Source organism: Gavia stellata, chromosome 31 (genome assembly GCF_030936135.1).
Source record: "Gavia stellata isolate bGavSte3 chromosome 31, bGavSte3.hap2, whole genome shotgun sequence".
Taxonomy (NCBI): Eukaryota; Metazoa; Chordata; class Aves; order Gaviiformes; family Gaviidae; genus Gavia; species Gavia stellata.
The window spans coordinates 5,042,136-5,186,314 of NC_082624.1; the positions used below are offsets into that span (position 1 = coordinate 5,042,136).

The 144,179-nt window shown below is 38.7% G+C and overlaps 1 protein-coding gene across 1 annotated transcript; it reads left to right on the forward strand.

The window, feature by feature from the left end:
• The first annotated feature begins 5,746 nt into the window (after positions 1-5,746).
• On the forward strand, positions 5,747-90,907 carry UNC5D (unc-5 netrin receptor D). Its single transcript, XM_009808545.2, has 16 exons — positions 5,747-6,023; positions 12,717-12,860; positions 17,208-17,311; positions 42,248-42,428; positions 43,278-43,445; positions 44,750-44,914; positions 52,445-52,477; positions 58,541-58,726; positions 60,745-61,122; positions 63,644-63,728; positions 75,421-75,589; positions 77,277-77,504; positions 80,890-81,039; positions 86,168-86,332; positions 88,196-88,374; positions 90,662-90,907. The coding sequence occupies exons 1-16, from the start codon at positions 5,747-5,749 to the stop codon at positions 90,864-90,866; spliced, it is 2,817 nt and encodes a 938-aa protein (XP_009806847.2). The 3' UTR covers positions 90,867-90,907.
• Positions 90,908-144,179: the final 53,272 nt, after the last annotated feature.

Here is a 144,179-nt window from a genome sequence, read left to right on the forward strand (position 1 = left end):
AAGGGAAGAAAGTGAGTGTCTAGAACTGCTGTCATCACTAATCGTCCTTCAACTAGTGAATAGACCTGTCCCAAAAGACTGGTTGGGATGTTTACATCTGGGAAAAGGTATTTTTTTTTTCTGAATTGCCTACAGGGGAGTAAGGCTTGGAGTGCAGAAAATATCTAAAAGCTGAATAAAGAAACCAAATGCTAATGCCAGGATTTATAAATTCAGGGGACTTGGCAAAAGGAAGCAGAAGGGGAAGAACTTTTGAGCAAGACAAGGAAGTTAGAGGGAATGCTTTTATATCAGAATGGCTCTTGTCTGCCTGCGGGCACAGCTAATAAAAGAAGGAAAAAGGCTTCAGGGCAGTTACATAAATTAGAAAAAAAAACCCTAAACCAAAGAAAATAATCCCACAGGCAGAAAGGGAAAGCAGGGATCCTCTGATCTTAGGAACGCTTCATTAGAGTGGGAGGAAACTGAGGTAGGAAAATAATCATGTTTGTTACTTTGTCTAGAGCTTTGTTTTTCTTTCTTGTACCACAAAAATTCAGAAGGGGCTGTGTTTAGAAACTTGAAGAAATCTTTGTACCTGTGCTTCCAGCCGTTAGACAACTCTGTTTTCTTTTTTGCAGGGGTGATGGGGAGGAGTTGGAGAGAGAAAGGGAATAGAGAATACTTCCATTTGTAGTGGGTTTTATAGTCTGAAAGTGGTGGTGATAATAATGGAATCTTCCATGACGAGTGGCATTAGAGAATGTAGTTGTCTTACGAGGATGATTGTTACAAAAGGATTATTCACATTTATTCCCAGCAAGTAACCTGGCTTGTTTGGGATACTTGTAACATTTTTTTTTTTCTTTTCTTAAAAATATAGAAAGTAATGCTACTTACTTATTTTAAATAATTCTTAATTTGAAAAAAAAAAGTTTAGAATTCATGATTTTTCATTGTTTTAAAATCTCAGTTTAACATGTAAATTATATCCTAATCAGTTTTGAAATACTGAAGCATTCGTGTCTGCTCCTATCAAGATTTTCTAACGTGATCTGACAACTAACGGTAGTATATTTATTTCATGGAAGAATTTAGTGTTTGTTCCTAACTTATCTTTTTTTTCCCCTCCTTTCTTTTTTGTTTCTATTGTTGTCATAAGAAGATTTAAAGTCCCTATTGGACTAGTGTGCAGAACATAAAACACAAAGCATTTCCTGAAAGGTAATTTTCCAGGAATGTAAAATACAAGGAATGTGTTTGATAGTTTGGTCTTCTGTCATTCACTGTTGCATTAAAACAGCCTTTTTTCTATAACTATGAATGGCTCGAATCTTGAAAACTGACAGTTATAAATAAAAAACCTTAATAATTTCAAATCAAAACCCTTACAGAGTTCCAGTAGGCTTTCAGATTAATTTGAATACAAGTTAGGGTACAAAAAAGATGATGCACAAAAGAAAGATGCAGTAAGTTAAAAAATCCAAGTATTAAGTGCACTTTAGGAGAGGCTTTGCTGTGGTCAGCAGCTACTGTAGTTATCTCAGCGAAAATATGACTCATCCTGAAATGCATGTATATTTATGTAACATCAGTAATAGCTTTCTAAATAATATTTTTTAGGACTTGACCCTGGGATTTGTTCTACCTGGTTAAGAACAGGCAGATCTGGTTCTTAGAATGTCACAACATCAGTCTGGGCATTATGTTCCTACAGTTTATCTAATTAGCACTAATGCGATTAAGGTCTGTGACAGCTCCTGTTATTTACATATTTAAGAGTGTGTGTGTATACATATACTCATAGAGACATAAATATGGTGTCTTTATTTTATATTCTGGAATGCTTGGATTTTGTAGTGTACTTCCAAGAAGCGTACTTCCGAAACAATGAATTGCATTCAGCTCAAGTGATCAGTGAGGGAGGTGAGTTGCGTGATTTAGATTTGGCTGGCTCAATACATCTTCCTGTTTCAGCTAAGTACTTCTAGATTGTTTTTAGAGAGAGTTGAAATGCCTCATAATAATTTGTCTAATCTTGCTTTGCTATTGATTGCAGTAGCTAAATTGCTTAGGACTTGAACATGAAATAACGTTTTGGACCAAATACTCCTTCCTTCAGTCTCTTTGTTCGCATAATTTTACCCTCCCCTGAAGCTTGTACAAGTCTGTTACATGACCTCTGATTCATATAGAGCAAGATGAGCAGTGAGCTAGACAATGCAATTTGGAATCAAGAGACCAGTTGTTGCTGTGGTCTTGAGGAAATGGCCCATCAACTTGAAAAGGTGGTAGTACAGAGCGATACCAGTATGGCAGAAGTGCCCTCTAACAGTTGCAAAAACATGGGGAGAAGGATGTAGCAAATTCAGATTTTATTGATGCTGCAGTATGGTTGAAAGAACTTCAGTGTACTGGAAGGAGTTCAAGGTTACTGCAACATACCAACTAGTGGAATCAGAGTAGTATCTCCTAGAACAAGAAAGTTTTTCAGCTCTGTCATGCCTGCATGCAGGTATGGAGTCTGTTGATCTGGTAGGTAATACCAGAAGAGGAGGTGCATCTTACTAATATTTGTTACTGAAGACATTTAAGGTAATCACAGAAGACCACTGATTCAGATGACTGTCAGCGAATGCGTGCATATCTCATAGTGGACGGCACGTACAACTGCTAAATTTTTTTTCTACTCATTGGTGTACTGTGGTCTTCAAACAGGAATGTTTCAGAGATCAAGCTTAATGTTGGTTGTTTTTAAATGCATTTGTTTGCTGTATAGATGTTTGGAAGGTAGTGTGTGAAACAAATATATTTCTGCTAAAGCAAAGGCTTCTAGTTTGTTCTGTGGTTTTTAAGATTTGTAAAGCACTCTGAGAGCCCTCGCTGAGAGAAGTTCTGTACGAGTCTATACTTTCTTTAGCATCACAAACTACTTATACGGATTGGTAAGAACATATAGCTTTGAGATAAAAGCTGGAAGGACTCCAAGGCTAGGAAGGAGTCCTTGCTGGTAGAAGATGCAGGGTGGATAAAAAAAAAAAAAAAGAGTAGAGAAAAGGGTGGCTGTTGAAAGTGAAGGAAAAAAGTGCCTCATTTGTTAACCTAACTTCACTCTTGGCTCAGTAGACTGTTAAAAATGGACATGAGTATGCATTTTCAATTCACTGATAAATTTCCTGTTGTAGCTGTGGTTAAGTAAACAGTAGCCCTTGTTCAGAGTGAGATCGTACCTGTTCCAGCCCCAGGGAGCCGTAGACACTGCAACTTGTCTAATCATCAAACGTTTTCTTTAGTGTGCATGGCAGGAAATGCCATCTTAATTAGGGTTAGAGTGCGACATTTAAATGCAGAAAGGGTATTTATTTTAATGTGTCTGAAATACTGCTGTGTGACTCTTCTGTTTAAGCATGATAAAGGGGCCAGTAAAGTAAGTCTTGTGTATCATAAATCACACTAAATATTTATGATGCAAAACTTCTAGATATTGCAACACATTAAATGGGTGTCATTGCAGTCCCTGTCTGATTAGGTAGCCATATGGAGAAAAGGAATATCTCCATAAAAAAAAGGCAAGGAATGCAAATCCTTTGTGAATTTTCTTAGAGGCACAGAGTGGCCTTCCAGCCTAACCTCACACAGGATAGGGTAATGAGTTGCTTTGCTTACCTCTGGTACTCAGTGAAGTAAATTCTTGCCAGATGCTGATTTCATCTGCATTATAAAATGTCATACAACAGTGAATTCAAGCAATTACATTTCTACAGCATGCAGAAATATAGTAGTATTTATCTGTGAGTCTGTTGGTGATAGGATATAGAAAATCATTCCTCCTTTTGTGTACCGTGATCTTTGTTAGTTTGATTTTCAAGGGCACTTAATGTAGTGCCAGTTACGTTTAAGTGATAAGAGGCACCTTGACTTACCTTTTTATGTTAAATGTTTTCTTTAGGAATGAGCCACTTCCACGGTTGAAAACCACTCTGCTGGTGATAGCATAAAATATTTTGTGCTTCACTCAATTTATCTGTTGGTGAGGTGAGCTGGACAAAAGCATGGCAATCCTGTAAGAGGTGTAGAATCTGTTGCTTTCAGGTGCTCATCAGTAACACTTTACAAGAATGTAAAGCCATATCATTAAATCTGGATGCCGCTTGTGAGAACTGTGCCTTTAATTTCAGTGGGGCTGGGATTTCATCCTTTGTGTCTTGCCCAAGTTCTCTCACTGAGTGATCCTTATAAAATTGTCCGCTAATCTTCCTCAACACAAGCGTGTTGCTGCCTTGTGAAGCACTCAAAGCATGGATGGGAGCATGGGATTTCCAAGCCTCTCCAAAATCTTATTGACATTTTTGTTATTCCCTATAAAGCATGGATTTAATAAAGCCTGCAGGGATGCAGTGTTACTGAAAATTGACAAGATGGAAATTGGCATAAATGTTCAGCAGTAAAACCCTAAAAATTATGATAATATTTTATAAAATACACTGTAAATGTAGTTTAAAACTTTGAACTCATTTGAAAATCATAATGATCTCACAGCACATACACAGTCTATATTTGCACACACAGATACACTGAGTGCTAAGTGAGAGATACCTATTTTTAATAGAAATAAAGACAAAGTATGTTCTCATTATGCTGTAATGTACTAGACCTGTGAAGGTTTTTAGACTTACTTCAGATCATAACTTACCTTTCATCTAACTTAATTTCATTGCTTTTGGTTAAATCACATATATATTGCCCTTAGCTATTCCTCTTTCTCTGATACTGTGTTACCTTCATCTGCATATGGACTGTGTCCTGTCTGTTATCATTTGGCTATGCTGTATGTATTCAGTACTTTCTAATCGCCCTTCATGAATTGATCCCTTCTGACTTATTTTTGTTGGTGTTCTCTGAATTTTCTCACAAAACTGACAAGCTACTGAAATAAATCCCAGTATTGCTAAAAATCAGTGGGAATTTCCAGGTTTTGACAGCAGCAACTAGGATTTTACTCAGTTAGAAGAGCTGTAGTAAAGGAAAAGCTTGTCTTCCAGTGCTTCTATGTTCATGTCTAAGCACAGGAATTCCGAAAATAAGGCACTTGGGTTTATACATTGCTGAATGAATGCCCTTGGATCCTACTGTCTGCGATATACGCTGAGCAAGCTCACTAACTTGCCGTTTCTGGCCCTACAGAAACCACTTTTCCACTTTTATATCACCTTAAAGGGGCTGTAGTAAATGGGAACAGTGTAAAAGCATATTGAAAATTTCCTCCAAGTGGGTTTGAAATCACAATTTGCTTATTCCACTGTTGGAGTGCTACAGTAATGCTGTTCATATCAATATATTTCTCCGTGGTTAACACTCTGATCCCTGTTAAATCTGCAGCAACTGTCTAAAGGAAATTAAATTCAGTGAAAGAAAGGACGATTTCATAGTTAAGGCACTGGACTGTCACTCAAGAGAATAAGGTTTAGTTTCTACTTCTTCCATGGACTTTCTGTATGACCTTAGGTGACTCATTTAATCTTTCTGTGCCTCAGTTCCCCATCTATGAAATTGGCAATAGTGATGATGCAGTTTCTGATGAGTCTGATGCTTCTTTTCTGTCAATTGTCTTGACAGTTCTTACACTTAAATTATTTGGTATTTTCTTCTTGTATGTATATGTCATATTCCTTGCAAAGCACAATCTTGACAGCTATTGAGTTCTACAGGTGTTTCTCTAATACAATTCGTTTTTAATAAAATCCAAAATGGTATTTAATTAAATGAGATGATACAAAAGGTGCAACAACATGAAAAATGTGTATTTTCCTTTCCTTCCCTTTCAGGAAATGATAACAGTGAAGCCCTTCCAGAGTCTATCCCATCTGCTCCTGGAACACTGCCTCATTTTATGGAGGAACCAGATGATGCCTACATTATAAAAAGCAACCCCATTGTCTTACGTTGTAAAGCTATGCCAGCTATGCAGATTTTCTTCAAGTGCAATGGTGAATGGGTCCATCAAAATGAGCATGTGTCTGAGGAAAGCATGGATGAGACTACAGGTAAGGGCTAATGTGTCCTTTGGGAGATACATCTGAATGCAGTGTCTGTCAACAACATACGAAATATAGCAAAGAACAGCAGATCACATTCAGAGACACACAAACAGAAGACAATGTCCACTCTGCCCTGAGCACAGCCTGTAAGCCGTGGTAGGAGGACACAGTGTTATCAGCCTAAGCTTATTGCTGGGCTACTGCGACAAGTTGACTTGGTGTGCCAGTAAAGCCAGCTCATCTCTGCTTGTGATGCACCACATAGACACAGCTTTGCAGAGTTGGGAGAAGAGGTTTCCCAAAATGCAAAAGGAAAAGCAGCATATGGAAGGGGGGAAGAAAAGGACAGAGCTGCAAGGCAGACAAGGGAAATACAGATCCTGGCAGAAGAGGCATAGTATGAATGGGGAAAACAAAGGGAATTGAAATGACTAGATGTAGGAGGCGTTACACAGAGGCAGTATCAAACTGGATATGCACCGCCAACTTTTCCAAGTGGGGACATAGGGCCTGATCAAACGCTAACTATAGACAGTGAGCTTGCTGAAGGAAAATAACAGGTTTGGAGGGAACGCTAGTTCTCTGTATTTCAGTGGCATAATTTGTAGTGGGAACTAGAAACAGGGAAACATATGCTTTTCTGAAATCCCTGTCAGGATGAACCCTGAAAAACCGACAGTGTGGTGGTTGATACTTGCCTTCACCCCCAGGCAGTGATAGGTATTTGGTAGGTAATAAAGTTAAGTAGGAGAAATCCATTGTGTAAAAGTGTGTATCTAAAAGAAGAGAATGAGAAGGGAGAAAGTTGAAAATGGTCAACAGATTTTATCATGCTCCCAGCACACGCTGTATCTTTTCTCGTTTAGAAGCATCTTGATAAGTATTGCAAACCAATTTAACGCTGCACCGTCTTGTAATTTCACAATTCTGTTTTCTTATTGCTTTTCTTGTCTTTTTAAATTCCAAGATTGCTAGGCAACTCCATGTCTTGGAAATAGCAGTGTATGCATAACATTCTCTCTATCAATACAAGAAATTCCTTTTTAGAGGAAAAAATGCCATTTAAAAAGAAGTTACATCTCCTAAAATGGTGTTTGGCATTCTTTTTAAGTGACACATTCTGAAGAAATTTCATACTAAAGGCTTTTTGTAAATGCTAATCTGGATGAATTTTAATTTTTACAGTTACCTTTTTAAAAATAATTTAATAGGCATAACCTTTACTTCTAAAAGTATTGCTGAATCAATATAGAAGAAATGTCGTCCCTAAATGTTTTTCTTCCATATGGTTAACGAAAATCTGTCTTGTGAATACTGCAATTATGTTTTCTAAGCCTTGGATTAATAACAAAATAAAAAAAGATAAAGTAACATTAGGTGGGTTTGTCTAAGTAACACCAGTAACATTGAGGCTTGGGGCATTGGGGGCATAGGCTTAGCAAATGGGACCTGGAATATAAGTGTTGCAGGTCTGAATTTAGCCCAGGGACGGAGCTAACCCTAAAAACATTGTTCTCTAAACATTCGCGTGGTCCAGACAGTGCAGTGTGTCTGTGTGTTCCAAAAACTACCACAATGGTCCTCAGGGCACAAAAATGCAAGTAAAGGCTATATACAGTGTAATGTTGAAGGATAGGCATGGATATTATCTCACCATGATGTGTCCATATCCATAAATTATTTTGGAACTCTTCCTTAGCTTTCAGTAAACAGCAGACTATTGGGTTTTTTTAGAATTAATGTGCATACTGGCAGTGCCCTCATTTCTGGAGTCAAATCTGGGGCATAAACATGTCTGTTACCAAGCATGCACAGTGTTCTGTGTGCAGCGTGGGCTCCATCTGTGAAAAGCTGCACTAGAATTTTTGCCAAGAATGGTGCCTGTGGTTAAAGGGTGTGATTCTGGTGTGCTCACTAAAGGGAGGCTACACCACATGAAAATGGGTCTGTCCTTTTCCATCCTTCCACTATTTGTTACGTGATTAAAATTCAGAGAGGATGTATAGAAAAGTAGTGAAAAAAAGCAACAAGAAACCCAAACGAGGAAATTTAAAGCTGAATACAAGAAACGTATCTTAGCATCTCTCTAAGTTCCTGCCAGCAAGCTCTTAGCCAGGCATATGCAAGAAGTATTTGGCAATGGCACTTGAAGGTACACTGTTCTGGTAGATTTTACCTACAGCACTGTGTTGTGTACATATAAAAGGACAGGAAGGACAGCTGTTGGTAGACAGTGGGTGTATTTTGTCATTGAGATGGACATGGAATCCAGTTTCACATGATTTTGGTTTTATAGGACAGAAATAGTAATCTTGGAGTAAGACAGGAGTCCCTGTTAATTTGAAGAGGAGGAGCAGCAGGAGAGGAAGGATTTTTGTAGCTTTGCATTTATGGGCTGTGACACATGCTGGCTGCCTGAGAACGTAAGGGGTCCTGGTGGGCTAGAAGGGTCTGCACTGAAGTCTCCTGTTGTGGATTTGCTGCTGTTTGTGCAGAAAATCAGTGCAGGCAAGCCAACATGTGCTGCAACTACGATGGATACGGGTTCCCATCTCTGCGCTGCCACAGTCAATTGGTTGGTTGGAGACAAAGTTATTTCATCTTCTCCTGCCTTGTTTCCTGAGTTCCAGAAAAGAGATAGTAATCCATAGTCTGCCCTTTCTGTTTATTCCATAAATGTGGCAGAACAGGAACTTTGCTCTCTCTACATGCTCTGCCTCATAAAGTGAGAGCCTGAGCTAGTAGATGCTACTGTGATAAAAATGTATTAATTATGATTTGATTAATTTCCTTCTGTTTTGTTTTTCTTGCCTGAACATTGCAGCATGCACCTCAAAATAAGTTTACAAATATTTCAACTTTTGATTTCACCAGAGGATCAGACCTGCTAAGACTAACTAGAGTTTTCTTGTCTGATAAATAAAAGGATTACAGCAATAACTGCTGTCAGTGTTTTTCTCATTTAAACAAATAAAGCTGACAAATGCTCAAGTTCTGTGCAGCTCTGTTATGTTTGGTACATGGAGAGCAATTATTCATCTGCTGCCAGCATTAGTCTATCTGCAGCTAAACCGTCCAACAGTGCAGAAAGCTTATTAGCATATCAGTACCACAGTCGTAATTTTATATTCTGTAGGGCTGTACTGTATAACAAAAGATGATGGTTATAATTTGCACAATAATTTAAAGGGTTGGACTTGCAGTGCTTATTAGAGTTATACAAGTCACAGGTAAAATGTTGCTCTTGTTTATTACGTGCCTGTTTTATTTGCATGGATTTTTCATTCTGTGTCATTTCCTATGAACAATTTTTCTGGCATTTCTTGAGATGCAGCGGGTAGGGGAGTATATTTGTTGGTGAAATGTAGTGATAATAAATGAAGAATATATGCCTCTGTTCCCAATAGGTTTGCTTTCTGTAGTTGTTTCTAAAACAAATGAAAATAGGTGTGCTTTCTCCATAAAGAAAACATAACTTTCCCCAAAGATTAGGTGTTCTCCAGAGGTCCCTTCCAACCTCAACAATTCTGTGATTCTGCTATTTTGGATGCATTTATTTTGTCTATTGGCAAATTGGGAGACCTTTAAAAGGACCTGAATTCCTACCTGTCCCATTCTCAAAATGCCGAACCACCAGCTTATCAAAATCATGTGCTGTTTGTTTGTCTGATTCAAACCACATTAAATGTTGTTTCAGAAAATAGAAGCTGATATGTAGATTAATTAATGTGCCAATGAAAGAAGAACTGGGCTGGAGAATATTCTACCTTAATAAATCTGAAGCTGTAAATGCTGTATTCACTGACTGCTCAGAATTTTACAGTACCAGTGAGCCTAGAAATGGCTTCTGCTTCTCATCATGTGATGATTTTTTTGTTTGGTATCAGTAAAGGTTCTGTCGTTATTAGCATGGATGAACCACTAAGCTGTACAATATGCAGTTCTTGTGCCTTCATTTCTATTTGCTGCTTCCAAAAAATTCCTAGAGTAGCTCAGAAATTGAGAGGGATCAGAAGACACTGTACCAGAACCAGGAGGGTGAACAGCAGCACTGTCAGCAAGGCTGTAGTTAATGGCGGGTGACAGGGAGTATTCTCTTCCCCAGGATGATGCTACTAGAGGTCACGGTGGCAATAAGCTGATCATGGGATGGCAGGATAGCTATAGATATTCAGGTACAGCAAGAGGCTGTACCTTCACAGCCACGTACGGAGCCACACTGTTTACAGGCAGCATAGACATGCAGGCAGATACGATGTATGTGGCTGCAGAGAAGTGCACGTCAGCTAATTGAATGCTGGATGAGTGATTCCTGACTGGAGACAGGCCATCTTAGAAAGGTCAGTGTTTGTCAAGGACTTAATCATTTTACACCCTTGTTGAAGAAGTCTTCAAGTAGATGGGTTGCAACCTTGTAGGACATGGCTGCAAATTAACTTGGATTTGGAGGCTCTGGAGCTTTGATGCTTTGTAGCTTTGATTGAGATCATTCAGGGACTGCACACAGCTTGGTTTGCCAAAGGTAAGTAACCAGAAAGCGTATGTCTGTCAGTGTCGTATAGCATGGTGGGACGCCAAATCTTCAGCCAGTCAAGACCTGCTGTGTCAGGTCACCAGGTCTCAGATGCTCTCTAATGGAACTTACTGTAGCTGTTCTTTAACCTATAAAGATCACTCTACAAAATGGTTGTATGACTGAGAATCCAAGGATTCATCGTGGACATAGCAGCTTGGATGTTTAAGTGGAGATGGTGCATTTTCATCGTGCATTCTATAGTCAGTATGTCAGCGAAGAGAGGGGTTTCTGACAGAACTGCTGAGTTTCATGTGCTGTGTTTATTTCATAGTAGCTTGTTTTCACCATGGCAGAAAATAAAGGGATGTTTTGTAAACGGTTTTGTTGAAAACTACATCAACATATTTTAAAAAAACCAAAATGCAAATAAAAACAACCAGGAAACCTCTGTTTGTTTATTACACAGTGAATAAATACTTGAGTGACTAAAATGATTATTGAGACAACTTAGGAAGCTAGCACAGGTTTGTCCATGTCTTTAGGTATCATTGTGAAATATGGCGAGCCAGACAGGCTAAATGAAGTAAAAATCCCCTTTGCCTGTTGCTGGAAAAGTAGCAAAAATTTGATTTTGCTTTATAGTATTTAAAGTTTGTCTGACCTTTCCCACCCCTCTTTGGTGACCATCCCCAGTGGGCCTCATCTCTCCTGTTTACCAAAGGAACATATTGACTTCCTAGTGCCTTTCAGAAGTGAAATACCCAGCTGTTAATGCTGCCTGAGATTAAGTGGAAGCCAATTTTTATGGAGTTCACGTTTAGAAATTTCTTGCTGCTTTATAAACTTCACAGGCATGAAATATTTTAAGATTGAGTTTTCATTCATTTCCAGTGAAGGGGAAATAAGTATCTTGGGACTGCACAGAAGGAGAAAGAAGAAAGTAGTAGGCATGAATGTTTTCTATTTTCAAATTAATGTTTTTCTGACTAGCTCTTTTAAATGATTCCTAATGCCTTTTAACCCAGGTTTGGATTATATTTCCTCTCCCCAAGGTTGTCATGCAAAGGTAGTTAGCAAACATCCCAAGTGTATAAAATAAGGTGTCAGGTTTACAAGGCTTGTTGATGTCTTGTATTGACCTTCAAGCTTTGTCTGAAGCAAATGCTTCTGGTCTGAAGGGCAATACTGCTAAATTTCACCTGTGCCCAGGAGGTTATGAAAATGGTAGGCTAAGAAAAAGCACAGGGCTTTTGCTGTCTTTACTCCTGGCTAGCCTTGATTATTCCCTTAGATCCTTTTCTCAGCTCTTTAGGTGTAACTGATTCCTACCTCAGGAAAAGAGGTATGCATTCATTTTGGTAAACAACAAGCAAATTTGCAGTAGAAAACAACAACATTGCACTGCAGATGAATTTATCAAGGTTATACTTTGGAAAAGCGGATAAAATAAGCATGGTATCTGTCTGATGTTATAAACGCTTCTGTTTGTGAAAGTTAAGAAAGGCAAGACTTCAGTTCTGTAGCTGGTTCACTTGCTTCCCAGAAGGGTAGGGTGGCAGAGAGGACCATCTCCCATTTGTGAGCTGTGAAATTTATTCCCCTCTTTTTCTGCTCCTTCCAGGCTGTAATGGCTTAAGCTTAGCTTTCTCTGCACTACAGTGTAAGACACAGCTTTTCGCTCCCATATGAGGAAATGGCTGCCGGATGGAACTGCGGTAGCAGTAGCTGCAACAGGCTGGAATTCAGTGGGGCATTTGATTAGTTCCTGTCATACGTGCATCGTTCTGGCTGTTTGACTTGATTGGGGGCCTACCAGGGTGCTTCAGAAAGGTTTTCAAGGGCACTGAGGTGTTAGATTGGAAGGCAATTTTATAATATATAATATTGTAAAATTCCAGATAAACATTCTGGGTGAAAAAGGCACAAGAGACAAGGTTTCTGAGGAAGGTGTTATATTCTTGCAAAGACCACAGTGGGTGGGTAATTCTTGTAACTCAATGCGTTATGACCTGCTCAGCTTTTAGAACTTAATTAGTGGCAATATATTATTGTCAAAGTAATTAAAGCTTTGCCTTGATTAAAAAAGGAATTGTTTAATTAAAAGAAAAGGTTTGGCTAACCTTAGCTTTATGCCCAAGTAAGAGAGCCTGTATCAGCTAATTTTCTGTATCTTTCCCCTTCAGGATTGAAGGTTCGAGAGGTGTTCATCAATGTGACGAGACAGCAGGTGGAAGATTTTCATGGGCCAGAAGATTACTGGTGCCAGTGCGTTGCATGGAGCCATCTAGGGACCTCAAAGAGTAGGAAGGCATCTGTCCGCATAGCTTGTGAGTAGAGTAAATGTTCTGCTATTCTGGGTTTTGTAAGGTATGAAAATATACTGTATTTTAGGGTTAAATATAATGAATGCTGGTAAGGTACTGCTGTCTTTGCAAGTCCTCCCTATGAGATACTGTAGGAATATCAGAGAAAGCATGCCATGTTTTTTTTCAGAGCTCTCTTTTATTTTAATGTGGGTTGATTGATTTGCATTTACACTCAGCAAGTCTGTTTCAGAGATTCTGGACTGCATATGCACAGTATCACAACAATGCAATGTAATAAAAAAGGTTAATGCAAATTGAAAATCCCCTGAAAAGTGCCCTTCTGCTCCATGTTGATCACAGGGGTCTAAAAAATACGAAAAACCATTTTAACAATGCCTGTCTTATATACTTTGTATTAAAAAAAAAGCAAGAATACATTAGAAGCTTTTGTAGCATGGTATTTTAAATCTGGTTTTCAATATTGAAGCATATCATTGGTCGTCAGGTATAAGCTGTGGGGAAAATGAGATAAAAGTAGGAAAAATTGAATAATTCCAGTCAGTAGAGGAAAAAATATCTTCCCTCCTTTCCCTGAGGAAATGAGATACAAACATCCGAAACAGAACTAAGACTGCTACAGAAATTCTGTCATTTCTCTATGGGACTAAGCATACATTGTTTAGATAAAAATAATTTTAAATTCTGTTTATATAGACATTTATAAGACCCACTACTGAAGGTAATAAAATCATTCATAAGCAAGGTAGGTGGTCTTCCACTTTTTTAACTGCATAGTTGATGTGAAATCCAGATCAGATGGTTGAATCTTTCTTTCAGACAAGTTAAAGTGGCTTAGGAAAAATTTCCTTCTTGTAACAAGGTGAAACTATTATTCTTGCACTTCATCCTTGGACTGGAAAGTCGGACAACAGCTTCTCCGAGTCAGCCCATATATCGCATGGGTTGTAATGAAGAAGTTACAAGCTCAGCATGTGCTTCCCACGTTGGAGGACGTTACACACAGGATCAGCCCTTCTTGTGTGGGAAGATGGCTAATAGCAATCCTCTTCATCAACTTCTGGCTGGTAGGATTGTTCCATCTCACTGCCATCCCGGTTGTGACCGAAGGTTACTAGAGGGAGATGGGAATGGATTTGAGGCTGGTGTGTGTTCCCAGGTGCTAACATCTGCTTTGTCATACGCCTTCTGCAAGGCGTTATGCTTTGACTTTGCAGCCAGCTGCATGACCTATAGACTCACATGGTGTGACATCCAGTATTAAGAAATTGGACCCTACATAGTTACACTGTGCTGTTACGCTACTTGTAAATGATTCTATATGCCTGCTGCTTGCCATAATGGGATTAGAAAGGAATTCCACTGTGCGGAGTTGTGAATTACTCAGTTAAAACGTATCTCTTTCTAAGCAGTACCAAACAGGGACGGAGTCGGTACCACTGGTAATTTTGAAGAAGGCCGTGTGGTTCTGGTAGCTGCTATCACTATTTCCTTAAGGGGCATCATTATTTCCTACTTTAAACAAAGGGAATAACTCTGGTCTTGTAGGCTGACAAATGTTAAGTTTTAAGTAACAACACTGTAGATTAATTAGGAGTTATGGGGGAAGGGGAGTTACTGGGTTTAATCTCTTTTAGCATAGAAGACTGATTCCAGAATTTTTAATACAGTGGGGAGCAGACGACAACCATTGACCCCAGAGAGGAAGTGTTCAGTTTATCTCTGTTCTTCATAGCTGAAATAGTATGCTGTAGTGTTATAACTCACAATCAAGAGATCATTACTTGAAAGATGCAAAAAATGGAAAAATGCAATAAATGCCATCATAGCAAGAGGGGCATAAAAAAGTCAGAACCCAAATACAATTGTTACTATGAGACTTTGGAGATACTCAAAGCCTCATCCAGTTTTTACCTTGCAATTAGATCTGCTACATAGTTCTAACAGAATCAGAGCCTGAAACCATCCTTTTGCAGCAGTGCTGCTAGCAGAGAATTCAGGATACTACTTTCGCCCAATCTCTTGCGAACCCTTTTCCTTTAAATCACCAGTTCAAGGTCTTTGAAGACCTAGTCCCAGGAAATTACAGCAACAAGCTGCAAGGAGTTGGGAGAAATGCTTCTTGGAAGGAGATGGGGGGCAGGAGAAGCAGGTTGGGGAGGCTCGAGCAAGAAACTCTGAATGGTAACTTTATCAGGTAGTGTTCTAGCAATTGTTGATAAATCTTTTAACAGGATAACTTAAAATAAACATTTGAGATAAGTAATAGGACAGTGTAACAACTCCTTGATTTTATAAATGACAGATTTTTTTGTTGGCTGATTTAGTTTGAATGTGTAAATATGTGGAAATTCAATTTTTCATTTTACTGCATTAACTGTCATAACATTGAATGAGCTAATAATTCCCCTGTATTGCTAAGCTGCAAAGGACTATTACTCTGAATTGAATTTTTATTGACTTTTCTCCACACTGTGATTTCCCAACCCCGTAATATGGCAATATGAGTAAAAATCAGAATGAGCAGAAGCAGGTGGAGCCGTGTGTTGGGACTTTTAAACCCATCACTGTGGTACCAGTTCTTCTGCAAACCACATCCCCAGCTGCCATCCATAACTGCAGATACCATATGAACTAGCAGGCACTCCAGAGAGTGCTCTTCATTTCTGCTTTATGTAACATACTGAGTGTGGCTGAACGTTTTGCCTGAGAACTGTGTTCCTGTACTGGCCATTTGCTGTGCTACTTTTACTTGAAGCCATGTTTTTTTATGAAAAGAACAGCAATTCTTGAGTGCAGAGGTGATGGGACTTGTTAGCAGTCCAGACAGAAGAAATTAGTAGCTGACAACAGATGTCTGTAAACCGCCACCCATGAGTTTCCAGGGCTCACCCTTTCACGGACCTGTGTCATCCTGTCTGTGGTGAACCACCTAGCTAGTTGATTTGGGGCATGGATTTCTGTCTTGGGGAATACCCTGTAGAGGACTAGAGATGAGAATGTGTAGGTCCCATTCATGATAGCATCCAGAACCCATGACTTTTTCACAGCACCTGTCATTGTGATGCGTAGTGTGGTTGTGTGGACTTTTTTTTTTCCTTTCTTTCCTTTTTTCTTTTTTTTGCACTTAAAGCCTAGAGACTCTGAATTGTGAGTCAAGTCCAAAGCATTACAGCACTTTATATTTCTCTGAAAAAGCAGGTAAGTATTTCTTTATGATACTGTGGAATGCAGAGAAAATGAGAAGATGGATCTTGCTCCATTTTTCATTCTAATAAAGGCATTTGTAGGCACAACTGCAGCCTAACTGTTAATGAATGACTTTTTAAGTAGGGTACTGGAAAAGATATTGGTTGTCTGTGTGGAAAAAACCCCAACATTAACAAAGAATCATAAAAAAGGGAATACATGCACTGCATGCATCTTTCTCTAGTGACCGGTTTGCTAAAATAAGTCTTAATGTATTTTATAAAATACATTAATGTGTAACAGATTCAGAGCCTCTGCTGTTTAAGCGGGTGTATTTCTTGAAGTGTAAGCAATGGGGAAAATTAAATCAGTAAATCCACGCTGTGGAATTTGAGACACTGTTTGAAGAAAAGGAGTATGTCTCATGGAAACATCCTAACTCTCAAAGCACATGTAGTAAGTAACATTCCTCCTGTTTTGTTTTCCTTTCACAGCAGGTAAAACTTTACATATTCATGGGCATATCTGGGTTAGGTCAATGTCACTGGAGACAGGTTTGCTTTGTGTCTGTTCTGGTTTACCCAAACACTGGTACGTAGAAGTGCTGCAGTAACGTCAGCGTGACTCTGAGACAATATGCCCTGCTTCTTACCCCGAATTATTAGCTTGGCCGCGGTATCTGAAATGAAGCAATCTTGTAATCAGCCAGTTCGGAATGTGTGGAATTGCTCTCAGTCCTTAGTATGTAGGCGATCTAAACAAAACATCTAGCTTGGAACATTTTATAAAATACCCTGGCACTCATCTGAAGTAGCATGTACTTGGAAAATTATTCACCCAGTCTTGGATTCATTCCGTTGGTTCTAACAGCACCCTAACAATACCATGTTGGTGGTGTTGCATTTAATTCTCCCATTTTGGAAAGGCAATGGCTTGAAAGATTGAATGCACAACTGGAACCATAGAGTTTGTGGGTTCTAATACTGATTGTCCCTGTAGTGACACACAGATCGTTTCTTAAAGGTGGAGAAATGGAAGCACAACTAAAGGTGATAGGCTCTCTCTGCCTGTCATCTGGGGAAGAATTAAGAGCCTACATAGTATTGTTTGGGGAGGAATGGCTTTTGGAGGTGTAATGAATTATTGCATTAAACTCTGCAGATTTACGGAAAAACTTTGAGCAAGACCCGCAAGGGAAGGAGGTTCCTATCGAAGGGATGATCGTTCTCCACTGCCGGCCACCTGAGGGAGTCCCTGCAGCTGAGGTGAGGCTTTGTGCAGTGTCACTGCTGTTGGCTGGTGCCTCTGGGGCTGGCGAGAAATGCGGAGAGAGGCAAAAAGGGCTTAGCTACCGTGTGGTTTTGAAGGGCCAGTGTTGGTTACACTGTTCTTCTCTCACAGACTGCTTTAAATATGCATTTTTTGATTATATAAGTTTTTTAAAAAGTATGGCTTTTTATCAGAATTCAGGAATGTTTGCTGAAAAAATCCTAGTTTTCATACAATTTTCAAGTTTTATGCTTACAAATGGAAAACAGGTTACTTATTTTCTAAGAAATTACTTTTCTCATTGAAAAATAAAGGGGAAAAAAACTAAAAATACTCTGATAAATTGTTGCTGGAGAGAGAAAATCTAATGCAAATAACAATTTGGGTTTTTTTTGCTTAGCTTTAAACATGCTTTTTGTCAAGAGAGTTGAATCTTAACAGGTAACTAATGGGGATGCCTTAAAATGGTAATAGCCAGATTATTCTTGGGGGAAGATGTTCTAAGTGGGTTGTGTTTAAAAACCCGCTACAGAGGCATTTAAAAAAAAAGAAAATCTGATGGTGGAAGCTAGCATGGCGTCACACTGTTCTTACCTACCAAAAAGCAGACGGGTGGTGGTAGTCTTCAGCCAGCACTGCCACGGCAAGACTGAGATCAGTAGTTTAAATCTAACTCTTGTGTGCCTGGGTGAGCTACAGCCACGACATTGAGGCTGCAGTGTAGGCTCAGCCACAGGGCTAGAGCTGCGGCGCAGCCCTGGTAATACTGTGCTGTAATTGTAATTGCACACTCTGCAGCGTGCTCTTTAGCATCTTTTCATGGCTAAGACAAATAGTATCACTCAAGTGATTTTTGCCCCTTATCTCCACTATGCTTTGGTATGTTCTAATTGAAGGAACAAAAGAAGCAAGAAAAAATAAACTCCAAAGAAACATGCATCCTTTTAGTTAAGGAGAAGCATGTTGAGCAGATGCCATTAAAAATAGAGGAGAAATGCAACAAACTGAGGTGCAAAAGACACTGAAAATCAGGTAGAAGTGTTAAAAGACCAGAAGGAAAATGAGTTAGAAATAAGAATGGTGAATAGATGAATTTGTATCTAGGCATCTAATGTGCATTACTCTGTCATTCAAGTTTCTGCTACTACATTCTCCTCAGCTGTGCGTTATTCTTACTCATGTTTAGCGTTACTAGAAGAAGGGATACTGCATTACAGAGAATTGCCAAAATTATTGAAATGTGTCTTCTGGTAAACATATCTATTTTGCAGACAAAACAAGCTTCCAAAGGTGTAATTGCCTAAACATCCTAGGTCTGTGGGGGATGCATTGCCCATACCCTCTGCAGAAGGCGTGGTAATCACTGCCTGCAGAGATTCCCCAAAGCCCCAGTCGGCAACCTCAGTGACCTTTTTCTCTCAATGTGCACTGCTAAACCAGGTTTTCTGAATGCATATCCCTCCAGATTGCCCGTGTAGCCTGTCTCGGATAGATTTGCTATCTCTGTGGTAAAAATTTCCACTTTGCTTATTCTTTTCCCCCTGGTTCCCCTTGTTCCACAAAACCAGACAGACTTTATAGTAAAACAAGTGAATGTTTATTAATAAAAAGCCCAAAATCAACTGCAGAGATATAAGAAAAAGGCAACAAGCAGTTACAAAGTGAAATGAAGAGTGATGTGGCCACTGCTTGACTGCAAAATATCCTTCCTGGCTGTGGAAATATATCTGGCCTGCAGTCCTGGTGGTGTGTGTCAGCTTGGGAGCCCAGTTCCCAGGGAGGAACTCTGCCTTGCCCAGTGCCTTCAAATTCTGGTTGTCTTCCTCTTCCTTCCCCCATTCTCCCTTCCAGACGTGCTGCTCTAGGTCTCTTTCTGTCCCGTGTGTAAGCGCTATCAAAGGCTTCCCAATTCTAGTCAAAGCTGTTTCTGGGATTCAGCTCTCTTTTGTCCACCACCATTTTTTTCCTCTGTTCAGTTGCCTAATATACACTCTCAAAACTTTGTAGCTTTCCAGTACTCCTTGTGTCTTGCATTACATTGTATGTTCACTGAAGGAACGTTCTTTAATGCGGAAAGGATCCAAGTACCTTCCTTAGGAGATTATAGTACATTTTTCTATGCTGACTATTTTCATAGACTGAAGAGTATGCTACCATGTATGTCAGTTTGGTTTTGTTACTAATTCTAAAAATACAGCGTTTAAAGATGAGCAAAAAGTTTTCAAGTGAAAAAACTATAAAATCTATGTGTTTTCTTTGAAACAAAAAGAAACAAATTATGATAGGTATACTTCTACCCAACAAGTATGGTTTGCTGAACTGACTGCGTACATTTGACTGTTTTCCAACTTCTGTATAGTTAAATAGCCAAAAAGGCTATCTTTGTTGGAATTCAGCCATTTGGGAAAAAATGGTGATTCTCAGTCAACACTGTTTGAATTTTACTGAGAATTTTAAAATTATTTGAGCTAAACTGCTCTACACACTCAACAATTAAACAGGATATCTGTCTTTTATGAAAGTTAGGAATTATATCCAATGAAAACCTGACATTTTAATTGCTTTCTACAGATAAAAATTGTAGAGTTCTCAATAAACCCTGATTTACTGATGTTGATTGTAAAATTGTTATTGCTGCTAATAAAGCCTGTAAATCTTAACAGGTCATATTTGCTTTGGACAATAAAATTTCACATAAAGGCTCAGGATGCAAAGCTAATTCTATGCTCAGCAGGTAAACAGTCTACTGGAAATAATTCAGTGTCTTTAGAAACTGGGTACCAGATTCAAATAAGTAATGGCTCTGGTTTGTGGCAGTAAGCTTGAGGTTATAAACTCTCCTGATACTGTCAAGTTAAAGATGACCTGCCCTGTTAAACATGTGGATGAGAAATAACTGAGATAGCCAGTAAGTCTTGCTCAGTAATTGTTATGTGGGTACTGAGAAGTGTAGGAAGTTTCAAAATCCCGTGCTGGCAACAAATCTGTGGTTCTGATCCAAGAATTTATTTCATTAGAGTTTGGATGAAGCCCTAGATGAAAACATAAGGCTTGAAATAACTATGAGCAAAGAAGCTTGTCTTCTGTTTCATTAGATGCAAAATAGATGCTAATTGTGGCATTGTTGGTTTTTTCTTTGGTTGGATTTTTTTAATCCATACTCTGCATGGACCTGGAAATGCAAACTGAAAACAAAATGGATAGTAGACTCCAGCCCCCTTCATGTTACCATGCCAATATCTGTCTGAATCCCTTGAGAAGATTTTGATTATTCCATCAAGTGCAGAAGTTCAGGAACATTATTTTCCCAAAGAGCACAGGCTTCCCGTGCTTGCCATAGTCACAAGTTAATCTAGCGATTTATTTCTGACAAAGGCTATGAATGACTGATACAGTCAAACCTCTAATCATGCAATGCAGCTCAATAAGAGGCAGACACTTTACAACTGGCATGAAATTTAAGTTCAGCTCAATTATTTATGTGAGCCTGCCCCATTATCAAGAATATAAATCTTCATCTCTGGAATTGTTTTTCTGCAGCTTAGAGGTGCTGAACATTTCTTAAGTCTAAGGATAGAAGCATTAGAAGTAAATGTTCTTGATCTACACCATAGCTTAATCTGAAAAATCCTGTCATTAGTCCTATAAGAAGTGGAAAGCAGGGATATTTTTTAGTGATGGCTGACATCATAGGTTCCTCAGAAGTACCAGGAGGGAGAGCCTTTCTTTCCCACTATTCCCTTCCATCCTTCTAGTCAGTCCTCAAATATTTTCACCCAAGTGATTTTAGCCACTGCTAATGTTTCCTTGTTAAAAACCGAGTGAGTGGATCTCAGCAGTTCTCGGAAGGCAGAGGTACTTGTTACTAAATATATAAGCATTTCCCAGGCATATTTATGCCATTACGTGCCATTGGTGGCAACCCCTTACTGTGCTTTTGAGCAGGAAAAAGTGTTTAACTGAGTAGCAGCATTAGGGGTCCACATCTGAGAATTCCTGAGCTGTCATCACAGTCAGCATCTTTGCCAATGGTGCCTCTCAGTATTAATCCTTTTTCTTAAATTTATTTTTGGGGTGGGACAGCAGGGATGACACAGAGATCATACAGTGATCAAGACCAAACCTCACAGAGAGGTTCTTTAGGGAGAATTCCTCTAGATCAAGTTTAGTTTTGTTGGGACAAATTTCTGTTTCTACCATCTGTTCCAGAATGAGTAAGGCTTCCATATCTCGTCACCAGTAGCAATGAAAATACCCAGATTAAGTTTGTTTATATGCATTAATTTCCACACACAGTATGTATAAAAGGAGTTAGGAGGATATGGATTAAAGGTTTGGATCCATCGTTTAAATGTATCTAACTGTATATGGCTTAAAACTTGGCTTCTATAAGTTAATTTACAAATAATGGAAGCTCACGTGACATTGTCAATGCTCTGCGTACTCATACAGTTCAGTTTCAGTAAATAGCCTTTAAGCTGAATAACACATTAGTGAAAGCAAACAATCAAGGAGGATTACAAATAAAGAACGCCAGTATTCTAATTCAGCTTTAATGTTACACAGGCATGAATCAGGAACACCAAATCCTGCTGAGACAAGCTCTGCTTTTAATGCTGCTTTGAAATGCACTGTACTGTCTTGATTCACCTAGCAGCAAATTTCAGTTGCTTGTGTCAGCTAGGTCTTAAGTAAAAAACTTATAAAGGAGCATCTCTGTAAATCTGCATTCTCTTTCCAAGAATTTGATTACACCCTTCATGGAGCCAAAGTCCATCTCTTGCGCATGAAATACTATTGAATGTGCCTGATTTTACTAATAATAAAACCTCATGTGGCAACAGCAGTCAAGAAAACTGGGTAGCTGAGGTACTACCTATTGTTTTACCCTTTCAAGTAGTGTAGACAGCCATAGCAAATTATGAAACCATTTTGAATTCTGCATGTGCAGAATAGGCACCTACCTCTAAATGTGGTAATACCACATACCATCTCTTGGAGCACCATGGCTCTGCTCTGAGAGTGTGCTGCCTCTCAGTTTACATGCAGGTCCAGGTCAGCTGTCTTCAGCCCCTGTAGCCCAGCCTGTATTTCTATCTCTGCAGCCTTTGTTAGCAGGTTTCCCATCTCCAGAGTTTGTCTCTATGAAGAAGGGAACATGAGAAAATTCTGCACATCTCTGCTTTCGGAGGTTGCTTAGGGTTTGGGGCATTCTGGGTGCATTGCCACAGCAGTGTAAGAGAGTAACAAAACCCAAATCCTGACACTAGGTAGACTGGAAAAAGGTTTTAAATTCTCTTCTCATGCATTCATATGGCAAGCAAAACAGAGCTGGTGAGCAGCTGCGCTTGCAGGCATCAGCACCCAACCCAAATAAATTCAGTTTTTTGAGTTAAACATCCAAATAAAAAAGAAAATCTAGCATTTAAGTAGAGCATCTGATAATCCCCTGCTGTGGCAAACGTTGATTTAAATATAACAGTCTCTGCTGGCACAGGCTTCATGGGACCAGAGCCATTTCTGTCACTATTGATGTGGAGTTGGCCTAGGGAAGAGACAGTTCTGGCTTTCAATCCCCACAACAGATTCTCCCCATAGATGGGTTTATTAATTGTGTGCAACAGAGGCCTCATTTAGCTTGGAGTATATGCAGCGAGGGAGTTGTTGTGTAGTGTAGGAATCAGCTAAACTCTGATGAATCCTTGTCTGCTGGTCATTTTTGTTAGGCTGCCGGGTGCGTACCTTGGGCTCGGATCTCTGGACCTGAGTTGTACTGCTGAGACTGTTTCACCCCACGGATATCAGAGGAAGTACTTCTGATTTTCATTAGCATGATGAAAATGAGAGGTAAAGGGAGGGCTGAGTTCTCCTCTCAGAAAATGTGGAGTTGAATATTGAGTTTGCCAGAGCAACATCTTTAGCCTTGCTACTGATGATTATCTGCATCTCTTCACAAGACTAACCTTGTTCATTATATACAGCTTGTTGTTTTGGGAACATTTTGAAGAAATTTGTGAAGGGAAGAAGGGGTTCACTCTATTACGACGACATGTTTAAAAGCAGTGTATTTGACGGTGACATAACACATGATGCATTTCTTCGAGCTGCATTATCTGCTAGTCTGACTTAACCGGTAGCCTCCCTTCACACACAAACTTCTGTTACTAGAAAGAAACCTTTACTGCAGCTTAAACAAACGTGAGGTCTGGTGCAAAGCACCTTGGCTTGGCTGAAGTACCACGTGCCTGTTCAGGCATGGTGGCACCTTGGGCTAGTGCATGGCTACGTGCCAGGCTCTGAGAGCTCAGGCAGCCCATCAATTCAGCTCTGAAAACCTATCAGACATATCCGCAGGTTCTTGTCCTAGTGGGCAGCCAGCCCCACGTATAACTAGCCTCAGCTGCTGTGAGAAGTTCATCATGTTATTGAGGTAAAGTGCTTCTCATACTTGGGTTGTATTATTTTTTTTCCAGTGCACAGTGCTATGTTTTCTGTGTATGTTTTGCGCTTGTTTATTGTTGTTGTGTAAGTTTATTTTATTACCTTGCATTATTCCTAGGAAGACACAGCAGTTATTCATGGTGCACTCCTTTGTCTCACACTAAGCATTACACTGGTTTTAGATGACTTTTAGAGAATATTCTTAACCTATAGCCTTGCATAAAATACACTCTGCATTCAGCTTTAGCCAAGGCTCTTAATGTCCTGCATGTGACTTATAAATGGCTACAGTTCAGCCTTGAAAATGTGAAATGAGGACCAGCTGGAGCAAATGAGGCATAGCTTAGCCCATTTTAAAAAAGAGAGAATGTGTTGCATAATGCCTAATGGAGTTCAGTAGTCTCTCTGTTTACTTCTCCACCCCTGCTTCTGAAGTTCTCGGGCATTTTCTCTTCATTCATCCCAATCCTGGAAAAAGGTTTATCAAGAGGCAATTGTGCAGTCCGTCTTGGGATCATGCAGGTAGTAATACGCTGAAGTCAGAGCTTCCATGTGTGGTTCAGTCAACAAGTGGTATAGGTTGACTTTGCTTTCTGTTCATGTAATTCTGATTTTTTTAAGCAGTGCTCCATTTTATAGAGTATTACATATAAGACCTTTTCTTTTTTCTTCTCCGATACATCTTCTCAAGTGAATTTCCTGACATATTCTTTCCTTATCTTCTCAGCTGACCTTTACTTTTATTCTTTCTTTAAATAGTTTTTCTCTAGTCTCTGTTCTCTTCAGTTTCTTGAACCTCTCCTTTTTTGGGGGTGGGCAGGGGGAAGACATCAACAATAGATGCTCCTTTTTGCTGCGTTTGACAAGCTTGCTGCTCTTTGTGTATACATTAGCATTTTCAGTCTCTCCTTCATTCTGTTTAATACTTTCTCCTCCTTCCTCCTCCTGCGTTTAAATAATTTTTCTCTAGAGCATATACTCTTTGAGGTCCTTTTTCTTGTGTTCACCTTCAGCATAAAGCTGGCTTCCCCTGGGGCCCCCATGGGTGTAAAACAGCATTTGCGTGGTTCAGATTGCGGGGCTAGGAGACTAAAGTGGGATTTTGCACTTGGTGCCATGTATAGTCTGATGCTAAGAGTTTTAGATGCTGCCACGTTATCTAAGATTCTGTAACCCTTTGCATATAGGTTCACAAAGATGTTTAAAGGAGTTAAACACATCTGGGTCCCTAAGCCAGCCAGGCGAGCTCATTTTTACAAATCTCAGCTTTAAATCGATACACAAAGTACAAAGCAATGGAGATGCAAGCTGCTAGTTTCTAAATAGGTATTAAGCCCTCATCCTTGAGAAATACATGTTGTACTGCTATTTTCTATGTATTACAGTCCTGCCATTAACATGATATAGTGCTGTTCATACCTATTACCTTGACTATATAAAGCAACTTTGGTAAGATTTCATATCCATAATGCTGGCAGGTTCGTAACCCTAATCACACCTTAGTGTTTTCCTGTGCTCTTGCCAAAGGATATTTTTCTTTCTATTAATTCTAAGAACATACTGAGCACTGGAGTCGCTGCCTCTCAGTGACACAATCGTTTGCTTTCGAAGTGAAACAATGAAGAATGCAGACAACTTGATTCTGTCATTTTATGCAGCTCTGTACCAGCTTAGGTGTAGCATCTGGAATCGATATGACTAATAGATCCTGGTGGTTTGCGACAGAGTCAGCAAACAGAATAAATTATAACATCCTCTCTAGTTCACTGATGGTAATTCCTTCTAACTGTCTGGTTCTTGACAGTCATGATGTTGCACTCTGTGACTGTTGTCAAACCAGTCTTGAACTGTAACCTGGAAAATACACGGTCGATATCCATTTAGTTAAGTTTAGGATAATCTCTGTTCTTTATGTTCTACCTTATTAGTGCTTCAGAGAGTAAAATATTAATTATTTTTGGTACAGGAGGTAAAAATGTGCTTGCTTTTGTAGCTAGTAATCTTTTTAGACAACTGGTTTTAAGTTCCTTTCGCTATTTTGGACAGGTGGTGTGGTATGTTGGAGGCATATCACTACTGAATCTTCCAGCAGTGACAAAAGGGCTTTAAATTTCTCAAGCTGTCATAGGTTGTTCCTGTTCAATTCAGTGGACTTGATAATCAGGTTTTTAAATGTTTCTTTAACTGGATAGCGAGCTTCCGTATTCTGTACTGACATTAACCATCAGGAGGAGTTTCTATCACCTTCTTGAGACCTAGATTTAATGTGAACTTAGTATGTCTTAAATTTGAAGAAGGGTGTGAAACTGATAGTCCTGTAAAATGGCACGCCTTCTAAAACTGCCAATGAAATGCACACAGCTGGCCTGTGGTGAATTTAATAAATTCTGTCATCATTGGTAGTTACTGTAGATTTATACTGTTTCTTAGAAATGTCAGTCCCTTTGCATTGAAGTGCCATATAAACCCTGATAGTAGAGATAAGTATTTATAAACCTCAGTCTTTCAAATAAATAAAAGCAAAACAAAAATATCTTTAGTTTACTAGACTCTGCTCATCTTTACGAGAACAATGCTGCAGTTCTTATGCTGCTAAATGCGAGACCTGCGGTTTTGTGCTGAATACGGTATTAGCTCAGAGGAGCCAATTCCCAACTAGAAATGGCTGATGGGTAACAGTATTGAAGTCCATTGTGATGCATGAGGTGCAAATCTGAGCAGAAGTTGACCTTAAAATTTATTCTAAATCCCTTTTATTATAAATAAATACTCTCTGAGACTAAGCCTCTGAATAGCCCATATCTGAGCATTAGTAGCAACTTGCAGCTCTTTCTACATCTACTGTCTGATTTTGGGCTTTTTTTTGTAATAAAAGGGCAGTTGTTGTGCTAAACTATTACTGATGAGTGTAAACTTGTGTTGAGTGCTCTGCAGAGGCTTCTGGAATACTCTGGAATATCTTTATCATTTAATATATGCATATATTTAAGTTTTAAATGTGCTGTATCCAGTGCTACTTTTTCAAATGTTTAACACAGATTTTGACATTTTAATGGACTGCTGTAGATGTTCCAGTGAATATCTGCATGAGTTCTGATGGTTTATTTACTACTATAGCTTTTAATGGAAATGTAAAATCATTTCTCATCTAGGCAGTACATATTCCATTGCAAACACATCAACAAAATGTGAAACCCACATAAAATTCAAAAGCTGCAAGTATTCCAAAAGTAGTGAGAGGCATTGCTGTTTATTCTACATAGGCTTGTGTATTTATGGGACTTTTCCACATACAGTAAAATGTAATATGGCAGGATAATGGTATTGTAGTAAAACACTATGGCAAAAAAGGCTGGTGAATTATAGTCTTCAATGAATCTTGTTTCTAGTTATAGAAAACGGAGTATGATTACTAAATGCAAACAGCGTGCATTTTATACAGTTAGTTATAGATCTTGGGTCTCGTGTCTGGAATATCAATATTTGCTTTACTTTTAAGGTACATTAGTTACAAATACAATAAAAGTGTTTCATTTTTCACCGAAGACATTTCACTTTCAAGACTGAGCTCGGGTATATGCAATATGTCTGAATGATTATTTATCTACATGTAAGCTCTTCCTATAGACTGGTTTTACTTTTAAGCAACCACTGCAGCCAACATTCACATTTTTAAAATCATAAAGTTATGGGAAGCTGTAAGAAATTTAGTAGTTAACTTAGACATGACAAAATTAGATGACATTGCATTTGGAACAGTGAAATAAATTCCTTTTGCTTTGTGAAGGGATTATGCAAATTCTTAACTCTTACTGTTAGTTATGAAAAGTAGGTTTCAACATTTCCGAACCCCTGACTGTTTCTCTGTAGTTGGGTGGTAGCACATAAGCTGTTAACACTCTAAGGTCTCTAAAGCGTCCCTGCCTCTGCGGGAGGGCATGTCGTCTTACACTTCAGATCTTCAGCTTACTACTGAAGCATTACTCCCAACTGGTAATGAGTATTGTTTCTGGAAAAGAAATTGGTCATATTACAAATCCAAGTTTAATGGTAATTGCTAATGTCTCTAAACAGATACATTCACCTTGAAATAGTCCATGCTATATTATGATGGTTAGCAGGTCAGGCTTCTAAGATACAAAGGTATTCAAATGATTAATAGGTTCTTCTGAGGTGCTACCCTTACGTTAGGGCATATGTAACCTTGAGGTCATTTGGGTGACAGCCAGCTGACAAATACAAGATCTTAAAATTCTGGTTGAATTGGTATGTATACTCTATGGTATTGCTGTTTATGAATTATACCTTAAAATACTGACATTTCAGGGGAAAAAAAATCCCCTTTTCTAGAAAGCAGCGTTTTAATGACAGTTTGTACACATCCCACAGCATCTTCTGGAGATGTTAAGAATTGCACAAATATCTAACTTATGAGTGTTTTCCATGGAGAATTGTCGATAAGATCCGTTTTGGCATAAAGTAGTAAAGAATTATGAAGTACAGATTCTGCTTTGGAAGTCACTACACACATACGAAGGCAAGAAACGTTTCCAGAGTCAAGCCACATTGTGGCTTGTGAATCTTCGAACAGATCATGATTTTTCATGGACTTAATTGTCTGTCTTTGGGGAGTGAAGGTTCTGTTAACTAGCAGCACCACTTGCAGACTAAGGACCAATTATTCATTTAGCTGGGAGAAATAGGTATTTCTTCCAGGTATGTACATCATTACTGCTTCTTTTCTGTTACAACTCCAAGAATCCGAAAAAAATTCAGTTTTTTTTATTAGACATTATCCAACATTGTATGTATGGATTAAAGCAGCAGTTACTAGGCTAATGAAACTGAATGGGGTGTGTGTGGACAAAGCAGTTTTGAACCCACTCAGAACATAAAACTCTATTGAAGAGTCCGTACAGATTTTAGAAGTATCAATTTACCTTCCCTTTAATCTCCATTTATCAGTTCTCAACATACCCTACCAAATGAAACAGAACAACCTCTACATGTTGATTCTTTTCTACTGAAACCATGCGATAGCTTACTCCTAATTGCTCACTTAATTATTCTGGTAATTTCTTCTCCAATTTTATTTGCTCTGAATTTAAAAATTCTGCCATTTCTCTCTGTTGCAAACGAACACACACAGGCACACAAATGTGGCCTGTTCAGATTTTTTGCTGCTTTTAAGATCAACTTCATCATTTTCATTTTTCATACTTTCACATCTAGCAAAGATTGAGGAATGTGCAGTTATTGTGGATAACACAGGACATGCTGGCCTGGACTGATTGTGTTCAGGACATGACAATCTTACCTAGTAATACATAGGGCCTCTCTTTTCTATAAAACGTCTGCTCAATTAAAGCCTTTTTGTTTAAGCCTGTGACTGCTTCATAGAAGCATGGACAAAACAAAAACAGAACAAAGATTTAGTTCATTTTAAATGCTGTTTCATCTTTGGTCAAATCTAGTATTCGTTCCTTGCCCTTCATCACCTGTCATCTTTGAGAGAAATGTCTGCTTCGGTGTTACCTTTCTGCCTTTTTTCCTGAAGTACTTAAACTTCAATGCCCTGAACTTTTTTTTTAGTCAACCTAGATCATGGATTAGGTATTACAACAGGAGTTGTAATACACGGACTACAGAGCCTGGAGTAATACTCTGTAGAGGTTCAAACAAAGAACAGGTTTCAAAGGCAAAAAAGGCTTGTGATTATCAGTGCTTGTTAAAACCACTTTAATGCTATTGCTCAATATGCTAAAATAAAAAGCCTTAGATTTCACAGTTATTCTTTGTAAGCGGGGAATAAAAAGGACATGGTTTTGCATAGAACTGGTAGTCTTTTAAATATGTTCCAGACGTTTTAGTGGGTTTTGTTAGCTGTCTACATTTCAGGGCAACACAACCAGTTACATAAATGGGGATACCTGGTTGTGCAACTTAGGGTAACGGTGAGTTTATTTCTTTTCTTTTTGCTTTGTTACAATCACTTTTTAAAAAAAAAATATTGCTAAGCTATTTAACATTGAACTGGATTTACATTGGCAACTCTGAAATGTTAAGGAAAGCCCATATTGTCAATGCAATGCTTTTTTTCCCAATGTTTGTCCTCGTTTCTGCTGCAGACAGCTGACTAGCAAACAAACATCCCTTTTTATACCATACCTGAATGAGTGAACAAGCTCAGCCAGGTGTGCTGCGTGGCTGTTGAGCCTCGCCATATAATGTGCTTTAAGACTTACGTTATTTTAAGGCTTATGTTATTTTAAACCATAGTGTTAACAAAGTGACATGGGCAGATAAAATGCCTTTCGAGTATTTGAGTTAAGAGGAATTTCTAAGTGGCTTCTTGTAGGGATGCCCTGAGCATTTTTCATGTATTCAGTGTTGCTGCCCGTTCTTTGAGCTCATCGTAAAAGACCGGCCCATCGCCACAGCCTCATACATAAAATACCTTGCGTTATATGTGAGCAATCTCAGGGAGTCATAGATTGTGTAAGATCTGTGTAAAACTAACCCATTTCTTTGGACTGCGTGTGTTAGATCAACACGTGTTCTCATTCTGCAATACAGCTGTCACCTAAATTTAGTTTTCACACGTGTGCATAAGATGTAGTCCATTTGACTGGGCCGGTCATTCATCACCGGTGTGTCTACTGGCCAGAAGAAATACCCAATATACCCATGTTGTGGAAAACCTGCTTCTGATATGTGTTTATCGTTTAGTGAAAAAATTACGAAGTTCCAGGTAAGCAGGTTTGATGATTTATTTTGGAAATCAAGCTCAGGGGTATTTAGCATTGTTTGAACTCGCATACTTTACCATGAGTATGCGGAACTCTACCAAGTTGCAGTGCGGGGCCATTCCTTTAGCTAGAAGCCACTACAGCTTTTTCATTCCCATTTAGGCCAGCCACTAGAGAGAGGAGGAACACTTACGCTGCATTTGTTGCCTTCTGCCATCCTAATACAGTTTGAGATCATACTCCTTTCTTAATTATTCTGCCACTGCGCTGTTCGAATGTGTTAGACCTGTCACTTCATTTTTTACCTGTACCCTTTTCTTACCTGTACCAACTATTTGAAACAATGACATTTGTCAGCTCTCTTCTTGTCTTCTTAATGGTATCTCCAGGTGCCTCTTTTACTGATTTTGTACATTTTGCAGCTATTGGAAGCAATCCTAGTTCCTGCACATATACCCTTTATTTGAAAAAATCCTTGGATGTTCTCTCCAAAATGAGTCTATGTGCTGGATTTCATGCAAGGAAGTGAACTCTGTACTGTGTTTTCCTCCAGTAGAAAAAAATGCTTGTTTTCCTTCTGGGATTTGACTTGTTCTAAGAAAATCGGTACACTCGGGAGCTACTGAGGTCATGAAACAGAAAAGCTGGAGCAAAACACTTCTGAATTAGATGGCTAAAATGTGGGGGAAAAAAAAGTGAAATAACTTTGTAGTTCCCCTGAATAGATAATTCCTTTTTATAAAGACATGTGCTTTGGGGCTTTTCTTTTTTTGATGTACTGTTTTGCAGTGGCATATATTTTTCTGGTACTATTTTCAGAAATGTTCTTAATTTTGAATGCTTGAACATGAAAGGATAAGTTTTAAGACTTTATCATTATGTTTGTAATTATAAATAATAAAGGTAATTGTGTGAAAGAGTCCTACAAGGATTTGGAAACTTTACTGTGGTGTACATTTTGACCAAACAAGATAGCTAGAGGCTTTATCAATACTGGCCTGTTGTTCTGGTCAGCAGGAGGAGTGACTGTTGTGGTTATTTACTAGTGCTGTGTTAGTGCCTTAGAGGTCTTGTTTGTTTTTTCTGTCCCTGATTCCTGAAGGTTAGATCTTCAGCATGTTTGGCAATCTTCTCTGGATACTTACAACTTTATAATACAACAAACCTGCTGTATTCCTCAGTCTGTGAAGAGCATATAGCACTTCTGCACAATACTTTAATGCGCAGCTGCTTTTATTCCCTTTGCAGTGGGATGCAAACTTCTGAATTTGAATGCTGAAAGCAAACGTTTGTGAGCAGAAGGATCAAATCTATTTGGTAGAAGGCTGTATTATCCTCTGATTGTTGATGTATTTACATACATTTACAAAGACCTGACAATGTCACGTGGGCAACTAGAATTTGGAAACATGGCATCTTTTGCTCAGGGAGTGGGCTATGGTGAAAGGAAAAGATGCAAGGCTCGTTGGGAAAGGGAATCATGGCAGAGCATTTCTCAAACCTTCCCAATTTTGTGCATTCAGAAACAGGCAGGAAGGATATATGATGTCTTCAAAGCAACAGAGAAAACTTCTCTTAGAATTGGTTTTGGTTTTTTCCTAGCCAAGGTAATTCAAGATGTCAGGAACGTATGGCACAGTTTGTGCTGGAGCAAAAGAGGGAAGGTGCATGAAGAACTGCAGGGAGGATTGAGTGGGAGAAGGAACAATCTGCTAGGAGCCAGTTCTAGACTGAGTGCGGGTTCTGGGAAAGCACTGCTACTAACCAGGACAAAACCGTCTCTTGGGCACAGCTTGCACGAAGAACAGACTGTGTTAGCGATTTTTGATCCTCTCACATTAGCACCCATTTTGCTAAATTGCAGTTGCACAGTCATAGCAAGAGCAGCTGGTTTACTGCCAATTGTGACTAGTGCTCTAATCGAGAAGGGGAGAGGGGAAAATGCAACATGTCCTTGGAGTAAAGTGTTTCTGTATCTACTACACTTCAGTGCAGATTCAAATGTCATCTGCTAGAAAGTGAGTATCTTGTGATGAACTACTACCCATGTGCTCATAGTATTTTCTTCTTAGTCTGTTAATCACCCTTCACCCTTGAAGCTGTTCTTGCTCTTCCTTTTTATTTTTGTGATTTCTGTGCAACTGAATTTTCCTTTTATGTCTAAGGAAGCTCCTCTGCCAACTGTCTCCCTCTCGAGGAGTCCCCAAATATGTTGATCCTTTCTGATCAACCACTTGTCTTCTCCCACAAGCAAGGGAGATGAGTACCTGCCCTTATGTTCAAGATCACCAACACACACTGAATGTGCTCCTAATGCAAATGCATTTTTTCTTTAATCTATGTAGAGAGACATATGTGTGTACCTAAGTAGTTACAATACAGTTGGACTAACCTTGATGTATATCACAGTGGGACCAAAGGAAATCAGTACCATCTAATAAATGATGTTTTGTCCTACTGTAGTTATTTGGAGCTCTACTTAGAGATACAAACATAAGCTTCTAAGCAGAAAATTTACCCTCTTATAGATAGATTCCTTAACTTCACAGGAAGAGGAAAACTTGTATCCTTTTCAAAAAAAAAAAAGAAGATTGTGCTGCTTTAGAGGTGAAAAGACTATTGACAGGTTGAAATATTCAACCTACCCAACCAACCTGGCATGAGAAAACACCCACTAGTAGATAACAGTTTCAGGATCTTTAATAACTTCAGAGTAGTAGTTTATATTTGTTACTGCACTTTCTAGCTGTGTTTCTTTTTACAGCACGCCTTTTGTGTCTAGTATCATTAGAGTACTGTGAAACCGAAATGCTGTAACATTAAAGGTTCAGGGAATGTTTTACCTCCCTGGACAGAGATCAACACCTTTTTTAATTGCAAACAATGTTATACAGAGAAAGCAGTAAGTTGTGAATCTGGTGCTCTGCTGCATTTAGTATGCATCTAGTAACACAGCATAAATGTTACACATTTGTTAACTAACAATTGTATTTCTTTATAGCGTTTGAGTTTAAATACTTTTCCAGTGTGTAGGAAAAGATGATTCATTAACGGATCTAAAGGATGTTTCTGTTAGTAATATCTCACAGTTACATTCTTGAGATTATTATATCTGAAGGCTGCTAACAAAAAAGAGCAACATTATGTATTAATGATTCACCATAACTCTTGAGAACAGTAAAATTATAGCCTTGTTTGCTGTGATGTACAGAACAGGAGTACAGAAGTTGCTGTGAAAATGGAGATGAGGAGGCCACACAACCAACCAAACTAATGACAACTAGCCAGCTAATCTCAGGTATGATTATTGAAAGCAAATAATAGAGACTGTAGTTCCAAGCAGGATCATATCCGCACTTACTAGTGTGCTATCTGAGCAATTCTTCTGACATTCATTTTTCAAAGACTTGGACCTTTCCTCTAAATTTTCTCGAGCGCAATGATCTGAAGCGTGAGTAGGGATACTACGGGGTTTTTGTAATGCCGTGCAGTGATGTTTGCTCAGAAGCAGTTAGAAGTGCAAGAGAAGAGATCTCTCTATTTGCACTCTTTGTTTTCAATTACTGTAAGCTTTCTGTGATGATTTCTTATCTCTAAGAATTTGGTATAAATGTGATACTGCCTATCAGGATGCCATGGTAGCAAAACACTGTAAACATAATTTCCAATGATCTTATCTAAAAATGTTTTTCAGTGTCAATTGCACTAATAATTACTTTCCAAATGTTTGTGCATTGCAAAACTAATAAAATGTCGCCAGTGTGGCACCATGGACACCCTCCCTGGAGCCTTTAGATGTTTGCTTCTTTCTAACCATCCAAATTCACAATACTGAGAAACATACTGTGTACATTGCATACTTTTAAAACAAGATCTGTGGATTACTCTATATCCTTAGATTCTGAGTTTCTAGAAAAAGAAAAGCTGCATATGAGTCTTATCTGCTCACCTATATCGCTCAGCTTTATAGTCAAGGGACTAGGATTTGAGTTTCAACTAGATCCTTTAATTCTGCTTACCATAAAATAATTGAAGTCAAGTAATTTATGTGCACTGCCCCACTGGAAAACTACCATACAAGCCTGCATAATAACCTTTCAGTTTATTAATGCTGATTCATTCATAATTTTTGCATGGAGGTAAAAAACAGTACTCCAATTAATGTTAGATGGTTTTTCCTCCACAAATAGGAATAAAGATGAACTTATTTGGGGATCTGATGATATCTTTAACAATCAGACTGTACCATTAGCAATGGCATATTTAGCAATGTATCTTTGTAACAATGTTTTAAAATAGCATGTCTGAGTCAACTCCTTGCCCACCTTTAGCATTATAAATTGAGATAGATATAATCTTTCCCATTATACTCAAAATAATATTTTAATTTCATTTTGACTCATGCCCTCCCATGTTAGCCTTTTTCCCCTTCTCTGGATTTTTCAGCCATATGAACATTTGGTTGTGATTTTAAAGCACACAAACAAAAATGCTAACTTCATTGCGAACTGGACATGGCTCAGAGTACGAGCTATGGTATACAGAGTGCCATGAGTGAATATAATCTCTCTTGGCTTCCCATGCTATTGGAGGTTTATGTAGCAAATACACTAGCTGCATGCCACGTAAAGTGAAATAATGAGAAAGAAAACGTGCATTAGCAGCATGCAGCACTTGAGTTTTCAGATGATCCCTCTTGCAACAACTGAGTGCATCTCTTCAAAGAGAGGATTCCTCTGCTGCTTTCCACAGTACAGCCAACAAAAGCCCGGGCTGATTGATGAGTTAGTCAGTGTGTCAGATTTATGTAATGAGATTATACATTCAATCTAATGAAGGGAAAATATGCTTACCAGAACAGTATGACAGCGCTGTGATTAAACGATTCGGTAACAGTATTCCCTCAGTGGATTAATTTAAAAAAATGCAGCAGGTACAGTTGACCTGCTTCTTGTGTGTTGCTAGCGGTAAGCTCCTAGCAAGGAAGATTAATGGTTCTTGATTGTGTTGATAAAAGAACTATGTGATCATAAAGGTCGATATGAATGGTTTGTATCCAGCAAACTGGCTTGGTTTTTTTATTATTCTCCCACAATGATTTATGCTGATGAAGGCTTCTCCTGCTTATTTGTTTGAGTCTTGGGGTAGAAAGCAAAATAAGATTGTAACAAAGATATGCTGCCATTTTAATGCATCACTGAAATTGGAGCACCTGCCCTGCCTATACTCATCCATTCTAACTGTAACATCAAGGAAGATTTCTCCAGCTTAGACACACTTGAATTTTTAGAAACAGGAGTTTCATGCTAGATCTGAAAGGAATTGAAAGGAATGTGTCTTGCTTTCTTTCACTGAAAAAGCCATTTTTAATAAGGCTTTTAAAGACTGGGGAATATGAGACCTAAATCAATGATAAGGTAGAAAGAACTTTGTCTAGCCAGAGGCCTGAGCTGATTAGTATGGCGGGGGAATATTCATAAAAGCTAACGTTACCCTAGCGATACAATCTCCCTTAGGTTTGCTCTAGAGTCAGTGGAGAAAGTGTCAGAAGCCTGATATACCTGCTGTTAATCATGATGTGGAGGAAAATCTATTGCAAACGTTTTCTATTAGAAGAAACTTTTTTTGTAGGAAAGAAATCAGCTTCAAACATGTTTTCTTCTCCAGTTAAAAAAAAGCTTTCAGCTAGAAATTAGATATTCTGCATTTTAGAAGTTCTTAGCCTTTTTCTTCCTTCTTTTTTAATGCAGTCAGATTCTAGAGGGGAAAATATGGTATTGCCTAGTTCTTTTGTGTATATAACAGTGTTACTTTTGTTCTTAGGGAGCTAAGAGCTCAAGTAGAGATTCCTTCTGTATTATTTATGCTGAATTAATTAAGTACCTTTATGGGCAACAGCAAGAATGTTATTGGAATCAACTTCAAGATAATGGTTGCTGTTCTGCAGTTGTCATTACAGCAGTGTAAGAAGAATTAAGATCCAAAGAGTTGTCTCTAACAGACCTATTTTAAGGACTTCTTGTCAGTTTGGATAGCTTGGTGTTCTGTTAGGTCAAAATTTCATGTGCAAACTTTATTCCTCTCTATTGAAAGTTGTGGGGGAGGATTGTTTAATTAAAAAACAGATAATGGATATGTCAAACAGGTATTACAGACAAAGGACACAGACATAAAAATGCACTAACATTCCAGATTATTTCTTGTTACATTTTCTTTAAATGGTCTATGCATCAAGACATGTCTCTCTTTTTTTTTTTTTTTTTTTCCCCCCCTTTCTGCCCCCAACACACCTTTTTTGTCCTCTGTATGTTAGGAATCTTTACATTTATCTTTAACATATATAGGTATTTTTAACAGCTTCACACTAAACATGTTTTTGGATAATATTTATTACCAGATACAGAGTTCTGACCCTTGCAAAGTTAGAGCTAATGTTAGTAATGACAAGACAATGTGCACCTTCTGCTACGGTAGGCAGATGTATGGAGGAGAAGAAATGTGAGATTAAAGAAATCAGAACAAAAAAATGCTTGAGAAATATTTGAGCCACTGACAAAACGTGGGGTTACAAAGCACTTCATCTCAGGCCATTGGTTTTAAGTTAATGTCTAGTCAAGTGTGGCCAAATATCTGAGAAATATTTACCATCATTGTCACTTGTAAACTTGCTGTTTGGTCATACTCCTTGGTGTGCTACTTTTGGTTTTGTCTGGCTCACAAAAAGACAGTCTCTGCCTTGCTACAAGGGAAGCGTAAGATATCAGAGAGAGTTGTGCTTAGTGTAGTTATCTGCAATCTTGTGAGCAGCAATATACCTATTTATTCATTGCATTCTCTACCGTACTTTCTAAACATTAGTCTGTTGTACTTACATTTAAAATATTAAGCTAATCTGGGACTGACAAAAGATACAATTATTGGCTTGTACTCTAAGAACATAATGAACAGCGGCATTAGTTTAAAGGAAGGTTAAGGATGTGTTTACTACTTTCTCTCTCTGAGAGAAAGAGTATTTAAAATCTGTAAATTGACTATACTATAAGAAACGTTTGTGCTGCCGTAAGTCAGGTGTTGACCTTTCCCGTCTTAAAATCATGAAGCGTTTATCTCGCATCGAGAAAGCAATTGATTCTCTCTTCAAGAGAAGCTGACATTCTAACTATATTATCTTTGATATATATGTACTCTGGTTATTGACCATATGAGAAAGTCAGATGTTGTATTTAGAGGGCAGGATAGTGTAATCTAAAAGCAGGAGTACCAAGGTCTTTTGTCTTCTGACCTACAAAATTATCATGTGTGTCCACATGAACTCTGAGTTGTATTGTTCCTGTTGGGTATTAAATCTCTTTATAGTCTCAAAGAAGAGACACTAGAAAGAACAGAAAATTCAGTCATGGGCAGCCGGCCCTCAGGATGTTTAAATTAGATCAAGCAATTGATGAAGAACTCTTAGTGCATCAAATCATTTAAGGCCCATAACTGATATCTGACCTACTGTCATCTTTAATAAGTCTGGTATTAAAACCAAACAAAGAAAAAAGTAATTTCTATTACTGCAAATAAGAATATTCTTCAGTCTTACAGGAGGTTTGCCAGCTGTATAGCCTCCCTCTCAAATTTGGCAAAGGAGGAGTAGTGCTTAGCCAGAAGAATGTTATTTTCTCACCTGGAGTTAGTCAGCTTTTCTCCTTGAATTGCACAGGTGATGTCTGTCTAAAGGCCTAACACAGTGCCTGTCAAAGTGAAATAAAATGCTCCCAGTGATAATTGCCATCAGGCTCAAAAGCAGCTGAGATTTTGGGGCAAAACATTCTGGTCCCATAGAAGCCACAACTATAACCCATAAAATGGGCAGAGTTTTAAGGGAACCACAGCAACCTTTTGCCAGAGCTTTCCTGCAGTCTTTAACTCAGCCATGTTCCTGCCTCCATCAATATTCTCATGGATATTTGCGAGTCCCCGGAGCACCTGAATTTGCTATATGGCAACTGGAAGATGTATGTCTGTAGTATCTCTATGGCTGCATACACAAGTAAGGCTGACATGCATACATTATTTATTTTGCGCATCCTAAGCACGGTGAGACTCCATCACCTGCAGTAACTCAAAGAGCAGTTGTGTTCCTGTGATGTGAAGCTGACAGGCTGTTTTAATGTTGTATACAGTAGACAGAAATATGGATGAGTTGGGATAAGCTTTATTTTTAAAGAAAAAGAGTTTGCTAACTCCCGTCGTAATCTACCTAGGACATGGTGTATTTAACTGATTTTACTTTGATAATGCTGTAAGCTGGTCTTTGATAATTGCTTTCTGTAATTGGAACAAATTTATGATTATGCTAATTTATCTGCTGCCACCCAATATTTAGTAGCTGAGTTAATCCATATATGCCCCTGCATTTCTTTTGTAGATCATTACGTGATTAGCCTTTGTTAGAAATTGATGGGGGTATTTTAATTCTGAGCAGATTTAATTTCAGGGGTAAAAAATCAGATGTCTTTATATAAACTTATGGCATATTATAGCAGTTTTTAAGCCTAATTCAAGACAGAAACATTTAAGATCTTCAGGCAGACTAATTCTTAAAAAGAAATGTATTTCATTGTGTTACAAGCAACTGTGTGACCTCCACTGATGATAAAGCGAGGGAAGTTAAATGCTAATGAGTTTTGAGTCTACTCTTCAGGCGTTGCAGGTTGGCAATTCAGAACACCATGCCTTGTTTCAGTATGGAGACCTTGTAGGTTTCTTTGTTGCCTTTATTTTGCTTGGTTGTTTTTTGTGTGTATTTGTGTGTGGGCTGAATTTCTCCAAGGGTTGCATTACTGCAAGGAACAACCACCTTTTGTCATCATGACTCCTTTAAATTTATCAGTTTATTCTATGAATTCATCCCTTAGTTCTCCATCTTTGAAAGCATTCCTTTGCTGAGGCAAAGGCAGTGAATGAGTTTGAATAAGTCTGATTTTTCTTCAAGGGAGGGGAAGGCTGGTATTAGAGAGGAGCATTCGCAGTGTCATCAAGCCTCCAGATATGTAAAAGGCAACACATGCCCTCACTTACAAGTCATCTTTCGATCGCACATCTCTCAACACTTTCATGTTTATGTTCCGTCTGTTTAATGGTATCCCTTCACTGTGATCATCGTTCTTTTAAATGCTTTGCAGTGATGTAAATGTTTTCATTCACCAAGCCTTGCAGTCCTAGACTCAGTAAAGAGTGGATCAGTGTGCGCTCTCTCCTGGAAAAGTTGTCTACAGGTAAAATAGCCCGAAGTGCTAGTCTAACAGTAATAAGGACCTTGAACCCTCCTGTGCCCTAACAATACTAAGGAAAGCAAATTCAGGGAGTGAGACTTTTGGCGAAAAGTCTCCTCGGGGCTTACCTAACCAAGTGTACCTGTGCCCGGCACTGCCTCCTTTGACGTCATGGGGCATACCTTAGAAACTCACCGTCTTGCAACTTCACTCTAAATGTTTATTCTGATGTGCACTGTAGCATACGAAGTCATGTGGTCCCAAAACTCTTCAAACTTTTGTGAAGGAGAGTGTTTAAAAAATAAAAAAAAGTTAAGATTTGAGAGACATTACGACAGAGCATTGTAAGAATGCAGAAATACACAGCTATGTCTTGAATGCTTAATGTAAGCTTTGATGGTGACATTCTGCCTTTGTTATCATTTTTCATTAACTGCAGTTTGAGTAAAAGAGTATATAGACCTAAAATCTTTTAACTACTTTCAGTATGAAATGTAAAATGTATTTCATACCCAGGTAATGCCTCTTTGACAGATATGTAAAATAATCACTTTATTTAATTCCGTTGTCACCATGTAGGATAAGTGTGCCACAGACCTAGATTCTTTTCAAGGTGAGTTCCCAGCTGACTGCTGTGGTGCCGGGACAGGAGACACGATGGAGGTGTCGTCACATACCTTCTGTCCCCAGCTAACCAAAATGACTGATGCTACTGGAAGGGGAACCTGCTGTCTGGCATGAAATCTAATTGGCTTTGATGGTCAGCTTTTGCAGATTTGTTTATAAACTGGAAAATCTACAAATTGCAGGCCATCTGCGCAGAAGAGTGTGCTAATGAATGCCTGTAGCTAGCAAATCCATAAGCTCATTACCACAAAGTTCCAAGTCCTTCCACAAGTTCCTAAACAAGGCTGTTCATCTGAACTGAGATGAGAAGGGTATTTGACTTCAGGGTACAGCCATACCTCCTTCAGGCCTAGAAAAGCTATTAAAATAACTCACATTTATGCAGGCTTTTAATAGAATCTGTTGATTCTGCTGCTATTTTTAATTTTTCATTTCTGTAACAGCAGCTTACTGTGCCTTAACTATTCGGTTTTTAATGTTTCAAGTAGAGAAATGCCTTGCAGATAATTCCTGGGTCTACTCAGAGATATGTTGGTTGGTGAACTAGAGAAGATGTATTGAAATAGATTATACACAGCATTTCACGGTATTTATGTACCTTGACAACAAATACTAATGGCCTCTGGTTTAAAAATGTTTATGTAAATTGGGAATCTGTTATGATGACTTAGCTCTTTCACTGTGTGTGATGTCAAGTGATTCTATTCTTCTGTCTGTTTCTCTCTCAAAAAAAGTGGAATTAATAATACTTACTACGTGTCATCCCAATCTATTACGAAGCTTAACTGATCTTTGTCCAATTGTTTGAATATGTAAAGCACTGTATATCAAGAGTAGTATTTTAAAATATTTCTTATTCTCTCTTGGTTGAGATTTTCTTCCATTTTCTTTGAATAAAAATCAGCCTTTCTAAGTTACTAGCCCATGCTGCCTTCCTCTAAGGTTTAGGAAGAAAAAAGTGGCAATCATTAGCTGACTTTCACTTGGACTGCTCGTATTCGTTGGTCATGTCTCTCTCTCTGCAACTTGAGTCAAAGGAAGTATTTCCTGATCAGATTAATGAGGTCGTTAGCCAGAGGCATCAGGTGCCTTCGTTTGGCTTTACAGGTTTACAGACTTTTCCCCCTGTTTTGTCATTCTCCTAGGGAAGCCAAAAGGGCTCTCCTAAATAGGACAATAATTGAATAAATGAATAGTTACAATAAAAGCAAAATGCGCAGTATAGATTCAAGAACAAATATAAAGTAAATAATAAGATGCAATTATTTAAGAAAATTATTTCATGTTCAAACTTTAATACTTACGGTGAAGAGAACCAGGAGGTAAATGAAATATATTCAACTAGTGTGATCCAGTATTTTTTATTATCACTTCTTGTTTCCTTGGATTAAATATTAAAGCCTCCTAACTACCTACCAAACACAGAAAATCGTGATTAATTGTTCTGCTCCTTTTTATTCCTATCCTCCTCTTCCTCATCTTTCCTTCCTTTTCTCCCAGTAGAGCAAAAATACTGTTTCCCTTATAATCCACACCCCTGCAACTCTGAATGAGCTCTTTGCCATTTTCTTTTTGTTCTTTTATTATTCGTTATTTTATTATGTCCTAGCATTTCATTTGGTGTGCCTTTGTTAATAAGCTCTAGGGTCTTCAGAATAGGAGTAGATTCTTTTCTGAATTTGTGAATGTCTGCCTTTTTGGGAAGCCCATCCTAGCTTTGTTTTTATCTTAATGTTTATAATAAAGATCACAATGACATTTATTAATGAAATCATTGAAATATAGTTTTGCAGATTTCCTGCTTCTGTCTTTCCTTTTCCTACTTCATGTTCTTCTCTGCTCCATCCCTCTCCAGGTGGAATGGCTAAAGAATGAGGAGCCCATAGATTCCAACCTGGATGAGAACATTGACACCAGAGCAGACCACAACCTCATCATTCGACAGGCGCGTCTGTCTGACTCTGGGAACTATACCTGCATGGCGGCCAACATTGTTGCCAAGAGAAGGAGCATGTCTGCGACAGTGGTGGTCTACGGTCAGTGGAAGTGTGATAATTATGGAAAAACTTAGATGTGTGTGCTTTTATTGCTGGAGTACTTTATATTTTTAACCTACAGCTGGTTCTAAATCAAATGGCTAACCTTGTTCCTTTATGATGAATCTCAGTTCTGTTGCTCAAGGCTGAGATCATGCCTGCTTTTAGAGTGGTTAGAATTATGAGGTTTTTGTTTGTGATGGATTCCCAGAAGTTATGTCAATAATAACAATCCTTGCTCTGGATATTAAGAAGGTCCAATTATAAGCTAAACCACATAAATAAGCCTTGCCTGTATCAGGAAACCCTGAAGCACATGCCTAGGGAGGTACAAAAAGGGCTGCCTGAATTGGGTCTGTGGTACTGCAGTGTCCAAGCACTAGTGAATCTAGACGTTACACAGCAAAGGACGAAAGAGCAGAACCATTGCTTTACGACCATCCTCTGTTGCTTGCCATGTTTATTGCTGCATGTGACATTTTTTTGGTGGAGGCAGAGCATTCTTAAATCACCCTTTTTAAAATAAAGAGGTCTTGTTTATGATTTAAGCAAAGCGTATTTTATGAGAATTGAGGTGTCTGCTTTTACCTCCCTCTTAGACTCTATTAGTCATTGCACTTCTTAGCGTATTGCTTTTCCAAAACAAACATTTGTGTTCTTTGACACCATGGTTTTTATGTAGTTGTGTCCTGATGCTTTGTAGGTGGCAGTGCTCCTACTTCAGCTTGGAATTCAGCTGTAGAATGTAAAACCAAAATTGGCCTTTGAATGAAATGATCTGATCAGATTTGTTGCTTGATGTCTCTTGGCACACCTACCCACAACCACAAACATGTTTGTGTTTTGCAGTTAATGGAGGCTGGTCATCATGGACTGAGTGGTCGAACTGCAATGCACGGTGTGGTCGGGGCTGGCAGAAGCGATCACGAACCTGTACCAACCCTGCTCCACTCAACGGAGGTGCATTTTGTGAAGGAATGTCAGTGCAGAAAATTACCTGCACTTCTCTTTGCCCTGGTGAGATATGCTCAGTCTACTAAGGAATAACTTTGGGTGTCACATTTACGGGAGAGGTCTTCCAGTCTGAAATGCCAGGTAGACAACTGTGCTTTGAAGAGCCCACTGAGGTCAAAAAGGAAATGGGAAATACTTGCATCCTTGTTTAGTCTACAGCTCAGAGCCTCGTGTAGGGTCCGAGCAGTAGGCGCAAGCACCTGTGGCCTGATCTGCCAGGTTTGTCAGTGCTTTAACTTACACTGAAGCTAACTAAATACTCAATAACAAAACAGCAACTGGTTCAATGTGAAAAATCATGTAAGTGGGTGTGGGGGTATAGGGAAAGGATGGAGGTGACGTTAGCAACACTAGAAAGAGAAACACTTCTGAGAACTTCACGTAAACATATTATTTAGCTTGCAGAAGTTTGCTTTCAAGTATATTAACCTTTTTAAATTGAGCTTATGCTATACATGGAGCACGGTGTTACATCCCTGGACACTGTACATTTCCTCATTTGTCCACCTGAAACCTCCCTTATCTGATTTTGGAACTGGTGTTTCACATATACAGCTGAAGAAAGTTAGTAGGATTGTATGCATGTGTGTTTTAAGAGACTATGTTTGCCTGTGGTCACAGCATAACTTGTCTGGATTCTGGCAAATCTCTCTTCTAGCTTTTATGAGTTTTTAAATACAACATGTCCTGAACTGGGATTTAAAGAATTTCATATTATTTGTATTTGTCTCTGTGTTCATCTGACCGTTCTTCAATCGGATTTATGCATGAAGAAGAAAGGGAACTGTGGAATCCCTTCCCATTTGGGAGAGGGTCAGAGACAGCTATAAAGCAGTCAGCAAAGCAACATATTGATCCATTGTCTTGCTCAGGGCATTAGCCAGAAGTCTACAAGGCCGGCTATGCTCTTTCTGTAAGTGTCAGCATCATTTCTCTGGTAGGAAAATGCGTGGCCTCCCTACATCAGGCTGTTTTAAGGTAGAATTTGTATTGAAACGTTAGAAGCTAATAGCAAGGTGGCAAAGGAAATTTTTCCTCCTGCAGTTTTAATGGACTATATTTGCAGAATGTTATATACTAGTGCTATTTTTAAATCTTCCACGCTGCACGCTTGAGTTGGTGCATTCTAATGCTGGATTTTAACTTCACATCTGATAAAACTATATTTATTTATCCAAAGAATTATACTTTGTTTTACTTGCTGTGATCTGAGGAGAGATAGGAAACAAGTATTCTTGGTAGGAGCTCTTAACTACACCAGTTTGATATGCAGTGATGATGCCTGTTTTTCCTTCCTCCCCATTCAGTGGACGGAAGCTGGGAGGTGTGGAGTGAGTGGTCTGTGTGCAGTCCGGAATGCGAGCATTTGAGAGTTCGGGAATGTATCGCACCACCTCCAAGAAACGGAGGGAAGTACTGCGAGGGCTTGAGTCAGGAGTCGGAGAATTGCACTGACGGGCTTTGCATTCAAGGTGAGTAACAGTTGGCACCAAATTGGATTTAGGAGGTATGGCCTAAAATGTATACTGTAATCCAGATAATGTAGCATATCTGCCACACCCCCATGTCAGTAGAACTCTTCTGGCTGAAATATTACTGTGAAAAAATAGATTGTTTTCAGGGGGCTGCATATGTGAAGTTTGAAATCCACAGTGGTTTCTGAGTCACTGGATTTGTGTAGCACATACTTTACCTATTAATTATCAGATGAGTCTAAAAATCCAAATAAAGGTTTTTTACAATGTGTAATTATGACCACCTGCTACAACATATTTCACAGAATGTACTAGTTAGCCTTCTACCTTTTCTTGCAAGTAAATTGGCAAAGCACCAACATGAATACTCTTGGTGCAAGAGCTGTTTAAGGTCAAAGTTTACTCCATTTGTTGCCTTGAACACAGAAGTTAAATAAAGGCAAATCTACTCGATGGTGAGTTCCCTGTGAAAGGATTTGCCCTTCAGAAATGTCTGGAAAGCATCTGGCATTTGGTAGTTGCTACTATCAACAAACAACTAGGAGCCAAGAAAATCAGCTCTGCAGCTGTAGAGATGCGGAACACCCAGGGGCAGCTGCAGAGTCTCAAAACAAAGAAGAAATTCACAGGTTTATTCCTATGCTGAATGCTGTTCCCTGTCCATGAAGTGATACCGTCACCTCATCACTTCCTAGCAATGAAATGGCAGCCGCGGGAGCAATCAGGAATGCTAAGGCTGAAAGATGTAAACTGAAATAAGTTACTTTTTCTTTAATGTTGTATTTAAATGGTCCTCTTTCTCTGTTTCTGTGGTACTGCATTACCTTTCCTTCTTGATCTTTTGCATGTATGTGTTCACGTTATGCTTGGCAGTCATTTTCTTCTTCCACCATGATGCATGCAACAGAAGGAATGTGCCTATAAACCCTAAGCCTCATACTCCTGACCATCACAAACGTGCTTACAGTAGTGTAAGTGCCTCTGGCCTTCCCCCTGTGCACCTTCCTAATACTGGTGGTTGGCAGTTTTAGGGAGAAAGAAACAGCCACTGTGCCCAAACAGTTCTTAAATGAAGTACATATGATGAGATGAGGAAAACAATTTTCTGAACAAAATGAACTCCCTTTTTTGTCCTGAGATTTTAATAATTTCTTAATGGCAGCTAGCATCCTGTATATTTATTCAGGCTTCAGCAATAAGTATACCTCGGCTGATACTTTAAATAAGATGATATTTGGTTTTGGAGGGAGGGAATACCCAGCAGTCTTGCTATATGTCTCTAACTACTTAAAGTTTCCAGGGTTACAGAACAGCTCTCCAGCTCCAAGGTGTCAGGCAGACAAGCTTCAGTGTTTAAAAGGACATAAATTAGACTTTTTTCCTTCCCCATGTTTTAAAAAACTAGTGAGAATTTGTGAGCACTGCAATTCATTCAGCTTTTGAGGCCCAACATGGTGATCCCATGATGTTTTCTGAGGTCTTTCTCCTCCCTATACATTAAATGAATGCCTTCCCTGTGGATGGCTTGATAAATCCAGAATCCATTCATGGGTGCAGATTAGCATATCCATTGGAAGACTGTCAGAAGGATGCACTGAAAGGGGCATGAGAAGCTGCAGCTGAGGTCTGCACACTTACCGTTGTTTGTGGCAGTCATGAGTTGACCTACCATCTAGTTGGCTGCTCCTGTGGTTTTCCCCAGAGTTAATAAAAGGTGGCCCTACGCAGGTCACTGCTTCCCAGGAAAGCCTTAGCGACACTGCAGGGTGGTACCGATCACCTGTCCTTCCTTGAGAGTAATATCCTTTCATATTGTGTAGTTACGTGTCAGTCCTGTGTGTCATCTTCCATGCTGCACTTATACTTTAGAGGTAGGGGAATGAATATGGTGTTATGCTCATTTTGGTAGTCTGAAAGGAGCACGTGGCCTGGGGAAGAGCTTTGGTTATTAGGCGCTCATAGTCATGATGGAGATGGCTTCATTCCACAGGGGAAATGACTGAAACTCCTGGCGTCCTTGTAGCACGGTTCGTTTCGGGTACAGACCGGGCCTCTGAGCATTGTTGTATCAACAAGGTATGGTATCACACGGGCTTTTGCTGGTGGCTTCTCCAGCTGTTAATTTCTCCACTCTTAGCCTCCCTCTCTTTGAGGAGTTCATCCAGACACTGTCTATGGGCAGGTTTTAGAACGTCCCTGTCACGCTCTGTTCAGTGGGTAAATTACTGCTTTAATACCAGTGCGAGTCCTTGTCAGATGTCACAGAAGTGCAAAAGGTTGGTGCTGTACTTGCCAGCTGTTTTTTGAGGACTACCTTTGATATTTACTGCTAATTCCGGGAGTGCATTTTCAGGAACTATTCTAGGATAAAGCCCTCTGAAGCTTTTTGTATGAACAAAGGTTTCACATACTGGTCAAATGAAATATCTTTATCCATGTTACTGCATGTAGAGGAAAAGAGACTGGGTGTTTGGAGTTCTGTTCACAGACACATTACCAGTGCAATGTTGGATTTTTGTTTTTATTTTTTAAATGTGTCTGTGTTCCTTAGAACAAGACTGTTTTTCATGGTAAGAAATATAAAAGCTGCCTTGTAAAATTCTCAAGGGTGAACTCTGAACGTGTTGGTGCATTCATTCAGTGTTCTGGGCCTTTACTGAAAACATGCTTTGTAAGTGACTGCTGCTCTTAATGAGCAACCTTGAGCCCCAGTACAGGTTACCAGTGCTGAACTCTGAGTAAGGCATTCAGGATCTAAAACTGTATGGCCTGCAGCTTTAGCGAGAAGCTTGTGTGCAAGTTCCTTCAACAGAAAGAGGAAGGGGGTAGGATGTCAGCTGGTCCAAAGAGTTCACTTAATCTCAGAGGGGGTACAGACAGGGGGAGGGGTTGGCGTTTTCCAGCAGATACACATGTAGTAGTTTTAGCTGTAGAAAATAAAGCAAATTGCCTTCTGAAAAGGTCCTGCAAAGAAACATCACTAGGAATTGAAAGCAAAAAACTTCAGGCTGTAAGGAGCCAGTTGCCAATTCATCTTCCTTCTGAGAAAACAAAGTTTATTAGAAAGAAAGAAAGAAAAACCCCAGAAATCCCATGACGGTCATATCGCTGATTAGAGATATGCATATATGCAGCCAGAGTATTTATTTTTTCTGATATTAAATGTAGCGCCTATAAAAGATGTCATACTGACAGCCCTGGAGACGTAGGTTCTCTGGTTATCCGTACAATAAAGTATGGCTTTCCCTGCTATTGCTTTACTTAAGCTCCTCTGTTAATGTGCCCTATTAAGAACTCCAATAGCAGCGCTGAAAGAAAGCCCTTCTCACCAAATTATTTGATAGATGGCTACTGGAGTAATTACAACATGGCAACTAACTTAGCTGTAATAATTATCTGATTTTATTATTATTTTCATTATCTGTCATATGCTTTGTATAAAATTAAGCTCTTTGGATCAGGTCCTGTCCCTCTGCTTTATGTTTGTACAGCCTCTGGTGCAAAGACTATTAGTATTAATGAACCACCAACACACCTCACTAATGGCACTGCAGTAAAAAAGAAAAATGTGCCAACAAGTTGAAATCAACTGGCATAGGATTTCATCATCGCTTTTTCAGAAGAATTTTAATTTTTTCCATGACATTTAGAATCACTTTATAGATGCAGTTTTAAGAAAATGTAACTATTTTGCACAACCATGTGCAAACAGAAGTGAAGTAAACGGTGTATGGCTGAAAACACGTCAGGAACAGCAAAAGCTTTCTCTTTCAGAAGCAAATCACTTTTCTACACATGGGACTTCAAATGCCCTTAATAGACTTAAAATGTTCTTAATACACTATGTGTAAAAAAACTTGCCTTCTTTAAAAGAAAGAAATGGATCATTACAGGTAAAAAGATCCAAAAAGCATTTTTTAAAATATGGGTAAATTTTGCACAGATTTAATCAACTTAGTGTCAGCTGTGAAACACAGACTCTGTAAAATATAACTTCAATGTTGAAAATGAACTATCAAAATCATTTTACAAAGGGTAAGTGGCATAAGTAATAAACCCCAAATTTTATGACTGAAATGAAAAGCCATTTAAAATCTAAGACTGCTAGGGATGTGTATGTTGACATCAAAGCAATGCTATTTAAATTAACAAAATTAAATTCTCAGCTTCTGCTGAATATTGGGGGAAGGGGAAATCTGCGGCTGCTGGATTTTCCATGCAGAAATCTCTTTGGGTGAAGGGTTTCTGTTCCTGTTAGAAGGTGAGATGGCAGTTAAAAACTGTGAACTAACAACAATACTCTAAAATTAATTCAAAGACAAATGTAATGGAAGATTTCTCTGCTGCACACACCAGCAATTTTTCACCTAATGTTGGAATCAGAAACTGATCTCCACATATTTTGTGGGAAAAAAATCTATTCCAGTGTAATTCAGAGTCGCGTATGTTGTCAGTATTATCCTTCACATATAACAGTACTTCACTGGAACCGAGTAAGCTAAGTAGTAAGAGAAGAAACTAATCCTAGTGATACAGGAGCTGTTACTGTTTGGTGATGAGTGGAGCTGGGATCAGCTCTGCCCAACGTGTTCTTCGTGTTTTAAATAAGCTCGTCTCCTCCTTTTGCTGTGATGGGCAGTGCCAGGGAGTGCGTGTTGGTTCTGAAAGCTGAATTTCCATATGCACTCCTGCAGACTGAGGTGTTAAGTGTCTCTTGTTCCTTTCATCTTGGAGTGTGATACTATTACTCCTTCATGGGTCGTGCTGTATGTATATACTTGTGTCAAATTAGTTTTAGGACTGTAATTGCTTTCTCAGCTAATAGGAATTGATGCAATTACCCTATTTTTTAAAATCTTTTTCCCCTGTTCATCTTCCAGTATGTGCCTTTTCTGCTCTGCTTTTCATCCCATGAGGAATTGTGAAGGAAATGCAGTACTGTGCTACAGAAAACTAATCTCTTGAAGGTTATTTATCAGGCACAACTTGTTAACTTTGTTCCTTTCGTGAGGCAAAAATAGAAATGAAACATTTATTTGGTTAACAAATAAGAACTTAAATGAAATTAAGGGTGAGAATGCAAGATGCCAGGGAAGCGTAGGCCTGATTCTGAACTGGCAGAAAAAATACTAATCCTTAGCATGAATTTTCAAATTTGGAGTCAGTAAATGAAATGGTGATAAAACCGGGTCTACTCGCAGGTTCTTTATTCAGTCCCTGACAGGAGAGGTTGGGAGTAACACAGAGGTGACACCCTTCCATTCTCAGGAACATCATTTTTCTTGCTTTGCTTTTTGATTTTCTGGATGGATCCAGATAGTCCAGTCCTTAACTGAGGAGCAACAGAAAGTGCTTTTCTTTCAGGGAATTTCTTCTAGGGCTTGTAACGATTGACTAGATACAGACTTACTTGTAGAAGGAAGGTGCAATTATTTTTGGTTTTGATACCTATGAAAGATTGCCAGGCCTGCCAGGTTGGGAGAACACCAGAGATCGACTCCATCTGAATGCAAAGGTCACTTTCACTCAAGGCAGACCTAATAACTTACTAGTTTCTTGCATATTTGTTCTTTCATTGTTTATTCCTTACCAGTATTCTCTGTAGCATACTTTTCCATGGTGGGTTTCTCTCTATCTTGCGGAGGTGAAAGCTTTTTCTTTGCTCAATAAAAGAGAGGGGTTTATAGAGTTTTTTTGTTTTACTTTCATCTATTTGCTTTAAAGTAATTTTTTATCAATTCAAAAACTATTGATTTCTTTTCCCAGTGCCCAAAAAAGAAACAAAAAAGTAGGCCATAAGCAGATGAACTACAAACATGTTTTTACTAATGCATCATAAATCACAAATAATTTTGTTTTGCATTTTTCAACCAGACATGATACTGAATATTGCCGAGAGGCTTCTGCATCTCACAATCTCGCTGGTTTATATGGCAAACACATTTCAATTCTATTGCAGTTTTCTGTAGATGATAGCAGTGTATGTCAGCAGCACGAAAATGTTTGTTTCTGTTGCAAAGCTCAAGTCTGATATTATTCATTTGGTGTTCACGTACATCATGTCCTAGCAAAAATAAAAACAACCTCAAGAAGAAAAAAATCCCCACACCTAGCTTTTTGGCAAAGCCAAAATCCAAGAATATTTTGGGCTAAGTATTATTAAAACAATCATTTTCACAAATAGTAAAACTAATAGAAGGCGCCTCATAATTCATTTGCTTACATAATCGCATAGCAGAACACTAAGCTGAACATCTTCTACCTTGATGCGGTTTCCATGAAGACCACTATTTCCCAATGTAGATCACGGGATTGCGGTAACAGTGGTTGTGCTGATAACCGACCTCTGGAGGTAACCAGTACCAGACCCTTCATACAAAAAGAAATGCAAAAGATCAATCAGGGAACAGCTGAGTCAAGGGGAATTTCCTCACAACGCAAAGCACCTACAAAATGGATGTAGTCTTATCTGCTTAAGGTTTTCTATCCTGCATTTTATTGTATTAATTAGTCTAATTCTGCTGAACTGCTAGTCTCTGTTGAATTATATAGAAATAAGTAAGTTATGGGTTGTGTTTTGTTGTTTCCTTCAGACACCCTTTGAACAGCAGGTATTGGAATAGTTGCTTAAGTTAGGGAGACTGCCCAAGCAACTAAGGGGTGGCAGAATCGATCCTGGGAGTGTTTTACAGAGCACGCAGAAGGCAGCCTTTAGACAGTCCCGGCAACCCCACACAGAACATGAATTCCTAAGCAGGGTTTTGGAAATGGCGGATGCGTTCCCTCCACACTGCTGGGCTGGGAGCGGCGTGCCGGGTGGGTTGCTTTGTTGCCATGTGCACCTATAGAGTCTGCATGTGTGCGGTACAGGTGCTGCAAAAGCCCGAGTCTCCCGTTTTCTAAAGGTGGCTTTTTCAGGTGTTAGGTTATAAAGGATAACTCAAATGCTTATTACAAGGGAGACAGAGAAGCCTCATTTTTGAGAGATGTATAAAACCTACTTTCTAATATATTTGCATATGTATGGTAGTACATTGATTCTGTATGTTCTTTATATACACATATAGATGCCATTATTTGTGTATATTTAGATACATAAATGTGAATATATTGTACGTTTTGATATTTTATAAATTACTTTTTTAAATGTCCGTCACTAACCTTTCCATATATCAAACATACAAAAAATAATTAATTAACTGACTTTCTTTGCCAAGTGATCTGCTTTGAAGTATTGAACTTCGTTATTGCTGAGGTGTAGAATTCTAAATAAAAGCATCCAATAAAGCTAACAAATACTTGAATTAACCAAGTGAGAAATTACTGCAAAGACACATCCTGAAAGAGATTCAGGGGAGAAGAAAAAAAGATGAAGCGAAAAATATGGACAACATAAAATATTCATATTGTCAGCAAACAAGGAGAAAATGTTTCATTTCTAGAGCTAGACAGAAGCGATATAGGAAATAGATATGCTCCATGTAAATTTATTAAGTGCAACTTTCTCTCTCTCTCTCTCTCTCTCAGATAAAAAACCTCTTCATGAAATAAAATCCCAAAGTAAGTTATTTTATTTCTCTTGTAAATATGATTTTTCTCATCTTCTCTGCCATTCTGTTTTATTTGTTCAGGAGCTAAATAAAACTGAAGGTTATATGAAAGGCTTTCACATCTACTGAAAGCACCTTCTTAGCGACTTTGCGATCACAGGTTTTAGACTAAAAATAGAAAAGTGACCGTTCTTCAGTAATTTGTGTCTGTCTGGGAGCCCCTTCTACAGGAATGCCTATCTTGAAGCTGAATCTCTTAAGGACTTCTAATTAGGAAAAAAGAAATTAATATAGGAGTTTGGCTTTCTTGGTTCAAATCTGGTTCCGGTACTGGCTCTGTCTGATCTTGTTCAGCTCACCTCGGCCTTGATTATCAACTGGTAAGGGGTGTTTATGTGCTTTACCCTGTAAAGAGTATATAGATACCATTTATATACTGCTTTGGGGGGCTTCTATCCTGCACTCTTTGTTTCTTAGTCTTCCATTGATTGCAGTGGAATTTTAGTTCAGAGGAGCACGTTTGGAGAGAATTGACTAACTGAAAGATTTCATTTTAAAAAAAGAAAAAAAAAATAGACACAATCTCCATGAGGCCTATCTGTTTTAAAGTGAAGACATTGCCTTTTTCTTTGCATAAACCTTATGCAAAGTTTTGGGGATTTTTGACTGGTTAATTTTCAACAAAAAAAAAGTCTCTGAATTTTGACAAATCGATTTATAAACACATTTTTGGCTTAATTCCTTTGAAGGACTTAAAACAAGAATCCACCTGTACTGAGAAGTAACACATGCAATTGTTTATATCTCTTTGAAGACAGATTCTTCTATCACGTATTATAAAATGCGTAGGTTTTAAGTCTGAGTATTCCTCCAGGATATAAGGGCGTAGGGTGATCAGACTATTTGAAATTTTATGGAACTTGGGCCCTAAATCATTAGGAAGACATTTGGAAAATCCTAACCTGAACTGTATTTCCTGTGAGCTCAAGTGCTGTAGACTGCAATGTCAAAACATTCTGCAGCAAAAATTCTTGCTGGCTTGAATGAAGCCTGCTTGGTTTCCGGATCCCAGAGTATTCCTCTGTCTGATAAAGCAAAAGTTTTAATGAACTAGTCAAGTTCAAATCCATGTTATCCACAGATAATTTTGTAACTTTTTACAAAGGAACGTAACTAAATTGCAGCAAAAATGTGGTGCAACAGAAATAGTAATTTTAGAGGAGCACAGTTGTTGCCCAAGATGGCTACAACTCTCAGTGAGTGAAAGGCGTTTGGCTTTTAAAAGCTCTCAGTTTTCATTATGGTGTAGTTACGTACCCAGCTTCACCCATTACACGGTTCCGAATGCATAGAAAGCTTGCATGACAATATTCCTCCATTTCCAGTTCTGAAGTATTTCTAAGGATACACAAAATCAAATTTAGGTAGCACAAAAATGTGCTGTAGTTGCCTTGGCTGCTTAAGCCTTTTTAATTTTGTTTTGTCTTTATCTCACTGGAATCATCTCCTAATTGGTCATGTAGAATTGGCCTGTGTTATAACTTAGCTCAGGCAATTGATACGTTTTTGTTTATCTGCGCAGTTCCCATTTAATTAGAGAATCTTGAAAGAGTATCAGTCAAATCGCTTTATTTTCTGATATATTAAAAAAGTAACTGCAATGAAATTGATTTTAGCATGTAACATACCTAGGAGAATTGAAGGGTTTCTTTATAGCTGTGGGGTTAGAAACACGGAATACAGCTTGTTGCTATTCGGTGAAACAGGAACTTAGTTTAAGACTGCATAAATCATCATTGATGCAAAATCAAAGTCAATTTTGACGATAATTGAGAAACAACCTGTTCTACTAAACAACATCTTACATGATTCTCTGACTTCTGATCCTTGTTCTCAAAGACTGGCTGTATGAAGTAACAGATTGCAAGTAGCTAAGGGGTACCAAAAGCGAGGGCGATGGAAAACTGGGGCAGGATGGGAAGCTGGAAGAATCTTTCAAATCTCCTAGCAAACTCTAATGCTAGATGGGGGGAAGTGTATGCCCTGCATAGCTCCTGGAAAGCACTTATTGTAAATGAGATAATTTAATCAATTACGTTTCCTAATGTACTAAACCAAATGTTTCATTTTCTGCTCCTGCACATCTTAAATTATCTTCAGGTGCTTTATGAAACTTAATCATAGTTAATAGAAACTTCATTACCATCAAATGTGCTTTCAATAAATGTTGTGTAACAGTGTCAGGAGGTGGAGTGAAATATAGGCTACAATTACCACAAACACGTACCCTGTAACTGAAATGTATAAAAATCATAGTGCTTTACGAGAGTCCCTACCTCCTCTGGGCTGGGAGGATGCAGTTCATTAAATAGTAATTGGTTGACTATAAATTTTTTTTTTCTTAGTTTGTTTTTCACTTTGTTCCCTTCTGGGAAAAAATAAAAGCAGACAATTACCCCGTTCCCCAAATTTGCCATGCTTTTCTTTTTTCTTTAATTTCTAGTCTCCAATGGAGAAGGAATTATCCATAAGAAAAGACAGAAAGGGGAAGAGATTAAAATTACTTTTAAAAAAAACAGTATTTGTTTCTAAAGAAATACTAACATCCTAAATAAAAATGAAAGTCCCCTTTCTTAAGCAGTTGTGTTCCATAGGAACGACTCAAAGGAATACCATGTCACTCTTGTTTTGCTCTTTTAAGATAAACGCATTTAAAAATCTAGTAAATTCTGAAAAGGTTATCCTTTTCCTCTGAACTCTATGCGTTAATTACTTTGGGTTTGTGGGTGATTTTTTTCCTTTGCAATAGAATAGTTATGGGAACACTTGAATAACTCTTCCAGGTCTTCTATGAAACACAACAATGACCATTTTATTAAAGATAAGGAAATTCAGAAAGAATAACTGTAAGCATTTTTAATTGTGTAATGTACAGAAAAGTGTCAAATTCGCATTCTAGGGATACTTAGAAGCATTCACTGAAAACAAAATTCTGCTCAGAAAAATTTTGCTTGAGTCAAACTGTTCTCATTTTTTAAAATTCTATATTCTTGCTCTCATCTTTAACCCCCTGTGTCCAACAGTGTTGTGCAGTTATAAAAGTATAAAACTTAAATTATCTGACATCTGAATTGATTGAAAAGAAGCTAAACTATTTAAGTAGGTTTAGAGTAATAAATTACAGTTACAGGTGAGAACTTGCGGTGTGTTTTACAGTCTGGTTTTGATGGTGAAAGATCAGCTCCTATACTTGCTACCTGTTGCTATTATAGTGACAGTAATTTTTTACTGATAGGTTATTTCTGCATGTTTCAGACGTTATAATTTACTATCCCAAGAAAGTAGATGAGGTGATTCAGATTTTCAGCACTTTTCTGTTTTAAAGTAATGATCAAAATGGCAGAGTTAACGATGCTTTCTGGGGAAATAACTGCCAGCTCACTGCAGTTCTCTAGAAAGGAAAAGAACCCACTTGCTGTTAGGTTTCTTCTATCACTGGAGATACACGGTGTACCTTCTCTTGGCTTATTCGTTGTACTAATTACCCACAAAAATTAAGTCAACAGTGAGTTTCATAATTAATTCCCTGTAACAACAAAATAGCTTGGGAATAGAAAATTGGAAGAAATAGAAGTGTAATTAGTTTCTGTACTTTTTCTTTCTGCGCCTGATATTAGAGAATAAAATGGAGGTAACCCAGTATGTGATTAAGGCACGGGATTAGGATTCAGATAGTTTGGTTTGATCTGAGCTATCTCCGCAGCCGTCCTTTGTGACCCTGTCTGCATTTACTTTTTCCATCTGGAATAAGAGAATACGGGCATCTCCCGTTGTTGGTCTAATATATTTACACTGCCAGCTAACAGCTCACTTTCTAGAATTCCTAACTTTGAACCAAAAATGCTTTTTCAAGGGGGCATCTCATGGAAAAAAGGGGAAAAGGCGGCTTCAGAAAAAAATCTTTTTCTCTCTTATTTAGTAGAACTGTGTGGCAATTGTAATGTTCTAAGACGTTGGATAAGAGTTACTTCCTTACAAGTTTATTCAGTTGTGATTACTTGTCGTGACATGCCACAGAAGATGGATTTCTTCTGAAAGCTGATACTTGTGTGGAAACTTTGTGATTTTTTTTGTTTGGTTTTTTTTGGTCCTTCTCAGCAAGTTCTAACTGTATTAAAAACGGAAACGTTTTTCAGTATGAAGTTATTTGAAAATTCAACAGAATTTTTGCAGAAGTGTTTTCTGGAATAAATAGCGGTTTTAGTAAAACTGAATTCAAAACGTTTATTTTGGGTTGAATGGGATGTTGGAACGTTGTATTTGGGGTTGACTGGGAACAGCTTGAGAATGGGGAGAGAAAAGGATGTTTGAGCCAAACAGTTTGTGTTACTTTTGATTCAGCTGCCCAACTAAAAAATCAGTTACATTGCCTTATTCACAGCAAATCGCCCATGTGCTCCAGCCCACTTCAAGCAGTGTTTATGTACTCCGTTTCCTTGCTGCGGCAATTCATATGGCATTTCACTTATGTTAGAGAACAGTCGGTACTCAGCTATTGCGTTTGGCAGCTGGTGTGCCTTCCCAGGAAGTTCAGCTGCTTGTATTGTTAGCTGTCAGACATTTAGTTTACGTAAGAAACTGGTGAGCCAGGAAAATTAGCTTTTCTGATGCTGCCCAGAGGTACACGTTTTTTCCATCTCAGTGGTCTGTAGTTTCATGGTCATGTTAAAAATTCAGCTAAAATAAAGTTATCTGACTTTCTGTAGAAAAACATGTGCGCAACAGAAGCCTCCTCCCAAATAGTAATTAAGTAATTTCAGTAATTGGCTATTTATTAAATGCTGAATTTAACTTCCTCCCCTATTTCTGTACATTGCAGTTTATTTACTAATATTGAGTATTCTGGATTTCTAGAATATTTTCTACTTATTTTTTTGTCACTGTCATTTGTTATATAAATGCACTTTCTGTACCCAGTGCTTCTCACCTGACAGCAGAAGCACCCCACGTAGTAGGATAACAGATGATGTACAGGGCAAATACATGATTATCTCTTCGCCTAAACCGGAGTTTGGCATTAAGGGAACTACCTAAGGACCCACTAAGTGTACTTGCCAAGTAATTTAATTTCATGGTATGTGGTCCCAAATCCCAGAAGATCTAGAATAGCGGGACTGGATAATTCAATTACGTAATATTGCAGGTTTCATTTGGATTCATTCTTTCAAAGCAATGAATTCTTCTTCTCTGCTGTAAAAGTTTGAAGTCTTAGAAAACTTGGTTGTAAGCTTAATGCATGGGTGTGATCACAGGGAAGGTTTGGTTTCCAACCTGTTTTTAAAGACTGAAGATGCTTGCAGGAATCCAAGAAGAGATGTGGGATCTCCTCAGCCCCTCTCTGAGCTGTGAGAGGATGGATTGTTCCTTCTTAAACTAAAGCTCACACAGAAAATAAAGAGTGGGGAAGGGGAAATCTTCACTAAGATTTGTCAGAGGACTCATGACCTCCTGGATTAGTTCCAGAATTCAAACCTAAAACTTACACGTCCCTGGAAGCCAGCAATAGATGAGACCCATGCTGATACCTGAAGCAGCCCTCCCTAGCTGCAGTTGTTCCACGTTCTCCCTTTAAGGATTGTATTGCCATACCTTCACGATCTCCACTGGGCTGGAATGGGAAATGATGGCATACCTCAGCAAGGGGCCCAAGCTAGCAATGACTGCTGATGAGAGAGAAGGCCATTTAGCGCTCTGCTTCTGACTATTACGAGTCCAACTCTCCTATTTTAAAAAAACCTGTAAAGACCATGATGCAATCCCTAAAACAATGTAAGTTCACCTATACGGAGTGATCCATCAGGAAATTTGGTCGTGCTTTCAAATGCTTGCTTTTCAGTGTTCCTTTGCGCTCCGCTATCCTGCTGTGATCTGCTTCACATTTATGTCTCAAGCTTTACCTCCCTGGCCACGTGGCTGTGGCCTCATATAATCCCCTTTGCTCACGGGCAGCCAGCACCAGTCAGAACATTTTCATGAGTGCTGCTGACATGATGCCTGCTTTTTCTCCTTTCAGATATTGAGACTGCCAGTGACATTGCCTTGTACTCCGGCCTGGGAGCAGCAGTCATTGCTGTAGCCGTGCTGGTGGTTGGCGTTACCCTTTACAGACGGAGTCAGAGTGAGTACGGCGTGGATGTGATTGATTCATCTGCACTGACAGGAGGCTTCCAGACATTTAATTTTAAAACAGTCAGACAAGGTTAGTGTTGTGATTTCATTTTCTTCTCTCCAGAGCTCCTACTGCAAAGAGATACTAAGCTCATATTCAGTGACTGGCTGCGGGAGGGCACTCTAGCTTATTGCCGAGCAGATGTGTTGAAAGCCAGGGCAGGGCAGCTGCTGTCCAAGGAACAGGATCTGGTGGTTAGAACTGTCTCTCGCTGTCTCTGCTACTGATCTGTCATGGCAACTTGGACAAATACATCATCTTTCTTGACCACACTTTAACTGCTTTAAAAATACTGTCACTAGCCTCTACAGTGGCATTTGTCCCTTAGAAAAAGACCAAACAAACCCAGAAAGCATTCAGTCACAGATCTTCTATTTTCTTTACTCCAATAAAAGGGATTAGTTTTTACTGTTAATTTTGAGAAACCCAACTTTAAGTGTTTCTTATAAGCTGCTGTTAGCATGCACACATCTGCATTCTGAGGTCTGTGGGAAATAAATGTGTGTAAACATGTATTGATTAAAAAAACCCCACCAAACTTCAGAAAGCCACCAAAACAATAAAATACGGAAGAAATATTTACTTTTACTAAAGGCAGCACTCAGATGTTTCCTGGAATATTATTTCCTTTGAACAGAAAGGTGGAGAGGAATATGACTGGTGATTACTTTAAAATAGTATGTTTCTTTAATTCCGTACTGACATTCTAACATAGAGACCTGCCTTATTGTGGGTGGGCGGGTGTGTTGGTGGGGTGTGAAAGTATCCCCATGTCTCTTGTCTCTTCGGAAAAGTGAAATATGTTGCAGAGTTTGGTTTTGTGGTTTGTTGGGGGTTTTTTGTGTTGTTTTTGCAGTTACTTTATTTTCTGGGAGACAGTCCTCACCAAGCATAACTTGCAAGAAATTGGGAAAAGGGCTTGGTAGACAAGGGTGTTTAAAGGATGTTTACTGATTCATTTAAAAATCCAAGCCTTTAATTACAGTCATGTAATTCTCAATGACTGTCCCAAATAGTAACTTTTTCCTTTGTTGTTCAGTTTGCCATGAAAGTCTTGTTTTGAGTCTGGGGAATTGTTTCTTTGACTTAATGTTTCAAAAACATTAGTTGTGGATGCTCTGAAAATATCTGAGCACTGCCAATCTCTCTTATGCCAGGATGCTGTTAGTTCAGTTTCAGCTACTTTGGGTTCTCTGTCCATGGGTTTTTTAAATAAGAGCATTTGTGAACTAAACAATTCAGCTGAAAAAAAGGCCAATTCTCTGTTCAGTTTGCTGAGAAAAGAGAGCATAATGCTGACATATGGACAATGGATTAGAGTGATCCAAATTTTATTCTTCGGAGAAATGTATTTATAATGTTAGCAACCCAACCTGCAGTCCCTTACAGTGATGAAGTTTTCAAGGATGCAGTACAGATAATTTCCAGAAAATTAGTTACTTTGTAAAACTTTTATTTACTAAAAACCAACCAAACAAACAAAAAAAGACCAAACCAGCTAAAGGATTCGGGCCCTAAATCTTATCCATTCCTTCTCTTCTTTTCAGAGTGTTTTCTAAGCTAAAATGCTCCTAAATGAGTAACTGTGGTATTTTTCCCTGTATTACTCTTGTCCCACTTTCTTTTCAACCCAGTTTCCCTCAGGCATGAAGCTATCATTTTGTGTAAGCTCACAGAAAAGGTCTGCAGGAAAATGTGTTTTCACTCAATGGGTTTAAATTAAAAAAAAAAAAACAAAACACCAAACCAGAAAGAAAAAAGGCATAACACACAAACCTGAATGCAAAAAAAAGGAAGTTCCTTCTTGGATTCATGCATTCATGCACTCTGGAGTTGCCTGAAGTGCAGAAAACATAGTGATAATGTACTTGTTAGATCTATTGCATCATTTCATCTGTGTTTTAACATTACCTTATGTCATTTTGAGCTCTGAGAGTATCAGGAAGGAACAGCAAGTCAAAAAAGAAATGGTGGAGAGGTCAGAAAGAGATTTCTGATTTAACGTCTTAATACAGTAACTAACTCCCTGATCTGCTTCGTTCCACCAGGTAACTCCCTGCTTTTGAACTCATCCATGCAGCCTGACCTGACAGTGAGCAGAACCTACAGTGGACCAATCTGCCTGCAGGATCCCATGGACAAGGAGCTGATGACAGAGTCTTCACTGTTCAACCCGCTGTCAGACATCAAAGTCAAAGTCCAGAGTTCGTTCATGGTGTCCCTAGGGGTGACAGAGAGGGCTGAGTATCATGGAAAGGCACATTCTGGAACTTTTCCTCATGGGAATAATAGAGCTTTTGGTACAATACAGGCTAGAAACAAGGCTACGTATATTCAGAACCTGTCTTCTATTTCAACAAGAAGTGAGCTGAAGACAACTGCCATTTTTGGACACCTGGGTGGCCGTTTAGTGGTTCCAAACACAGGTGGGTAGATCCTTTCTCATTAAAAGCATATAAAATAATTTTAGATTAAACTTACTTTGCCTGATGCAGTGTTCTATAACTAAATTTAAAAAAGGAAAGAAAAGAAAAAGTAGGGGCTAATTTTGAGAAGCAGAGCATGTTGCCCACACAGGAGATGACGGATCAGAACAAAGCTTGGGATGAGTAGTAAAGAGGCATTATGCCTGTTTGAACTGTTATAAATTACTGCTTCTCTTGATGTCTTCAACATGGAAGTCATATTAATCAAAGCTGTTGCTTACTCAGATCCTGATCCAAAAGAAGAGCTCCCCAGAAAGGAGGTTAATATTGGATCGGCATCTTATATACGAGGGTCATATTCAAAGCAGAATCGACATGCATCAACATCTGACTGTGTTGTCAGGCTTCGTTATGTCGCTGAAGTCTGCGGCATATAACAAACAGACATTTCTGGAGAATAGCATCCACTCTCAGTGGAAACTCCAGTGTGGCTTTCGTTAGCATTTACTCCTGGCTTGACAGATTTCCGTAGTGGGGCACTTCAGAGTCAGCGGGCATGTCAAGATTGGGCCAGGCACTATGCACTCGCAGCAGAGATGCTCAGTTTGCACTGTTTACTAAGAAGTAGAGTTTGTTTTGTGACTTCAGAGTTTTGCGAGACCTATTTTAGACTTAAGGAATTGTTTGTTAAATTAGCTGAAAACATACGGCACCAAATTAGAATCAAATAAAGGATGTCAGAATCATAGTCCTGCAGTATATTGCACTACATCACTATGTTTGTATCATGCTGAATAAAATTCCTTGTGCTGGATACTTTCTTTTTCAAAATGGCAAATGTAGTAGAAATAGCCAGATACCACCATTGCTAGCTAAGAGGATATCTTTTGAACTCTGGTGATCTTTATTCACTTTAAATTCAACTTTGATGTCATTTGACTAGTGTGTCCAGGCTTACTTCTTAGTATCTAGTTGAACCGAATGCTTTAGAGCGTTTATCCTCCGTATTTCATACAATAGGTACTTTAAAGGTTACCATTAAAAGTGTGGTCTGTATTTAGAACATTGATAACAGTATATAATTAAGGGACGTAATATTTAGTGTACAGTCATGCACAACATATGGAATGTGTTCATTTCTTCGCAGATAGTTTTTATGTTCAGGAATGAGTATTATGAAGGCAGAGGCGCTAAGTCAGTTAAGCCATACGTGAAGAAGTCCCTCATGCTATATATTTAGCTACTTTCTATAATGATAGTCCCATCAATTAGATTATTTAAATACGTATTTGGTTCACTTGCAATTTATGTAGTTCCTCCTGCCTATTTACGTAAGATCAAACTTGCTAGCCAATTGTAAATTATAGTGTAATCCTGTCACTACTTAGCAGAGGTTCTGCATTGTGTGACACATGCAAAGTAAAATACAGTCCTCTTGTACTGAGTATGCTATAGAACAGTTTAATTTCACTGGTACCTGGTCGAAAGCGTCCTTGTTAACTTCTAATTTATATTAGTGGAGTAAAAGGAAAATCGTATCACTTGGATTCACTAGTTGTTATGTGTATGAACAAAAAGGTGTGGTGATTTCAGTGCAAATTCAGATTAATTTGGTTAGGTGGTCTTTCCATTATGAGATTCCTTGTGATCCTAGAATTATCAGATTCGATTTTAAAGTCAGAAACGGGCAAAGAGTTTTCAAGCAAAGTGTAAACTGTGATCATGCCTTGTAAAACATGGAGCTATGCAGATGGCAAGATGTGTACCACTAAGAGGAATTTTGGCAAATAGGAGTGAGTCAACAAATGATTAAAATCTTCATAACTGGCTTGCCCAAACCGCCTTCCAGAAACTGGCAAAGGCTAACTTAAAAGTTACCAAAGGCACACATGCTTTTGACTATATTTATTATTTAAAAAACAAAAAAGAGCTCAAAAGAGAACTGAACTCAAAAGAGAATTCAGCTCAGAAGAACTCAAAAGAGATTGTTCTGTTGCTGCATCAGATAAACCTGTCAGGGTAACAAGACCATCAAAATGACTGGGATTACAAACCCTCTTGCTGAAGGCCTTAAGGAAACAGCTGATGGTACCTTTTGTTTCCATAAATGATTCCCTTTTGTGTAAGTGGTGAAGTAGACAAAGAGTCTGCCTGTACCCAAGGATGAAGAGAAGCCTTCAGTCACATCTAGACTATGAATCCAGTGTCATTTAGTGACACAAAACAATGGGAAGTCAACTATTTAAGAGCTCTGTTGAAGCAAGACGTTTTTAGGCATGTGAGTCTATATAATACCAGGCTCTGAGACAGTTAAGTATTAGTAACTAACTATGTGGATCATACTAATAATGTATTTTCGTTTCATCTGCTAATGTTGTAGTCAGAACCACTATTTCAGAGGAGTATTGTTCTGCTTTAGTAGATGGCTTTTCTAGGTCTGGTAAATCAGAGGCCAGTCGTGCATTGTTCTGTACATCCAGTGCCTTTCCCAAAGGTAAGTTCTCCCTTTGCTTTTTTGTAGGAGTCAGTCTGTTGATACCACATGGAGCTATTCCTGAGGAGAGTTCGTGGGAAATCTATCTTGCCGTCACTCAAAAGGACTCCAGGTAAGAAGTACATAAAAGCCACACACACACACAGAATTTGTGGAACTGTCTCATTTAATGGATTTCTTGCCAACACTGTCTAAAGGAATGGAATGTGCAAGAATCACTCCATCTTCCCTGTTGCTGATGTGACCACACTGTTGTGACGTATGCTGTATCTGTATAAATGACAGCAAAAATGATCTTTGTGTGATGCTTTTGTGAAATCCCGTGGAATTATTGCAAATGCTGTTAACGGAAGGGATACCTCAAGGAGACTGATGTATGATAACTGCTGAATTCTGAGTCAATGATTTTATCTTTGTTAATTTGCAGACTTATGTCATGCAAGTCTGCTAACAGCACAGGTGCTTTCATTAATTACTTGTTATAGAACCTGTGGGTCCTTAGACTCTCAAAATATGCAGGCAACAGGTTAAAATTCATTATCCAGGTCATCAGTTTGAATGACCCTATGGTATGTAGGTACTGAATTGTTGTTACTTCAGATCTTTGGTAGCCTAGATGATGCGAATAAGTGAATGCTCAGGACCATTTCTTAAATTATTTTCTTTTTTATGAATCACCATTAAAATCTGTTCCCAAGTTGGATTTGCCAGCACCAGCTGATGAACAGTAGAAATTAAACTGCACTTTGATCCATAGCGGTTTTTTTCAACATTGCATCTCGTGGGACAGGAAGGTGACGTTTGAAATACTGGTGGCCTTTCATAAATAGACAAGTTAGTTCTCTGAGGTTCTCAAGGTTTCAGCTCTGTCGTATTTATTTCAAAGACAAAAAGGAAAAAAAGGAAACAAACAGAAGAACAACAAATGTTGTTGGTCATTGGGTGGTTTTTTTATGTTGGTGCATCATGTATGTTGCAAATGTCTGTCGTACAAAAGAAACCTAGCTTATTTCTAGATGCTTTTAAAATGTTCTGTTAGATGCATGGCATTACCTTCTGTTGCCAGCTGCACATGTGGGTGTTTCCACCGATTCCACTGTAATCACTTCAATTGCCTTTATTCTGCATTAGAAAGACAACGGAATTTGGCCCAAAGTCACTTGCTTTAGAATGGGTCTTCCCCTTTATTTTTATGAATAAACATGGCCAGAGAAACAGATGGTTTTAGCAGATTTTGATAGCTGTTCCCATAAAAAAACTTCTTAGCGGCTTTAATTTTCACACAACATGGATTATAAAGAATCCAAGTGCTCTGCTCTCTCTTGTTTCTTTGCGCCTGGCAGACCACACACCAGCCGAACCCAAGTTTAGTTCAGTTTGCTTGCTTGGTTCGCTTGCTTTCAGCTAGAAACTGATCAGACCCTACAAGAGAGTAAAATTACTAAACTGGAAAATAATCGAGTGTAATTCAGCAAATGAAGAGAGCTTGTTTAGTCTAAGTGTAGCATTCTCACTAGACTGAGATCTGGATTCAGAGGGAAGGTAAAGCTTACAAAATGCTAGCCATAGTGTTGAACTGTCAAGATAGGTAGAACACATTCTTCATTTTTAGACCTACGGTAGTTTTTTCTTCCCTAAGACCATTTTTTTTGTTTGTGGTGGTTTTTTTTCACGAGGTAAAAGTCTGCATTATTTAGTTTCTAAGGTAAGTTTATTCTAAAGTGAAAACTTCAGAGAACTATTACATTTGGTTCTTGGCAAGTTCCCTGTGAATTCAAGGGACTTGAGAGATACTAGGGTTTGCACTACTCGCTTAAGAGCTGAGGTAAAAAGTGCTAGAAGAGCTTGGGGTAAAAACTGCAACACGAAATAATGTGTCTATTTGCCAGACAGATCTGGAGTGGCCCACAGTGCCAATGCTGGGTCTGAATGCCTCAAGTTGCACATGAAGAACCAAAATGCACTGAAGTCTTAAACAGCTTCTCTGAAATTACAGTAGAAGAACAGGAGAGAAAAACAGGAATTTGATGTCAAGTTACTGTCTAGACACTAAGCAATACTTAAGATACCTCTGAAATTACTACACCTTTTGGTGTTATTAATGACTAGTCATGCTGTCTACTGTCAGCATCAAACCTCCACCTATTGTTGTAAATACTTGTCCCAGTTTCTCTCCCCGTGCAAGCATGTGAATTAGAACCACATGTGAGAACCTCCTCATCAGTTTATTTTGCCCCCATTTCCTGCCTGTGTTTTCCAGGTATTTGTGTCCTTCTGCAGGTAAAATACAGGTAACTATACCCTGTCTCTTAGCTTCTCGGTGAGATATTACTCAGGAAAGCCTGCCACTGTCATTCTGGCTTATATACTTTGTCCAGGTATATTCCTTCCCTGCCTCTCTTCCCCCCGCCCCACCCCCCCCACCCCCGTTTTAAGGAACCTTGATGTTACCCTTAAAAGATTAAGTGTCAGCAAACACAGAACATTCAAAAATCTTGTGCTCAGCCTTTGACTTGTGCTACTAGACTCTGGTATGTATCACTTAAGGCTTTGTTTTCATTACCGCTAAGTATACTTCACCTTCTTCACTTCCTTTTTCAATGGGTTTTCTTTATTTTGTGACTCTGTCAAATCTAAGTAGAGTCAGTCTAGTGAGTCTGGATGAGACCTCTCAGGAACATACTCGTATTGCAGGCAGCAGAAACAGCAATTTACATCTTTTTTACAGCACTGTTTGCCTTGGCATCCCTCCCTTTCCTATGCTAGATAGAGCTCTACTGCTGCAGGGAGGCCTCAAAGACTAAACAAGACTTCTAACCTCCTGCTGTCACTAAAGGTATATAATGACAGTTTTAAAGAAAAAAAATAAATCATTAAAGCTAGAGTCTTTTCCCCATTTAAACCTGAAGGAACATCTAGGTACCTGACATGAACTTCTGAAGCAGTAAGGTATTGTGTGTCCTTAAACTGTCACGTGCAACTCTTCCACACTTCTGAGCAACCGTTCAGCAGTGGGCAAAGCAATCTCTCTACTGCCCTTCTCTGGAGGATGAATGACTGCTAAATCTTCTGAGATTGTCAGATGAAAAGTGATGGGGTAATCACATTTTATTTAATTGAAATAAGCTACTGAAAAGCACTCTCCAGTCCCCCTTTTTGAGTTGCTGCCAGAAGTCAGCTGCTGCGTCTTGTGTGCATCTTTGCAAGTACAAGAGACCACGACTTCGTACAGCGAAAAGTGTCAATGATACTTTAAACTCGCTGAGGATCTGGTATGTGCAGATTCTGTAAGAGGGCTTGTTAATTCAGTAATGCGGCGCTGTTCCTCTGAGGCTTTTCAGTTAAATTTTCTGACCTTTTTTTCCTTGCTCTAATCTAAACTTCTCTTGAATTCATTTCTTCTGTTTTTGATGTTGAGTCTTTCTGCTGCTTCTAATTCTGCACGAGGCTGGCAAATTGTAGTTCAGTAAGTGCACCGACAGAATTTATTGGTCCTACCTTCACATCCAGTCTCACAAGTTGCAGTGAGGCACTCCAAACAATAATTTTGAAAAAAAAAAAAAATTCTTAAATAACTTTCTTAAGCTTTTTCAAACTACCCTTTCATGATCTGCATTCCAGACAGAGCTAAGTGAATAATCTCTAGTGTATACTTCAACTGATTAATTTCACGAGACACTGGTCCCAGGTGAAGAGTGGTTCACTGATTAAGCCTCATTTTGAGTGCCTGAGTGCTTGTGAGAGGGACACTTTTTAGAAGTAGTAATCAAGGGCAGGTTGGTACAACTGGAGACAGGAGAGTTGGTTATAGTTCTTTACAGCAGTTATTTCTCTTATCTTCCCTCACCTTAAATACACATTCAGCTAAAAGCAGTGAAAAATTGGTGGGTATATCTGAGAAGATGTGGAAAGAAGAAAATAACTGCATGTACAGTAAATATTTACTTACAATGACTTATAGCCAAATGATTGCTGGAATTTTCCTTTAAGAACTGAAAGATACAGAGCTGCCTATAAATTTTAAAGCCTAGTAATATTTTTCAAAACTTAAAGTGAAGTCTATTTTTCTTCTCCTCTGATATCTGAACTCCTTTGTGAAAACTTTCATATTCCATCCCCATCTGCTGCCATAGGTTTTTGATCATTTGCAATGAAAGACTAAGATATGTAAAAGGAAGGAAGAAAAAACCACACCCCAGCTTTATCTGTTTTATCTGCAAGGGTTCTGCAGAAGTGAATTGAAATAGGTTAATTAAAAACAAGCAGCAAATTTTGCCGACTGTTTTCCTTTTTTGTGGGCAGAGGCAGCAAACCAAACCAAAGATTATCACAGGGAGACTTTTCCTTCCTTCCTCTTTAAAGTGAAATTCTATAAAGTGAGACAAGCAAACGTTCTCTTTGTTTTTCCCCATCAAAATACTGTATTTTTCTTCACGTAGTTGAGGCAAGACTGCTGTATCTCTGGCCTGTCTGAACTGGGTGGAGTAAACCAGACTTTTCTAGCAGCTGCAGATTGCACTGACATGCAGGGAGCCTTTTCTCTTATAGCCCATGGGCTTCTGTGTTCTGAGGGTGGGAGGAAATGCCAGCAGTTCTGAGTCAGTACCTGATTTGTACGTGTGTATGGAAGATGAGAGAGAGAAGTACTAAACCACAATGCAGAACTGCTACACAAGCACATGGTCTGTCATGCAGGTATCCCTAAAACGTGGACGATTGTTCTGGATGTGGAGGAAGGGTAAAATTAGAGATTAGAGAAAGAGGAGACATTTTTCTTCACAAGTTGAAGAGGTATCACCATTAAAATTATGTAGCTCAAGTTGTAATTTCTGAATGAAACCTTGTCCACATCATATGGTAATCAGTGGAATTTAATTTAATACAAAAGTTAACCAGATCAGTAGATGCATAGAAGAAGGAAGCCCTGGGTTGTTCTTGCAGAGATCTGAACTCACCATAATCGGTACCTTATGCATCTTAAATGTGTGTGAGAGAACAAGGATAGTATTGTTCGCATTTAGATTATTTAGGACTAGCGGGTTAGCTGCCACTTCTAATATTCATTTAGCTATTGAGGTAGACTGGTATGAGATATACATTAAAAGACACAGAAACAGAGAAGATGCGGGATCTGATAGAGCTGTGCTGAATTCGCTGTCACTTTGTAGTGGAAAAAAAAAAAAATCCCTGCCTCTGCACTACAGATACTGTGATGAGATTATCAGCTGGTTTTGCTGTAAATTGATACAATCCTCTGTGGATGAAAAACTCATTGTATCCTAAACAGAAATCAAATTCAGGTTTGAAAATTCTTTAGTGTCTCATGTAACTGAACAAATCAGCGATGGAACTGGTGGTCCCTCCAAAAAGACACCAAACCAAAAAGTCTTGGGGACACATATATGGGCTTCACTGCATAGATCCTCTAGGATGCTTCTTACAGCTAGAATTTCCTAAAGAACCGCTGAAGGACTACTCACAGAGAAAAATAGCTAAGCTCAGCCTTCAAACACCATAGGCATGCTTTGATGCTGGCAGAAAGTACAGGTTATTGATGCTTGTGAAAGAAACAACAAAGCTATTGATTCCAGCCTGAGCAAGAATTAGAGCGAAATGTCTCTTGCCTCCTTGCGTAATTCTGACTTCGTACTTAAGCCAGACAAAGCAGAGCTACTTTGGAACAGAGATCACTGCCTGCTGGTTTGTTCCTTCAACCAGAACCCCTCAAGATGCATCACTGAAGTTAGTTACAGGCTGCAGGGAATTACAGCTAGTGAGTGCAGTTAGAAATTGTCACTTAGTTAATGGGACTGGGATGTGTAAATCTCAGCACTGTTGGCTGGGAGATCTTCTTGCTAGTTGTATCCAGCCAAGAATCAGCCAGAGCCTGAAGGTAACTTAGATGGAAGGACTCCTCACTCTTGGGCCATTGTTAACATCCCCCCATCCCAAATTCTCCACACCAAGGAGGCAGGTCAAGTATGTTTCTTCAAGAAAAGCAGAACAGTATTTTGGTAGATGTGACAGCAGCTCTGTGCAGATGGTAGCACCAAAATACTTCAGGATTCCACTAGAGATTGCATGTCCGTTCACAACAGCCTGTTCTTGAACCCCACATGCTCATCATGGAAGAGCTAGCGCAAGGTCTAGTGTGTGGCTATCGTCTTTAAAACACTAGTGCTCCACAACCACCTGCTGCCAGCATAGATGCTTGAAGAGGTTTTAGAAGTGAAAAATAAATAACAAAATACATGCTGCAATCCAATTAGATCGTTATGAAGGAGAGAAATGTTTGCCAGCTGTGGCAGAGTAGCTGGTCTTACTGGGGTCTGGAAATGAGAACAGCTGGAACAAAATCACTAGAAGCACTGACACCTTTTACATAGTGTGACACTTCAGCTTTCTGCTTTTCTTTTCATAGAGGACCATAATACTCTGGTTAAAAAAAAAAATTAAAATTGTAAGAAAAGGAGATGTTGGAGAGAGGCAGGCTGAAAAGCAGCAAATTATGATTATTATATGCTGAGCCCTATGAGGAGATAATTTCTGCTAAGTCAGCACACTGAGGACAGTATCTTACCCCCCAAAAATTGCCACTTACCTGATGCTTTTCCGGTAAAGGGGGGAAACCATGTCATGTACTTAAGTACTTGGGGGAGGGAGGGTCTGCTTCTATGTATGGCTTTTACATGTTGTAGTCATGTGCTAATGAAAAAGTAGATGTTCTTGAATGCAGTAAAAGGTTTGATATTCCAGTCAGAAAGGGCTGATAATCCAATCATCTAACGGTAGACGGGGTGAGGGGATATGAGGCATGGGCAAGTATTTGGGATCCTGGGTTTTGGTCCCAGTTATGTTACTGATTCACTTTGAAGCAGTGAGCAAATTTGTTGCAGTTCTCTTACATGCCTTTAATGCACGTAAAGCTCTATAAAATATCCTGTGTGAAAACTGTATCAAAGAGAAAAATGTCAGTCTGCAGTTATTCAGATAATACAGTGTCCTTGTTGACTGTGGTCTGTATTCCACACTTAATTAACAAGGTTAACTGAGCTATAATGGAAGGCAGAATCTGCCCTGAAATATTTGTGTTTTTCCTGATCACCATTTTTTTTTCTATTTCTCCTTTCTCTACACACTGCTGTCATTTTAGTAATATGTTTCCAATACCATACCAATTGCAATGCGAGAAAAGATGAGAATAGCCAAAGCGATTCTTAATTAAGATGACTGTTTAGTCACCTACAGTATAAACAAATTATTTTTCTTTACATGTGCCAGTATAAACTGTAAAGATTTGGGTCCCTGAATATATAGAAACTCTCTCACTGCATTCTTCCATCAAACATAAACTTGGGAATTGTACAAGCGTATCAGTGTGTTTGGTTAGCATTGTACAAAAACTTCTTATGAGTTTAGATTCACTAAACTTTGTAAATTGTGAATATGCCTCTATATTCTAAATATTAGAAAAAAGTATAACTGAGATGCAATGATTATGAAAATACTGTAAAATAATGGTTTTCAGAGCTTCCAACCATACAGTCAAAGTAAGAGTGGGGAGATTAGAGACTGGAAAAATAGGAGAAAACTGAGAGGACTGAGAAGACGAGGTCTCTCATGTTACTACTCCCCCCCATTTTCTTTGTCCTTTTTGTTTTTAGGAATTTAGCAGAAATGTGAAGGTTCCATGGTAACTGAACACATCTGGATGCACAATATGAAAAATTGAATGTATTTCTGATGCGCATTTTACTTTGAGTGTCCAACACCTATACGTAGTATTCACACGCTGGAGTTTGCATACACAGAGTGAGACCAGACAGTCTTGCCCAGACTTACATGTATTTTGTAATTACATAATTTGAAAAATCAAAGCTTCATAAACGTATGCATTTACACACAATGTGGTATGTGAACGTGACAAATAATGTACCTTTATTTTCCAAAGGCAAAACTTTCACATCTCGCAAAAGCAACCCACAGCAATAGAATGCATTTCAGCTGTAAACTGCAGGCTTGATGGGTATATAGTTTAAAGATCATGCTGTTCCTTTTTTAAATTGATTTTTTTTTTAAGCCATGAATTTATTTTGCTGTTTTTCCATCACGTTCATTTGTATGAGTGTCAGCACAAAGGAGAGGGGAAAAAACAGTATTTCAGTATCTGTGCAGTCTGAAAGCAAGTATTTTTGCCATCTCAGGAGTGAACGGCAATGAGAAATCCAGACTCAAGGCACAGATATGTTCATTGCCAGACAGTCTTCACTTCTGAGGTACCACAGTTCATTTAGGAGCCTGTTGTGCCGTTCGGTTCTCTGGTGCGGATGCTTACGATAAGCCACTGGGAGAGTGAAAGGCAAATATTAAATCCTTCTCCGAAATTCATTGTGTCCAGAAAAAATGGAAGTGAAACTCTAAATGCAAGAAACCTCTTCACTACTACTTTGTAGACGGCAGAATATTGTGGGATGAAATCCCTAATGTTTCTTTCCAGTGTAGCATTTTTAGAAAAAACACTTTTTAATTTTTGCTCAGCAATAATGACTCTTTGTCTTTCTTTTACTGGAAAACTTATAGACCTTTGATTTTGATGGATTTGAGGGGACAGATCTGGTTACCAATTTGTTTTACCTTGCAACAATGGGAATATTAAATACATTCAGTAATGTTTCCCTTTCCTGCCTTGCCTAACAAATGGCTCAGAACTGCATGAGAGTCTTTATACTATGTCACAGTTATGGCACAGAAGACTCTTGCTACTTGGCAACAAGTGTGAGAGTTCATTTAATTAACTGATTTCAGTTCATTTGGCATTAAATAATTCCCAGAACACCCATATGTTTGTCCAGTATGTTCTACAAGGGGAATGATTCGCTAAAAGCAATTAAACAGCTCCTTTCGGACTAGCTTGTCACTGGTCATTCACACACATCCCTGCTGTTACCCTCTCCATGACGTATGCAGGCGGCAGTTACACAGAGTGACCCTGGAACTCTGCCAGTGGCTGTGACCAGAGCCTGCACCATTTCAGTGACTTGGGCTTTTTCATTTTTTAAATTTATTTTTTTTGAATGAGGTGGGTGGGAGGGCAGTTGGTAGACTACAATCATAGTCTCCCAGTCGTCTCTCACATCAACTTTGCTAGTCTGCTACCAGGACTCTCCTACCACTAATGACGTTATTTCTTTTTGTATCTTGCGTATTTGTGTTTTGTTTCGTTCTTGATGCTTGAAAAATCTGAGCTATTTCTGATGGGAATCATCACCAGTAGCATAACTAAAACTCTGGATTCACGTCTCCTGTGCTGAAAACAAAATAACCTATATTTTGCTCCCATTATTGAAGTAATCTTTGTACTGAAGGTAACTTTAGCAAAATTCCACCACCCCACCCCACCCCCCCATATTTTATGCATTTGTCAGCAGCAGCCACTTGGCAAAGGATGTGTCTGTTGGGAGAGATAGGATAGAAATGCACCAACTAAGTTAAATAACTAAGGTTTGACTCGCTCTCTGGAAATATGCTTTTGTTACCCCCTTCTGCAGCTGCATCAAAACAGAGATAAGGCAGTAGAACGCACCAGCCTTTGCTGAGGTACAGCAGAGAGGAATCATATGAACTGAATAACTGAAAAATAAATATGTATAGAAGTTGGCTTGAGGGTTTCTGATAATTCTGAGATATTTTTCTTTGTATTTGTAAGTAAGTAACTGGATGATTTCTTAAATTAGCTGGAAAGCGAGGTGATTTGGGGTAACTGCTGGAAGGTTTTATTTTTAAGGAAATCAAATACCATTTGTAAAGGGTAGCAGTGGTTAGTGTTACGTGACGGTATTTTGTGCAAAACCAATGTTTTCCTAGCAATGAAAGGAGTTGTGAAAAACTGTTTGTTACTCACAGCCATAAGCAGAAGCAAGTAGGTTTTTTGCTTGAACTGTTTGCTTAGAATAGTCATTCTGATATCAGTTCAACAAAACACACACTCTCGCGTGTCTCTAAACACGGTAAGACTACTGCCGTTGAGGAGGTGCTTTGCTGCAGCAAGGCCTGCAAGCACCGTCTGCTTTGTGCTCTCTACTCTTCCCTTCCCCTCGTACACACTCGTTGTTCAAGAGGAACATGGCAGCTACAGTAGAGGCTGTGCTTGTGCTTTGATTTTTTTTTTAGCCTAAGAATCCTACAAACACTTAGAAGCACTGAGGCTTAGGGAGTGTTTATTACTATGACACTTGAAAAAGAAAAAGCAGAATTGGCCTTTTTTGATAGCATGTTGTGTCTTTCTTTTTTTTCACTCCAGTCTTCATCTCACAAATACTCGTACACGTAGTCTTTAGTAAGGGTTGTCTGAAGTTGTTGGAACTTTTCAAGTCTTCAGCAAGAATAGAGTTTTTTAACCGCATTTTCAGAGCACCTACTATTAGAGCTACACCGAGAATGCTACCCCCAGCTGATGTTAGATGGATGTGCAAAGTCAATTTGCAGGATTGGCATCCGATTGATTTAAGTGCAGGGCTACACATAAGTGTGCCTATATGACAGCTACATCACTTAAATGGATTATCCAAGTCGGCTTGGGTAACTTAGAATTTAACAGCATAGCCATGAAGCACTGGGCTCAGCGTAGGCAGGCTGGGATGGTTTGGTTGTTGTCATGCTGATATTGCAAAGCTCTAAGGGCAGCGTTGTTGTTAGCTTGTGACATGGCAGTGGAAGTATGTCCTAATTTTTAAGCAGGGATTTTCCCCTTATTTATATCTTTGTTTTATTATTATATCACCTTATTATTATTGATTGGTTGACATTCTTCCCCTTCTTTTTGTCTCGGAAACACCATTTGCTTTGATTTTAGGAGTGAACCACATGTCCAGTAATTTAGAAGCCAAAAATTGGGATCATACAACCCAGATGAAGGATTACAGTGTAAAAAAACCCCCACCCCAACAGGACAAGATGTTTCAATTGCTAGCTTTAATGTCTAAGAAGTGAGTCTCATGCACTCTGTCACTGGCTCTGCACAGGTGTTTATTATAAGCAGTAAGGAAAGCACATTTATGTGGGACAGGGTTAAATTTAGGTGTGAATGAAAGAGAAGGTTCTTGTCAGATACTTCATCTTTTTAACTTAGCGAGCAGTTACTCTAACCAAACGTAGGTGATTACATTCAGATTAGATCAATCCCTGGACTTCAGTTGTGCTGAGGGGATCTCCGTTGGCTGTAATGGAGCCCACATGCACACACCAACTTTGCAGAGTTCTAAACTTAAGCCAAGAAGTCCTGTCCCTGATGTCTGCTCTAAGTTACCTAGCTTGTTCATTCTGCAGAATATAAATGTGTCTTCAAACCAGGGAGATCACACTCCACCTGGAAACATTTATGCGACTGTGTTTTTAAACCATCATTTGCTTTATCTGCACTACTGTGAAAATACTGATGACAGTCTTTGAAGGCAGAATTAGATGGTTATACTACCAGCTGGTGCATAAAGCAAGGCTTACTTGCATAGAGTAATTTTAGTGTTGTACGTGGTTTAAGCAAATTGAAATGTATCTTAAAGACCAGAATCCTAAACCAACCAGCCAACGATTTGAGTAGATGTGGCCTAATGGTTTTGTTTCATCTCCAGCTACTGCTTCTACATGAAAATTAGCACAGTAACTGGCTTGCTTATCCTTTCCTGCAACAGATGAGTGAGGTACTTAGATTTTAACTGAAATATTTTAAGATTTGCAGTTAAAGTAAATTTTTACTCCTTATTAAAAAGAGCCTGACAGACGTTATTGTCTTTCCCCCCCACACAAAGCCTACAGCCAGAAGGCACAGATGTTCTTCTAGGACCAGAAGTAACTTGTGGGCCCTCAGATTTGTCTGTCAGCACTCCGTTTGCCTTGACGATACCACACTGCGCAGAAGTAAATTCAGAGCACTGGAATATTCACTTGAAAAAAAGGACACAGCAAGGAAAATGGGAGGTAAGTTTAGACTTCCACTCCCACTTAAAAGGCTGTGCTAACGATGGAAACATGATTACTCTTATTCATGCAGGTGCAGGTCAAAGATTATCTAAGTGATAGAAACAGTCATCTGAAAGAAACAATTAAAAAAAAAAAGATTTTGCATTTTGTTAAGAAGAAGCTGAACTATTTTCAACTATTTTACTAAGATGTGCAAAAAAGGGTCAATTTTATGATCTAGCCCATGTGACATGAGAAAGTATTCATTTTCTCAGATCACTTAATAATGGAGCCACTAATTTTTAAAAACATTGTTTTGATAGATCATAGCTGTCAAAGAGACTCATGTCAAGAACAGATCATTATATCCATGCAAGAATTTATCATGACATAAAGGAAGTTATGGAACTGGTTAAAAATATACACTTCAGGTTTAATTTTTTTTAACCTAGAAGGATCCTCCTGATTTAAAAATCTTGTCTCTCTGTACAAGTCATTTTAATGGGCATTCAGTGATCACCCTGTGCTCATAACTTCTGAAGGATTAGTGTACATTAAATGAAATATTTTGCTTTTTTAGTTGAAAGTGTATTTTCTAATCCTTATTTACTAGGGAAATTAAGCTTTGTGCATTCATGACATGGGCATTTAATCATTTCCGTCTGTCCACCTGCTTTTTTTAAGCCCACTGGCCATCTTCAACTGCAGCCACTTGGTAGGCAGCAGTCTCAAACGTATTAAACCTTCTGCATCATTTGGGGAGACAGCCTACTAATAATACTCCTGAAGGGATGGCTAAAGCATGAACCAAACTGTTATTCAACATTACAGAAATCCACACAGGTTGGGAAGGTGCTGAATTTCCCAACTATAAAGTGTCCACTGTACATGGTATTAGAACCGCAGAACCCAGTAACTAGACACAAATCCATAGTCAATCAGATTTTATTGCACTGCTGCTGCTGGAACTACTTGGTACATTGTATTGTGAGGGGAAAATAACAGTAGTGGTGATACCATATGGATACTGTAACTCACTCTATCCTTTTCCTCCTCTAAACCACTACGTTGTTTGTTACTCTCGTTTAAACCATTTCAAGTCCAGCTTAGTTTTCCTGCTTCAGAGGCACTTAATACTCAGTCAGCTCCAGCGGTGTTGGTTACAAGCACCCTGGAATTAATGAGGAGTGTAACACTAGCCTCTAGACTGCTCAAATACCTCATCTAATGATGCTGTAATGCAGAACTAAGCATGAAAGGCAAAAGAGTGGGATAGGTAGTTTTTTGATGAAGGTAAACATAACTGTAATGTATGTTCTGAAAGGAAGTCAAATACCAACTGTTGTTCAAGGTTTGCTTATTGACTTTAATCTTCAAGGTAATTTCTTAACTTGAAATTGGGAAAAAAATTAGCTAGAAAGTCAAGAGCACTTGAAAAAAGATGCTAAAATTGCTTACGCATCATCAGTATTGTTTTATGCTGTACACATTGAATTCTGCACAATATATTGCCATAAATCCTATTGCTGACTCAGGACTGAATTGGGAGTGTTTACTCACACAGGTAGTCTACCTTCTCCCCTTCCCTGAGGTCAACATGAGTAAATAGTGTGCAGACTGGCTCTCAGAAATACTTTACATTCCAGTTGATTAAAAATAAACAAATAATGTCATGACGCCTATTGTCCTGAATTTCATTTTGCAGGAAGTGATGTCTGTGGAAGAGGAAACTACTTCTTGCTACTGCCTGTTGGATCCTTATGCCTGTCACATTCTCTTAAACAGCTTTGGAACTTATGCTCTTATTGGAGAACCGATCTCTGAGTGTGCCGTTCGACAGCTGAAAGTAGCGGTTTTTGGCTGCCTGTCTTGCAATTCTCTGGATTACAATCTGAGGGTATATTGTATGGATAACACACCATGTGCATTTCAGGTAAATGGTTTCACTTTGTTAATTTGGTTTTAGTTATTTTTCCATAGAATACTAACATTCCTTTATTCCTGGGGATAGTCCCTGGACAACAGCAATAGTCCAGAACTCAAACGAATGAGAATGCTGTGGGGTTTTTTTATGCTGCATGACTTAGAGTAAGTCCCTTAATTTCTCTGCACTGTTGTTTCATTTACGGATTTACTCTGCAAGAAAGAGCTTTAGGACAGCCAAACTGTCTTTGCATTTTTTGCCAGGCAGATAGAAACCCACTCTGCCCACATTCTAGACTAACCAAAAAATCATGTAGCCATGGTTAGCACAGCACAAAGCTACAGCTGACAAACAAGGAGTGTTAGGCTGGGCTCAGTGCCTTGGCTACTACATGGGCACGGGCAGAGCTTGCTTGACTCTGGAGCTGAGTGCTACTCCACTACAAGCAGAAAATGTAAGTCGTTATCATTATATGTATAGTATTTATCACGCTCATTACCCTTATACTGTCATTAGCTCAGGATTTCCTCTCCTTTTTACAGCTTGAGCAAGAAGATAGAGACTGCCTCACCATCTTTTTAAACAAAAAAATAAATTATAATAGTGCATTTCCCCTTTAAAAAAAAAAACAAAACAACACAAAACAATCCCCAAGTGGCAATTAAAATTGGCATGATTTTTCCATATGGCATTCCAAGACAAAACAATGAAATTCACTGGCTTTTGCAGCCTTAGTAAACTCAGAAGCTTCAACAAAATGGTTTTCTTTTGGGAACTGAAATGAAGACAGTTGTGACAGATGAATTTTTGCTTCCTTTTCCTATCGTACAGAATAGAAACATGAATCTTAATGAAGCACACACTAATCTCTATGTGCTTCTAATAAAAGCAAAACCACTGAAAGGATTGTTAAAGCCTTACAATAGCTTTGTAATTATACCCTTTATAACACTTACACAATTCGTGGCTTACCAGTATTTTCCTGGATGAGTCTGCCCGAAATTCAGAGGCCCAAATTCCTTCTTAGGTGTTTGTGAACCCATACAAGTAGCTTTGAGTCATACACTCAGTTAATATAACCCTGCACTGTCTGATGCCTTTAGCAACTCTGCATCCATTATGCCCTGCCTGTATGCATTTCGTACTGTGCAGCAGGTTTATAAAAAAATGTACAAAAATCTTCGGAACTGTTAAATATAGAGAAAAAAACCCTCCCACAAAATTGTGCAACACAACTACGAGGCCCACAACAGGGAAATGAGGTTAATCTTAGAGCAACAATTTATTTTTTTTCATAGTGCTTCATACAGCATGGTGCAGTCTCTTTCGGCGATTCATTCATGCTGAAGTTTACCTTCAGTATATTAAATAAAAAAAAACCACAAAAGCCCTCACCCATAGCAACCTGATTTGACTGTGCCATCTTGTTTCTCAAATTATTGTGACATTCAGCAAAACAGTGAAGGAGACTGGCTTATTTTTTTCTTAATGACACAACCATATAGTTATGAAATTACACTTTCCTTAAAAGCATGCTGCACCAGCTTTATACTAGTGTAAATGTTAAGTGTGAATATGGAAAATACAGATTTTTTTTTTTTTGATAAAGTATTGAAGTTGGGCTTACCAAGTTTGTTTGACACTGTTAATCCTTTACAGTGCAGTCCTATATGAGATATAAAGTTCCTTGATTTTTCATTTTGTCCCTGTGTGAAAACTTACCTTACTTTTTCTAAGAGATGACTTCGCCCTTTATGCAATTCCTAGCGTGTTGGGAAACTCTTGGCTCTCAAAATATAAGAGAACCAAGTCCTTTGTATTTTACTATAGTCCGGCTGACGCTTGTGGAATTAAGGACCATATCCATTATTACAGGTAGAGCAGTATTTATACAACAATGGTACATTTAAAAAAAAAATCCAACACATTCAGGGAATTTTGAAAATAGTTGTGAAGCAAGCTGCTCCCTTTGCAGTTGACAATCAAAAACTGAAGTCTCCCTTCTTATTCCTCCTTTCGTATAAATCCAGCCATCAGGAGTTAAAACATAACTGAATGCCTTTAAATTGGTTTATAATAGAAATACATTATTATAGTTTCAGAAAGCTCTAGCAGTCATTATATTTTCAGAAGGTCACAATGATTCCAGTAGTTCTTCTAACAATAACTTTGCTACTGACAAGCACTAAACTTCTTTGATGTACACAGATTTTATATAATTTATGTGGATAAAAAAAGGTAATTTTGAAGGACTGCTTGCTACCAGATTTTTAAAGACTGGGGCAAGCTTTCCTTCCTCACTAGTATTTTTACTGTAACAGTACAGGAATAAACATTGCGTAAGTACAGGCAGGGTGTTTTTTTTTTTTTACTGTTGTGTTTTAAATTCACCGATTGATATAAAAATTTACGTTGGAACAGACCTCTAGAGTGCTGTAGTGCAAATTCCTGCTCCAAGTCAGCCCTTCCAAGATTGCTCAGGGTCTTGTCCAGTAATTCTGAAAATGTCCAAGAGAGGAGAAATGAAACCGAAGCATTTTGTCTAATGTGTACACTTGGTGTGTTTCTTTCAGTGCTCTTTAAAGTCTTGAGAGTACTTTCTCACCTAAACTGCTGTCGACTTAATCTGTAACTGAGTAGACTATTCACCAAGCATGCCTTACGTCATCTGTCTTCCTTTTAGTCCCTTAAGTAAATACCTCGCTGAGCTTTGTATGTCAAGTGTTTAAGGAACACTAGACACAACCTGTAGGAGTTTTTTATTCAAAAGCTTCATTAAAATACCAAGGATAGTTGTGTTATTCCAGAAGAGAAGAGGGACTGAATTACTAAACCAGTTTCCATTTTCCTCTCGGGAGGGAAAGAGCTTTACCTGGAAATGAGCTGACATAGTCTTGTTTCCCTCTTCGTGCAGATTTATGTTAGAGAGTGCTCTGGGTAATCAACTACTGGTAAACTTCTTTGTAACAGTGGTCCTGTAGGATTCAATAAAATAGTAACAATCAAACACAAGTAACTTTCAGTAAAAAAGAAAACTGGCTGGCTTTGACTTGAAACCCCAAAATGTGAAGACAGCCACTACTGTGTTGCAATAACCCAAGTTTCCTTCTCAAGTACTGCGCTCCTAGTCTGAAGTTATGCGGGTGTTGGTACTGAGGTAGCCAACCAGAAAATTCACTGCCACAAGTACCATCATTATGTACAGGGAAACAGAGCTGACAATGCCTGACCATCCCTTTAACTCCGATGGTGAAATATAAAAGCCCATCATCTGGCCCGTGAGGGAAACAGGCCACTGCTGTACCCTGATAATGCTGTAGGTGAACTAGGCACCTTCAATAAAGATGAATTTTCATTAATACTGAAAAAATTCTTTCCCCCTCTGCCATTGCAGGAAGTGGTTTCGGATGAAAGACTCCAAGGAGGACAATTACTGGAGGAACCAAAACTTTTGCATTTCAAAGGGAATACCTTCAGTCTTCAGATATCTGTCCTTGATATTCCTCCTTTCCTTTGGAGAATTAAACCATTTACTGCATGTCAGGTACTTGTCAATTTTATTTGTTTACATTTGAATTCAGAGGAAGTAAGAATTTTCACTGGTATAGGTATAACCCAAATAAGACAACGGTCCCTTTTATTTTTGAAAGGTGTGGTTTTAATCACTTGAGTACACAACAAAAATGCATTGCCTTATGATTTTGACAAATACAGATTTCATATGTAACAGAATGCTTTAAATTTGTCATTTTACAAAAATGCAAGTTTGTACTGTTCCTCATTTCAATTACTTCCAACAGAAGGCCTATATTCTTGTTAAAATTTATCACTCATGAATATGTTTTTGTTACGTCATTCTGATTTTGATATAACTATGAATGCATGGCTGAAAGTGACATTTAAATGTAAGCATTTAAATGTCATGAGTTCAAATTACAGCATGTGTATACTAAGAATTAGAACTGAGGAAGAGCAAATTATTTTTTCTGTACTACGTTAATTAAAGAGGCTGTTGAAGACAGGAAAGTAAAAATCAAAACAAAAGAAGATTTTCTAAGTATATTGGTTACTGGTAATTACAAGTAATGTGCTGGCACATAGAGTGGGCCGGGCTTTTAAAATACAGAACTTGATTAGCTATATAAGCTCCCTTTTCCTAGAGGAAAAATATATAGAGAGGTGGTTATCTATTTTTCAGTATTTGGGAAAAAAAATTGTTTTAAATGCATTGCCATGTTCTCCAAAATAATGGGCTCTGAAAATTATAAACCCTGACCTATATCCAGATAAATTCTTATATCGCTAAGAATATAAGGATAATTTGTACTACAACTTAAGAACTGAAAGAAACCGCATCATTTTCAGCTTCGTGCGAAGAAGTACTTGAAGTGTTTTGTTTATTCTGCTCACTTAATTGCATTTTACAAGACAAACTGACCAGTATTAGGATGCCCAACTACTACATCAAATACCTATCAAAACTAGTACCTTCCTGAGCAGTAAAAAAACTCACAGGAGTTTCCTCTTAATACAACAAACTGAGTTTTGCCTCACACCATATTATAAGCACAGCTCCGTACTTTGATTAATTTATTGTCTCTTGATCCCTTATCCAATCCTGGAGAAAAAATCTGCATGATAGCACTTTGAGGCTGATTTTTAGTCTATTTAGAAAGAGTCTGTTTTCTGAAAACTGCTTCCTAATAACTGTTGGATAGATTTGAACTAAATATATGTAGCGTTATCTTACATCAGTCTCTTCTGACTGCTTTAGAAGGCAGACAAAACACCTTCCACAGGCCCATCATGCAGAATGTGTATTAGTTAAATGTCCAGTGTACAAGAGAAAACAAAATCAGGAGAGTTTTAATCGAACTTGTCTCGCCACAGTGACTGCTTCAGAAACACCACATAACTTTGGTGACAAATCCCCTAGACTTTTCTTGCAGCAAAGCAACATTTTAAATAGCTCTAGTAATAGAATGTAAAACTGTTCAGAGATGAACACTTTCACTCTCCTGTACTGGACACAGTAGCAATGGCTGTTCGTATTGTTTGCTAAGACTATTGCAGAAAGGCATTGCGACGACGTAAGGAGGAACAGACCCCAAGAACCCAAATAACACTGTGGTATGATAAATTGGAAAAATGGCCTGCAGAAAACAATACTTACTGTGCTGTCTGCAGACAACTTTGCTGATAACCAAAGTGAGAGGTTTTGCTATTCTAGCCTCCACGCTTCTTTGTAGTTAAGAATTTGGGGAGGATTATTTCTGCCTGGTAATTTCTGCCAAGTTGTTAGTTCTTTGGGGCGTTACCTCCTTTGCTGGTTGTGAGTCCCTGGTGCATACAAAGTTCTGAGAGTGAGTCGGAGGCCTCAAGATATTTTGTGTGCAGTTCAGCACTTTTCTTAATGCTGCGTACAACTTCTATGAATAAATATATTGCTTATGGTATATTAGACTCAGGTATTTTTGTTCTCTGTTGGCAATTAATAGTCTAGAGTTTCCAGTCAAAACTGAACTGCAGGGTGCTGTTAAAACAAGATATGATAGCCAGTGCAAATTTCTCTATATTAATCTTCACGTGTTGCAAGAACCTCGCTTTGCTGAATCTAATGCAAGTGGAACAGTCCAAAGTAGCTATTAAATTTATTGCTGCAAGATAAAAACAAAAAATAAAAAGTCAGATGAGGGAGCCATAACTCACAGAAGAACGCTTAAGTGCGTGCTGTGCTCGCTTTAAGGCAGGCACAGAATGGCAGACCTGCAACCTGCTGAAGATTTTGATCACAGCAGCCGCTCAGGGTTAAAAAGAAGCATGTGCAAAACTTCTGCTGACAGGATGGTCTGACACAGTGCTGATACTGAAGCCAAATAAATATTTACATTTGATAATTGAGTATAGTTTGGATGACTTGGACAGCTGAGGAGTATAGTAATTGTTTCTAACAGAAACTGCAGAACAACTTACACTGGCTTTGTATTTCCCTCTCAGTGAAATGTTTTGTGAAATGTCCAACTCTGTGGACAGCTCTGATTTGGTTTCAGCCTCTTTATATATAAAAGAGTCTCTTTCTTCATGTGGAGTTTACTTGTTTTCTTTGCTTCATACCACACTAAAAACAAACTGGCTGTTCTGGTTGTCAAGAAGAACTGAAAACAGCCTATTCCGTAATTGTCTATCTGGTCCACCAAATGAAACCATTATCAGATAGTACGATGAGGAGAGATTTATGTTAATGATTTCTCAGATAAGTAAAGATCCTGCTTCAAGGCTTGAACGGATGAATAAATTGGCTTGTAAAACTGTGGCATAAAAGCAGTTAATGGCAGGTGGTAGGCAGAATTTCTCTAGACTACGCGAAGTGCATTTGTTTGTCCTGGCCATCCTGCAGAAGCAGATGCTGACTGCTTGGCATCCTTCCCACCGTGTTCCCAAGTAACTAGTGGGAACCCTTAAAGACTGGTTGGGAGTTAGAGCAGGAAGAGGCTGTGACAAGCATGTTAAGAAGCCAGGCAGGCACCTTTGGAGGTTAAAAGCAGCTGTCTTCTGAGCATCTTGTGTCTCTTGGAGGATCCAGTGTCTGTCTGTAGCTATGAGATTATTTACATTCCTTCTGTCTGCTAGGAACTTAATTATAAAGGGAGAATAAACCGGAAACCATTTCTGGAATACTTTAAACACTCATTGTTCCACCATGCTTTGCCCCCCTGTATTATGTTTCATATAATTCTTTTCAGCTGAGTGATTCTTCCACTCTGAATGAAAGCAGAGATGATTACTCTGGAAAAATCTAATTAACAGTTGCTCCACTTCTAATATTTTGCTAATGTTTTCTGTATCACTCTTGGTATGTTGCTACTGCTACCAACTCAGGATCTAAATGCAGAGCTTATCATTATCACTTAGTGCCTCATTACAGATAGCCTGAGACACTCTCAAGAAGCAGTAAACTGCGTATCAGCTACGAGTACAACAATATTCTCCTCAGTTCTAGTCTTGACTGTACTTTAAAGTATAGGGTGAGGCTGACCTTTCTTTGAAGTTGTACATTCTCAGATGACCAGCGCATAGCTCATTTCTTCAGGGACACAGAAAAGATCGCAACCTAAGTCCAATAAAAATTGCTTATAGGAAAGCAAGAATGAAGAAATGTGTGTTTTCTGAGCTGTAAGCTCTTAGGTGAGCTCCCATATATAAACTGATCATAGAGTTAAGTGCATGGTTTACTTGATTTAGGCAGCTAATTATGACAAGTGACTAGTTGGCAGGTCACTCAGTTATAACTATCAGTATTAAATACTGAAGGAATTATAGCTGCCTATAGGCAGCACATTTTATGGCCTTGTCTGTGTCATTTATTAACCCTTTCTAAAGCTCTGAAAAATGCAAGCAGAATGCATTACCAGATTAAATTTGCATATAGTAATTATTGTATTTTCTTTGAAGTATCAGCTTCATATGCCATTCAAATGAATTCTAAAATTTAAAAATAGTGTGTGAAAAACCTACAGAGTAATCTGGAAATTCATAATCGTCCTCTAGAAAAACTAACGTAAAAATCTTTAAACTAGTTTTCTTGTGTTAGAATAATCGCTCATTGAAGCTCTTTAATGCTGTCCCATAACCATATGGATGAATGCTAAGATCTAACAGAATGAAATATTACTATCAGTCTTTTTTTCCCTTTTACATTATTCTCCAGGTTGCCAATTCTACAGTATTTTCCAGTATGTTGAAATTAATAGAGAACATGTTTGGTTTAATTGTTTTTACTATTTACATGCCTTCACGGCTACAGTGTAGAACACGATAGTGGGTTTATAGCTGATGTTAGTTTGGAAATAATAAAAAAAAACCCAACAAAAAACCGCCATGTTCTGAAAGCGTAAAGAGAGGAGACCAGTAACGGGACTTTGGTACCTAGAAAGTAATCATAAAACAGAAGTTAGCTGCCCCCTATGTACTTCTCCTGTCTATTTCCGTACGTTTTTAGGAACTCAGAGCAACCAGAGATGCCAGAAATCTCTGATGATTAATTGCTGCAGTTGTCTATATAGCGTTTGATGAGGGCATTCATCCCATAAACTGCCCCTGGCTGAAGTAGAGGAGTCACTGAAAGTAGTCACAGAATATAACAGGATGAAACTAAGAAGTAAAACTGAGACTGACCAGTGATGTGCAGTGGGCTGCACGTGACTACCCGGGCAGGTGGGTGTTTTTAAATTCGGATGGAACATAAATATAGAAAATATGCTGTCATGCTCTATGCTGCTTTAACTTACAGAGAAAGTACAGTTCTTGATGGGAAGTTCCTTTTTTTGGATTCTGCAGTACAAGGTGATGGCAAGGAGACACAGGTTAGGGTAAGAGTTCTGATCCCTGCCTAGGAGGAGTAAGCGAAGTGCATCTTTAAGTTTCATTTTAGATGAGAGTCTGTTATCATTTGTGTTACTGAATGAAACCAAAGCTTTCAGTAAATATAACGTCTTAGTATTTAGCAACTGAATCATCATTTATTAGTTTTGGCCTACTTTGAGTTTGCAGGGATGGCAGTAAAAAAGCAATTGCAGAGAAAAATCATGGAATTTTTTCCTATTTTGCGCTTGTTGCAACTTCTCTCTCTCACGCCTGCTTCCCCATTCTTGTGGGATACATTTCTCCCGCAGGAAGTCCCCTTCTCTCGCGTGTGGTGCAGCAGCCAGAAGCCGCTGCACTGTGCCTTTTCGCTGGAGCGCTACACTCCCGCAACCGCACAGCTGTCCTGCAAGATCTGCGTCCGACAAGTCAAGGGTCATGAGCAAATCCTACAGATCCAGACATCCATTCTAGAGGTAAAGTGCTCTCTCTCCCTTTTGTTTTGTAAAGTTGCTGAGTAGTATGAGACATGATCCCTCCCCATTTTTGTCCTTTCCATCTCTGTGTAGTTTCTTAGGCCCTGTTCAAAACTGTAACAAGTCTATAAAGCCTTAGAGATTCCATTTCCAGCAGAAATCAAAGTACAGAGATTCTACAACACTAAGAATAATTTGTACTTGAGTTGGTGATAATAGTTCTCTTGCAAAAAGTTTCTGAATACCTTGCAGACCACTGAGAGTTGAAAATAGATGGATTGCCTGTTTGCTGTTAGGCCACTGACTATTCCCTTTTTAGACCATTTTTGTATACACAGAATGTCTTGCAAGGGCTGTAGCTTTGCTCACAGGTGAAAGAACTAACACATGTTGTCAAGCAAGCTGGTGATGTGTCCTACAGCAATGAAAACTTCTTCAGCTGCTTTTTTTAGATTATTGAGCATCTTTGTTGATTAATCCAGATAAATACTTCTGGATGAAAGATCTGTGCCCGTTGCTAAATGCACTACGCAGAGAATGCAGCAACTAAGAAAGAAAACCACAAACATAATTCTGTATAAAAACATCCTCAGAATACGGCCAAGCGTTTTTCCAGTTCTCTATTGTTATTTCATAAAAAACTTCCATCATTCTCTATATATCTCAATACAATGTTGCTGCTGCCATTTTTTTCCTCTTTTTGTTTTTTTAAAGGGACCTATCTGTCCACAAGTCCCCAGAGCATGTTACAATTCTGTCTTCAAATGGATTTGCTAGTATGGAAGGCTTTCTCATGCCTATCTCAAAAAGTGATTGAAGAGTGAGGATAATGTGACTGTAAAATAAATATATAAATAGCAGCTGAATACTTGAATTGCTCATTGCTTTACAATTCCCTGAACTAAGCAGGTAGCAGTAGCTTATCTCACATGTGCAGGGTATGAAAATCTACTATTGTTCTGCATATTTAATTTAAACAGTCAGACCATGCGTTACATCTACAGCACTGCTATTACTTTGCATGGATGACTTTTGGGATGTGTCATAAATGTTATATGAAAAGACTATAGCATCATTGTTATTTAATATTTATGCTGCATTGCACCGAAATGAATAAAGCATGGAAATGTGACTCTATTACACAAGACTGGCACAATTTCATAGGAAAAGAATGGGCCAGATCTACAAAAGGACCTGGATTCCAATGAGATTTTTAATATGGAAGAACTGAGGTACTTATAGAACTAAGATGTTTTTAAAAAATCACAAATGAGACATTTATATGTCCATATTTTAGGCTTAAGCAAGTAAAGATTTAGAAACCCATATGCTTTTCTGTCATTCCGTCTACCAATCACTGCTCTATTGAACTTCATCTGTAACAAAAATAAACAAAAAAGTGGAAACTTGTAGAAGGAAAATTACACTATTTTAAATGTTTTTATATGTAGGTGCTTGTGATGTTGTAGAAGTTCCTTCACAAATCAGAAAAATACCTCCTGGCTATTTAATTTTCTCTTGTCAATTCTACGAACTATAGCTGGAATCTCAGGCTCAGGATTGATTCTTTCTTCCCCCAAAAGCAGACTTGATACACCAACAGGGATACGTAGACAGGCTCCCTGCAGGCAGATCCCTGCATACCAAGGCAGCAGGAGTACAGAGCTGTCTGCACCCATGGCTATTCTCATTCTGGAGAGGCTGTGCAGGAATGTTGTCTGGCTTGCCCATTTCTAAGCAGCAGTGTATGATAGGACTCCTGGCGTTGCTCTGTCACTGTGCTACAGAGAGCCACCTATAGACCCAAGGCAGGCGGAAAGCCTGATGCCCTAACTAACTGCTTGGCTTTTATGTTTTGTGTAGAATGAAAGAGAAACCATCACTTTCTTTGCACATGATGACAGCAACTTCCCTGCACAGACGGGTCCAAAGGCATTCAAAATCCCCTACTCTATCAGACAACGAATCTGTGCAACATTTGACACACCCAACGCCAAAGGCAAAGACTGGCAGATGCTAGCACAAAAAAACAGCATTAACAGGTAATGGAAGGCAATTTTGAAAGGTGAACATTTACATATGCTATGGGAATAATTTGCTGCTGTTATGGGTTTGTTTTGTTCATTTGCTGGTATTAAAGATGTGTGCATAGTAATTACCATACTTACTCTCAAGGATAAACCGTAGTTCATACATTCTTTTATATACGACTAGCTGCTGAAAACAGGAACTGCTTTCTCCTCTGAATAAACCCATGTGCCCTCTCCTACCTGATGTTTGCTTCTAAGGTCCGTTTCTTTCTTCCGGACTGGACTTTACCAAGACCCCACTTTTGGGGGTGTACAAAGGAAAAGTGCAAGACTGTAGAAGGATTTTGGCACTGTTGCGTACTATGAAAGCAGTGGTTTAAAGGACTTAGGAGGTTGCATGTTCTCTCAAAAAATTCATACAGCCTCTTGTCTTGACTTCTATCTATGTAGTTTGTATTCCAAAATGAATTACACATTTAGCAATTTATTTTTTTTTTTTTTAAGGAAAAGGCATATTTAAAAAAGAAGGTCATGCTCCACTGTTAGGAGTAATAATATTACGATTATTAAAACTGAAAGATGCTGTAAAAGCTAATTTACTACTTATTTTGCTTTTCCCGCTTGGCAAAATTAAATTGGTGGAGGCAGTTCACTCAGACAAATATTTTCTGATTGTCACAAACACCATAAATATGTTCCCAACAGGGTAGAGGAATACTTAAATCAAGCAAAATAACTTTTCATTAACTTGTTGCTTTGTGTGGCAATCTCAATAAACCACATCAGAACCAAAGAAAAAAGTAATTTATAGTCTTGCAGCAGTGAGAGAGTCAGAAAATTCTGCTTTACTCATCAGCGTTTACTACCTGTTGTCAGGCACTTTAATCTCCCCTGGTTTCCGTTCCTCATGCGTAGAAGAAGTTGGAGGAGATTTCTTCTTTCTCAGGAAACTGAGAGACAATGTACTAAGGAGATTACACTGACTCGTGTAAGACCAAATTTGTGATAGCCCTTTAACTTTGGATTCTGTGCTGCAGACACCTGGTAGGGTCTTTGCAATATCTATTTTTATAATCAAATTCATAGATAGAAAAAGGAAGTTGTTGAGCAGTTTAAACAACCCAAAATGTAGTTATAAAACCAGATGGTAGAGCATAAATACTTGACTTCATAGATTTCCACATCCCTGCTGTACAGCGTAATCCATTAGTGTCACCATAGTATTTCCCCCATCTATTTCAAAATACAGGCTGCTGCCATACTAGTAGTTCTGCTGAAGTCAAGGTATTACTTGCCAAGAGTAACAGCCCGGCTTTAGTTCCTCAGTTTACAGTAATCTGTTCTTTCAGCGCACTGAAACAATTAGTACTGCTGCTATAAGAACTCCTTCAAAGCTGGAATTGTACTACACATATACGCATGCACAAACAGGCCACTGTATGTTAACGTTCGATCACCAAAGAAAGAGATGGATGTACTGAGGAAAGGCAATGAGTGAAGCTTGGGGAAAAAATGGTATCTGCCTGTTTTTTTACTGATGAGTAACAGTCCAAAAATGGTCAGTAGCAACTGTTTCATTATCTTGGAGTTGGTTTAAAAACCTGAACAATAGCATTCAAGTCCCGATTTCCTTTTCTGTGCTACAGGTTCATCTGTTTCTTCCCGTATTTATAGATACGTATCTATATGTAATACAAATGCTATAAATAACATTTATGCTTATGAATGTGACGTTAGTGTATTTATTCAGATGATTATGTCCAAAGCCCATAATTAGAAGGAGTTATAGGGTAAAGTGTTTAAGATAAACACTTCGTTTTACCAAATTCTTTGCAAATATCACCCCTGCAAAGTCCTAAGAATTACATATTAGTAAAATATAAATTTACTAATTAAAAGATGTTATATCTTCACATAATCACAAGCACCAATTTAAGTCATATAATAATTCTCCCTGACAAATACTTGCTAAGTTTATTAATGATGCTTTCCAGAACTGGCCTGTTTTCTAAATCATATAGGATGGTACGCTGGCCAGCATTTATGTACCTCAGAATATACAAGTCCCTTGTTCATTCTCCTTCTGCTAAACTAAGCGAGTGACATTTGAAGAATAAATGCACCACTGTGTGTTCTCTTGGGGGTTCACTCGTCTCATCTAGGTCTTGCTGAAGGTTTTTTGTTTTTTAAACACATCTATAGTGCTAGGCACAACGGAGGGCACTTTCACATTCATGGCAGCTACAGTACATACTGTTCCTCATCCTTTTTGTTTCACCTTTTTCTCCCCTCCTTTTAGGAATCTCTCCTATTTTGCTACACAAAGCAGTCCATCTGCTGTCATTCTGGACCTCTGGGAAGCCCGTCATCAACATGATGGTGACCTTGACTCCCTAGCCTGTGCCCTGGAAGAAATCGGAAGGACACACTCCAAAATCTCAGACATAACAGAAACTGAGATTGAAGAGCCTGACTTCAACTACAGCAGACAAAATGGACTTTAGTCACTTTTTTCCATTCAAGAACCGATGGCCAGCTTTGACTATTACACTAGAGATTCTCTTTGGCAGGGAGGAAATAAGGGTTTCTGCACAGTGTGTATGGAAACAGACACTTGTTTCCACAACACAGTTTTCAGTTGGAGGAGCAGAAGCAGTCCTATTAAAAGTCATCTCAGTAATAAGGAAGCACAAGCTTCTCCCTGTCCCCTCTCATTTAAAATTCATGTTTTAATGTCAAAACCAAAACTACACATCCTATCATTCCGGGGGCAGGAGGGAGTGAGATACAGAGCCGTAAAAGGTAAATATTATGACATAATGTATTTAGGAAACAGTAATGCTAATCTAATGCCTGGTGAAAATCAACAAATATGATACTGACTATTTAGAGCCACTAGAGGTTAATTCTAGTCTAAAGGTTTGTCTTCTTAGGGCCCTGACTCCCCTTTGTCCTGCGTCTCTAACTTACCACGCTTAAAAGAGTGGGTTTAAAATGTCATTTGACAGCATCATGTTGTCACTTTGTATCTGCTACAGAAAAACTGAAAATCTGGCCTTATCCTGCTCAGATGCTTGGGGAATTAGAAGATCTCATGACTACTTAATCAATAGTGTATTCCTAACAATTTATTTTAAAAATTCAATCACTTACTGAATGTACATTTGCTACAGAGCTTTCCTGCCTATTCTGTTAAAAAATTAACAGAACAAAACCCTTCTCTGTGAAATTAGTGTGCGTGTGTGAGAAATTTTCTGAAGTTCTCAGTCTGCAAACTTTCACTTAGTCAAAAAATGTTTCTTTGGGGGTGGATTTAAATAACAAAATAAAATGCAGGAAATTGCCAGCCCTATTTTAGCAAGTTGTTCACACATTTTTTAATTACTTCATGTTCTGGGGCTAAACTAAAAAGTAAAGGTGAACTCAATCAACACAGCTTAATTCTGGTGTAGTTTCCGATTGAAACAATAAACCCCATGTGGCACTGCCAAAAATTGGCTTGATTTCATTGTACAATTTGGAATTTCACAGGATATAAAGCTGGCTGTGTTACACTTGGTTTAGTTACAAACATAGTGCATTTACCAGCAAAACCAGAATCTAACTAGAGAATTCTGACTTTTAATCTATTATTTCATATAAAAATAATTTATTACTTCAACTGAACCAAAAAGAGAGCTGTCACTGTGAGTGAGTGTCCTAGTGGAACTGCCACTGAGCCAAATTTAACCATTATTTTTACTCTCATATTCTTTAAAATTAGCCAAAGTGTTCGTTAGCTCTGGCCCTAAGGCTGTGGGTTTTGGCGATAGGAACACAATCACTATAAAGCAGGAGCACGAACAGGACTTCAGGAGCTTTATGGAAATGCAAGAAATTGAAAACAAGCATCCTGGGTTTTTTTTTTACCCTCGTATTTGGCAGAGAGCAGCATGATAGGCCACAGGGTAGGTACTTAACGTGCAAATCTATAATAATCTGAAACTATTTCTTTACCCAGGATTCCAGTTCTGAAAAGTATAATCAACAACTCTTGATGTAAGACTTTGCTTGTTTTCACTGATCTGAAATTGCATATCTCATTGCTTTCCCAGCTCAGCTGGCTGGAACAGTCTTAGACTTATAAATACTTAGACTTCCCCGAACATTTTCTGCGCTTTAGTATTTCATGCAGCCTGACATGAGACTTCCTGTTTGCAATGGGAAATCATAATGGCTGCAAGCATATTTAAGACTGAGACAAAAATACCAGCTTATTTGGCAGCAAGCTGTCACTGTTTTCAGCAGCACATGGTTCTATCTGTGTTTGAATTATATTTCTAGTGACTTCCAGTCCTCCTCCTCAGAAACCTGTTCTTCATTGGACAAAATGTCACAAATGAAAAAAAATAGGGAATGGCATCCACAGAAGAGCGGTGGAGTTTTAGTGAGCTGTCGTTGTCTGGGAAACCAGCTTCAGTCACTCTCCAGCAGTTAATTTGTTCTCAGCTTCTCCTCAGATGCAGTTTTAATTTTCAAACTAGCTTAGGTTAGCTACCACAACGAAGACCTAAGTACTACCCTGCAGGTGCTGTAGCATATTCATGTCATTCCGAAGAGCTGTATGTATTTTCTCCTCTTGTTTTCCAAATATATGTGAGCTACACACAGCATACAGGGTCAAAAAGAGCTGCTATATGGAGCTCAGACCTTAAAGCTTTTTCTCAGGAAATGCACAGTGTTTACTTTCAAGACTTGGGTAGCTTTGAAAAACCTCGACGTACAGCGACACCCAACTCTGCCTACTGAAGTTCAGCAAAGCCTAGAGAGAGAGAGAAACCAGAAGCTGTCTGGACTGACTTCCTCCAAAGTACATCTTAAAAGGGCCTGAAGGGATTTGGGTTGTACACCAAAATCCAAGTTAGATCCAAAATCCAATGAAGTCTAGTGTCTGAGTTAACGTACTGAAAAGGAATCAATGTCAAAATTTCTTACAATGCCAGAAAACAAGCCATTCAGTTTTGGGCCTAAGGTAAGATTTTAATTTTACATTGCTCAATAGAGTGGTGTTGTTGTTTCCCTTTAGATTTTGTTTCCCCGTTTTTCTTCACTTTTGCTAAAGCAGCTTCTTTATTACTGATCTTACTTTTGTGAATCTGAATCAAGATCTCTGACTTTTTCTAACCTATTATTGGTTTGATACTCTTGTATTGTCTAAGTGGACTAGAAATGCCATAATACTACTTAGTTAGCTTCCTCCCATTGGAATTTGGTTTGAAACTGTAACCAAACCGCCAGCCTACATTTCTACTGTGAGCTTACCTAGCTGTGCACCTCAGTCTTACGAGACCTGCCATACTATGTCAGGTGAAAATCCATTTAGTCTTGTATGGTGTCTCCATAGTGACCAGGATTGAAAGTGCAGGGAAAAAGCCTAAGAAACATGCCCTGTACTAAAGGACTTCCTCAGCGGACCACTGTGCCTAAGAATCACTGATACTGTCCTTCAACAAATTGACTAATCCCTTTTGAACCCATGGAAACACTTGGCCTTCATGTACAATATCCAGGAGAAACAAGTGCCACAATCTTATTTTACATTTTTTAAACAGCCCTTCCTTTCCAAGCTTCCCTTTGTTTAACACATGTTGCCCAACAATTGCACTGGGCTTCCTTAGTTCTATGTAGTAAGGAATGCTGAGTAACTGTTACCAAATCACCTTGTCCATCCTATGCATTCTCTTACAGGATTCTCTCACATTTCACTTCTGCTCACTCTCTTGTCTAGGCTGAAAACCCCTGGTTTATTCTACTTCTTTGAACATCCTTGCTGTTACTCTCTGTATCATCTCTAGTTCTGTATCTTTTCGGACATGGAGTGACCCATAACCTGCTTTTCAACAGGAATGCAGGCTAATTCATGCAATTCCTCCATTTCCTCAATTTCTTGCTGTTCGCACATTCAGTACCAATCACAGAGGATTAAGATCTTGCTATAGCATAAAGCCACAAGAAGCACCTGCGAGAGAGTGCAGGACGCCTGAGAATACAGTAACTGACTTTACTATGCAAATTACTCCAGCTAACACATCCAGAAAATAAAGCCTGTGAGGAAAACTGTGTAGCTGAAAAAAAAGACTGAGGTGACAGAGATGTCAAAATAATTTAAAAAAAATAAAAATCATAAAAAAAATCCTCATTCTCCATGATAACGATGGATATTGGTAGGCAGTAACTGTACAATAACAATGTAAGTTAGACGTTTGGGTGGAAAAATAGGCTACGGGTTTTTTTCCTATTCCCTTTCCCCCCACTGCATCCGTCGATTACCTGATATGTCTTGTAGAGGCATGCCTGTTTTCAGATGCTCTCTTTCTGTGGTTTTGTGTTAGCATCATGGGATGGTATTAATAGCACTTAGCACTTTTACTTCTAGAGGCTTATGCCAGTTCTCCTCCCTTTTTTTAGGCACCATCCTGGTTTTAGAGATGGAGAAATTAAACCGGTTTTTAGGTAAATGCTTCTGCTACCATATAAATGAGGCAGCAACATGGATTTTGTAACCATTCACAAACAGCTAAACAATACAAGTAAAAGATGTGAAATGTTTGCTTCCTATTTTCTGCAGTAGAAAGCAGCTGACTTTTGCCAGCTCCCCCCAAGCCTGCTGTAAGTATGCTTTGCAAGACCGTATTCTCTCAGAATGATAATTTAGAATTTGTATGCAAATGCTACGTAAATAGATATGTTGAACATTATTAGCAATCTTAAAATTCCAGAAGCACACTTTTAACATGTTAAAAATATTTTTTTGGAAATCTGTATACGTGTATATATATGATTTGATCCAAAACACAGATCTAAAGGAGCATCTGAAGCAGGATTAGAGGCCAGAAATTAAAAATTTATTCTTTTCCTCTATTTTTATAAATGATTACTTTTGAAAAATAATTCTAAAAATCTCTTCACAAACTAGAAAGTAGAAGAAAGAGACATGTAATGTTACACGCTTAAGATTGCATCTAGCTGCCCTGAGTCTGAGATGGTGAAATAGCCATTTTGATTTTACATCACCAAAGAATCTGCTCTAGTATATTTTCATCTTCCTAAGCACTCTTCCCAGATATTTCTATGTGCTGTGAGTAATTTAAGACTAATAGTTGCATTTTAAAAATGACTTACAATTTTGTCACCAAAATGGTGCACTTCACAGCTCCGCCAGACTGCAGCAACTGTAAAGCTAATTTACAGTTTTTACAACCCTGCTTTTGCAGTCTTACTAGTTTACATTAAAATCCTTTAAGCCACAAGGAAAGGAACTCTGCTCTACAGATTTAAATTCAAACTTCATTTACCAGTGCAAGTCCCATAAACCCAAGATGTACTCCCACAAAAATTTTATTGGGCTTTTTGTAATAGATGAAAACGTACCGACACAAGTCTCTTAAAATACAGGGAACTATTTTTGTTATTACTTTTCTCTCTGGCAACAGCCTGTGTCCCCCTCTATGGGCCTATGCACACAGAGGAGGCCGAGAGAGAAGCTTATTCAGCATAAATCACTAAAACAAGGATTTGTCATAGGACTACATGGTATTAACATCACAATAAAGGTCCTTTTTTTTTTTTTCACTTGGAAGATGGTGCTATATGAGGGTTTTAAAACATTCAGTAACTGATCAATTCCAGATAATATTTTCCAGCACAAAAAAAATACAGCTTATGTATACAGTGAAGCTAAAACAAGTGAGGAACTGTGGTGGACTTCCGTTCATGATCCCCCACCACCCCCCATCTATTTCTGCCTATAAAACACAGATTTAAGCAAAGGGCTGCATTATTTCTTGGATGGTAATTAACTGAGTGGAGAACAGGAAAATATTTCTAAGTCCTTAACAACTGTGAATAATCTGATGATTTGTCTTTCTAGCCTTTTTTTTCCTAATTTGAATTATATCTAGGAAGTTGTCCCACTTTTTACACAGCAGTAGAGATGGTTAACATTATTCACTGAGAACCTTTTTCCTGTTAAACCTGCTGAAGAGTGTTTTCTATGGGTTGTTCATTTGTGGTATATGCCTTGGTAAAATTACTCCCTTGACACTACTCCTGCTTCAGAAGAGGCTGGTGGTTTTTCCACAGCAGCATGTAAAACGGCACATATATCCTTTCTTGGATATATAATGATTGTCTAGTTAAAACTGGCTAGTTAAAATTACTTAAAGGATTCCTGAGCAAGTACAGTAACTAAAAGTACTAGGTATATAGCACACAATACCTGTAGCAACAAACAAAACTCAATATGCTGGCAAAAGATCATGAATCATTTTCTAGTAACGCACAGCCTAGCTCTTTTCTCTCACTGCCAATACTAGCATAAATGGTAGCAAAAATCTCCTTTCCAACATGGACAAAAATAAATAAATCACTCTAAGATTAAAGAATCACTTAGAGAATCATTTGATAGTAACTGTCCGCAATGCAGAAAACAGAACTGATGTTCTACTCATTGCCGCAAGTAAAGGAAAAATCTGTCAGTATCCATGTTCACTGTTCTGTCCAAAAATAAAATACATGTCTAGGAATTTGCCACTATATTTTTTGTATTAGAGGTGAATAGTACAGGTTCTACTAGTGTTTATTGTCTGGGGCTTGGGTGGGTAGGGGTGTATTGTAATTTTCAAGCTATTGCAAAAGCTGCTTTTAAATAAGCTGTTCAATTGTACTGAGTTACTGGTTTGTGCTTTACGAGGGAATCCAGGGGAGCCAGGATTCAATGGGTAGCCTCCTTGCCTTGCTGTCACAGGGTAACTAGAGCTGAAGTCACTTGTGAAAATTTAGCTAAGGGATAGGGAGATTAGACGACCCATCCCTGATCTGTAATGTAGTGTACTGTAATCTAATGAGATTAGACACTCACCTACTGTAGAACCGTGGTTTTGTCAGCAGCTACTTAGTTTGTCTGCCCCTGGTGTGATAACCTTGGTTGAGAATGTACTTCTGCAGATTTAAGAAGATGTCAAACCCCTGTGTTATCTGGTCTCTGTATATAAATCTTATTGTCTAATCCCAAAAGGAAACGTGTAGCACAAAATGAAGTTAAGGGTGTTCTGCACCAAGCCTGGTTAAAGTTTTTTCTGATACAGCAGGAGGGGGAAGACATGGATCTAACAGCAAGTGTATTTGCTACAGAGAACAAGAATGTTTCCTAACAAATCCTCGCTTAGAACTGACCGAAGCTTTGTTTTTGCAGTTTAAAAAATGTAAGACCTGGTATTTCCCATACTGAAATTCGGAATATTAACCTTATGCTGATGATATCTTTTCAATTCCTTCAGTTTCCCCCATTTGTGCACTGAAGTTGGAGGAGGAGGGAGGAATATTTTTACATGAAGCTGTAGGCTTTTGCATTCTTTCCACTTTCAATCTAAAACCCAGATACCATTACTGAACCTCACAAAGTTCCCCGATGCATCAGGAAGCAGTACACACACACACATATATACATGTGCCTCCCTGAGGATGGGGCATATATATGCTTATGGTAGATATTTGGGAACAGCAAACTGACATCATATAATTTGTGACTTGGGAGATGTAGCTGCCTCCTCCCACCTCTTAATCAAATTCACGCCCACTGTGACTCTACTGATCCCATTTATACATGGGTACACAAATGTTAAGTACACCTTTTATTAATTTGGATGAGGTAAAATGTGGTGCTGGTCAGTCTGGTGAGACTTACTTAAACCAGTGTTATGCATGACTAGAGCTAACTGACAAATTTCCATTGCATTTTCAACTTTCAAAACTTTTGACCAGCTTTCTGGTGAAAAGGAGAAGGGGAACGTCAAGTAATCAAATACAAAATAAATAACAGTTTAAAAAAAAGAGAAAAAACCCACAAATATTTCTCTAGAGAGACCTATTTTCTCTTCTGCTCCTTTATTTTGGCAATGAATATGTTCCGAAAATGTTGGTTCTCGCTCATTTAACTGAGCACTCTTCCCTCCCCCCAGTTTCGGTGTGTTTAGAACTGGAAAAAGAGCAGAGGTTTGAATGCTTTCTTTAGTATGAAGCTGAAAGAGTAGGGAAGAGAGACAGAAGAACATTAAATAAAAAGCATGGCCTTGGCTTCATATCACACTTTCTGTGCCTTGTTCTATCAATGTAAATTCTGAATGTTGTACAGTAAAATACTTGGGAAAGACTCCTTGGAAAAGGCTGCACTGGCTTCTTTTTTCAGCACATGTACATATATAAATATATATACATATATATTTGGTAATGCCAAACAGCTGTGTTATATTGTACTGAAAAAGTAATAATGGACAGTTTGGATGTTTTATGTAGAGTTTGCAAAAATTGTATGGCTATAGCCTTTTGAAGATAAATGTACAGACGTAAATTACTGCATATCAGTTATTTATGAATAAAGAGTCTTTTACTGACATCTTAGATTACTGTATGAGTGGCACATTAATTTCCATGATAAAACAAGGTATCCTGGTATTATGAGTGCTTTGGGATGCTTCACTGGTTTTATAGTGAGCCTTGTATGGGAGTTTATGCTGGAAAACTGTGTACTGGACACCTTTTTCCAGAAAACCTGCAAAATCTACAGGAATAGGACCAGAACTGAAGTTTACCCTTTACAGACAACATTGAAACAATTCAAGAATATCACCCTGGCTTTCCTACTAGTCTGAAATACAACCCAAAGAATGCCAATTACATTCTACCTAAAATGTGATTTAAGGTATGTCACTAAAATGCCTTATTTATTTGTCTGAACATATGTACAAGCCCTACTCCAGGACTAGGACATCTTTGTCCCTTGCACTGCAAAACCAACATATATCATTCTGCTTTTTGCAAGATGGAAGATGCAAAACCTCTCTGCCTATGTATATACACTGACAATTCCCTCTAAAGTGCAGATAGTTCCATTGCTATATTCAACAAGTGGTTATGCCTTGAATCCTGTCTCGCTGGAAACAAAGCTCTGAGTTCTGTTCCATTTACCATGTAAATGCAATCTTTTGATTTGTAATACCCTTTACTGAGATGCACCAGATAAGAACTCACAGTCTCGATTAATCCTCCCCATACCAATGAGCTCATAACCTTAGATCCCACTTAAAAGAACAGAAATATCCCATCAGCAAATAGCGCACTCAGTCCTGCAATCAGAAAGCCTCCGATTACTAAGTAGCTGTCACCAATACACTGCAACCTGACAAGGAACGTGGCAGGTGAGTACAAGAATCACCTGTGCTTACCTTCGCCATATGCACAGACATCTGCCTATCCGCAGTGTGGGGACAAGACACTGGGAATGATGGGCCCTTTGGATTAAGCCAGTGCAACACTGCGGGGTTTGGGTTTGTCTTTAATAATTTAGCTACTGTCAGTCAGCCTTGCTCCGCTGTCTCAGAATAGTGATAATGTACCCTCTTAAAATCCTTACCATAGCCGTCCTAGCCAGATGGTATCGTTACATAAACAAAGACTAAAAGGTGCGACAAAACCTTCAGCATTCTGCTAGACATGGTACAGACAGCGCTTTTCTGGATGGATTTCATCTACACTCCAGCTACCACTGTGGCACATTAACACATACAATTAAGCATCAACTACAAATACGTTAGCCTGACGAAATGAGAATCTGGATATGGCACTCACCTTAAGTGAGATGTTATGAAATGTATTATTAATACACACAGCAAGGGGATGCTAGGACAAGCTGTTATAAATCAAGATATCCTTTAAACATTTTATTACATGCATTTAAGTTGTGATCATCCAAGATATCATACACTGTATAATATAATGGCCACCCTCTATAATAAATAGGACTATCATGTTAACTGCCTTTGACATTCATTGTAAAATTATTCATGATTAATTATGTTTGCAGAGAAGTAATGTATGTTACTGTACGAAGTTCACTGCATTGTGATTTAACGAACAGCCACTTACTTAGAAATTATACTGTAAGTAGAGTCTGCTGACAGATTATTTCAAAACAGAATGATGGTCTCCACTGAACACAGAAGCAGGGTGGCATTCTTATTATTTGCATGCCACAGTCCCTCACATGTGCATAGCTCCCCAGCCCACATCTAATGCCCTGCTGCACTCAGGTACGTCAGAAATGGAGGCAGTACCCAAAAAACCAAGGGCATTTTGCATTAATAAAATTAATTTGCTTTTTTACTTGGATTATAAAATTGCTATAAGAGATGGCTCCTTTGTTCTTGGTGGACAATTTAAATTGCTTTCCTTCCTTCACAAAGTTTGATTATTTCAGAACCAGATTATCACTTTTTAAAAAGCCCCAGCTCCCCTCCTGTCTTCCTTTTCTGGTATTACACAGTCATCTGACCATATATTAAAGGTCCACCTCTTTCTGATGCCAAACTGGCATCAGTAGTACACTTCTATGAAAACCTCCTCACTACATGTCTTCTGACATACACAAATATCAAAATCCTAACAACTGGAATGCAGGTTTCACCATTTTTAATCCACATTGCTTCCAAGTATACAGCCCTATACTGTAACTTGCCAATGAAGTCATGAAGCATGACCACTGGAGAATTCAGAAAAAGGCGTGGCTAAGTTTAAACAACTGCCCCCTTCCTCAGTCCTGAAAAACAAACACACACCCCCATTTATTTTACCCTTTATTTATAGCACTGCTAAGCATGCCTAAAACACAGCCATTACTAAGTAACTGGAGACTATTGGTGTTCTACCACAGCTTCTGTTCCCAACTCTGTACTCAGTTGCAGCGTCATGGCACAAGCTTCCCTCTGCTCACCTTCTCCTCCTCCATTTTATCCATCTTGTCTGTACAGGGCTACAGTACAAAGCACAAGGGAGCACTTGAGCCTCACAGAGCCCTTAAGCTTTAAAAAAATACACCTCTGCATTAGTGCAAATGACCACTTAGGACATTGTGCAACTGCAAGTACCCTCCCACCCCCGAACCTCTTTCCTCCCCTGCCATAGCTTCTTGATGAACTCTGAGATTAGCAAAGAACCTCCATATTACTGTTATCATATTGAGACTAATTCATTTTCTTTTCAACAGTCAGCTACCTAACCCACTATTAGAATCAGTATCTTCCCCCTGCCAGAGTCAGGAGGTAATCTTTACTGATGCAATTAAAATTATAATTGCTCTCATTCCCCTCATCTTGTACATACCTAGGGATTTTTGAAGAATTAAGGCTTATTAAAACGTGCTGTTTGTAGATACCTGTTTTGAACACAAGTAGAATGTCAGCTCACAAGCTCAAGTATAATAAAGCATTGATCTGTCTTTGAAGATAGTGAAAGCTGGGTGACAGTGCTGGAAGAAGATAAAACCTAAAAATGAAAGAAGGTGGAGATCTAAACTGTAATGCAAACAACTAATAAATGTTATTTAATACTGTGACGGTCCCATCTATTCTGATTAGTAAAGTCATTTTGGTCTCTGAAATCAAACAGTCTGGCTTAGAAGGAGTTTTATAATGGAGTGCAGAGACATGTGCTTTGAGGACATTTGGTCAAAACCATGTAGCTCTCAAGTTCAAATGGGGAAGACCAAGAAGAAGAGGGGAATTCATATACATATACAAAAGTTTCCTTTTTCTGAAACTACTTCACAGATGAGATTTTGACAGAATATCCACCTAAAGAAGATCACAGGATCTAGCCAAAACTATTGGATAGGTCCAAAACCTGTTCTTGTAAGAGCTGCTTCTCCAACTCCACAAAGCAGGCTGTCACACTCCGTTAAGAACTACTGCTTAACCCTGCTGTCCTCCTTTCACTGCATTCATTTGTCTACTAAGAAAACCATAACAAAGAAATGCTACTTCCTTCTCCAGACAAAGCCAGTTACAAAGGGGGGGGAGTCAACATTGTTTTACCAGCCTAATGCCCACGTTTCTGCTACTGACAGAAGGGTGAAAGATGTTACAGGAAGGAGAGCCATTCCGAAAATGCAAAAACCTAAGGTAGTATTTTCAACACAAAGGATGGACAAAAACTCACCTATTGTTAAGCACATCAGAAATTATTACGTAAAATGGATTCAATTTTCAAACAATTCTGAAAGATGGCATTTAAAAGTATCACAGCAAAAGACTTTTCTTCTACTTCAAGCCTAAATATACCTGCAACAGTTAACAAATGACACCACTTAAATGAGACCTTGGAAGTAAAAAAAGAAAGCAGCTGGTCAGTCCCAAAAATTCACCTGCAACTGAATTATTGTAGCATTATGAAGTTCAACATAACTGCAAAATTACGTAATTTCCTGTAACTTTTAACATCCTCCTACCAACTAAAGGCTTTTTGTGAAGCAAGTATCTAGTAAAATAAGCATATGGACATTTAATGTATGATAGCTTACCTAAAGAGTGCTAACGTGCTTCAGCTCAACATACAATGCATACCATTGTCTCATTGTCAGTCCTATTCTATCTTCACAGAATTTAGAAGGATTAATTATAGAATCTGTGAGGAATAATGAAGCAATGAGCTGCCTTCACAGCTACAGTCATGGCTGGTCACTTAAGCAGGTCACAGACTCGTTCAGAGACATCAAATTTCCCCCAGGGCCCTGTTGCATAGACCAGAAGATTTTGTTATAGTGTGTTCCCAACAGCTGTTAATGGAGCTAATACAGATATACATGGTAGGAGGGATGGCTTTGGCTGGTAGATAGAGAAAAGATAAGGAGATAAATGGATTCTCTCCCTGCATGTGTTTATTTTTTGTTTTGTTTTAAGGCCATTTGGTTGCTTACTCAAATCCTCAAACCCTTCTGTTGTGACAGGAGGCAACACTGGAGAGAACTACTCCTGGTTACAAACACCACAGACTAATTTAAACTAAACTGAATAAATCCCAATCTGTCCTCTGCTAAGGAGGTTTGTGCTTTTTTGCATTCTTTTTTCTCTTCTACTCATGAGATCCTGGTTTGATTTTATGTAGTTAGTATTCCAATATTCCCCACAGCTTCAAGGCTATTCTCCCTTATTTTGTTTTTGTTTGCTCTTTTTTTTCCCCCTGTCAGCTTTACGTACTAAATAACAGCAGCCACTAGCAGATTCAAACCTCAAGTAGTGGTCAACGCCTAAAGTCCCACAGAAAGCTTTGTTAGTAAAAAAACCAAACAACCCTAAGCAAGCCCAATCACTGATGCGTTGCTACATTTTGCAGAGATGACCAATATTTGCAATTACCCAGCAATTTGACATCTTAGCATTTTGCACGGTTGAAGCATCTGTAATGCCATGTTTCTTCCCTCAACAGGAAGGGAAGAAAATGCTACTATAGACTTTTACCCATTTTAATTACAACTTCCATAATGTACTTGGGAGCACTACCCTCCCAGAAACCCAGGAGAGCTGTCAGAGGGCTGTAAAGTCCTGTCACTGTGTTTCACCTCTAAAGAAAAGATCTGCTGGCTAGGAATTGTTACAATCAACTTGATGTGATGTGGCATCAAAACTATCTGCCCTGAAGTAACTTCCTTTTGTTTTTCCAGCGTGGAAGAGCCTCTCACAACTGTTAGAAAATCAGATAGGCTTCATAAAAGATGCAGCCCCACCACTATCACATTGCAAGTCCTACTCTAACACCAAAAGCCGTACTAAAAATATTCAGCATATTGGTTAGCATTTGATCAAGATATTCTGCCCTCTCAAAGAAGAAAGTACTACATGGTGAAGCATGAACTCTGCTACAATGAGTTTTTTGACTCCTATCCTTGATTTCCAAATATGTGATTGATAACATAAAGAAAACAGCAGTCCTTCTCTACAGTCTCCCCACCCTGCTTCAAAGCACACCATGTAATTTCTTACAGATCAAAGAGGAGGGACCTAGAAGACCATCAGATGGCACATCTCCAGCACTCTGAACTGCTGCATTCTCTGCTGTTTGCTTTAGTGGAGAATTGCTGAAAGATGTCTTTACTGAATACAATACTTCACTGGCGGCTGCAAAGTGCCGAACTGTGCAATGTTTAATTCCCCGGTGGAATGGTATTATCCTGCTAGCCTAGAAAAGTAGAAGGACCTTGCTTAAGGTAGTAAAACCTACTCGAAAAGAGAGAGTAAGAGAAAAACAACACTAACACACTCAAATGGAATTCACGACAATTGGGTATAATTCTGTGCTATATTCTGTGCGTGATGTCAGTTATCTGATTTTTGCAGTCCTCAGATTTCTCTCTCTAAAATGAAGACAGCAATACTTCCAACTCCTCTACCTTCCAAAAGACAAAAAAACTGTATTATCTCTTCATATTTTAACTCTTGAGAGCACAATCTTTCTTATACAGTGGCTAGTACCTCAAGGGTTGGATCTGCAACTGTAATATAATTATTAGGTTATTATTTACCAACACTGCTATGTGCCACTGCTATGGCACACTGTAAAAACTATGCATTATTTTTCTTAGAGGGCTAAGGCGGCTCAAAAAACCAATATGGCTAAGACAGTGTTTTATGATTGCATTTATAAGATAGGACCACATGACAACTGCCTCTATAGTATGGCAGTGAGTTATGTATTATAATAGGCGAAACATATTATTAGCATAGCTATTTTACATATGAATAAATCATTAGCTCTTAATGCCTTCCCATGAATCCAGAGTTCAAAATAAGCTTTAAAGCAGGCCCTTTAAAAAGTTCGTTTCCTTATATCAGAAATACCAAGTGTTTTGTTTTGAATCATCTAAAGCATACTTCGCTGTGAATGAGGGCTCGTAGTTCTTAATCACGCCTGCTACAAGGATAATTTTTCTACAGAATTAATGAGAAGGGTTGCTGAAGAGTAACTATTGAAATCAATGCAAGAGCTAAGAAATTATCATGATGGAAAAAAGTAACACTGGCTTTCTGGGAGTATATAAAAATAAAACACTGTCATTTACTGAAGCCTTTTAGTCTCACTGTACCACTGTAGAGAGAATGTAAGGTCTGTGTCTGCAGGCAGAACAGAAATTTCTGTACTGGGTTGATTTTAGAGGCAGAAACATCACACTAATAAGGAGAGAGACTACACTGGGTATATATGCATATGTGCACATGCACCACCCCTCCAGTCTTGCCTTGGTAAGCAGGTATCTCTTGTGCCAAAAATCCCTGGGATGTGCAGGATGACAGTATTTTCCTCCCTCTTTAGTGGGATAACCAGCTCATTAAATCTTAACATGAAGGTTATTTTATTATGAAGTGACAAATCTGAAGATTTACTTCCCCATTCTTCACCTGCCTTCTCCCTTCTGCTTATTCCTTTGTATTTGTTAATGGCCTTTCTCCTGTTATATAATCCTGTCAAGAGTGTAAAAATATCTCTCAGGACTGCTCATTTGGTCTAAATCATTTCAGCCTGTACTGGTGACAAAAGAAAGTGTACATGCCATGGTTGATGCAGAGAAAGAGTTCTGTCCTATACTCCAGTAATTGTCACTGCATGATAAGAAAGTGTAAGATTTAATAAGGTCATAAAGTAGGATGGCATGAGCTGGTGTGATAGATATTTTTTTCATTAACATTCAGAAAATCTGGATTCAGTGGGACAATAAATTACAGCAATTGAGCAGAAATGACCCACTTGATTATTCACCCCTTCCCAGCAGACCAGTGGAAAGCAGCAGGGCTGGGAGCACCTCTACCATCACAACAGAAAAAGTAAGTATCTCCCCTATGCCACCAAGCTGCCTCTGGTGATTTCAAGAACTAGAATCATACTGTAAAGTGGTAAGAAAACTGAGTCTTTGCAACTAGTTTAGTTTTGAATGTAATGAATGTAATGAAACCAAGTATTTCTATAAAACATGATGTGCATCTGCTTTAAAGTGCTAAGTACTGACTATTGATTGTCAGGTTATGGCAAATTTCCAATGCAGATGCCTAAGTCAACACTAGGGTAAAATAAAAATAATAAAAAAAGAAAAATAGAGATACTTAAGTGGATTTTTCCTTTCACCCATTTCCAACTCAATAATACAGTCCCCTCAAAGACTTCCATTACTGGTGCTGGAGGATGCAAGACTGGAATTAAAAATTCTTAGCCAGAGTAGAAAAGAAGCTGAAGGACTGAAGACAGATACACAGAAATTCCTAAGCAGAGACACCTAAATCTATTCTTGTTCATGACCACCTTTCCTGCCAGCTCTTCAGCTTCCTCTGCTGACCACATTTGTCATGTTTGTCCAAAGTCCTCTGTGTGTTTGCTCTGGGTGGTGTCACTCAGCTCCCATTTCCCCTGATAGTGGTGCATTGTAACTTCTATTTCAGCAGCTGGCATTTACATTGTACATAGACATGACACTTGTATCCACACTCCAAAAAAAAAAAAAAAAAAAAAAGCAAGTCATTTAGAAAAGTTAAGGCAGAATGAGTCCAGGATCACTCCTGTGCCCCAGTGCTCACATTTGCGTTTGGTTTTGACTCCAGCCATATGACTTTCTAAAGATTAAGCAGTATGAAAGCACTCAGCAGATACCTGATTCGCTCTTATTTGTTACAGTCTGCAAGAAGAACTGAAGCAGTTGCTCTTCTCCTCAAACTGAAAAGGAGGAGATCAACACATTATTGGCAAAAGCAGTTCAAACTCCTCGATACTTTTGCTATAGATAGGTAGAAGATACCCTATGCTGCTCAACTCTGACAGTCCATTGATACTGAGGAACTAACCTTTAAAACTAAGGAAACCACTTCAGCTTCTCTGATATTTGAATGAGTTGAAGATAACATTTGAAAATCTATTATCAAGTAAGACACCATTCTACTTTGACATATTTCCCCTTTGTGCATATTTCAGGGCTGTTGCTTCTTCTGTCTTTACTATAGTTTTTACTATTTCTGAATAATATTTGCATAAAGATTGGGGTCTGTTGCTAGAACAGTGAGGACACCCATTACTGAAAGAAGTAAAAATGAAAATGTCATTTTATATCATGCTTTTTGCAATGGAGTAAAAATATAAAAAGAAAATGAGCATTTAAATAAAACATGAATAGAAAAATCATGATTCTATATAACAGCATGTAAAGATGGATATACATTACATAAACTATGTAACTCCCATAGAGGGAGGAGAAGGATGGTTTTATACTGAAGTTACAGACCTGGGAATATGAAGATCAAATCAATTCTCAAATCTATGATACTTGGAATAGTCAGTCTCCTTGCACTGTCTTTCCTTATCTTTTAAACATACGACTCTAATACTTCCCTAATGCAGACAGAGATACCCTAAAAAGAGAAGCCCACTACAAAACTTGGCATTTTCATTCTCACAATCATACCAGTACTTCCCTCCTCCTGTTACCTCTATTTCCTTGACCAGTCAGGCATTATCTTTCTTGACCAGCTCTGCTCTGCTTTTACCTTTTCCCCCAAAGCAAACTTCTTTCAAGAACTGCAAATGTTCAGTCTTTTCTATTTACTGTTGATGCATCCAGAGTGCTCACACTCCCTTAAAACAAAGTAAAACCAAAAATCATCTTATGCTTTTGCCCCAGCATTCCCTTCCCCACACAGACATTTTTCTCATTAAAGCAGTCACAACTAGACTGCTGTAACTCCCTTTATTTTATCCTACCACGTCGTCAAAGCTATGTGCAGCTCCTGAAGCAACTCACAACTAGAAAGACACAAATGCGCCTTAAAACCACACTCACTTTTCCCCCTGTACAAAAATACAGCTTTCACTAACACCCCATGAGGTACATATTACACCCCTTCCAAAAGCACAGCATCCAAGTCTTCCTCCATGAGACACACGTAACTGAAAAAATATATGAACTATTACTATCTCTCTTGTGAGTAACGGGAGTTGCTGGGATGCACACGACTTTTGAAAAAAATCTGACTTTTTAAAGGTGTTAATTAGAAGCTGAGGTATTTTGAGAAATGTCATACCAATTGTGGGTGATGAACTGTTTCGAAAGTAGGACCCTCAATTTCTTTATCCCCATTTCATATACATAAAGATACATTTTCCGTCTCATTACCTGGAAACATTTGGGTTTGCTTCTTAGAAGCTTGCCTGTGTCTAGCAATTATTTACTGCTCATTATCACAATCTTCTGCTTACCACAGCCATCTAGAAAAGTGTCAGATTCAGGGAACTGGGAGTGAGTAGGAAACAGGCAACAGAGATCCTGGTTTTATGAAAACACCAATAATATTAAAATTCAAGGGAATAAAAAGTATATTAAGCTTAGGCTTGATTTACAAACTTTTCGAGGAAGCAACAGTTGCTCTTTAAAGGATGTGTTACAATCAAACTAATTCACGGGGCTGTAATAGATTGGTGAAACCTCTGTACTTAACATTTATGGAGAAAAAGAACTTAACAGTTTTGCTGCATACAAATTCAATTAAAATTTGACTTAGGAAAAGGTGCTGTGATTTTTTTTTCCCTTGCATTTTTGTCCTTCATTAATTACTTTTTAATACTCTCTGCCATCTAATACACTTGGAGAAAGATCTTTGCAAATAGCAGCCTCATTAAAACCCTGCAACACAGTTTACAGAGATTACAGATGTGTACAAAAAAATGGATGGTGGTCTTTAAAAAGTGCATTTTCCTCCCAATACTCCTTGAAGAATACGTTACATGCTGAACAGACTGTCATTTTTCTGAACAGGTGAAGAAACCATTATAAAATATCCTAGACAAGCATGCACCATTTTTATCCATGCTTATTTTAATCCCACAGTACATGGTGCTATTACGCATGCAAAAAGATAATGAGGCAGGCAAAGGTTATTGGTAGGGACACTACTGGAATGATGAGGTGCTGCCAATGCAGAAGACTAACCTCAGGCTATCTGAAATTGAAATTTTTGGATAAATTAATAACTCAACATGAGACCAGACGGTAATGCTGTCTGTCCCCTGCAGGGCTGAAAATGTCTTTTGACATTAATAAAAAGAAGGGAGGGGGTGTTACCTGTGAAGACATACAGAGAAGCAATCCACTCAGCTGTGTTGATGCCACAGAAATGTGGGAGGTGGGAAACAAATGGAAGACGACAGTGCCCTTCCCTGACTACTTGACAACCCAAGTGAACGCTCCTGCTGACTGTGGGTAAATTGCAAGAGGAAGCTAGTAACTCCCTCCAACCTTCCCTATACTTTCAGGATTCTTTTTTCTATTGCTAACAAGGGAAATTGCCTCATTATTATTCATAACGGCACCGGAAATTTTCTGAGGTATTTTACAGACCAGATTAAAAAAAGCCCTGCTCCCAGAGCTGAAGAGTTTACAGTCTAATTTACACATGCAGCTCTAGGTCAGAGGCACAAACAGCATCTACGAAGATGGGCAAGGAAAGACAAAGATTAGAGTAATAACATCACACAGTTAATTCGTTCTTTCTATGTCCAAAGCTAGGTGCCATGTTTGGCTGAACTGGTGATATCTAGACACCCAAGGCAGACCTCTCTTCTTTGAAAGAGATGAGGAAGGTAAGGGGAGTGGAGGAGAAGGGAGAGGAGGAATATATTAATAAACAACATGGAGAAATCAAATAATACTGCAATATTAAGCTGACAGCAATTCTAAACTGGCCAACACTAGCAAAAGCTGTAGGTTTACATAGAGTCCGTTGCCCAGTGAGAGAGCCTGAGTGACAGAGTACACAGACATCAGCAAGGACAGACTTCTGATAAATAAGAGCAAAACTGAAACAGGTTTTCTTTTGGGAAGGAGGGAAGGAAAGGAAAATGAGAAACAAAGGGAAGACTAAAATAACTCATACTGAACGTCAGAAGACCGTGATATAGCTAAAGATCCATCCACTGGAGCAAATGCAAGAAGCCAGGAGAAAACTAGATGAGAAACTACCGCATGAGTGACAGGCAGAGGGAGTCACTGGGGGAAGGTATATTGCATCCTGTTACTTTTCTTTTGGAAGAAATCTGTGGGTGTATCTACCTTGTCTTGCATTGGTCAGACTAGTCTCAAAACTGTGAATCGCCATGTCTGCACTAACACACCCTGTTTCTACTACAGACGTCTCTTAGAACTGTCTGGATTATACTAGCAAAAATCTGGGCTGTGGATATTTGGAGGTAATTTATCAACTTGAGCCTCTGAGTCTTTATCATGGCAAAAGTAGCGGACACATTCTCACTATAGACAGCAAAGGGCTTGCTGCTTTGCAGACATTCCGCTGTTGTTTGTGTATTTCAGTATTACAAAGTAGCCTGTTGCCTTCTGTAGTACAGTATGTGTGCACGGTCTCTGAAGTCTCACTCATTATTCTATTAAACTTTAACAGTGTTCATAGGTTGTTTAGGATTAATGAGGCAAAAGTCCTCAATCAAGAAGCAATTTAAGAGTACATTGCTAATTCCACAGAGTTCTCTAAATGAACTAATTCAATACTGGTTGACCTTTTTATTTTGGGGGATGATTTGTGTCTGTATTTTCCCTGAGCAGTGCCCTTAAGCAGTGACAATTTGGAAGGGCATTTGTGGCCCAATGACTGAAATCAATCACGTTACAAGATGAACACACAAGTCAGGAGCAATACACTTTAAAAACGTACTGGCATGCAGCCCAGTGGCATGAGGATAATGGCAGTGTCTATCCGGGTAAGTAAGGAACACAGTTCCTTCAGATGGGCAGAATGAAAGGCAGAACAACCCCACTGATTCATTTCTAAGTCATAAGATGGTGTGTCAGGAATGTTCTGCAATGGTTCTTTGTTGCTTAGTGTTGAGAGATATTGTCTTATTGCACTAGGTGGCAAAAGCAGGCAGCATTTGGGCCCTGGCCCTTTTCATTATGCCTTGGGGCATGGCAATGGGAAGCGCACTAGACAGGCACACTGTTCTGAAAATGGGCTGAGAACTTACAGAAGCTTATTTTGTCATTGGTACAGCATTACCACATGCCACTATCTGCAACTGGCTAGACCAGGGATTGTGATCCCTTATTTACTCTAAATTACCATCTTGCTATCATCAAAAGACAAAGAAAACATTTTTGCCAGGGTGGTAGCATTTGGTTGTTCTTCAGGTCATTATGTTAAATATTACAGTAAGGACAGACATTTGGAGACACACACTGACTAGAACTTATCAGAAAATTGAAACAATTGTCTTTTTTTAAAAAAATGAGATAAATACTTTATAGATAAACTCTACACTACAACTACATACTACCATCAAAAAAAAGATGAAGCAAGCAATAATGTGAGTTAGACTAAAATAATACTTTGGAGAAACCTTCTTGCTACATTATAAACCTGTGAAGCTACCTCAGATGTAAGGTATTGCTGAGTACTGACATCCCTAGCAGTATACTCACCCTCACATGAAAGTGAGAAGGACAGAAAAGAACAAAACAAGCCCCAGAAAGAACTAACGTTAAGAAGCTTAGGGAAGCAACAGTTTTGTCTAATCTGAAATGGCTCTTTTATTCTCTGTGTTTCTCATTGTAATTAAGACGGGATCTGCTGAAATAATGGCAACGGATAACCAGCATTTTTGTTATTTTCCAAGAATACAAGGCAGATTATTGCTTTGTTCACATTTAGTTTTTCTTACAATAGTGGTGAGGTTGTGAATTAATAAACAAAATTAGGCCTTCTCCTTTTTTTATTCTTTTTTTAATATGATAAACCTTTACAAATACCCATTATTCTGTTAGCAGAAGATTGCTAATTTTACTCTAAATTAATGTATTCCTGTTGTGATGTAAATTGTGTTTTATAATGCTATTTAGCTAGCTTTCTCCTTCCCTCCTTTGTGCACTGATTTCAACAGCCTTTGTGGATAATGTCATTCAAGTAAGTAAAAAACAGTAAGATGTTGCAATTGAAGATATGCACTTCTCCCTGCTGACAAACGTTTATCATCATGTCTTCACCTCTCATTCAGCAACCAGAAAGCCAAAGCTTAAATATGGGGTTCCATTCTGTAGACCTAAATCCTTTTCAGGTTTTGTACCAATGCAAAGCAGCTGCAAATACTGCCTGGCTGGTATTTGAGACACAGAGGAAAACCAGGAGAGTTAAAATCCTATTAAGGATTTAAAAATCTTACTAACATGAACTGAAATTTACAGTGGCAGGGTGTGCTAAAACAGTTTCTGTCTTCTGGCTCCAGAAAATACACATTATACCAACCAACTTATCAACAGAAGTCTTATTGAGCAGTGACCCTCAAAGCACTAAGTGACTCCGCTCAAAAGGAACGGTTCAGTCCCACTTTAGTGGTGCTTTATACTAACCCATTTTCACCTCACATTTCTGATCTGTGGAACACATGACTGTGCTTCGTTATTGTCAGCTTGCAAGGGGTAACTTGTGAAGCCACTGCAACTTAATGGCTTGCAACAGTCCTTCCTGAAAGCAAGATCAGGTGGTATCTTCTGGCCCCAAGAGCATATTACTAAGAAGGATAAAAGGTAGGGGGAAACTCTTAAGAAATTCAAAGTGTAATCACACATCACTTTTGTAATGTAAAAGCTGCTCTGGAAATACTAGTTTTATATAAACTCAGTGGTAAAATAAAAAAGTAACAATAATGTTATTATTAACTCATGATGAACAGATGAGTCTTGGAAATGCTGAAATAAAAACACTACACGATAAGCAAGCTCACTTAAGTGAAGTTTTTTACTTGCGAAGACAATTGCTCTAATCAATAATATTATAGTTTATACCTGGATCAAAGCCATACTTCCGACAACGCTGGTAAGAGAGGTACAATCAATTTGGCTGGGTGCAGTGCGGAATGGGAGAAAACGGGGAGAGCAACACAGCTGCAGGGAATGTCTGAGCAGGTGAAGATGTGTAGCGGGTAGGGGAAGGGAGCAGAGAAAGCAGAGGAGGGGCTTCCTTACAGTTAAAGGGCAGGATTGAACTAGGAAAATAGAAAGCAAAAAGTTGTAGCAACACCTTAAAGAAATTAAAAAATAAAGCAGTGCCCTGCTGTGTGGAAGAGATGTGAACCTGAAGTCAAAACATAGGGTTGGAACTTGCCTTTAGATATTACCCAATCTTGTCAGTTATCTCTGTCTTCCCTGACAAATACCCTTAAATATCTGAGGTACACTGTTGACGTCCTTCCTTATGACAGAAACAGTAATAGCTAAACACTAAACAGTAAAGTATATTCATAGTACCGTTTCACATGATTGCCTAACAATGAGGGAAAAACAACCTCGTACTTCAAGACATACCATCTACTGGATGAGCCAACAAAGGCATGAGATTGTATTTTTTTAAATGACAAGCACTTTCCCAAGAATTTTACCCATAAGTTAAATGTTAAATCAGATGTAAAATCCCATCACAAATGGAAGTTAATGCACCAAAATGGTTGTGGTAGGCAATGCAAACACTCTGGCTATCTATCTGCTCGTAATGACTCTTAAGATCACAACTGAGGCAACTCTAGACACACGCATATACAGTAGGTCCTTCTCAAACATCCCTTCTTTCTCTGACCTTTAAGAGTGGCACCCTGATGTCAGCCAGACCTATTAATTCCTGCTGAAAGTGCCAGCAGGAAAAATTCTAGAGCTGAGAGATAGCTACTCTGACAGTCTAACATCTCAGATTATATTGAACAGAATTTCACAGGAGAAGGAAGAGAACCCTGTGTAAAATGTCAAACAAGAAAAGAGATTTTCAGGAAGCTCAAAGTACAGTAATCATACTGCAGAATCATATTGGTTTTGCCAGTAAGTGGTTAAGTGTAATTGACTTTTATGTATTTATTTGCCATGCAAACATTTTCCAATGTTTAAGCTGAAAACCTTATACAGTTTGTATTTAGTCTGTGGAACTCAGTAGAAGAAAAAACATTTTTAAATTGAGAGGAGATTTTAAAGCTATTAACCATATTTTTCCTTCTTTTTACAAGACAAAATACATTTAATGTCATGCTTCACAACCTAAGTGATTGTGGGCTGGAATGGGAAGAATTGTTTGCCTATCCCATTATGCACATTTACACAGCTGGACAAATCTGCAAGAGCCACATGAAGAAAATTCACAGGAACTGGGACTCAAAATACATTACTTCTAATCCCAGTTCAGCTACAGAACATGTGAGTGACTTGAGCAACTTTCTTCTAAAAGAGGGAACATTTTCCTACATCACAAAAGTTTAACAAGCCAAGACAGCTATTTTACCTCATGTCACATATGTATATATAAAAGAGCACCTATACATTTCTCCTTTCATGCAAAGCTTAAATTAGGTTAAATGCATTTATTACTTCAGAACTTTTCTGCTCATCCATCAAGCTAAGAAATACTAGAGAAAAGTTTAAATGAATAGTTTTTATTGTCTTGCTCATAGTTATGTTCTCTGGGAAGCCTTTATTAGACTTAACTTGAGAACAGCCTCTTGCAATACGCAGTCACATCAGATTACTACTCCTTGAAGACTTATGTAATGAAACGGACACATCTCCTTCTGCTTTCATTCTACGTTCTTGCTTTAATTATACACATTGTCTGTTATGAAACCTTGTCATGTTGTCACAAGTGGCCTCTGTGCTGAACTTTGCCTTGTCAAGATAGCTTTATCGTTCATAAATATTACAATGAGAACCAAAGACTGCTTATGAAAGATTGATTTCTTACAGTTCACTGACCCTTCCTTCGAGGCCTTTTATTAAAATTAGAGTAAACCCATCCTAGAAATCTGAGCATTAATTGTTAATATTACAGGCTACTGAAACATAGAGTCCTCAAGGAAAAGAGATACACTGCTGGCTTAAAGTGATACATCACTATAGAAATTAAAGGCAATCAACAGAGTTTAAATATGTTAATTTTCACATTCAGAACCAAACTGAGGTCTTTAATGGATTTTAAGTTAAATCACGCAGGTTGAGTGCTTTGGAGGCCTCTTGTCAAAATTTGGTTCGGAAAATTGAACAGCAACTAGTTAGATGTTTGGGCACCCAGGAGATGTGGCTGAGTCATCAGCTGCTGCCTGTTGTGCTGTCCAGATACCTCAGTTAACCATACCACTAGAAAACTGCATCTCTGCCTTTGAATCAGCCAGATTCAAGATTAGAGGCACAAGATTAGAAACTGGAAGCAGTGCAGGCAGATCCTCTTTAAGATCTGACTTTAACAGCTGTTTCTGTTCTTATCTGGTGCCTCACGTATTTCAGCATTTTAAGTAGCTGAAACTTGACCAAGGGAGCATGGGTGAAATTATTTCCAGAGGTAAATTTACTGCAGAGACAAAATATAAAAAAAGGAAAAGGAAGGAAAAAGAAAGGCCAACAGGAGGCTCTCAAGTCTATAAGCATCTCAGACCCCAGGGTTCTGTCTTCCAAAATTGCACTATGCATACAGGTGCTGCTACATAAATAACAAATCATTTAGCTGATCAAAAGCACTACGACAGCAAACGTCTGTCTCTTTTCTTCACATTAATAACATCTTGATAACATCTTGGCTCTATTTCTCCAGGACATTTTCCTTTTCCAAGAAAACCTCTGCTATCATTCTAAGAATATGCACATACCTCAAGGACAAGGCTCAACAACATATTTACTTAAATGTCTTCTTTTGGGTATATTTCTGATCTATTGGGACATATTTACGATCATCAACTGATCCCTCCTTTTATTTCATGTCAGTAAACACAACTAGGAGCTTCACTAAGGGCATTTAGTGTTGTATTTATAATTTGTGTGCTACATCCAAGGAGGCTAGATAAACTACAAATTAATCTGATATTACTCTGTTCCTAGACATCATATTTCATCACTGTAGGGGCAATTACTAATTTACATAAAAATGCTATCAAGACCCTAAATCCAAATGATCAATCACTTGTGATCCTTCATTGTTAAGTGGGGTTAGAGAAAGACAGGGACATAATTACCAGTTTAGATGTCTTTTATTTACTTAAAGTCATACTTTAATGCAATTCTGTCAACAATACAGACCTGTCCTTGTACTCAGTCTTATCTACTATAGGTATGCCAGATGGCTTCACAGCCATTTGGGAAGCTTTGTATGCCAGTGTGCTCACCTGCAGGAACCAAAGACAGCAGGGGTAAGAATTTTCTGCCCACTGTCACCTTTAAAGAGTTGAGTGTCAACCACCCAATTCAGACAGGATGCCAAAGAACTAGGGGAAAGAGCTTCCAGGTGCTTTGCACCCAGACCACAGGTGCTTCCTTGTAGAAAAATTCATAAATCAAATGAAGAATGGTCGGCAAGTAATTTTGCTTGTGCTCTAATTCCAATCTACCCTATGGCAGAAAAATCAAACTCTCTCCACACTATATTTATAGTTGCCTTTTTTCATCTTATCTCTCCCTACACTGTGTTCCACTTTTTTTCTTTTCTTTTTTTTTTTTTTTTTCCCTTTAAAGAGCAGTTGTTTCTCATTTTAAGATTGCATAACTGGTCCTTTCAAAGAACAATGTTTACATTACTATAGGCTCCTAAAGGTCAGTGAGATGGCTTCTGGATATAACAACATACTGTTCTTTTCCAAAGAGCTTGAAAGCAAAGGCCCAATTCTGCAGCAAGCTCCACACAAACAGCACTGCTTCCCTGTGTTGTGAGTGGGAAGGATGCTCAGTCTCAATGTAAATTGCCACCCTCCAAATTTAATCTCACGATCCAAAACAACACTAAACCCAGACAGGAGAGAAAACAAGCTTTCTTGTACCCATTTAAATGGAGGGAGAGATGAATCAGAGATATGATGTGGACTTGCTAAGAGCATGCAAAGAAATTCTTAAACAGAGAACCAAAATGATGGTCTCCTAAGTCCTAGTTTTTGTCTGTTTTCTTCCTCTTACCTACTTCTCCCTGAGGTATGGGACATAGCGAGAGCAACATTCACTGGAAAAGCTTTGCACACTAAGGTCATGCAAAACATCACTTATTAGGGACAGGAAAAAGGGTCTATTTTTCATTGGTCGCTTTTAGCAACTCCTGAGCTCTCTGCAGTTCCTGGGAGCGCAGATGATCTTGACCTCAAGACAATACTATCATCTGCTCATACTCAGATTTTCCCTGAAGACAAAACACCATTAACATTCAAAACCCAAAGTGTGTCATATTCCTACAGGTATAATTCCAATGTTTCATTCAATATGGTTAAAAAGAAAAAAAAACCACAAAAATCCCCACACCAAACGCAAGCAAGAATGTTGATGAAACATAGACCTTATAATACTCCAAATTTACTTGCAACTCATGTTTAACTTTATGCAAGAAATAAAACTATATTCAACCTATTGATTATTATGTACTAATTTAATCAATAAAAACCTTCAGGTTTGGGGAGAGGGTTAAGCTACATATTGCACTGAACCTGTCAGCTTTGACTTTCTGAAATCTAGATGAATGCAAACAGACTAAATTTTTTTTTTCTTTCTGTTTTAAATCATACATTGTAAGTTTTCAACCTGGACCAGAAGTTTCCTTTCAGGTGGATAAACAAACAGGGGCACTTTCCACCTCTCCATTCCTCATGCATAAAATTTCATTTCCAAAGGAACTGTGAAGCCCTGAGCTTTTATGATGAAAAGCAAATTGACACTTGAAGGTCCTGATTATGGTGAAGTTCTGGTTTCACTGAGAGAATATAAATAAATTGCACAGCCCAGCATTATTTAGTATGTAGCTCGTCTCAGGGGAAAAGACTGCACCATGAAGATCAATCTGAGTTGCACTCCAAGTCTTCAGTCTTCCTGTAGAGGAAGCTGGTCCTCTGATTACTGAACCCGAACACTGAGCACCACAGCAAGAAATTTAGGACAAGTATTAAAAAATAAAAAAAGGAGAGGCTTACAATATGTTAAGCATTGGTAATTGCACTAGGGCCTTTACTCACCATTTTCTCCTTAGATTAAGAAAGACGTGAAGTACCCTTTGTCTCTTTGGTGCACTATACACAGAACATGTTAATTAAATGACTATGGGGGCTTCTTGTGAATTCTGGGCACAGTTTATTAGCACAGGGCTGCACATAGTTCACTGTCTGCTGGCATATTAAGTACACTTCCTATCTCTGAACTTCTATTACACCCTATCATAAGCACATCACAAATATTAGTTAATTGAACTTTGCTAACCTGGAAAGCAGGGCCACAGATGAATGATCCAACAGTTAAAGTGCTAATTTGAGACCTGGGTAATCTATTTTCATGTCCTTGCTCTCTCATGTCTTATGGTTGTTTTATTAACTCCTAAGCAAGTTACATGGCCTTTCATTAGCTCTGCAGAACAGGAGCATCACAGGTGAGCTTCCAAGGTAAATACTTTAAATGTTACAAGGCATTCAGAGTTGCCCAGAGTAGGTCATATCAAGGGTCATTTAAATATTTTAGCCAGCTGGTTACTACATATGTCTTTACAGACAGTGACCTCCGGCAAATCATTTTAGTATCTTCCTGTCTAAGGTCACACAGAAGTACCTGTTATAACTAGCAACAGAAACCCCTTCTCCTGAGTCCCATCCCTTTGCAAAAACAAATTAAAAAGCACACAATTCAAGGGGGGAAGTATGTATGCATCTCTAGAAAAAAGAAAAAAAATCCACATACAAAAAAATCACTAAATTTATAGTAAAAAATACACCGTATCTTACACCATTCTTAGAAGTCTCTTAATTAGATAGTGTAGTTGCAAACTACAAAAGATACAGAAAAAAATCAGATAACTCCCTGGCAAATTCCAGGGCTCTCAGCAGATGCTGTTTCATCATTTCAGTCCCAGTTAAAACTCTGCTGCAAGACCTCTGGAACCAATGCACTCAGCATTTTCCAATATTGCAATTAATTCAACCGAGTGAACTTCAAAAGCTATATTAAATGGTAATGACTTGGGTCATTAACTTTAACAATGTCAGTGTGTTTGCACCATCATACTTATTATAATTAGCGTGCATATTATTTAATAGTACGCTACACACAAAGAAAAGTCTTTCAATATACAATCAACAGTACAATCCTGAAAACTATCAGTGATTCAAAGCCAGATGCCTAACTCTATGCTTCCCCCCAGACACATATAAAATAATTCTTCTAAACTGCATACTAGCCTACCTCCTTTTGGAGGAGGTGAAAAAAGCAACAGAGCTTTAGAAAACAGGCTACTCAGAAGTTAGAGGGTATTTTTAACAGAAATGCCAAAAACTTGAGAAGTATCATTTGAAGACAACTTCTTTATTGCACGTGCAAACTATATTACCTAAACGGCTGTGCAAAATCACACCCTCTCCTGCACCCCTTTTTTTAAACAGAGTACTTGGCATTAAGTACTTTCACTGCAGTAAGACTATAGGTAGCCAATCATCTCTATTGTTAGAGCTTAAACCTCTAAGGAACTACAGGATTTTGTAACTAGGAAAGCTAAGTTTAGCTAAGGAAATAACCTCCTCACAATGGTATCTATATATGAGTAGATCTTTTTCCTCTGACTTGGAGCAATTTCAAGAAGGAATATCACACTCAGGCTGAGCTCCTAGGACTAGCAGTAGATAGATCACAGAGCGAAGACAAGAAATGAGTACTAATATAAAGAACCCTGCAGTAGACAGCAGAGGTTACAGATTATTACCTTTCTTCTGGTTGGTTGATCTTGATATCTAGGTGAATATACTATGCACATTACTCTGTGTGACTGACCCAGCACCTAGAACCTGAGACATCAAGCCCCGACTCTTCTTGTATAAGCATCAACTATCCATGAGTTAAAAATGTTCTTCTAGTCATAATTTGTCAGTGTTCTTATGTTCCAGCACCTCCCGTTTGCCTGTCGGCATTCTCCAAATGCCATTGCTGCTCAGACCTCTTCCGTTGTCTTAGTTTCTAAATTGTATGGTGGCTGAACACACGAAACAAACCCAGGGTATTGCTGTGGGTGAAGATTCAGAGTTATTTCCCTGCACAGGAAAGTGCTACGATGCTACAGAATGAGCACAACACCAAGAACATAACCCCCAATGTGGTCATTAAGTGCCTGGATCTGAGGAAAGAATCATATACGCTGCAAAATGGCTTAAGCTGAGTCAACTCAATGAATCGACACTTTCCCTCAAGACACTGAACAGCTGGCAGAAGTGAGCTCGCTGCTGTCTTTGCCCACAGCATTCCACGGTTATCTTGTCAGCAGTGCAAGAGTAACAAATTGCATCTGCTTATTTCTGCTGTTGTCTTTAAGGTGGCTGCAGATTATTGTTTAAACCTGAATCCTCTTCTCCCTGCAAGTACATTTGACACATCCATGCACACTTTGCATCTGTATTTGCAAGGACCTTTGGCACTGTAAAACATATTGTGGATGCCATGACAAATCAAACAGGATTCCCTCAAGCTGCCTGTGAAGACAACTAGCACCTGTTGAGCAGATGTCATAATCTCAAAGTTTGCTGTATTTTCCTTTGTGACTTTAAATGTGTAAAGTTTAAAATGTGTAAAGTTTATTTAATTTTTTTATTTTGACAAATTCATTCAGTGGTTATTAAAATCACTGCCCCTCCTACCAAATAGGGAAGTGGCTTTACTCAAAGACATGACTTTCAGCTCAAGTCCACAGGCTACATCTTAAATGGAAGAGAACAAGAACACTATAATATACTTTTAATCTGTCCTTGAGAAGGTTACATGTTCAGAGAACCCAGAAAGGACAGCTAAAGACTAGGAATGGCCAAGAAATTCAGAGTAACTTAAGTGGCATGTGCTAAACTCCTGGTCCTGGGGGAGATGGACTCGGGCCAAGTTAAAGAAAAGGCAGTAAGCTCATGCCTGCATGACAGCCTTGCTGCAGTGACTATCAATGAAATGGACAGATCTGTTCAAAGAAAAATGCATCGAAACACATTTCCCACAGATTAATTTACCACAAGCCACCAATCACCTATTACAGGTTATACACATCAGCAGTTGGACAAGATTTTAGCTAGTGACTAGCAGGCAAAATAACCCTACAAAGAGCCCCTGACCAAATAGTCTTTCTGCTCTGCCTTCCTGTATGTTGCCCACTGAACAGCTTGTTTCACAGTCGTGAGGAAAAGCAACATAAAACATGTTGAGGGATTTTTTTTTTCCTTTTCCCAAAGTAACAAGTAGTTGACACCCATTTAAATATTCAACAGTGCAAGTGTTCTGGCGTTTAGTCTCATCACGTTGCTACACTGTGGAAACACTGGCTCAGTTCACCTCTTAGATTTCCCAGCAGAAATAACACAAGTCTGGTGTGAACTGAACATTTGTGATAAGCAAACTTCCTCCTGCTGTTCACAAACTGAAACCTGAACACAGTCAGCAATGCACAGCCTCCTCATTTTTCCAAATGGCTGTTGCTTCCATGCCTTTGCAGAGATCAAAAGTTTAATGCCAGCGCACTTGCTTTCTCATTTCCTAAATCCTGCCCCTTACAGCTGCTAAGAAATACCCTAAGAATACCCATTACATTAGACTTGCAACCAAAAGTTGGACTGAGGTGTGGGGCAGAAGGCAGGAAGGCTATTTCTAACTATTCCAAATGCCAAAGAACAAAGAAAATCTCTGGGACCTAGAACAAGAAACAGTGCTCTTGTTTACACACAAGTACAGGAAAGCACCATTTCTGCTCTTAGAAACATTTATCATTGCAAATCTCACCAGCAGGGATTGTTGTTGCTGCATTAGGCTGATATCTGGCAGAGAGGTTGGGATAACAGGGAAATGGAGTAGAGCCGAGTGAGAAGTTGCCAAGAAGACGTAATAAATTCTCTTACACAGGACCAAGCTTGTCATTAAATGTCAAGTGCTAGATTAACAGCTGTTGGGGACCAAAACTCTGTTTCAGCCTCTAGGTTCTTAGCTATATATGGTAAAAATCCTCCTCCAGAAACACTGCCTCTAAAAGGCAAAAGTATTTTTGCTCTAGTTTCAGTATGGAGTTGGACTGACAGTAGACTTGCAGATAATCATACATTGCTGTTACCGAAAGCAACTATGTGCAACAGAGTCGGAAATACCAGTTTGCATTTTGACAAGTATAAGCCAAAATAATGCAGTATGTCACCAGTACCTACCACATGAAACTAAGTAAGACCTGGCTTTATATGCCAAATCAGGCATTCCTGGTTTGGGTATGAAGTGCCCAAATCTAAAGCCTGCTTCCAGTCAGTCCTAGATCAATCCTTTTGGCCTTAAATTGGGAAAGGAAAATCAGAAAAGAAAATTCACAGTTGACTGAGCTAACTAAAAGGCTAAAGGAGGTGGCACCTGGAAGTGAACACATAAAGGATTTCCTCTGTATTTTAGAGATCCCATCCCCCCATTAAATTCAGGTAAAAATTTTGCTCACTGTCCTACAGAGAGTCAGATGGGTCCCTTCTATCTTGCTTCCTTCCCTGTCCTTGTATTTTTTCTAGGTGAAATGAATAAACAATCTCGGAACATGTGCAACTTTGCAGAGTCTATCTTCCTATTCATAGTCCAGACACTGAGGCCAGCCTGAGGCAATGCTCCTGAAGATGCAGCAAATGCCAAGAAAATTAACATGAACTTTTTTTCTTTCTTCCTTAATTTTTTTTTTCAATAAGGTATCCCATTGAAATTCAACATACGTTTTAGTGAAGCACTCTGATGCTGGACGACCTTTGTGTGACATTTTCTTTGCATATGTGCACCAGGAGAGACCGATCCACCCTTTAACAACTCCGTAATACAGCACCCTGGCGATGGCAGGGAATGACAAAGACTGCTGTGATGAGTGCTAATTCTTGTGATATTGGAAGGCTCCTTAAATCAAAGCCCTGAAACTGAGAATCAAGGTGCATAACTACAAGGTTTATTGATCATTCATTACTACATGAGCATAATTCTACCCTGAGGTAACTCCACAAAGTCCCTGTATTCATGATATCAGGGCACCTACGAGTTGTTACCAAATAAAGATAACAACTGCTTAGCACAGTTGACAAGAAAGAAAGAGTTAACTTTATAGGCTACTAGCGTTGCATATTTAATATACTTAACCTTGCTGTTCTACTCCCAAACTAGTCTTAATGCTAACAAGTGATTTTCCCTGCTTAAAACAGAAAGGAGGTGAAATACTCAAGCAGAGAAGACTGGTACAGCAAACCTCAGTATACCCATCTATGAAACAGTACAGATAATAATTAAAAAGAATCCAGTTGCCAAAACTGTTACAAATCATAAATGGGTCACTATTTGGATAAGTTCTGCAGGATTCTTGATTTTAAAAAATAAAGATAATTAGAAAAATAAACCTTTATAGCAAGCTCTTACAGTTTGTTTGTTTTTTTAAAATACTTTGTAAGTAGAATTATCTGCCTTAGCAACATTAAATCCACCAGTGGAAACTCTTGTACATAACCACACTGTGAACATCTGACCTCCAACACTGGGAAATAATGAAAAATTAGTGGATCCAGATGTGCCAATCCTGCCAATGGACAGATGTTCATTTTACACACCATTTAGAAATCCCCAGTGCATTTGACTACATGATGATAAAATTACTAAATAATAGGAAGAAACAGAGTAGTGCTTAGAAAATGAAATCTGCACTTTTCCAATATATGAAAATGCAGAGAGACAGGCATGCAAAAGATTACACTAAGAACACATCACACATATGGCAGCAGCTTTAATTCAGGAATTTCTAATAGAACAACTAGAAATTGCCACTATTAGGGACAGCCCTAACAACTTCATTCAAGTCATACCTAAAGATTCCAGCATAAAAGACAGCATGACAAATAATTTGAAGAAACACAAAACACACTCAAAAATCATCCCTCCATTAGATATTTGACCAGCCTAAATCTATTCCTCTGCCATTAACTAACATCTATCTTTTATCCTCCTCTTACTTCTGGAGCTCTTCTGTCTTCTTGGAGATTATTTTGTCTTCTATTATGCTTGTCCAACATGGCACTTACCCTTTAATGAGACAGAGATAAAACTGTCCCGTGTCAGTCTGTGCTTGTCATGCCTAGAGAGGGTTTTACTACATCATAAACCCACAAAATGCCCTAGTATTTCAAAGAGATCTATCATTCTACCATTATGTCATCTAGGTTCTGCACACAGTTCTTTGCAACACAACAACAGATCTCTGAGCAGAAAAGCAATGGAAATAGCTGCCGTGTTGCATGTTCATGTGTGTTTCGAGCTGTTACATGAAGTACCAAATGTTGATAGCCTATTACTGGCTACAACTGCAGACAGTGACCATTTTCATTTAACTGTTGCTGTGGGGTCTGGTTTTGAGACTGCACACCCTGCACAATTTTTACGTGCCAGCTGGGTGGGGCCAACCCAACTATCCATCGATTGCTACTTTGCCTGGGAATCCTAACACCCTTCCATTTGCAGCCACCACCACCTCTCATCCTCATTGGGGAAGCTTTCAGTCTGCAAATGAGCATCTGTTTATGGGATATTGAACAATTTGTTATGTGAGATTCTGAAAGCATTTTACTAAGGAGCTTATTTATGCTCAGTGCTTTGATAATGACTCTAATGAACAAACTTCCAGGAGCAGAGAGAGAAAATGGAAGTTGATGGTGTTTGAACATAATTTCAATGCTGACTGCACAAAGCTCAACCTTTCAGTAGCAATTCTGCCTTTGTTCCTTTGATTTTGCAAACAGTTGACAAAGACAATTCTATTGACCAGGCAGATTTGATTAAAATACTGTATTAAAACGTTCTATGTGGCTCTCAATTATACTGTCCTTCACCTATAAGGTTCCTCTCAGTCAGATAGTACAGATTCATCTTAGTAACTGTGCTGGTTTTGGCTGGGGTAGAGTTAATTTTCTTCATAGTACCTAGTATGGGGCTGTGTTTTGGATTTGTGCTGGAAACAGTGTTGATAAAGCAGGGATGTTTTAGTTAATGCTGAGCAGTGCTTACAGAGAGTCAAGGCCTTTTCTGCTTCTCACACCACCCCACAAGTGAGCAGGCTGGGGGTGCACAAGAAGTTGGGAGGGGACACAGCTGGGACAGCTGACCCCAACTGACCAAAGGGATATTCCAGACCATATGACGTCATGCTCAGCATATAAAGCTGGGGGAAGAAGAAGGAAGGGGGGGACATTCGGAGTAATGGCATTTGTCTTTCCAAGTAACCGTTACGCGTGATGGAGCCCTGCTTTCCTGGAGATGGCTGAACACCTGCCTGCCGATGGGAAGTGGTGAATGAATTCCTTGTTTTGCTTTGCTTGCCTGTGCGGCTTTTGCTTTACCTATTAAACTGTCTTTATCTCAACCCATGAGCTTTCTCACTTTTACTCTTCCAATTATCTATCCCATCCCACCTGGGGGGAGTGAGTGAGCAGCTGTGTCGTGCTTAGTTGCCAGCAGGGCTTAAACCACAACAGTAACTGAAATATAGACCAATTCCTTGCTGTATCTTGTGTACTATCCCTCTTGCACCTCTCATGTTTGACTGGTTCCAAGTACTTCAAAGAAAGAAGGTATAAGCAAGTTCTCAAAAAATCTCTCAGCTGCTAGTGCAAAGGAATACACATACCAGACCACAAATAACATGCACAGGAAAGTTTCTCCTCAGTCCAACAGAGCCAATGATTGTCCTTCAGAGTGAAAAACAGGAGGAGCAATACTGTCATTGAAAGGGAAATAAACAAAGTCTGATTTCAGTTGTTTGAGGGGGATACTACTAAGACTCACACGTTTCATTTTCAGCTCCAAGTGCAAGTTACATGGGAAATGCCTTGTCTTGCTGTATATAATTTTCCTCCTTTGTAAAATGGAGTACATAATAAATATCTAAAAGCAGGGTATCTGCCCAGACAAGGTCATATGCTTACGTTACTTCCATTATCACAGAATCATTAAGGTTGGAAAAGACCTGTAAGATCATCAAGTCCAACCATCAACCCAAAACCACCATGCCCATTAAACCATGTCCCACAGTGCCACATCCACACGTTTTTTGAACACCTCCAGTGATGATGACTCCACCACCTCCCTGGGCAGCCTGTTCCAATGCTTCACCACTCTCTCAGTAAAGAACTTTTTCCTAATATCCAGCCTAAACCTCCCCTGGCACAACTTGAGGCCGTTTCCTCTTGTCCTATCACTTGTCACTTGGGAGAAGACACCAACACCCACCTCTCTGCAACCTCCTTTCAGGTAATTGTAGAGAGCGAGAAGGTCTCCCCTCAGCCTCCTCTTCTGCAGACTAAACAACCCCAGCTCCCTCAGCCGCTCTTCATCAGACTTGTGCTCCAGACCCCTCACCATCCTCGTCGCCCTTCTCTGGACATGCTCCAGCACCTCAATGTCCTTCTTGTAGTGAGGGGCCCAAAACTGAACACAATATTCGAGGTGCGGCCTCACCAGAGCTGAGTACAGGGGCACGATCACTTCCCTACTCCTGCCGGCCACACTATTTCTGGTATCGCTGCTACTGCCTTCAAATTTCAGTTGGCCATTTACATAAAAAACAACAGCAGAGAATTAATTCCATGATGCCTGGTGCCTTTTAAACTTTGACAGTAATGCAGAGTGAAAATAAAAGAGACTCAAGGCCCTTCTCATTAGGCAGTGACTTACATTTAAAACTGTCCGGCTGCCTACAACAGCGTAAGTTGTTGGGCAGTAAAGAATCTGATCCTGCATTAAATAGAAGTGGTGTTTCTGCACAAACAGTGTTGATATGCAAATTTTTTTTTTTTTTTGAGGGGGGCAGTGGTGGTGGTGGTGGTGTTTGATAATGATTATCAACATCATTCTACAGAGCAAGCCAATCGTCAGCTCTCCTGTTGACAGACCTGGGAGCAAGACTACAGAAAAAACCTTGTACAAGAACAAGCAATTTAACAAGCTCCAGAAAAAGCACCTTGTATTTTCTGGTCTTTCAACTTCCTTTCCTTATCACACATGAAACCTGCAGCTCTCCATGTCTGACCTGTGACTCTCCTTGGGAGCATCACCTTCACCTTGTCCACACTTCCTGCTGTACTTACCACACTGCATACACATTGCATTCTGCCTAATGCTTATAGCTGACAAAAAGTAACCATTTCCAGTAGAAAAGTAAACAGGAGGAAAAGTACCCCTCCCTCCAAAAAACAGAGATCAGAAGAAATGACTCACTAACAGGCCTTGTTTATTAGAATGTCCCCCTCTTTTTCATCTTAGAGAATGAAACTTCCAGTTGTTGACAACAGCCCATAAAAGATGCAGAACTTACACAACACCAGCTTCTCATCTTTAGAGGTGATCAGTCTGTTACACGCAGACTCATGGCTCTGTTGTCACTCGTTCCATGCTGACAGGAAGCACAGCTAGCTAGGATCGCAGTACGATTACGATTGCCTTGTCCAAGGCCACACATTCAGCATATGGCAGAGCAGGGAACAGGCTGACAAGAGGCTACCTGGTGCCTTATTTTGGTAGAGTGGAACTGCAGACCTGATAAGAAAGAGGAATAAGCAGTATGCCTATGTTATGTTACCATAGGGTAAGAGAAGATACGTATGGAAAGTGGCCCAGTTTGCTGTCCTCACAGCCCTGAAAACACTCACTCCCATGAAGAGTACAATGCTATGCTTCTCACTTACCATTCATTAGGTCTTCAGCGGACATTAACTGCAAAGACTTATTTACACAGTTTATGGGGAATAACATAATGATTTATCAATCCCCAAAAGAAAAAAATACCCAATTTCTCAGCCGAGATTGGAAGAGAAAAAGAGGGAAGAGGCAAATCCTTCGAGTGTAAACAGATTGCACTATTTATACATGAAAATGTTTTCTGCATCTATAAACTTACCATGCCCAAGTACTTTAATTAATCGCAATGGTTGCTATGGTAACCTTCCTAACTCAATTATAGATCTACAAAGAGGTGCAGTGTATTTATGACAGAGAAGCAGATAACTCTTTTACTGAAACTGAAGTAGACAGCAGATATCATAAAAATAAAAACACTGTGCAGTCACTGTCAGAAGGTACACGATGGATGCAATGGACTTTTGCTTAATCACATCTGACCCCCAAGGTCCCCACTGACTGAAATTATCCTATGAATCCACCCATTCTGTAGCCTCTTGAAGGATGATACAACATGGGAGCATCACCAACAGATTTGTGCCAAACTAACTCACTAAACGAAGCTGCTTTCATTGGCTCCATCCTGAGCTGAGCAGAATGGCAATGTGACAGGTGGAGAGGAAAAAGATTTTGGTGAGAGAACTGTAGCTTTTGACAGGATGAGTGAACTCATAGGGCCTCCAGCTACTGGGGAACACAGCTTTCACAGAACAGCATGACCTTAACAGGTAGAGCTCAACTACTTGACCCTAAAGACAGCATTCTGCTCTACTACAGATTTTCCCTCTGACACTGCAAAAATCACAGTCTCTGTTGTTCTCACTTCAGTTCCCCATCTGTGAAATCAGGACTGTACTTCCTGATTTCTAAACAACTTAAAGAGCCAAAAATTATCAGCTGCTCCAACTCAGAATGAATAAGGCCTGTTTTAAGGTTACTATCAGATTAATGATGCTAAAGGTTGATAATTTATGGCCAGTTCTGTCTCCCACCAAGTACTATAGGAGTTACTATTCAGCTGTAGAGGCTGGGCACTAGAGGAGATTCAAAAGTCTCATAAAGACGTAATTTCCTGCATTACAGCAGTCAAACGGTCTGCATTACAATCAGTTTTCTGCCTCCAGTAGTGATGTAGATGTTTCAAAAGCGGATACGATGTTCCCCATTTGTGCCACAGCACTGAATGATCAACAGAAAAGGAAAGGCAGGAAAAAAGAAGCAAGTAGAAAAATGGCATTTCCTCTTAGCCTTATCACCTGAAATCTGAGGACTGATAACCTTTATGTCTATTATGAAAAATCATCTTGCCATGTGAACTGGGTTCTATTCTCTTCCATACCTGCATTGCTCATATCTTCTTTTCTGTAGCATCTTTTTCAGGAACAGACTCACATGACAAAAGAGACACTACTCTTCCAGCTCACGTGTCTGTCATCTGTTGTCCTAGATGTGACTTTTAGTCACTGTGGAAAGATATTTTTTGCCCCTCTACAGATCCTGTCAGTTACATCAAGTGTCCTTTTCTCCCATTTTAGATTAAATGCCTTGTTAGGTATTTCTAAAGGTGTCTTTAGTGAGACACAGTAATATTTCTTACCCTCTCTGCACCCATCCTTCAAGGTCACAGAGAGAGACTTCAGCTTGTTTCTTAAAGGTTGAATGCAAGCTCCAGAAGAGCAACTTGAACTTTGGAGAGCTAAAGCAGAAAAAAATCAAAACCTTCAGAGAATACAATTTCATTATGTGAGAAGTATGGAATATGAATGATAAACTGGCAGTTGGAGAAGCTGGACAGAAAATAGCAGCTCCCTTTCTGAACAACTTTATCTGTCTTAGCAAACCAACTGCTACTTTTTCATACATTTTTTTCAAGCCTGCCCTGCTCTGAAGAACACTGCAGCCTGCAGAGCAGGAAGTTGCCAGAGGCTTTTTCTTTCAACATAGCCCCCCACCAGCTGTGATGGGCACTCCCTGAAGGATATACAATGTTAACTCCTCAGAGGTGGGTATTGCCCAGTCTGTCAGGCAAATAGATGCTTACTCAAAGTCCGAGTGTTCAGAGGTTGAACAAATTTTGCTCTCCTCTTCAACAGGCACTTTAAAAATCATAAATTCCTGCTCAGCTTTTGACATGCATATCACTCTCTTAGGGCTAAAATTAGCCCAATTGAAAGAATCTTATCCTTTAGGAGATATTTTTACTTTTTTTTTTTTTTTTTTCATTTTCTTTTTTCTGTGTCTGTCATTTTTAGCACTGGCCCTTCCAATTTACTGGGCTTACAACAGATAACTGCATAAATTTATATGGTTTGCATGCATACTGGAATTCAAACTAAGTGATACTATAATCTCTGCTGGCCTTCAACTCATTCAACCAAACAACTTTTACAGCACACAGCTTAGCTGTGCAATGCCTATACTTCAAACATTTGCAGGAAAATCTGAATCTCAATCCAGACTCAGAAAGTCAGAATCTCAGTCCAAGGCACTGATCCTGCATGCATTGTGATCACTGACAGCAATTTGTCCATTCTGCATCAACTTCTCGTCAGGATTTTGCAGTATTTCACAGTTGTAAAACTGGCATAACTGACCTGCAAAACTGTTGTTCCAGTTAAGCCTGGACTGTTTGGACTCATGTTCTCAAGGCACAAAACCTTGCAAGTGGAAACTACTTGAAAAACTACTTTCATTTTGAGTCTCACAACTGAAAGTGTGTTTTCCCCAAGCATGGACTGCTAGTATTAGGTCACCCTATTTCATGTTCTTCCACTTTGAGGAAATCCCATCTGTAGTCCCATTTTATTATAGATGGCTGTGCCACACTCGTGCAAATGCCCTGTCAAATGAGAGCCTGGAGCAACAAAAATTACAAGCTTCTACTGTTAAATCAACAGAAAACAACAGGCTTTACAGTGAGAAATTGGCCAACCAGCTCTAAGTAATGTAGTATCATAAGTGGGCTATAGTAAATTTAGGCTGGGTTTATATACATCCAGAATTTTCTTCAGTCTATCAAGGCTCCATCTTTAAAAGTATTTTTTTGCTCTTCGGCTCTTGTACTCATACTGTTCTGGTAATTGGACGTGATTTTTACCTTGGCAGCACCTGTGGGAGCAGAGTCTGACAGGGAATTAATCCATGCCTCACTAGCATAGTAGCAGTCTCTAAAGGCCTGGATTATCAGGGTTAGTTTAGCAGCCAGCTCCGCTATAGCACATTATACATGACTGGACATCTCTAAGGGCCAGAAAGCACTGCTGAGGAATTCCAGAAACATCGTACTGGCAAACACAGCAAGAGAAAGGCATTATGTTTTCTTCATCACAGTGTGGTTTAAGCAATTAAAGACACAGAGCTATGGTGTTCAATTATTTTTGCAAGTTCAGGGATGACTACAGGTTTACAACTTTTTTTTTAAACTACATGAGATTTCTGCTTATCAGCGAATTGATAACTACATTAGGATCACCAATGAAAAGAGTTGTAGACACTGGGACCTTTCTATATATATTTTACATATATTTATATGTGTAAATATATGCATAAAAGAGACACTGGGTTAAAATATATAAGGAAATGGTAGACCAGACACTTCCATTTCCAGTTCTCATTATTCAAGAGCAAGGGAGATCAGTGGACCAGAAACAAAGAAAACTTACAAAATCTAGGAAACGTTCTGTCATGCCATGTGCTATTTGCTGAGAAACAGTAATCAGGTATCAAAATTCTAAACAGGATAAAAAAGCAAAACCAAGCTACTTAACATATGCATAATGAAAAAATTCTACCTTTGCACAGATTTAAGAAAAGAAAAATTGACCTTGCTTCAAGGCATAAATCGACCTCTAATGGATTAGGATTTTTCCTGCAAGCAGGTCTTAATTAAAAAGTGCACAAAACCACTTTGCAACATAATTGTTAGTAGTAGCCACTATTGGAGAGGTTATTAAATTAAAGTACTACCAGACTTGAGAGTGCCATATGGCCATTCCCATGCCACTAAAGAAATAATTCTTACACATCCAGAGTATAAATTGATTACAGTAACTGGTTGCTATCCTGCCCAGAAAAAAAAATCTGGACAAAACCCACCTAACCACCCTCTGCATATACACCCCATGGAAACTGGCATTCTCAGAACTAGCTAGAACTACACAGTCCGTAGAATTATACAAATAATAAGGAATTAAGGGATGCAGGACACTCATAATGGTAGTAGCTGTGAGGCTTGGTTTGGAACCAAACCCAGATATTCATGTGATTTAAGAGTGATCCTTGCCATGCAACTATGGCTACGGATTTAACAAGAGACATACAAGCAGTGCACTGAGAAGCCCAAACATAATCATTTCTGCTATTCACAGTTTATCTTTTCAGATTGTCTCTCTTCTTATTCCTCTGATTCTTCTCCCAAGGGAGATTAGATGTGGAAAACAGCAACTGACCTTTAACACTGCTCTAACACTTCACCTTCTTCAAGTCCTTTACAAAACAGCTAATTAAACCTATTGTACCCCCCAGTACAATACAAAAAGCACTATTCCTAGCACTGGAGATCCAATTCTCCTAATTGCATCCTGCACAGTACATTCTAAGAGGTCAGACTATCTAAATCAGCACTGCTTCACTGAAGCAAAAGGAGCTTTGCCAATTCACACCAGCTGCAGTCATGGCTATATTGGGTCAAAGGTATTCCTTGGAAGTATGTACCAAACGATTATGACTACTACTATATGAAGTATTGAAGACCTTTCGTGTTTTACCAGGAAACCTGGAGAAGCAAATATAGAGATACTGAGAACTCAGCTAATGCCACTAAAAAGGTCATATAAGAAGCTGGAGATCACAGCCCACATTAGGATTATCCATCTTCCATCTCCATTTCAGTTGTGTTTTTTAAAAAAAACAAAGGTTGTGGAAACTTGAAGCTTAATACTTGATGTAAAGGTAGAAGCTCGTCTACATCAACAACACTGCCTTTATAGTATCAATCTTTGAATATAAAACTCTGTGTGAACCTAACACTTGACCCCACCCTTTTATTTAGCAGATAATTATATGCACAGCATCATCTGCAGATTTAAACAGGTTCTGTAAAGGGATTTTAGGCAAAATCAGTAAATAGCTATGCAGAAATTCTCTCAAACTCAGGTAAAACAAAAGCACGTGTCGCTAAGATCTGTAACAAATGCTAATAACCAGGAGAGTATTTGCCCTGTATGAGTTGACCTTATTACATATGAACGGTTCATCTATAATGCATTTAACGCAAGTTCTTCCTGTTCTAATGAATTAACTGCACTCTAGTGGACTGCCACTGAGAACTTGTTTGGGAAAATAACTCCAATAAAAATTACATCAATAACAACACCTCCAAACCATTTAACAGTCGGGAAAAGCTTAAACAATGATTTTCTTTCCCTTCTCTTGTCAGAAAGTCTTCAGAGGATATAAACATTCCATGATAATATTTTTTAAATTGAGTGCAAGCAATGCTCTATTTTTTTAAATTAAAAAAAAAAAAATCAATAAATAAATAAGAAAAAATAGGCCCACAATGGGATGCAATTTCTTCTTCAGGCTTAGAAAATTATGTCCTTACATCACTTAATTACTCCACCAGAGTAAATTCCCTCTTAATGGCTGCTGACAACAGAGGACATTTGCATTGCAATTTTTTTCAAAACTTTTGAGAGGTACTCCAAGTTCTTAAAGGTAATGCTAAGCTGGCACTGTCTAATTGTTTTCATGAGATCACCCAGTGAGATTCTAATATATTATTTATATCACTAGATGGGCAAACTATTGTGCGAAGTACTATATGAATATGTAACTGTGACGTTCCCTGTCCTAGGTAAACTGTAAAGACCTCAAGTGGAGAAAGCATTTAAAACATATGCTTAATGTTAAAAGCATATTTTAAAACTCATTGAAGTCAGTCTCCCTTTTGTAAAACATATTAATCATCCACCATACAGGTTACATAGTATCCGAGAGAACTACAAGCTCCCACATATTTTGCTGGCTACTAACTGCTGTAATGTAATTATATGTTGCCCACGACACAATAGCTGTTCTAGTATATATATCTGCACCATAAAAGGGGGGGTGGGTGGGGATCTTAGCCCACTAGATCAAGTATTGCTAAAGGAATCGCTATAATTATTCAAACAATGGGCTAACATTCATACTCTTACAAAAAGATGACAATGGCCTGTTTGTTAAACTGAAATTGCCTCTTCTAAAAGAGATGGCATCTCAACAGACATGCTACCAAAAATTACACCTGTGAAAACATTTTAACAATTAATTTGTCTTTCATATACTGTTACATTTCAGAATGCGTATGTGGCTCCTATTCCCTTTAAAAGAGTGGAACTGTGCTAATATGAAAAGGAGAGAAGTATCAGACCGAAGTAGTTCAGGAAAGTCAAAGTTTACCCAGATACAAAGTTAAAGCAAACAGTTTGATGTGTTGAAATGACAACAATTTTCTTGGTTTCCTTGCGCCAGCTGAATATGCCATTATTTTAAGGATTACTTATTCTACTACAAATGGTTCTCTTCCTTCCTTCTGAATTGATTTTCACTGCACAGCGGAAGGTTTTAGAATGCCCCAGTTCCATTTTTCACAAGTGATCAGTCAGCATGGATATTTTTTCCACAAGAACAGTTTCTCATGTTTACATACAGCATTTTCGTATACCACCCATAACCACAAGCCATGACAGGCAAGAGTAAAACCTGACCATGGGGGTGGGGGGTGCAAGAAAAGGGTGATGGGGACTTGATCTGTGGTCAAGCCACAGTGACACATAGTAAACAATCAATCAAAAGACATGGACAAGGCTTTATATTGAGTCACTAAACACTTCAGAATGTTCTCTTTTGTACTCAATCTTTAATCACGTTTTAAAAAAAGTTTCTAATTTAGTCTAATTCTTTTATCATTTTCATAAAGTTAACATTTTTTTGGTTTAAAAGTGACTTGCTAGAACACCACTGAAAAATGAAATAATTTTGCTCTTAGAAATGACCTGAATTCATCTAAATATTTTTTGTATTCATCTTTAACAGTTAAGAGTTTACTGCCACAAAGTGATACATTTTAGTTGTAACCCAGTAAGCCTCTTTCAGCCTGCGGATAAAGATTGCACTAGTAAGAAGTAAGAAAACTCCATCTTACACTTTGCTTTCATAGCAAGGTTACTCTGAAGTGTTGTACTGTAATGAGGTACCAGCAGCACAATCATGGCTAAACAAACATAACATCCTTTGTGTCATATGCTATATAGTTCCCACACAGCCTCATACATTAGAAACTGTTCTTACGAAGTAAGTGAATGCTGAGCAATGATGAAGAGGGTCAGAGAACTTTCTCTGCACACCCTTCCTATGAGCAAGGAAGCATGCAAAATCATCAGCCTTACCCAGGCTTCTAGAAGGACGCTGCACCTATCTCACTGACCTGTTTATAAAAAGCATCCCCACTGCCTATTCTGTGCATTAGCTGTATGCTGCTCTGCATATGGCTGCACAGGTTCCAGCAGTTCTAGTTCTTCACAATTGCAAAGTAGTATCATGCTTAGTAGCCTCAGTCTCTTTGTTTGGAATTTTAAGACAAACTTCTCCTTCTTGCCTCTGGCAATGTGTGGTCTAATTGGATGTTATACAAGGAAAAAACATTTCAGAGGTGCTACAAAATTATAAAAACCAACCCAGTAACTGTGCATTTAGGCAGGCAGAGACCCAAAAGCTTCATTGACTTGCATTTTATACTCCAAGATGGATGAATTGCACAAGACTGTCAATACCTGAAGTGCCATGAAGCTTGCAGGATTGGGCTGAGACCTCCTCCCACTGTCCATCTGCTTCTTCATTTGCTTCCTGTGCAGTGGAAAAGTCAGGAGGGGTTTTGGGTGGGCTTACTGGGGAGTAGCTGTTTAAGGCATCAGACAACGAAACTATGTATTGGCAAGGCTCCTACCAGGCACAAGATCTACCCACCACCACGAGCTATAGAATAATCAAACTACTGCCTACTGTATGGACAATGACATCAGTAGCCAGCTGTTCAGGATTTCTTGACCAAATTTTGGGAATATGTGGATTCTCGCCAGCACTCATATAATACCTGCACAAAAGGACATTTTCCTCAGAGTGCTAGCACGAGAGAAACACAATGAACCTGATGATCACGGCTCCTTACCACAACTTACTGACTGGTCCAGTTTCATCCAGACTGATGCAGTGAAAGAGCAAACAATAAAACAAGGATCACCATTAGTTACTAAAAAGAAGTAAATGCAATGCATAAACCAGCAAGGACAGGGGTGGAAGAGCAACTGGTGAATAAACTTGGAAAGAAAAGGCATGGATTTCATAGTTATTCCTCATCTCTCTCACACACACCCACCCCAAAGCTGGTGATTACAGAAACAGATGTAGAGTTCTAGAAAGCCAATGAATCAATACACAGTTAAATTACACAACCCCTAAAAATCAATGGAACCACAAGATGTAACACTAGGATATAAAAATCCTGCAAACAATAAATAAAGCAAAGCCATATTTAGGGACTGTCTTGCTATCTATGTCTAGAGCTTGGGCACATTGTCGGCACCTTAGCAAATTACTATCAAAAAATAAAAGCCTACAAACAATGTAGCTGTCCTGATCTCACATGTTCCCATTTTCCCCTTAAATGCCAAATATCCCAAAATTTACAGCCATTTCCTTTATATACCTTAGTTTCTGAACGTAGCACACGCACCTTATTCCTTTTCCCCAGAAAGGCCACGGTAGCATAACTACCATTTCCATTAGAATCAGTATTTGAGAGGACTGAGTATGTCTGGCAATCAAATCAGACCATACTCAAAAGATGCAAGCACTTTCAACTGTAACATCTCAAATATTTCAGAATTAGTATTATTTTAAATTCTGCTTTTTCTTTGGTCCCATTTCTTTTTCAAGACAAATGGAGAGAAAAAAGACCTGCAGTCAAATTAATGTGTATTTATAGAATGCATTGATTACACTGTTTGCTCATACTGTTTCTGGAAACCAAAATCGGACCCTATGTCCTTAAGGGGCTTGATCTCCTCTTCACTGATTCATCTCTAACAGTTTACTTAACTGTGTCTCTAAGCATCTCTGTGACCACAATGACTGCAGTGGGACAAGTTACATCCACACACATTCATTCTTGTCTGCCTCTCAGTTCTACTATAGAAGCCCTGAGTTTTCTACATGACATTTGAAGATTTTATGATACTCCTCTTCTTCAAGAAGCTAATATTCAGAACCTAAATCCTAAACAGTAGTAAAAATTCAATAAGGGCAACAAGGTGCAGATGTATGTTGTCATCTAGATGAGGAGGTGCATTCATCATGTGGAAACAGTGAGCACTGGTATACGCACAGAAATGGATTGGGATTCATATTAAAGGTTAGCGGGGTGTTTTCACTCTCTCTGCTCTCTATTCTCTCAAAAAACAGCATAACTGACAACGCTTCAGCCTATGCACTGATGATGCTGTGTTGTCTTTCTCCTGTGACATTGGATGGTAAAGTGCCTGGCACTAAGCATTCAGCCACTTTTCCTCATGCATTGTCATCACAGCAAAAATGAGGCCTGGAAAAACATATTACCAAAAATTTAGAAAAGTGAACAGAATTTTAGTAAATGCCATCCAGAATTTGAATGCTGGTCAGTGATGCCAATCTGTTCTGTGCCTGCCACAGCAATGGCTGGTTCCTTAGCACAACTGCTTCAACAGCATTGCTGGTCCAGCTCGCTGAATTCACAATGAAACGACTACTGCTTTTCTTGTCACTGACGTTTACAAGACATAACAGCAGACAAAACAAAAAAAGCTCAAAACTATGATCTAGCCACCTTCCCATTCTCAAACTGACCATAGTTGTCCATTCCACAGAGAAACTGGAGGTTCAGGTTTCCTGGATGCTTCTTCCCAGCTCAGCTGTGAGAATTCAGATTAAAGCAATGCTGGATATCTTTTTCCTGTATCTATACAAAAGATCCTCATTTTGCAACATGTTCAGAGACCTCTAGAATGCCAACTGTGTTGCCAGAAGAAGAAAGGCATGGTAGTTTCATACAATTCTGTTTCAGCCCCCCAGTCAGTGCTGCATAGTGTGACAAACACTCTTCTAGCACATGACAGTGGCTATGCAGCCCCATCCTGTAATGAGAAGGTAGCAGAGGAGGGTCCCAATTTTCTTTGGCTCCCAAGACCTAGACCAATAAATACTTTGTACGATACAAAACTGAAGAGCTAAAGATTAGTAATATTGAATGTCCCCAATGCCTACATTCAGGTCCTGGCAATCTTTTTACTCCTTCCACAAAGGTTCCCATTGTGTATATTGCATATGCACATATATACTCCTATATTCAGACATGCGCCCTTCATGAACACGACAGAAATTCTGGATCCTTTTCTCATTAACATTTCATTAAGTTGCAGGATTTAAGGCTTGTTTGTGTTATAGCTGCTGATGTTAAAGTAACACTTACCCTGAAGCTTTCATAAAATTTTCAGAACTGCTATTATTTTTAACCTACTGCCAGAGGCAAATCTTCTCGCAGAATACAGCTCTAAGAGGTCATCTATTTCTTCCTAGTAAGCAAACTCAATTTCCTTATCAGGGCAATAAATATTACCACCAATAATAGAAGTGCAAAACAGTTCCCACTTCCATTGCCACCATGGTAGAACATTGTTTCAATGATGGTCTAGTCAAAACTGCACTTACCCCTACCAATCTCAATTTTTAAGGAAAAAGAAATTAAAGTAAAATTAAACAGCTTCCCATTCAAGAGTGGGAATTTTTTTACATACGTTCTAGATTAACACCTCCTGTTCTTGTTATGAGCTACACTCAAATCCTCAGAATCTGTCATTTAATTCAAACTGGTCTACAGAAATAGTAGGTTCTTTTGAAAGCCGTAACATAAGATCATTAAAACATACAAAAGACTTTATCTGTTAGGGGAATAAATATGTATACAAAGGAGCGGGGGGACATGAGATCTCAAACATAGGAAAATGACAGTATTTTCTACCTTAACCTCTTCAGGTATAGTTGCTAAGTAACCATGACACACCACTGTGTATTCTCTGCAGCGTCTGGTCTACAGCCTGACAGTTTGATTAATCCTTCTGAGTACCAAACCTGCATGGTGAATATTTTAAATACTTAAGCATTTATTAGGAGGAAGAAAAAAAGAAAGACAAAAAAAAAGACTGTCTATGATTTATAAATTAAGTTTTATTACTAGGCTACCATATTTAGATGGGAAATTAAAATCCTCTTCCAACAGAGGAAGGGAATATACATAGTGGTTTCTTCCTCTAACATTTTTGCCTCACATACCAGTAAATATATTTCTCCATCCTCAAAAGCATGCATGTTTAATTATGGATCCTGTGTATCAATGTTTGTAAAGAAACAGCAAAATAAAAACCCCCTACATTGTCATTGCATTGTCCTCTAAGTGTCTACATTTCTACGTGAGGAAGTTGGAAAAATCAACAAATATTACTGTGTCAGTGTACACGTAAAGCAAAACTCTCTGGATCTTACCTGTTTATACCAACTCTAGCTTCAAGATTTCCACACTTTATATTTACAGCTGGTCAGGGGATTAATTAATACAGATCTTAAAAATAATTTTACCTCAAAGTTTAAAGCATTTACGAAATTACACCTGCCTTCCTCACTCCCCTTCATTTGTTTAGACTGTGTTGGGAAACATAGAGGGAGAAAAAGAGCAGCACTAGCTTAGAGAAGCTTTTTTAATTGCAAGAGTAACACCATGCAAGCCATCACTATATCAACTACTTGAAAGACAGCCAGTGCTGGAGTAAGGTACCACAGAAAGGCGTGGCCATATGCAGAATAGCGTAGGAAGAAGAAACCTCTACCCATCCAAAAACGCAGGGGGGATTTACAAAGCCAGAAATCAATTGTTTTCAAATTGGAGTTCAAGCAGGACACTGGGACCGAAGCAGGTGTCTTTGCTTGATCTTCCAACAAAGGAAACGCCCAGGTTGTACTCGTTGGATGACTAGCAGCACACAGAACGACCACAGGTTACAAGAAGTTTGCTCTTCTCCTTTGTTGCCAGGGGTTCTGTCCAACTTCAGGTAGACAGAGCAGTAATAAAATATTCTCTTACACGTTACTCTACCATTTAAAGAAATGATGAATGGAAAGAAGAGATGTTCACAAAAAAAAATCTTTTCTAACTAATGCAGCCAATACTAAAGAACTATTTGAGAACTCCCACCTCGTATTTTTCAAAGAAACCATCGTGTTTCTCCTGAGCCACTGACCTTCTGTATGGTAATAAAAACTGAATTCCCTTCATGCTTCCATTGTAATGTAATTGTGTCATGCTTACTAAGCAGTTTTACTTGATCGACTAATTAGACGCTGCAGATTACCAGTCTTTGAGCAATCAATCTGTCTGGGCACATAAAATATTTCCTCTTTTAACTCTAATGCACTTCTATAGAGACTAGAGTGTATCTTCCACCAGTAGGAAATGCTTTCCTAATATAGGACTTTAAACGTACCGTGGGATTTGCTAAAAACAGGCAGAGATCTTTATGTGTTCTTACTGGGAATGTTCTTTGGTAAAAAGATAATATTCCTGTTAGGATGCTTCCTGGAAATGCTTTGTCCTATCTTTTGCTCCAGCAATTATCCTACTTCATTGCCTCAGACATGTCCTATAAATATTGACAAAATTAAAAACACTGGATTAAAATGTGATCAAAATTATATCTTGGGTCTATTCATATTGTATTTTGTTTCTCTATCAGAACAATTTAATAGTATCTGCTGGAAGGAGGAAAGCCTAATGCGTCTGTAATTATAGCTGGAAATCTACCCTTTGATATTACAGAAGACCCAGAAGCAGAAACACTATCTCTATCAGAGACTGTTCATTAACCGAACAATATAAATAGAGAGAGCTAATATTATGTGTCTTAGCTACAAGCTAATATATCTGATATCAAGTAGTACTTCCTGACTATAACAGCTCTCTATCCTGAAAGAAATCTCTACCAAATAACCAGTACCCTCCTGCAGCTAGGCTTTTATAGAGCCTGCAGATTTCCCCCTCGACTGTAGGCACATGGTTACATGTTCCTCTCCCAGGATGGCACTCTATCAGCTGCAGTCACTTTGCTGCTCAGGGCTGGCAGTTCTTGTGTATAGTCATGCCTTCTCCCTTCAGGAGCTTCCACAGGGAGAGAAACGAAAATGAAATTAAACCCTTAGGAAGACCTTGGAATCCTAATTAAATAAAATATTCTCTACTGCCTTATATCTATAGGTACTCTTCACATATACAACGGAATGAGGAGCTTCTATACGTGTAATTATAAAAACTATAATGTATAGGAACCCTTGGAAGCAGGCAAACTTAAATGTCGGGGTTTATGACCTATTGACAAACTTTTAATTGTGCGAGAGGACAGGCTTCCACTGTGTCACAACTTTGTAGTTCTATGCTCAGGCTTGTACTGGTTTCCATTCCCTACCACATACATTTACAGAAAATTTTTGTTTTGCTAGGCAAGAACTGAGCATTTAGTCATATTGCATTCATTGTTGTAATGTAGGAGAGTCCTAGTGGCTTGAGTATTCTAATTTTTTGTTGTTTGTGCTCATTTTATGCTATTCTCAAAAAGATTCCTTCTGATCCAGCAGCTAGTCAATGTAACATAGAACATGCTACCCAGAACCATTCTTCAAGTCATTTTTGCTCAGCCCTTCGTTCTTCCCCCGTGGCTGCTGGGTGGTGGTTTTCTTTTTTCTCTCTGTCTCCCCCTGCAGCTCTTTTTTATTACTGTTTCTTGCCACAGTGTATTCCTTTGGTTTAGATCATTGGTTTTCTGAGCATAACTCAATCCCGCATCTCTGGGATGCTTACTAACTGTAAGAGCTACTTCTGCTCACTCTGATTGATATCTCAGGACAAAAAAACCCAAGAAATGAAACTCTAATGAGGAATGGCTGAGTTTTGCACGCAAAAGAACTTTACAATGTAATTCAAGACTATACACAGAGAGAAATAGCAGCTTGGCATCAGTAGGTCACTGTTCAGTAGTAAGAAAAATGAACTAAAAGTGAGAACTTTTTAGGGACGTTTTAATTCAAAGTATTCTCATTACAGTGCTTTTAAATCATATTTGCCCCAAAAATGGAAAAACAATTATCTACTTTGGTCAAGCTTATTTTCTTCCATCTGATCACTAGGGTGTAAGATTACAATGACCACTTTGAAAAAGTTGCCGCACAGATGCCATTGATATGATTTACTTCTGCTGGTTGCAGACTGCAAGACCTGCAATAGAATCTCAAATGCACTATTTTGGATGTTGTTGAAATTAATCCAGATTGAAGTGTGACTTCCTGCCATAGAACACAGTTCTCCATAGCAAAATTAGTCATTCTTTGTGGTTTTACCCTAGACAAAGATATTTGATTTGGGTTTTATACATCAAGATGTAAACATTAAAGTGAGTTTTCAGAAGGAAAAGCAGCTTTCATTTTAATCAATAAAGGCAACTTTACAGAAAGTTAATAAAATTAACTAAACAAGTAATGACTCTTTTCTACTTGTACGTCACTGGCAGTAAGAACTTTCTTGCCTATTTCTACTTAGGAGCCTTTATTAAACTGCAGTTTAGGAACCTTTTCATGAACTATGTTATAAACGGAGTTCTAGCTGTACCATAACTTCTCGCTCATTACCTGCTTTGCGAGCATCCTAGAATTACACTGGCATCGCAGTTTTTACTTCTACTAGCTCTGCTCTGCATTTTGTAAACACTCCTCCTGCACTACTTCATGCTTCAGCTTCAAATCCACCTCCAAAATTGAGTGCTTCAAACTCAGCTCCTTATTATTGAAAATAATACTTTTCATTTACGTCACTTCTCAGTAGAACACCTCAAGTCATTTTGCAAACACTGAACTACACAGCAGCTGTTCAAGATTATTACCAATTTTCCAAAGACTAATAAACCAAGTTTAAAGGGTTGGTATGTCCTACACAGCAAGGGTTAGAATGCAAATTTTCTTCACCATATTTCATTCATATATGATCCTCAGTCACAAATCAAGATTCCATTATACTTGGTGGCAGACAAACACAAATTAAAACCAGGCAACTACTGTTTCTCCACTCCCAAAGTTGAATGTCTAAACATTATTCAGGATACAACTGCAGAAAGGGATAGGAATGTGTGGGCACATGCACTAGTAGTGTTTAATTCAAATTAAACAGGTTTAGGATTTAGTAATCCTTAACTTCAGCCTCTTGAGTTAAAGATGCTTTCCTCAATGAACAAGCATGCAAATCCCTGTAAAGGATTTGATACGGGAAGTATTTGAGCTTTATCATTGAATTCCAAAAATAACTTTCTAGTATACTGCCATTTCAGTCCAGTTATAGCATCAAGTGTTTAACTTTTGTCTGTTAACTCATTGAGCAGAACACTCCATGCTTTTGTGTTCTTACCTGGTTTTGATCAAAGCATGACTTTATGTTTGCTTCTGTAACTGCATGCTGAATTATTAACAACTTATCAGCTTCACTACGGCTTAACACAACAGAGCTGATGACATTATGGGAAGTGATATGTTTAAATGCACGTAACTTTGAGTTCTTCTCTCCTGTTTAATGGGATCATGATGAAGGCATCTGTTGCGCCAGACAAAGAATTACTTTAGCACGACATAATCAAAAGCTGTGGAAGAACACAAAGCCGGAGCCTAGAAGTCTCCAAGAAAAAATAAAATTAATAGCTTTATAGGCAGATTGATCTCCTGATTATTGTTAGCAGCCTACTCCAAAGAAAGGGTGATGATACAGGTATCATATGATCTTTACTTGTTCTTGTAAAACATATGATAAGAGCACCTGAGGTAATGTTATTCACCTTTCCTCAATCCTTTCTCTTGGGCACCTATGGACTGCTTACTAGTACTAGTGCTGAGCTGAGTATGGGCAGTTCACTTCATCTCTGTAATCCCTCATTTACCTCTCTGTCAACTTCAGACTGAATGTACTTCACAGCCACCTAAAAATCTTCTTTCTAGACTAAAAATTGACCTTCTGGCTTGCTTTATTGTATAATTAGAATGAATGGATGAACACCTACCTTCTGCATATTTTACTCTGCTTGCTCCCCCTCAATACATG

Excerpts from the sequence above, each read along its gene's own strand:
- UNC5D (XM_009808545.2), top strand. The coding sequence starts at position 5,747 with ATGATACAAAAGGTGCAACAACATGAAAAATGTGTATTTTCCTTTCCT. Across the intron at positions 58,727-60,744 it reads TTTTAAAACAGTCAGACAAG|GTAACTCCCTGCTTTTGAAC; the intron begins GTTAGTGTTGTG and ends TCGTTCCACCAG. Across the intron at positions 75,590-77,276 it reads CACAGCAAGGAAAATGGGAG|GAAGTGATGTCTGTGGAAGA; the intron begins GTAAGTTTAGAC and ends TTCATTTTGCAG.